The sequence below is a fragment of the Ammospiza caudacuta genome, chromosome 4 (assembly GCF_027887145.1).
Source record: "Ammospiza caudacuta isolate bAmmCau1 chromosome 4, bAmmCau1.pri, whole genome shotgun sequence".
Classification (NCBI taxonomy): domain Eukaryota; kingdom Metazoa; phylum Chordata; class Aves; order Passeriformes; family Passerellidae; genus Ammospiza; species Ammospiza caudacuta.
Window position 1 is genome coordinate 23258433 of NC_080596.1, and position 144179 is coordinate 23402611.

At 38.4% G+C, this 144179-nt stretch overlaps 2 protein-coding genes across 5 annotated transcripts in view; one reads left to right on the forward strand and one right to left on the reverse strand.

Annotated features, from left to right (window-relative positions):
• The first annotated feature begins 23426 nt into the window (after window positions 1-23426).
• Window positions 23427-102865, forward strand: DCLK2 (doublecortin like kinase 2). 4 transcript variants are annotated; one of them, XR_009274728.1, is made up of 18 exons: window positions 23427-23841; window positions 36295-36629; window positions 67108-67210; window positions 69515-69613; window positions 70885-70932; window positions 74432-74526; window positions 80918-80990; window positions 81947-82055; window positions 85539-85596; window positions 88751-88870; window positions 90574-90720; window positions 92894-93027; window positions 94303-94380; window positions 95504-95600; window positions 97058-97138; window positions 97901-98017; window positions 98808-98890; window positions 101518-102865. XR_009274728.1 is itself a non-coding variant. In XM_058804382.1 (17 exons), exons 1-17 carry the CDS (start codon window positions 23427-23429, stop codon window positions 101728-101730), a joined length of 2322 nt encoding a protein of 773 aa, XP_058660365.1. In that variant the 3' UTR covers window positions 101731-102865. The 4 variants fall into 4 exon arrangements, 2 of the variants coding, with proteins under 2 accessions (XP_058660365.1, XP_058660366.1); XR_009274729.1 differs by lacking the exon at window positions 70885-70932; XM_058804382.1 differs by lacking the exon at window positions 98808-98890.
• A 5380-nt stretch (window positions 102866-108245) lies between these two features.
• The window catches only part of LRBA (LPS responsive beige-like anchor protein), a 370657-nt gene continuing 334723 nt past the window's right edge, over window positions 108246-144179 (reverse strand). Inside the window, exons 51-57 of the mRNA XM_058804238.1 lie at window positions 143339-143401; window positions 140059-140214; window positions 136489-136656; window positions 120441-120542; window positions 119013-119227; window positions 112103-112254; window positions 108246-109750 (exon numbers count right to left, since the gene is read on the reverse strand). Of these exons, the coding sequence (XP_058660221.1) occupies window positions 109660-109750; window positions 112103-112254; window positions 119013-119227; window positions 120441-120542; window positions 136489-136656; window positions 140059-140214; window positions 143339-143401 (947 nt within the window). The 3' untranslated portion in view covers window positions 108246-109659. The remainder of the gene's footprint in view (window positions 109751-112102; window positions 112255-119012; window positions 119228-120440; window positions 120543-136488; window positions 136657-140058; window positions 140215-143338; window positions 143402-144179) is intronic.

A 144179-nucleotide genomic window follows, 5' to 3' on the forward strand; every position in this document is an offset into this window, starting at 1 on the left:
TTTCTTGCTGGTGTAGCCATCAATGAGCTAGCATGCACACGACTATACAAACCTAGAGTAAACATTGTAAATGACCACAGCATTTTCTTCCTGGAGCTAAAGCTATGATGTGATCTACGGCCATTTTCCCCTTATTTGGAGGCTGCAGGGTTCATTCTCCGGGCACAGCAAAAACACAACACAGAGCTATCAAGCAAAAGTAATCCTCTTTATTTCAAAACAGATGACTAGCTATTTGCATGGTTAAAAATACCAGAGTTTTCCCTGGGTAATCTGCTAGCCAGTCTGATCTACTTTTTCCCCCCGTAATGCTAGGTCATTCTTGGATTAAAAACAAGAGACTCCACCCTTAGAGAAATTTCTTTAATACCTTCACAACACAAAACAAATTAAGAAAAATAAAAACCAATCACCTAGACCTTCACAACTCATTAGTTTTTTTCGTTATATTTTTATATGATGTTGCAAACATCCTATACTTAAGCATCTTATGCATGGTAGTTCAACTTTTGCAATTATTAGATTTTTAGGCTTCCTGTAAAAACAATTAAGGTTTCTGCAAGCATAAAAATTGTTTAAAACTCCTGTCTACCAAAGCAAGCAATCTCCTGAGGAGGTGGTGTTAGGCACAGCTTGCCTCCTTTGTTGCACACAGAGTGAGGATTTTGCAAAGGAGTCCCAATTTCAGTGGTAATGAGGGAGATCTAGTGAATGTAACTAAATATCTCAAGGTCCTGGGTGTAACAGTGTTAGATATTCATTCTAGGAATAGATGATGGCAGGTGAAATAGCTCTCCCTGGCAATTTTACAAGTTTTGAAGTTGTATGCTACAGTTGCATGAAGCAGGCAGAAATTAAAGTGCTTGGTTAGAAGTCAGTATAATGACCCAAGCCATCAAATAGATGGTTTGAGATAAGAATTAATTCTTGGGTAAATGGCAAGTGTTGACAGCAAATATTTTTTCCCCATCATTTGTACACATAAACACTGATTTAATTTTTTAAATAAAATTATGATATGAAAAACTAGTTGACCTAGAAAGGGAAAAATTTGCCAGAATCAACATCTTTCTGAAGCAAAACTAAATTAAAAAAAATTAAAGGGCTCACAGATTAGATTTCTGCGAAATTTCATGCTTACTAGCAACATCACCCTTTTTTAAAGAAAATAAGTACATACAACCATCAAGCCCATTTTAAGACATATCCCACATGAGAAATTACTGGCAAGGTATCTTTTATAACATTGCACTAATATAGATCTCTGGTAACAGCCTTACACAGGCTGTCACTGCTATTCTCTGATGTAGGAGGGAGACAAGTATGTGAGGCAGCACAGACTGGCAGAGCAGGCTACACACATTACACTTGCCAAGACTCCTGAGGGATGGAGCAAAACCACCATTCAGCCAAACTCTGAATGCCTGCGGAGCCTGTGCGAGCCTAGCAACGATAAACAGTGACACCTAAGGGAAGGAGTGAGTATTTCCCAGGGGAAACAAACAGTCATGCAGGGAAAGAAAAAACAGCTATCCAAGTCCTCTCAAAGTAACCTTTACGATTCCCAGGGTATAAACAAAGTGGGGGGGGGGGGGGGAAAGGCACTTTTAATAGGGTGAGTTGTCTGTCATGCTACCTACCCAGAACAGGAAAACTGACAGAACAAAACACTCCAAGCAGCTGCTTCCATTATCACCTAGGGCAGCTTCAGCCAGCTTTGTCCTATGTGTAGAGTTTAAAAAACCCCTGCTATCTAAGACAATTTTCACACCCACGACATTGAAAGCACTATAGTGCAATGTTGTCAATATTATGGCTAATACCATATTAATTCCACAGTAAAACAATCTTCTCCAAAAAGGTCAAACAGTTATCCTCTCTGTAGAAGAAATTGTTTCCACATCTGGAAGAAATGTTTGCAGGTTTGTATCAGACAGAAATATCAAAGCCTGCACATCTTCTAGACAATCTAGGTGTTTGCAGAGATTAGGTGTAATTTCTGTTCTGTTGTTCTATGAGTTATAATACAGGAGCAGGTTTCTGACTAATTTTCTGCTCCCCAGCTCTGATCACCAGCAGGTCCTATGTGTCTCATTCAGAAAACATAATGCTTAAAGATGCTGTCACCTATAATAGAAATACTGGCAACACAATTACATAGTTTTACCAGAGGACAGGAGACAAAAATTTCCCTTTCTCTCTGGCATTAACACCTTTGAATTTAATTTTAGCTCAGGCAATTCCCTGATGATAGAAGTGAGGTGCTGTAACTGAGAACAAGGCCTTGTTGAGCAGTGATGAATTCAAGTGTAAGTCCCAGCCTCACCATTCTGACACGTCTTCTGTACGTTAGTGTCGTGTTCTTGTTTGTCCATGTCCCACAATATAGCATCTGTGTGTTTCTCTCTCTTAATGTCACCAAATGCTAGTTTACACAGAAGGGCTTGCTTAGGTTCTAGCTAGTTATATACTGTACAAACACAAATTAACAGCTTACAAAAATTACTCTGCAATCTTCAATATCTCAGAACATAAAAATAGTCCATTTAGTCTCTCCAGAAACAGCAACCTACTCGAGGCTTAGGGAAAAGTGCACAAGGGCAGAACAAACATGCTGTGATGTATCCCAGTATTTCCCCATCTTCCAATGGTCTGTGGCTTGGGGAGCTAACTTCCTCAGCTAAAAGTCCTGATTTTGAACCTGCACAAACCTTTTGTCATGCATGATATCCTTTGGCAGCAAACTCCACAGTTCAGATGTACACTGTGTGAACACTCTGGATTCTGCCACTTTGTTTTGAGCATCCTGAAGTTCATTTTGGTGCTTTTATACCACAGTGCAGAAAAGACAATGACCACTTGGAGCCTATCTCTTCTCTCACTCTTGCTCATCATTTAATAAATCCTATTTCAATCCCCATCAGCAGACTCCCAGAGATTTTAGAGTCATTAGTTCTGGATTTTAGAGTCATCACTTCTCATGTGGAAGTCATCTGCTGACTTCAATCTTCCTTGTTCCTCTTTGTGGTATCAGCTTCTGAGATCAGAAAAAATAGGATATATGTTTTGTTCTCCATATTTATCATTCCCAACACCTACCTTTTTTTTTTTTTTTTTTTTTTTTTAATAATCATCACAGAGCACTGCACTTATATTACATTGTCATTAAAATACTCACAACTACACTCTCCTGCCTGGTAACAGCCAATTCAAAACCCTTCATCACATACATATATATAAAGCTGAGAATCATTTTCTTCATCTCTTTGCTGTACCATTCTCTACAGTGAATTTAATCAGCCATTTTATCACTCCCTGTCTCAAGACCTTGCTTCACTGCAGAAAGTTTTCTCTTTTACTTAATGCCATGAGCAAATGTTGCCACCTCCCTCTCTACTCTGTTTCCTAGACTGATTACACTGAGTAACATGGGTCTTGATGCAGATGTCACTGGAATTTGCCAGGTGAAATTCCTACACTGAGAAAACTGAACATTTGTTCCTACCTTCTGTTTCCTGACTTTTCCACTGTTACTAATATATGTGAAGACCTTTCCTTTTATCCTACGGCATTTTGGCTTCTCCAAGTATTTTGGAGGGATTTGGAAGACCTTCTAAAGTCAACCTCAATTAGATCACCTTTGTCAAACACACAACAGTGATTCCTTCAGAGAACTACAGCAGCATCTTGAGACGTGTCTGTTTCCTGCAGGAGCTACAGAAGCTCTTCCTGAGTACATTTTATTTATCTATGGCTTCCTTCTCCCTCCAGAGACATCAAACTCGCCAGTCAGCAATTTCCCACACCTTATCCAAAGTCCTTCTAAAAACTGATAATGTATTTGCCACTGTCTGATACAGAGGCATTTCTCAGTGATAGTTTATATTACATAAGTGGGGTTCAACACTACCTAAACAAGAGTTCACTCACTCTTACCTGTATTTCACCAACTTTTTCAGATTGTCAAAGTAACCTTTGCTTCAATCTCCTATGAAATGCCTAGGATCTACATTAGCAACAATTTCTTTTTAGGGACTTTTCATTTTGTTTGCTTCACCCTTTTAACTCTTACATGAAGGAGTGCTTCTCCTATACCAAGAGGGCCAGCTGAACAAAGTTTTTATCCTGTCCACAGCAGGTGCACTGCAAACAAAACCATCAACGTTTCCAATGTTCATTGGAATCTTGACCACAGCTAAATTGGGCTAGTTGAATTGGGTTAAATTTTGGTTAAATGGGCAGTTAAAGTCAATTTTAGAAGCATATCTAAGGTAATGTTTCCACTCACAGAGCAAAAATACTCATGGAAGAACATTGATTTGCATAATACATAAATTAGGAACTGGATTAAATTAAACTAGTTTGATTGAGAATATAGAAACTGCATGAATGTATTTTAAATTACAGCATTGTTCACAGAAATTCAAATAGCATTTGTATTAACCCAGTCTATTTAGATAATATTACAGTTTGAAGGAATTTCCTGCAGGGATTTTAATGAATAACTGTATAAAGAATTATAGAAAATTGTATCTTAGTTACTAACAACCACGTAATATCTGTTCCTATAAATGGTATAGGAAATAGCATTAATTGTGTTGTGACATTGCTTCCACCTTGATTCAAGTAAATTGGCTTTTTTATAGCATAAATATTCAATATTCAGTATTTTTTATGATTCACAGATGATAATAAAGGGAAGTCATCACAGAGATGATGGATCACACAATCCAGACTAGTCACACTTTGGTGCCTAACTTAAGGGTTCAGCATTTGGCCAGTACTTTTCTACCTAACCATGCCTTCAAAATTCAGGACCCAATAAAGAAAGAGAAAACTGACTTTTCACAGGGCAGAGATGCTAAACTACCTTCCTTTAAAACAGTAAATTGGTCCTGACAGTGTCCCATTTAATTGGGAATTTTGTGAAATGGACCAAAAGAAAGGTTGGTTTTAAACATAATTATTTGGCTAGAGTCAAAGAGAAACTTCTTTTTATCTTCTGCTAATTTGTATAGAATTTATTTCATTCTTCAAACACACAAGAAATTCATTACTTGGGGGAAAAAAAATTATCACACCTTTCATGTTGCCATTTGTTGTCAGTTCCCTAAACTCTGCATCCAAGAGTTTTTTTCCTTTTCCATTGAACACAGTATTCTCAGGAAGCAAAAAGGAAGACAGATGTCAAAACAAATCTTGCAGAATGGTTCACAATGCTATCCAAGTGCAAACATCAATGCTATGTATGAGACCTTCACAATGATCTCAGTGTTTTCTGTATTTCCACAAAATACTGCATTAGAGGTGCCCCTTCTGCTATCCACTCTCCCCAGCATTACAGCTTTCTAGGAGAGGATTTCCTGAGTTGTCGGTTCATGTCTTTGGGATAGGCCCTAAATTTGCAGTTTTGCAATAATTTATCCACTTCCACCACATTTCATATAATCCTAGCACTGATGACAGATTTTGAATTTTAATATATAATATTTATCACACTTCCCCTATCATCATCCAATCCTGACTTGCTTTACCTTAGCACTGGCTGATAGAATGTTAATGTCTGATCTGCTCGGTTTGCAAACTAAATTGAACAGCATAAACAAACCAAGATCTTTCAGACAGTCATTACACTTTGCCTACAGAAAAAGAAATACATAATCTCTGCTTCCTTGATCACAGCACTATGGGTGAACTAGCAGAGGCAAATGCAACAGGTTTCTGTTGACAGAGGCCGAGCAATGGGCACCTGATGATAAACAGCTCCTCTGTAAATTCAGTAGAAGTCAGCCCATGACTCCCGCTAATTTTGTTATGATTAACTTGGGACAAGTTAGCAGTGGTTAGCACAGTATTGACAGTTCATCCAAATTCCCCATAGGTAGGAGGTCTTGGTCTGAAGAGCTTTTATTAAACTCCAGGTGGAGTTTAAGCAGCTCTCCTAAGTTACAAAGCACATGGAAGGACTGCAGCAGATTCTTGACGTTTTGTTTTCACTTGGGAGGAGCATTTGCAGGAGAGTAGCTGTCCATCTGCTCTGGTAACACCCCCCACATTCCAGCAGCATAAAATATTAAAGCTATTCAATATCAGGCAGTGTAGAACTCACCTAACTTAACACCTGGTATAAAAGGAAGCATCAAAATGTCATTAGAAATGGCAAATACAGTGAAAAGCATTTCAAGGAAAAAAGAATACAGAGCCATGACTAATAGACCAGCAACATCACAACTAGACAGTCAATTGCCACTGTCTTTCTGTTTCATTGGAATTTTAACACAGACCAGAGTCTGTAGTAACCCCCATTTAGACTGACCAGAGCAACCCATATTCAGACTGCTAAATATTCAGACTCCCATTTACCTGTTTAAAAATTGTCATTTCTGCAATTTCTCATTCAAGTTCAACAAAAATGAAATGGAACCTTTTGTGAAAACTCCTTTTGAAGCAGGGATGTAATCAGCTATACAGAAAAAAAAAATCTGTAAAAGAATAAAAGGAATAGGAAGTAACAAGGGACTAATAGTGACTCCAAAACTAAAAGCAAACTGGGTGATGCAGGCAAGAGAATATAAATACACTGAGTGTGTTATTGCAGCAAGAGAAGGGCAGCCAAAATGCAGAATGAATTAGAGCAGTCAAATCAGTTAAGAGAAAATTGGATGGGTTATAACAAATCATGAAAAGAATAAAACTGGAGATAACGAAGGACTTCTAATAAATGAGGAGGCTGCAGAAATTAATGAGGCACATCAAATGTTTGAGGTATTGCACTGCTTTATAAAAACGTGCTGTCTGTGAGGCAAGTAGAGCACAGAACTGGCAAGTCATCAAGTGGTAGAGGTACGTAATGCATTGCTCTGACTGAAGGTAAGAGAGAACTTTCAAACATTACCTAAAAACTTCTGGACTTCAGAGAGACTACTTCAAAATATTTCTTTTTCAAGACGTGCATGCCTTAAGAAATATGAAACTATGAGAGAAAAGAAAGGCAATTCTGGTACCATTTTAACAAATACAAAAATTTTCTTGTGATTATTGTCGGTAAATTCAGCTCCAATTATGGGCCAAATAATGGAACAAAACTATTTCTTCTGCAGGAGGTAAGTGTTTCATCTTTTAAAAGTCAATAAATGAAAACAAATAAAGAATGTTTTAAAAGCTTGTGTTTATAGAGGTGAGGAAGTATATCAGTAAATGCAAGCATTACATCTACACTTAAATATTTTCCTATTTATAGGAAGCACAAACCTGACTTATTCCTGACAAATGTGACATATTCTTGCCATTAATGACTTGGCAAGGAAGTAAAACAGCATAGCAATTAAAACTGCCAGAAGAAAATAAATTAGGAAATATTGCAAATACCAGAAAGAACAAAATAAAAAGGCAGAAGACAAAGAGTTCAGAGGGGGGAGGGAAAAACTGAAAAATCCTCAAAGAAAATTTAAACTACTTTTCAGAACTCAAGTTTTTAATGGCCAAATCATGGCTAAAGTGTTGCTAAGGAAACTAAAGAGGTGAGTAGCAGATATTAAAGGTGTTTCTTCATCAATTCTTCTGTCATCCCTTGCCCTAACTCTGCGATTCAAAATCCCACCCATCAGCCAGGATCCCTGTATTGCATACCTAGCCCCCATATTCTGTGCCAGTTTATCTGCCTGTCCTGGCCTTGCTCTGCCAACCTCCACTACAAGGCTGAAATAAAGGTTAGCAGGCAGAGGGAATAACAATACTTTCCTCTTCTTGTCATTGACTGACATGATCTTAGTCAAATCACATCCTGTGTATTTCTTCACCTTTGAACAGGCCTGAAGGCTGGTAAAACAAGAAGGCTTTCAGTGAGCATTTTGAGAAGTAATCGCTACATGTAGAGGACTTAAACCTAGTCTTACCAGTAAAAAAGCCAGAGAACTGTAACCTTTTGCCCAGTCAGTACATGCAACTGTGCTTTCAGCACGGGGATTCTTGCTTGGACTTAACCATTGTCACTAACATGTGCAGTTCAAGTCTCCTTATTTATTCATCAGTGTTCAGGGGGAAGACTAAAGCCAACACAGTTAGAACATGACCTTTTGTTTCAGTTCATATAAATAATGTTATAGGATTGTATTTCTATCCTCCCTGATGTGAATAGTTGGACAAAAATAGAAGCTTTCAGAACTTTTGCAGTCACAAATGCAGCATCTCCCCTAAGTGGCTGAACAGCAAAATGGGCAATTCAAACTCTAAATAGCAAAAAAATATGAATCTGACCTATTTACTCAATGGTGAGGATATTGCTAGTACTTGTAATCCTCATTGATACTGACAGGAAATGCAACTTTTCTTTTATACTTCCTCCACATCTTCAAGAAAAGGAGAAAAAAAAAAATCATTTTACCCTAGGACTGAAGGGAACTGCTCCTGTCTCAAGCTCTTATTTTACCCAGACAGATCAAAATACTTTGGGGGTATTTATGCAAGAATTATCTCTGCTTCACAGATGGAGTATGTGAAACAGATTCTGGTGACTTGTTTAACAGCTTTACATCAAAGAAATGTCGGAACTCTAATTCTGTCTGTATAATTCTCTGCTGCATGATCTTGACAAAGTTGGATCTAACTTTGAAGCTGGTTTTGCTTTGAATGGGAGGTTGGACAAAATGACCTCCAGACATCTCTTCCAATCTAGTGGTTGCTCCATGACTCTTGCTTCCTTTGCATCTTTCAACTTTGCAGCCTGAACATACAAATCACTCTGCAGACTTCAAACCCCAGATACATATTGGGGGTTTGAACATATTGGTAGGCTCTGCACAGAGCCTGTGCTTAATCAGGAACCTAGCAGGACACAGAGTTTTAAATAGCAAAATCCACTTCTTGGCATTCAAGCATCATAGTATCTGTAGAATGACAATTGAGTATGATTACAAGTTTTAATTAAGTGCTAGCACATAGCTCATCATCTTTCTCTGCAGCACAGAACACCCAGCTGTTCTCAATTAGTATTAAGCACCCAAATGTAAATAAGGGTATCTTATTTGTAAAGAACAAGGTATGTGCAGCAATAAAGATCACAAATCTTTGTTTTAAAATTCATTAAAGAACTCAGAGTTTCTCCACTAGCACTGGAAGGGTGAGATCTCTCTCATGCTGCAATTTTGTTTGGAGGTCTGTCAGCATTCTGTCAAAACAGTTTGGTTTCTCTACCCTGGGAAAAGTATTTGAGAGCATAGAAAATATTAGCTGAGAAGCAGGATAGAATGGATATAATTTAAGGCAAAGAGGCAGATGACCTTGTAGTAGCGATCTGAACCAAAAGAGCTGAAAAAGAGCTTAATATCTTGTTAGATGACCAGAAGAATTATATAAATTCAAAAATAAAGTTACTTTTAATTCAGCTAATATTTTGCAATACAGTACACCAGGTGGCTGGTACCAGTATCTTTTTTGATATCACATTGCTCTGAGTAAGTGGATTTTACTCCAGCTCTGCAAAATTATGACTTTTTTTCTTTACAATGACTCTGAGCAGTTACTTTGCAAATCCTCTGGCTTTTGTTGATGTAGCTATGTTTTCATAATTATCTCATTTGCTTTTTAGCAAGGGCAACATTTCTTCTGATTTGTCTGATGCCTGGGGTTTTGCTGACCATGTTCAAGCTTCAACACTCGTGTCCTGTTCCTTTCCTTTGCTTTCTCTGCAAAGTTTGTAAGAGATTTTTAAAACTTTGTCACTACAACCTCTTAAAAGTTATTCCAGTTATTTTAACTTTAACTTTCTTCCAAACCAATTTTCAGAAAATTTAATGCAAATTCTCATTTTTGCATATCAATTACAGTACTGTTACCCAAGAAGCAGAGAGTGATTTCTCTAGCTCTTTTAGTTCTTTGCTTATTTTTAACCTTCTATTTCACTACTACTTGTTTTTTCCAGTTTTGTTTTCTCTTAGAAGTCCAACAAACTATTTAACCACAACAGCAAATCACAAAACTCACTTCTGATGAGATTAATAAGAAGTCTGGGATCTGTGATTTCCCCATTTACAGCTAAAAATCAATTACACGTCTTTTAATGTACAACCTTTTGAACCTGGGTTCACTTGATTAAACAGGTAATATCACTTACAGTCTTCCCTTCTACAAAAAGCTTTTCCCCCATAAAAATCAAGAAAAGAAAACCCATAAAACTACTCCAATGACACAGTTCAGAGTCTGCTGTAGTTGATTAATTCACCAGCAAACGGAATACCACAGATAGTACCTCAGGTAGGGAACAGAGGGAGCTGAAGAGCTGTCAGGAAAATTAACTTTTTTCAGAGACAAAGACACCTGGGGAAGGATCAGCTTTAAGCAGCAGAGATAAAACTGACAGAACCTATCAGAACTTCTCTATTTTCTAATAAGAACCAAACATAAGCTCTGTTTCCTTTGAGAAGAGAAACAAAGCACACAGGGATATTTCTCCAGCAAATAACTCTGGCTCCTTAGGAGAAGCAGCTATCTTGTGTCACAGCCTCTAGGGCCTCCTTCAAAAGAAACTATGAACATCCTTTGTGCAGCTTTATTTTTTTTAATACTTATTTTCCCTCTGTTTTCCATCAGAGAAAAAGCATAAAAGCATCCTGAGGAGCAGTAGCCTGTAAGGGTGAGTCTGCTTGTTTGCTAGCTTCAGAGAAAGGTAGAAAGATTTGGGATTTTTTTCTTTAAACTGGATTTTAGAGCTGCTTTGTTACCCTTAACCAGTATTATATTCCCCTTGATCTGCTGCCATTGTAAATAATTCACAATACATAAAAGTGTAAAGATGCAAGGGGCCTGGGGAAAAGGAAACACAAGTTCAGTTCAAGGTCTAGCAGACTCACCACAATAGTGCTGTACTTATTCCCTGTTTTAAAATTAAGATAAAATATCCTTTCTTCTTCCCTTCTTCTTCCTGGCCCACTTAAAAGGTAAACTCTTTGGGTACCAGAAATTGTTTCATATTTATGTATGTATGTACACACACACACACACACACACACTCAATCTAGTTGAAGATGTCCCTGCTTATCACAGAGGGAGTTGGATTGGGTGGCTGGATGACCTTTAAAGGCCCCTTCCAACCCAAACTGCTCTATGATTTTATGATATGTTTGGATATCACTTCTTAAAACTCATTACTCTCAGCTAGAGCCTGCACACTAGTGCAATACCAATAAAGCAACAAGAATTCACCCAGTGCCTTCCAAATGTCATTTTTCTAAATTGCACAAAGAGATGGGTCTTGATTCAGCTAGTTTAATGAGGTGTGTTGATGTCTACAACATCAAGAAGCCTTTTCCCATGCCTTTATTTTATGTTTTTTACCATCAGAAAGGTACGCAACTCAAATCACCTATTTATTTTCAGTAGATAACAGCACATAGACTGAGATACAACAAGATAGACCCAATTTGTGAGGTACAAAATTCTGTGGTTTTATGTATAAGCTCTTCTTGCAGCCCTTCCTAGCTCTCAGTAGAGAAATGTCCAATAATTTGCTGTGAAACAGCTCAACACAGCAGAGGATTGAAGAAGAGTGGGACAGGAATATATAAGACAAAAAAGCAGGAGATGGCTTGTTTGTTTGTTTCTTCTATTTTCCTGGGGGGTGTTTGTTGATTTTGTTTTCCTAATAGACAAAGAAGTGTACTCCAGAAAATATGATTTAAATTTCCCTTTTTATTGCTGTTCAATGCCACAGGTAGCAAATGCATTCCTTAATTTAAGAAAAGAGATGAAAAAGGGAGAATTAACTAAGCTGCATAATAGGATACAAACATGCAATTAGCTCAAAGAACCTGATACATTTGGAAATTGTGTTCTTTTCACCTTTGATCCTCTCTTATAACAATATCAAATTTTCCTCCTGCAAATATTAACCTACCTATAAAACTTGTATTTCTAGAGTAAATAATAAAAAATCCTCCACATCCTCGAGTTACCCACAAGATGGCAGAGTAATCTGACCAAACCCGATACCGGTACAACCAGTCTTCCCCTGACTACAAACACGACTCTCAGAAGATGGTTTTTCCTCAGATTCTGACAAAACCACCACCATCCATTAACTGGCTGAGCAGTATTTAACCCATGTATCATCTGTAAAAACAGATGTTGCAAAGTTGGTGCCACCTTTTCTCCCTACGCTTGAAAATCTTCTAGAGGGGAGGAAGGATTAAATTAAAAAAAAAAAAAATCAAACCAAATTAAAACAACCAAAGCAGACAAACAAACAAAAAACCCCAAAACAAACAAAAAACCCAAAATAAAACCAATATTATGATCTTTTATCTCTTAAGGTTTTCATGTAAGAAATATTTCCCAAACTAAATATTAATCCTCTCTCTATTCTCCTTGTTTAATCCACAACATTTCCACAACATGCAATAATTGATGCTCCCAGGCCAAAGAATACTGACCTGCAATTTCAGAGGTCACCAAGTCTCTGTGAGAGTTACCTGCCCCAGAGTAAATGAACAGCAGGGTGGCAAAAGTTCCGCCGTGCTCACAGCAAAGTTGTTTTCTTGCCATTCAAAACAAAAGTGTCAGTGGGAGACACAACTGCCCAACTAAAATAGAATTAAAATTTTAGAAAATCAAACTAGAAATATTTCCATAGTATGATAACAGCAGACTCTCATGACTAATTTGCCAGTAGAGGATCAGACAAGAGAACAGATGGAATATCTGCTGAAAAATGTAGCTTTGCACATCAATCAAGTCTATACCATCCCAGCTGGTGTAAACCCAGCTCATATTGGACCACAAGCCTGTCTATTAATGGGCAAAATGCTGAAATGGGACAGTTGCTGCACTTGCATTTAGACTTTGAATGAACTATAGCCTTATATTCTTTTTTACCCCTGCACATCTTGCTAAATTTTAATGCCTCTTACATAAGAATAGAACTGCAAACTAGCACAATTTAAACTCCTTTGGCATATGTCCTTGTTAAACAGATTAACAGCCTAATTCCCTGTTATCTGTTCTGGCTAACTACTCGTTTCCAGGTGTTACAGTGGCTGTTCCATAAAGCAAAACACACACTATATGTGTGTGTGTGTAGATATAAAAATATATGGAGATAAAACTTTTATTTTTTTATAAAGACCAGTAAGAGCTATCATGTTTCCTAAGAGATCTCTACTAGAAAAGAGAAGTTGCTCCTGGAAAGATTTTTCCATAGATTTTTCTCACCATTAGAATTCACCCCTGGCTCCTACACAATAGTCTAGATCTAGTGTCTTACATCACTGAGGGAAAAAGACATAGAGCACCTCTGTGTTTGTAGCTGAGTAGCTGTGAATGGTTTTTATTTTCCCTGGGCTTCAGTCATTCAGGCTTTTTTCTGTATATGGCAGGAGAACAATAGAGGAGTGTCTAAGGAACTTTCTAATTCTGGGAGGGGGGAAAAACGAACCCAAACATCTAATGGTAAGGGGAAAAGCCTTCCCAGGACACTTTATTGGGACTCTTGTGTTTGTCAGCAGTATTTATGTTCCTGTTCTGCAAACGCACGGGTCAGGTTTATCAGTTGATGAATTACCATTTGCAGGCACATCCCTTCCAGACAAATTCCAGGGAACGTAACGTCTCTGGGTTTAGCACTAAGTCCTTTCAGTGTTCTCATGGCACTTAATCCATTGTGGTTATGGAAAGAACCAAGAGCTAAGACTGAGTACTCTGGGAAAGGTTTGCTTCTCTACTTCCAGAGAACCAAAGGGTTATACTGCATTTAAAATCCCCCATTTCTGAGGTTTGAGGAAGTTCATAATGGAAATACCTTAAGTTCTCCAAGAAGACTTCATTTCCAATTAAACTCTAGCATCTGAATTTCCTTCAAGGGAAAAAAAAGGTTCAAAATTATTACTTTTGTTCCAAATTCAGGCTCAGCAAATATACTGGGGACTCTGGAGCAGCCCAAGGTTGCTTTGTGCCTGTAGCCATAGTTGTTCTTTTGTCAGCAATCAGCTTCTGTGCCCCTTCATCTGTGCTCCCCTCATCTCTGCCTCTCAGCTAGAAGTCTAAATAAGAATTATTCCTAATTGAGTCACAACTGACCTTGAAATTATTTTGCTTAAGGTTCTGCCTTCTCAAGAATAAGAGTTGGCTGCACTTGACAATCTCTATGCAAATGCTTTAATTCTATATTATTTCCAGCTCTTTACAAAGAAACACACACTGCCACCCTCTCTGGAAGAAGCATGACTAGTTTTGCAGCAAACTATTCACTTTCAAGCCCATACACAGTACCAGGATCGGAGAAGCTCACCAAGATTTCTTCCATTTACTTCTCATGGTTTCCTTATTTATTGATGAATCAGATTATTTTTGTCTTTCCAAACCTGTCAGGATCAGCAGTCTTAAAGGAAACATTAAAATAAGAAGTCATAAGGCAGTAATATTCTCAATCTAAGTCATCTGCAGAAAAGAAATGTGATATTCACAATGTTACTGCCAAAACTTAAGCCCCAAAGCAGCATTCCATTATTTTATTAAGGCCAAAAGTTCAATCTGGCAAAGTTCCCACACAACTTCAACCATGCTGGCTGTAGTAGTTGAGAGACATCATCCTGCTCTTAATGCAAATGGCTTTGCTGGCAGCAAGAAGTCAAATGTATAGATTTCTTGTCAGAGATACAAAGAGTACAAAAACATGGCAACTAAAGTATGACTGATAGAGAAAGAACAGGAGAAGACTAAGGATTTTCACAGCACTGCATTTGACTTCCTTTTAAAAACTAAAGCAACACTCTCATCACATGAAAGCCAAGTGGCTGCTTTCTCTTTCCTGTACAGGATCTGACCTTATTGACTCAACTTCATTTTGTACTGTGCCGATGAACAGACAGAATAATTCTGCTGAAGTTAACTAAAACCTTTGCTGGTAATTAGGACAAAACAGCAGCATACCACTCTCCAGTTAATCTGACAACAAACATACAAATAATCACACCATAATTACTAGAGAAGTCACATAAGCCTGGAAGGCCAGGATTGCGCTTGATATCTCACCTCCAGAAAAACACCTTTCTCTAAAACAAGTTATTAGAGCACTCAGCTGAAATCAGTCTCTAGTGATGTGCACAGAGCATATATTAACACACAAAGAGTGAGAACACTCTAAGGGGATACAACTCAGTCTTCCTCAGTGGCTGGCTAGGTGACAGACCTTTAATTAATGTTAGAAAATTGTCATCAGCAATTTCTGCAACCCTTCCTGATCATCACCATCACTGTATTTGTACAGTACAAAACAAGTTGAGGCTCTGACACTTTATGAAGTCTATCACCAGGAATATCCTATGGCTGAGGACTTCCACAGCCAAGCAGCAACAAGGATAAGGCCCACATAGAGGCTTTGAAAGTAAGATATGCATCCACAGACAATGCCATGGTCACCCTAAACATATCAACAGATCAGAAATAGAAGCTTGCTTATTCTTACATAAATAAAATTTGATTATTCTTTAAAAGAATTTAAGTTATATCCAGCAATATTTTATTCTGAAAGTCTCCCTGCACTATTTTTTAATTAAATACCACATCTGTTCGTCTTCAGATGAAGAAGAAAGTGAAAGGCTGCATTTACTGTTCTTGCAGCTTGGCCAAAACTGATCAACAGTACATCCCCCCACTTCTTTTCTTCTGTTTCCCAGTGGTGAGTTTCTACTCCATGTTGGAGTAGAAAAAATCCTTATATATATATATGACTTTATACCTTTACTTCTACTAGTCATTCCACTTCTCCAATCTTCAAGGTATTTCTGTAAAGCATCACTATTCTATACTGCATTAATTATGATTTTCAAAATCCTCAAGGGATTTGTAGGGTCCAGCCAGAAGGTAAACCTAAGGACAAAAATTCCTATTTCTTCCAGGTATTGGAATTCACAGAATCCAATGTAAAGTCAGAAGGTCTCTTTTACACCCAGTGTTCTTCTTCAAGGCAGTTCCTTGTTCTGCCTCTACCTCTCACAGACCACAATCACCTATTTTACTCTCTGCATCACAAGGCTTCTAAATCTGCTGCTTTTCTCTTGCAAATATGCCACTCTGATCTTGACTTTGATTAACATTAATTGATTGCTCAAGAAATTTTTCTTAGAGCAACATTGGCTTTAAATGGTGCTAATATATTGCTGCTTTTTGGGTGTGAAAGAGGTTTGTGGGCTTGAAAATCTGTCCTTTTGCTGACAGCTGTACCAACTGCTCTGATTCAATGTGGTACCTCACCTTTTCTTGCATCTTGGCCATGTTATCAATAGAAGTCATTTGTACATTCTCCTCCTGTTTTACAAAAAATCATTCCTTGGATGAAAAGGCCCCTGAAGCCAGTGAAGTCAACTGTGACATGGAAGAAAGCAAGGGGGAAAATTATTATTCATTTCATTCTCTGCAGTTGTTCTATTGCCTGCTGATGCTCTTGGTATATAGCTACACTATACAATGGGTTTGTTCTCAAAGCAACCTAAATATGCAATAATAACTTCCTGGTCCATGACATTTTTGGAGGTGATGGTTATTATTCTACCAAGAAAATTGCCAGATTCCAATTTGCAAATATCAGATTCAAATAAAGGCAGCAGCCCCAGATGGGTGAGAAAAAAGCCATCAAGGAATAAGAGTGTAGATGAGAGAATTCTGTGCTTTGCTTCAGTAACCATCATATCATAAAATTGTATTTTTTCCTTTAGTAGTTCACTTGTTTCAGAATAGGTATTGCTACACTGTTTTCATCTCTAGTTGACATCAGGTTTGAGGCATCAGTTTACCTTAGATATCTTTGCTGAAGTAGCTGTCTCAGAAAACACATTAATTTTTCATTTTTGATTAGATTGGTAGTTCACTAAAATAACTATTGACAAAATAACTATTGAAAGATTTATTGGAATATTTTCCTTATAAGTTATTTAACATCTGAAATAACATAGTTCTTAAGGGTTTTTTCAAGATCCCACATTTCTCCTAATTTTAAAACCATATGAATAATCATACTTTTTAAGTAAAACAACAGATTAAATGATCCATTTAATCCTGGATCATGGATTGTCCAACCAGAATTACAGCAACTATTCACACAGACGTTTCTATTGAAAATATAGAAATTTGATGTATTGTAATGAAACAGCAACAAATGGAATTAAAATTATTAATGCTTCTACAAAAATGATGATGGGGTTAGTAGCAAAAAAAAGGTAATAGAGATGTTTTTAAAACCCTAATGACTTCTTTCTAAATATGCTACAAGAAAATAGATGAGTAAAAGATTTCTTTGTCTGTAAATCATGCCTTTCTACTCTTCAAATTATCTAAATTTTAAGCTATTTTTGTTCAGTTACAGAGGTATTTGATAGATAAAATTGGCCATATGCAAAGCCTAAATGAGTCATAGAAGTCAATATGACAGCCTTGAACTGTTGGGGGAAAAGGGAGTTTGCAAATATCTTGCAATGCAGATTCATTAGCAAAGACATACAATGTGTAGGTGTTCTAATGCCTCCTCCTTTTTAGGCTTTCAGCTGTGCATCCTTTGAACTTTGATTTGGAAACTTTCCTTTTCAAATAAATGCTGAATCACACCTGGAGAATTTAATGACAAAGGAACTTGGAGACCTTTATGTAATCCACCAGTATGGGCACATGGAGTTAGGCATTTATTTATGTCACAAAAAAACCATACTCAATTTATTTAATGGGGTGATCATCTCTGATCTAACTTGAGTGGGTGAGGATCATTACCTCATGTCACTGAACAACCAGTTATAACCAGGAGCTGAATTTTAATGGAGTGCAGAAGGGCTGAGATCTCAGTTGACTTCAGAAGGAATCTGTTGGGAGGGTATCCTAGCTCTTCCATGATGTTTACTACACCATAAAAACTAGGCTTGCATGATGTATTTATCTATTTGGAGAACATTTTACAACTTCATTCATGCTGCTCTGGGTACAGGTAGCATCCCATTCCCTCATGCATTCCTACATCAGGGACAGGAGAATGGGACAGAATGTCTCTGTTGAATATTAGCAAAGTGCTAGAGATGTTCTGCAGAAATATGCTAATCTGGAAGAAAAATATACTGGATATGAAGACAAAAAAAACACCTCATCTGAGCAGCTACTGGCTGACATGAAATCGCAGCCATAAGGAGGCTTTATGGGTCCTTTCCCAGGACCTTGCTGGGAAGGGTTTTGATACATTCAAGTCTTCTTTGGTACAGCAAATTGAAATAAAATATAATGTGAGGATCTTTTCTTCTCCACATTTTTTTGTTTCAGGTTCAACATTGGTTTTATATGGCTTTTATTCATATGATTCTTTACTGCTTTCAAAAATCTTAAATAGATGTACAGAAATATTCTTAAAGACAAATTTAAAGACAAAGGTGTCCTTTGGGAAGTGTACAAAGTAATTAAAAAAAGTAAATGATCTTCTATGGCATTTTCATCTAATTTATCAAAACCAGTGAATAATTCTGAGGCCTGATAAATGCTCACACAGACTTATCACAGATCTTGGACTCAGTCATTTCCCTATGATCCATTAAGTTGTATAGAGATAATTCAATATCCAACAAAACTCATGCTCACATTCCCATTCATCAAGAAGTGTTAATGTAAAAACAGCTTCATAATGAGATTATGAAACCATAAAATTTTTTTAATTGGAAATGATCCTTAGAATTATCCTGTCCAACTGCTGACCCAGCCCTGCCAAGTCCATCATGAAACCATGTCCCCAAGTGCCACATTTACACATCTTTTAAGTACCTAAAGGGATGGTGATTCCACCATTTCCCTGGGCAGCCTCTTCCAAAGCTAGACTACCCTTTCAGTGAAGAATTTTTTTCCTGATATCTAGTATAAACCTTTTCTGGTGCAACTGAGCCCATTTCCTGTTGTCCCATCCCTGTTTACTTGGGAGGAGGGACTGACCCTCACTTGGCTATAACTCCCTTTCAGGGGGATAGCCAGGTCTCCCCTGAACCTCCTTTTCTCCAGGCTGAACACCCCCAGCTCCCTCAGCTGCCACTCACAGGACTTGTGCTCCAGACCCTTCCTCAGCTCCTCTGCTTTTCTCTGGACAGGGTCCAGCACCTCAACGTCTTTCCTGTAGTGAGGGGTCCAGAGCTGGACACAGGATCTGGGGTGCAGGCTCAGCAGTACCAAGTATGATCACTGCCCTGCTCCTTCTGGCCACACTTGGTGATACAGGCCAGGATGCCATTGCCCTTGTCGGCCACCTGGGCACAGCTGGCTCACTGAGGACTGAACATCTTCCTTATTCCACCTACATTGATATGTTTCTCTGCTACTTGGTCAAGTTGCTTAAACTTTTGGTTTTATTTTATTGTATGAATATTTTTAAAGCATTTTAATGTTCTTGGGGTGAAAACAAATAGTTTCAGATAGTAATCTCATTGCTTAAATACTCAAATTTGGTATTCTTGGTGCTACAAGTAAACATTTCCTTACTGAATTATTCAAACAATATTTTCTGTAAATAAAATCTTCAGTAAACAGACCCCAAGTTTATGATGTTTTTTTTCCTTCTTTAGTAACATTATGTATTATTATGTTCAAGGTGAAATCAATGGGCTAAATGTAAAGGCCAGCTACATACTTTTTTCCTAATACCACCCACTGTAAACTCTAATTCTGAACTGATTCTCACCTATCAATTCTATTAAATGTTCTGAGTAACTTGGATGTCACTGATTACAACCAGGATGGTAAAGAGTTCTGGTAACAGAAGGAAAAAAGATATTGTGTATGATGGTAAACTTTTCTTAGTTTCCTTTTAGATACTTCTCACAGGGCTTGCTTGTTTTAAAACAACCCATCAATCTACAAAACCACATAGGAGCTCTTCTAGATACAAGATGAGATTTTAACCAAGAATTCATTATGCCTAGCACAATAAAAAAGAAAAGAGAAAAACAAAGTCAGGTGAGAGAACTGATTAGTTAGCTGGACATGCAAACAGCAAGCTCTTTTCTATTCAAACAGGAAATGTATATTTACAGAGTAAGAATATCACAAGAATGAATGATAATCACATTTTAACAGTGTCTGGAGATTTAGGTTAATAAGCAAGGTATCATTTATACATGTAACCTTGCTTGTTGTAAAGTGAACCGCTAATTTGTCAACCCCATTTTGGAGAAAGACAATGGGATTTCATAGGTCAGGTCCATACAGGACTGCACATTAATCACATTAATTTTCTAAACCCTAACAACAAATGCCCTTTGGATGCATATGGGGCTGTTTTGGGGTTATAATAAATTGCCCTGATCTTGTAAAGTCTTTTAAAACATCTGTTTGGCTACAGAGAACTCTGTAGGGGAAACAACGTGGCAAAGAAAAGGCAAAGCACGCACACCAATGGAAGCACTGTGCAACAGGAGCTTACAGATCTTACTAAAAATATCCATAGCATCTGAGGAGGACAAAAAAAAAAAAAACCAAAACAGCACAAGTTGTAGGACCATGTTGAATTTCCTCCGCAGTTACACATGAGATCTAATCCCAACTTCTCTGTAAATAGCCTCTTAATATAGAAATAGTTTAGTTTTACAGATCAGAAGTCAATTTCATGTTATATACTCTACAAAACATAGTTGCTTTACAGACATCAAAAGTTCTCTGTAGCAGGAATTCCCTTTGAGGGGGACAGAGAATTTTCCTGGTGAAAGCTGGAGAATTCCCTTTTAGCTTTACTTTACAGGAGGTTGCATAAAAATCCTTTCCCTCCACCCATCTCTAGCTAGAGATTTCAGAAGTCAGAGCAAGTCCCACACATGACATATCCTACCACCCACCAAAACACCTTGAAACTGGCAGAATGCTAACCCTGGTACCAGATTCTCCAAGCTGTATTCAAACACAGACACAGCCAATAGATTAAATTTATATATATATGTGTGTGTGTGTGTGTATATATATATACACATGTATATATATATATGTAGGTGTCTTTGTGTATTTGCATCTTAGTCTGCATGAGTCCTCTGCTCATAGCTGAGCACTGTCCTGTGGCAATAGTTAGCAGCTCAGAGAGACAAAAGTTGTGTACGAGGCGGGGATTAAACTTCCCTGGGCTTTTGTGACCTGCTTCTGAGCAAATGGAAAAAGGTTAGTCCAAATGACCATCTGCTGAGGTTTGAACTTAAAATGTGACTTGTTCTGTAAAGGCCAGACACGGCCATGCAGTGTGGAACCATTTGGGAAAAAATATAACTTTGTAGCTGAGACCCATCCACTTCGGAGCAAAGTTACACACATGAGTTTGAATTTTGTCTGTGTAACATTGCCTGTAATCAAGATTAGAAACTATATATCAAAGCCAATCTAAAAAGTTGTTCCATACCGTTTTGTGACTTGGTCCTGGTTCCTAGGCAAGACCTGCGTGTCTAATCTTAGCAAGTGTATTCATGCCCTGACTGTAACAGAATTCCCTCTCATTCAGTTCTTTTTGTTGATTTTACCACCAGAGGAGATAATCTAGGTCCATGGTTTATCTCTTCTTTTTGCTTGTGGAAGTTTTCAGGCACCACAGAAGTTGGTACTTCAATGAAGAGTGAGTTTCACTGATGTTTTCTATGTATCGTCTTTAGAATATTGTAGCTAGATAATGTCTAATCTTTGTAATAATGGTGAGAAAGTGCTTGATTTTGCTGGTATTTCAAAATATAAAAAGAGAAAAATAATAAATCCACCAGAAATGTGGCAAAGAATATTGGACAGAAGAGCATACCTGTAATGACATAACACAACTGCAACTTGCAACGTTGCAAGTGCAACATCTCTTTTTTTACGCAAGAGAGGTAAAAAAACCAGAAAACATGTATGCACTTATAAAAGCTTTTACATTTATTTAAATTCTCATTGTGCCAAGAAAGAAAATACATTCTGTAATGGTTGAGAATAAGTTGTAAAGTAGTTGAAATTGCATCCACTTCAGTGCATTTGTTGGCCATTTCAATGAAAAGTGAATTTGACTTGAGCAACCCCAAGAGCACTGAGAAGGTGCCTGGGGAAGCCATGGAATGTGGGTTGCAGCACATTTAGGGGGTTTAGGCTCTGTGAATGGGTTTGACTCCTTAGGGAGAGGTGGTGACACGTGCAAAAGGAAAATCATAGAATCACAGAATGGTTTGAGTTGGAAGGGACCTCAAAGATGATCTAGTTCCAACCCCTCTGGCATGGGAAAGGATGACTTTCACTGCACCAGCTTGCTCAAAGCCCTGTTCCAACAGGCCTGGAACGCTTCCAGCAATGGGGCAGCCACAGCTTCTTCGAGCAACATGTGCTCGTGCCTCACCATTGTCATAGAGAAGAATTTTGTCCCAATAGCCAATCTACTATCTATCTATCTATCTATCTATCTATCTATCTATCTATCTATCTATCTATCTATCTATCTATCTATCTATCTATCCAACACCTACTATCACTTTGAATCCATTATCCCACGTCGTATCTCTATATGCCCTTAAAGCAGTTCCAACAAATGATAGGGATGCACAGTCTCCTGCCCCCTGGGATGTATTTCGGGCTGAGGGCCGTACAGAAGGAGCATTTTTAGCGTTTTAACGCAGTGACTGGCCCACGTAAAGCTGGGAGAGGGCTGGCGGGCAGCTCCGCGGGTGCGCCTGAGGGGCGGGCGGCCCTTGGAGGACCACCAGAAGGGCAGCACTACCCTGTAGGAAAACTGCGCCTCCAAATTCCCCTTTCCTACAAGAGCCCCTTCCCGCTGCCCGCTCCCGCCGCTCCCACCCCCCCCACGGCGCTCCCGCCCCCGCCGGACGCGCTCCGAGCTGGCGCCGCCCCCGCTCCCGCCCGGCCCGGCCCGGCAGAGCCCCGCCCGCTCCCGCTCGGCTCCGGCTCGGGCTCCGCTGCCCTCCACGGCCGGGCCGCCAGCGCCGCTCCCGCCGGATCCGCTGCGGCTGCTTCCCCGCCGGGAGCCGGACGCTGCCCGCTCCCCGCGCCAGTGGCGGTGCTGCTGCCCCCGCTGCAGGAATTGGCGCTGCGGGCTCGCCGCCGCCGCTGCTGCCCGGCGGAGCCGGCGGGGAAGGGGCTGAGCGGGGACCCGCGCATTGTGCGAGCCCGCATGGGCACGGCGCGGGGGCGCGGCCGCGGGGCTCCTGCGAGCCTCTCGCCCGGCCCCCAGCAGCGCCCGTAGCCGGGGGGCGCCGCGCTCGGCCGTGAGGGATGCTTTTGTGCGCCGCAGCGGGCAGCGGCGGGGCCGGGGCTGCGCTGGCCGGGCAGGTCGGGCGCCGCGCTCAGCCGCAGCCCTCCCGGCCACAGCGGCCGGGCGCGATGCTCTTCTAGGCGGCACGAGCCCTTGCGAGCGCGGCGGGCGGGCGTAGCAGCCCTCCCGTGGCGGAGCTGGGAGGGCGGGCAGGCGGCTCCCCATGGCGAGCAGCCGGAGCATCGAGCTGGAGCACTTCGAGGAGCGGGACAAGCGGCAGCAGCGCTCCGGGCCGCGGCGCGGAGGCTCCGGGTCCGGCGGCGGCGCGGGGCCGCGGGGCAATGGGCTGGTGCCCAGCCCGGCGCACAGCGCGCACTGCAGCCTCTACCGCACCCGCACCCTGCAGGCGCTCAGCTCCGAGAAGAAGGCGCGCAAAGCCCGCTTCTACCGCAACGGGGACAGGTACTTCAAGGGCTTGGTGTACGCCATCTCCCCCGACCGCTTCCGCTCCTTCGACGCCCTCCTGGTGGAGCTCACCCGCTCCCTGTCGGACAACGTGAACCTGCCCCAGGGCGTCCGCACCATCTACACCATCGATGGCAGCAAGAAGCTCACCAGCCTGGACGAGCTGGTGGAAGGTGAGGACGGTGTCAAGGTCCGGCTGGAGCTTGTGGTGGGTTGTGGGCACTCCCTGGGGTGAGCTTCCCTGTCCCTACCCGGATCAAAGCGGAGAGGTCGCCGTGTGACAGCTGGCGGCCGCAGAACCCGTGAGGGCAAGGGCAAGTAGCCGGGGTTGTGAGGGGCGGTGGGGCCTCGTTTTCCCAGTGTGGACCATTCACTTCTCCCATCACCTTCAGCGCTGCCATCTGCATGCGCCGGGCTTGACTCCAATGGTAGTTAAGCAGCAGGTGCTCTTTCCATCTGCAAGAACGGTGAAGTTCTTGATTACCTTCCATTTGTAATAGAGGGAAATGCTGTAATTCTCCAAGTGTCATTGTTGTCTCACAGTAGCTTCACAGAAGGAGCCCCAGTGCTGTGAAAAAAAGGGTATCTATATCCTACCATTTATTAAAACTAACAGGTGTAATGCCCTAGTTTCAAATGTGATCAGAGTCCATATTAACAGAGGGAATTATCTACCTTGCCTGACTTTCATGTTATGGAATCAGATGTATTTCAGAGTTGTTCCTAAGTAGCTTTTCATAATGGGACTTAGCTGCTGAGGTTATGTAGACCTTGTAAATCTGAACAGAGCAGCGCTTGACTGTCTCAAAATGGGACCAGAAATATTGTTTTGTGAATGACACATGTGCCCCTTGTTTGTGGGGAGTGATAATTATTGGAATGAGGAGCAGAATTCCCCAGTCTTTTCACTTGATGTCTTAAAATACAGTTTGAGCTCAGCATTGCCTCCTTCCCAAATGCCCAGGTGCATGCTGAGAGGTTTGTAATGAATTTTGCATTTGATGGTTGTTTTCAATATATCATCTGCCACCACAGTCTTCCACCCTCTGACTCTGTGTGCCAGGTGTAGCTGATTTGCATTAATAAAGAACTGGGATTTTTTGTAGGCCTCCCAATGCCTCCTGCATCCTAGGTCTTCAGCTGCCTATCCTTTGAGCTTTGGTTTGGAAGCTTTCCTTTTCAAAGCAGTGCTGAATCACACCTGCAGAACTGGATGAGAAAGGGAACCTGAAGACCTTTATCTAATCCACCAGTAGGGACATTGGGAGTTAGGGACCAGCTGCTTCACAACATGGAAGAGAAAGGGGGGGCTGTAGAATTTGCTGTGCCAAATGTGTCTCCCTCAAAAAAGATGTGCATGGAAGGGCACTTCCTGATAGTGCCATAGTGCTGAGGACTTACATGATCTACTATAAGGCTGTTTTACACTGACAACTGAAGTATGAAGTGGTTGTAGAGTGAAATACTGACCCTGTGGTGATAAAAGAAATGAAGTAAGTAAAAAAACTGTCATGATTTGGTGGTTAATTTAGAGACACCTTAAAAAAATATGATATGCTGAAGTGGTCACAGAAGTAAAAGGTGATGAAACTAGCAATAACATGGGGTGACTTTTGAAATGTTGCAGCAGGAATGATATTAGACTTTTATGACTTAAAACGAAGACAGAATTACTTTCTGGACAACCATATATACTCTTGCAACTGTAAATTAATAATTGAAAGCAAAACTTGCTATTTGTCTCTTCAAATACTCATTGAAACTGTAACCTTTGATGTGGCTCTTTACTGGAAGAATAAAGCAAAATAAATGTCACAGTCAAAATGCCACTTCCATGCTATCTCAATGAAGTAAAAGGGGGAAAAAAAGAATCCCAAAGACTTAGTCATCTATCCAATACAACTCTCAGGAATATTAAGAAAATCCTATAGCACCATAATTGGATTAGTATGTTCTCCAGTAAGCATGCTAAAAACTTCACCAGTGTAAGACTAATCACACAGAGAAAGAAAAGTATGTAGAGGAAGGAAAGGACAGCCAACAAGTAGTGAATCTGTCATTCCTTGAAATGATTTGTGGTTTTTGCCAGCTGTTTTCTTCTTGAGGTGCTGGAAGAGATTTGATTTGGGTTCATGTTCTTTATTTCTCATGGTTACTGCACAGCAAGCTTGAATTTCTGCTCTCGAGTAAATGCTCCAACATTGGTGTTGACCTAAAGCTTGAACTGCAGAAGCACCAGAAGTAGTTTTGAGTGGTATTTTGCTGTATTTCAATGTTTTCAGAAAGGAAAATAAAACTGAAGTGCTGTGGTGTGTGCCAGCCGCAGGCTGAGCACCAGACGGGCCATGGCTGCGTGATGCAATACCGAGCTCGCTGCTCTCTTGGCACCTTCCCAGTGCTCCTGAACTGGGACATGGAGTCACAGCAGTTCAGGTTCAGTAGTGGCAGGTCTCTGCAGTGAGCAGAAGGTGAGTGCTCTGCAAACCTTGCCAAGCCAGCAAGATCTGCATTAAACCTCCCTCAGCTCCTGCCTATGTGTGTGTAGCTCTTGGACAGTGACGTGTCCCAGTACAGGGCAAGCTCTTTAAGGCTTATTTGCTGTTTGTCTATCTGGGATATGAAAGCTGGCAACATCAAATTCTGCATCACACTGAGCTGAGTCACTGATAAATGTTGGGTTTTTTTGAGTTTGGTTGTATTTGGCAATCTGTTTTGTTGCTTGCCATTTTAAGAGAAAAAGAGCTGGTGCATGGACATACCAGCATATGAAATATTGCTGTTCTGGGTTGAGCCAGTTAAAAATTGCACCAGATCATGTTTATTAGTCTAAAATAGAAGCTCCATTTTATGAAGCATATTGCTTTTCTTAACTGGATATGACAATCAAAATAGCATGCTCTGCTGGACCAGCCTAAGGCAAATATAAATTATATTCTCAGCCTCTGTAGATTAGGAAACATTATGAGTTTGACAGTTTTCACTGTTTTCTTAAAATGGGAGGAATTTCATTGTCTGCTTCAGATCTGTTTGAGCAGGCAGTACCAGAGAGGAGGTGGGGGCTGGGATATTATGCTTTCTTATGGTGTTCCTTCTTCCACCTTTACTCTCAGCATAACACTACTTTTTATTTTAGAATACACCATTTCACGTGTAATTTTATACTTACCCTTCAATAAAAAAATGTTAAAAGGTAGATTATTTTTTATTTTCTACCAGAGTTAGCTATTTAAGTGTTTGTCTATTTCCTTCAGTTTCCCTTGAAAATATAGGCTTCCTAAAGCATGATGCCATGGTAATAGAGCTGTGCAGCTCTTTAGTCCTGAGCTATGTGTTTTATGTGGATGTTGGTTGTGCTCTGTCTCTTTGTTTTCATTGCCTTGTTAATGAAGGACGTGGAGAATCCCAACTGTACACGTCTGCTGCAAAGCTGGGAGGTATTGTTGGATTTTGGGAGATGAAAGCAACTGTAGAATTTATTCCTGGAAAGAGAAGTTCTGTTTGTTTTGCATCTAATAGAAATCCTAGTTTCCTAGAAAAATGGCTGAGAGTCTTTGTTCGTTCAACAACAATGCGTAATTAATACAGTCCTTTATAAAATGCCAAGAGTTTTGTCTGCATGGTTGTGCACACAATCAACAGGCATCTGGAGGGAAGTCCTTGGGCAGGAGGTGGGAAGTTTTGAGGCAGGACAGTCCTTATGCATGGCCAGGACACATAGCACAGGGCAGTATCTGATTTACAGAGCTCTGCCTCATTAATACAGAGTTAGAGAATGTGTTTTGAAATGAGGTGTTGAACAATCCAAGTTTTTTCTGCCTTAGACCATAGTTGTTACTGCATATTACATTTTAATCCTGCATGAAGTGCCTGTGACTTTGGTTGATGTGCAGTGTTGTATTAGGTCAAGAATATCTTTTCTCTTGTCAGGGCAAGCAGATGGTAGCACCAATTAATTAGGCAGTTCGTATTTTTGCTCATTTCAAAAGGTATGATTACCCTCCTGTGCTAGAGCCAGAAGCTGTAGCACTTTAAAAAACAAGACGCAAATGTAATAAATTGAACAAAGAAGGGTAAAAAAGGAGGATGAAAGAAGGATTAAAAAACACTGAGAGCATATTCTTCCAAATACGTGTTCAAATCACTGTACTGACAAAGTTCTGGAGCGATGGGGTGTGGATGTGAAATGCAGAAGTAATTCTTAGTTCACTTCCATCCAAGTAAAATAAAACAGTTCCATCACCATCTCTCTCCTAGTTTCATGGATGGGGACATTCTAGTTCACCTGAAAAGAGTTTTTTAGTTTCTGTGAAGAAGGCACATGGTGTCAGGTGTGTTTGATACCAGGTGGCATTGACTGTCTTCCGAGAGCTTTTACCCTGCCTGAGCAGGGGGTTGAACTTCCAGAGGTCTCTTCCAATCTCAGCTGTTCTGTGAAAACCTGTAGGAAGTAATCTACACATCTTAATGTCTAAATCAAATCAAAAGAGAACTAATAGCAGTCATCTGCTAAAATCCCAGTCGTCCCAGGTTTTAAAAACTGCATGGGGAATTCTGAGTGCTGTGGATGAGGAAAGATCATGACTTATACAGGGTTATTAAAGGTGATATGAAAGTGAATTGTATGAAACTGATGAAGAGGGAAGTTGCTCAGAGTAAGGAAGGAAAGAGAAATTTAAATATCCCAGTCCTTCATAAAAGGGGTTATTGTATTTTTAGATCAGTCACATATGCTGTAAATACGCTGTTCCGGAAATCTGCTTGGCTTTGTGTTACAGAACACGGAAAGGGTACTCTGGTGAGTTTCCTAAAGTTAGAAAGAAGGTCAGTAGCCTTAATAACTACCTTGCTGTGCTAAATAAGCAGCTTTTGGTGGCTTTGAAGCTAAAGTGTTGCACCCAAAGAAGCCGAGGAACATAAGGTGAATAGGTGAAATCTGTGTAGATACCTGCCCTGTCCTATGGGATTCACAGGGGAACACATGCCTCAAAAATATGGAAACTGTTTTCCTTCCTTAGGGATGTTTTTACCCGTCAGCTGTACCATTCTCTGTTATGCAGAGTGCTATTTAAAACGTGATCCTTTATGTGACTTTCAGGAGAGAGTGCTTATTACTCTTGCAAAAAGCAAGCCAGAAAATCTTATTCAGATACTTTTGTTTCAAATATCCCTACTGAGGATTTTTGAGTGTTGCACACTTAATTAATTCCTTTTATTGTTTGCAACATGTGCATATGTGACATGCATTAGGTTAGAAACAGTTGGTTTCTAACCTAGTGCTAGGGAAAAGTAAATATCTGTAAATATTTCTTTAGTAGTTTCTATTTGTTAAGGACAAAAGGTCTGGATATTTCTAGGCTGTTTGTTAAATGCTTAGCAGTGAGGTTTGGCTCACAAAACTTGTGCTGTGAAGAACCCCAAATGGTGAGGCAGCTTTGTTCCCTCAAAACTGCATGTATCACACTTGTGATGCAAAAGGGCAGGATGCATCCTACTTTTTTTGTTGGTATCTAATATTGCATGGCTGAATTTAGAATAGTTCATATAGAGGTATAAAATAATCAGGGTTGAAAGAGACTTTTGACATCTTATAGTCCAACCATCCACCCAGCACTGCCACTGTAACCCCTAAACCATTTAACCTTATCACCAGATCCAAATGCCTCTTAAACACCTTCAGGATGGTGACTGCCCCACCTGCCTGAGGAACCTATTCCAGTGCCTGATCACCCTAATAGTGAGAAGATTTTTTTCTAATATCTCATCTGAATTTCTCCTGTCTCAGTTTAAGACCATTTCCTCTATTCCTCTTACCGCGGGCATGGCAGAGGAGACTGACCCTACCTCCATCCAACCCTCTTTCAGGGAGTTGTAGACAGCCATGAGGCCTGAGCCTACTCTTGTCCTGACTAAACAAACCCAGCTCCCTGAGCCATTCCCCTAAGACATGTTTTACAGACCCTTCCTGAGCCTTGTTTCTCTTCTCTGGACACTCTGGAGCTCCTCAATGTCCTTTTTAAGTGAGAGGCCCAGAACTGGACACAGCGCTCGAGGTATGGCCTTACCAGGGCCCAGTGCAGGAACAGCCACTTCTCTGTCCTGCTGGCTGACCCAGGCCAGGGTGCCATCAGCCCTCTTGGCCACATGGGCACACTGGCTCAGGTTCAGCTGCTGTCAGCCAGCACCCCAGGTGTCCCTTTCTGTCCCCAGCTATTCCTCACCCAGTCTGTATCACTGCATGGCTCAGGTGCAGAACCTGACACTTCACCTTCTTGAGCTTCCTGCAGCTGTGTCCTCAGCCCACTGATGGAGTCTGTCCAGGTCTCCAGCAGAGCCTTCCATCCCCTGAGCACATCAGCTCAGTGTCTTCTGCACAATTACTGAGGGTGCACTTGATCCCCGTGTCCAGACCATCCACAAAGATGTTAAACAGGACAAGCCCCAGGTGGAGCCCTGGGGACACCACTGGTGACCAACTGCCCAAAGGATTTATCTCCATTCACCACAGCACTCTGGGCCCAGCCATCCAGCCAGATTTTTACCCATTGAAGACTCCACCCACCCAAGCTGCAAGCACTCAGTTTTTCTAGAAGGATGCTGTGGCAGATGGTGTCAAACACTTTACTGAAGTCTAGATAGACCCTGGACAGACATCCACAGCCTTCCCCTCATCTACTAGGTGTACATGTTTCTCCTTAATCCATGCATTTTTATCTTGAAAGGTGAGCTAGGCACATTCCTGAGGATTGGTGTTGAAGAAATAGATGACAAATAAAAAACTTTGTGGATGAGTTTCTAAGAAAGCAAACCAGTATTTAGGCAGCTGATGACCTATGGCTATTTGAAAGTCAGACTGACCAATGTAGTCTTGTTTTCTCTTTTCCATTTTCTGTGTTTATCATCTGTATTTTCCTCCTCTGAGGGAATGGCAAGTGTTATGTTTAGACTGGTGGCTGTCTGAAGCTGGAATCCTTTTACATTGTTCTTAAACCAGCTTGTTTCATGATAGTGCATCTGGTTATTAATTCACTGCAGCTAAATTATTGAGAGGCAGGTAGTGTTTTCTTGTCAATAGGTACTGTTCCATGTTTTGTAACTGATTTTCTACTGTTAATAAGACTTGGAAAACCAGAAGTAGACTTATGCCATTTGCTGATTATATTGTGACCCAAAATATCAGATGTTTCTCTTTTTAAGCAAGCCTGTGCCCAAATTGAGGGGTTTTTGATGGTAGCAGGATTTCTTCATGGAAGAGCTGGCACCTTTAGCTTGCTCTGAGTGCTGTCCTGAATCATGGGATGGATTGTACATACACTCTGTTGAAATTATGCTGTGAACTTATAAGGAGGTTTCAGACTTCTGCCAAAACTGCTCTGCAGCCTGGTTGAGCTTTCTGCTGTGGAAGAGTTTGGCTGGGCTCCAGTCCCAGATGTCACCTGCATCTGGATGTGTTGCATTATTTTCTGCATCTAAAGGAAAAAAAAGAAAACATTGCTAAATAGATCTTCCTGCTGCATTACTCTTTATTGTGCTTCTTTACCTGCAAATATCAGTGTAATATTAGAGACTAAACTCGTGCTCTGGTCTGAAACCTGGGGAACTGATTCATGGTAATGTCAATGTTGTGAGCTGGAGACATGGTATTTACTTTCCATAATGTAATTGCTATTACTCTGTGCTAATTGAAGCTGGTATGCTTACCTTTAAAGTCTTTCAAGAGTATAAATGGAAAGTGGACCTTCAAACCATAAAATTGACCATATTGAAGTCAACAGTGTAAATATTTGAATTATTGTTTATGCCTGGTTTTGGAGATGTGTCAGCTTTCGTGGGCTGGTAGATGCAAAAAGAAAAAAGCTACAGCCTGATCAAAATGCTGCTTGTCTCATAAAATACTTTCTTTTTATTTGGGATGATATGCATTTAGGTTATTCCCATGGAAAATCTCATTCGAGACAGTCAGTGAAACTGACTTTCAAATTTATTTATGTTTGTGATTTTTAACTATATTTTTATCTGTTAGTTTCAACAATGTTTAAAAACAATTTGATTGGTTCATCCCTTCTTGACTCTCAAAAATCAAGTATTGTGTGTTATATTTTACATATATTAGTTTTCTGAAAGATTGTGGAGATTATCAGAAGTGTGTATTTGAATTAATCCCAAACAGATTTAAAATCAGGTCATACATGAAAGCTGTGAGCAAATATGGTGTATATATATGGTATATATATATTTTCAGGTTCTTACCTACAAAAAAATTAATGTTAAAAGCAGATAATACTTCTATAAATGACATGATATTTCTTCCAAACTGATGTACATAAAGGCATTTTTTACTTTGGAGGATAACTACAATAACTTAAACAATAGCACACCTTTTTAATGCTTGCTTGTCAAGTGATGGTGTTTTCTCAGGTGTGCTTTTTAAACACACCATTCTGTAGGAAAGTTTCCTGGAGTTAACTTTATAAGTGTGATTTAAATTACTCCTGACATTTTTTTCCTTACATATTTTCATCTGGTAAGTATTGAATTGTATACCTCTTTCAAACAAATAAATGGTTAACTCATTCCTAGAAAACCATTCTTTATCCAGAGAGAAGCAATTGGCTTCCCAATGATACTGCTTCTTGGGTTTTTTGTATTTAAATAGAACTTAGAAACCATGGGTGAAGTCCTGGCTGAGGTAAAATAATTAGAGATTTAAGTAATAATTTCCAAACTTTATCCTTTAAATCATGAAACAAGAAAATCACTCAGTGAATGTGTTTTCTCACTTGCAGCCCTTGCTCTGGTCTTGCCATATGTGCCTGCCTCGCAGGTGTAGTAGTAAAATCTGTTTTCCATGCAAAACTTGTGTTACTTAACTTTATTTATATGTCTGGTATATAAAAGCAGGTGTGGACTTTAAAGCACTTACTAAACAATCTGTAATATACTATATTCTCAAGTAATTATACTTTCCTGTATCTGCCAACTATAGCAAATTTTCAATTCATTTTGGCAGATTTTATCTTTTTTTTTTAAGGTAAAATAGTTTGTGCTTCAACTTCAGGCTTGGCTAAATGCAGCTGAAACAAATAAATTGAAATTCTTTCTTTTAAGTTATTACATTGTTTGAACTTGAAAGCACTTCTTGACATTTGTTACTGTGGCCTCTGCTTAAAGGAAAAGAAGTTACAAGAAGAAATCTGCATCACAACACTGAGATAATCAAGCAATTGTTTTATTCATGCATCAAGCAAGGGAAGTAGTAGGAGACAGAAAGTCTTACACTGCTATTTTAAAGAAATATAGATCCTTTTGGATTAATATTGACTGAAAATTTTATAGAAGTACAATTTCTGCTGCCCTATAGGGTACTGTAGTACAGCTGTGACAGATAATAGATCACATTCCATGATAGTACAAAGGAGATGCTCTATTTATGATTATGAGTCTGTAAAAGACAAAGCCAGCCTGCCTGTTGAAACTTTGCTATGATAAATCCTTAAGCAAAGGGGCCTTTTGTCCTCTACCTTTACTTTATGTAAAACAATTCATTCACTTCAAGTTTGAGACTGTTTCTGAGTAGCTTTAATTTTTATTTATTTTTTTTAAACTTTGTTAATTTAAATTTCAGCCGAGATTTAACTTTGAATTATCTTATTTTTGTGCATTTTTGGGGGTTTTTTTGCTTGTTTTTTTTTTTTTTTTTTTTTTTAATGGTCTAGGAAGTACATTGGTTTTGAGTCAGAAAGGATAATTTTGAGCATTCTCAATGATGGTGAATTTTGAGGTACTTTGTAGAATTTATTTAAAGCCGTTTTGCACAAAAGCTGGAGAGATGGTCCCCAGAGCTTTGGCTGGGAGAGAGTTAATTTTGTTCATGGTAGCTGGCGTGGGCTATGTTTTGTATTTGTTTTCGAATCAGTGTTGATAACAGGGGGATGTTTTTGTTCCTGCTGAGCAGGGCTTGCACAGAGCCAAGGCCTTTTTGGCTGCTCACACCATCCCACCAGTGAGTTGGCCGGGGGAAAATGACACTGGGAGGTGACACAGCTGGGACAGCTGACCCCAACTGGCCCAAGTGATATTCCAGACCATATGACATCACCCTCAGCTTATAAATCTGGGGAAAGAAGGAAGAAGAGGAGGAAAGTTCAGAGTTAAGCATGTGGCTTCCCAAGCCACCATTACCATGATGGAACCTGGCTTTCCTGGAGGAGGCTGAACACCTGCCTGTCCTTGAGAAGTGGTGAATGAGTTCCTTGTTTGTCTTGGCTTGCCCCTGTGGCTTTTGCTTTCCCTATGAAACTGTCTCTTTTGCTTTCCCTATTAAACTGTCTCTATCTCAATCCATGAGTTTTATTTTATGCTTCTGATTTTGCCTCTTCTGTCCCACTGAGTGTGACCACTGCCAGCTTCTTGAGGTGCCTCTCCTTTGGCAGCACTGAGTTTGGAGACAGACTTACTGGGCAACTGTCCAGACAACAAGCACAGTCCTTTGAATCTAGTGTTAGAGGCTGTGCAGGGGGAAACCTTTGCTTTCTATTGTAGCTGAGCTGCTGCCACAAAACTTGAATATCTTGGAATGTTTTGAGATAACAGGATAGATGATGAAAACGACTGTTGGAAGAGAGCTGTGCACATCCTTAAAATCATAGGACCTCTTAGTCTGAAAGGGACTTTCTGAAGTCATCTCATCCAATATCTTGCTCAGGTTTGATAAGACCAGATTGCTTGGAGATTTCTTACAATGTAGCATGTAGTTCTGGGGCAGCATAAGCTTCTAGACACTACAGTCCTTACAAAGCTCTGTGAAGTTTGGGGTTCTTTTCTTCCTACCTGTAAGTTGGTGCTAATGTGCAGCATGCAGCCCTTTGTCAAGGAGTTTGTGTGCTGAAAACACCTCCTTTCTCTTAGCTAATTTTTTGGAGGAAGGAGGAGGAGTCTAGTTTTGTCTGCATCAGTTTGGTTTTTGCACCACTTGATCTGTGAATATGAGGAGGAGCAATAAGGAGTGAAGAGAAAGAGTACAGGAAAGGCAGTGGCATCCACAGAACTTCACCCCAGTTTCCCAGTACCTGAGTGGAATACAGTCCCCAGTAGTGTTTGTGGAGGCAGAACTGGCTGCCAGAATTTCCCAAACAAAATCATTGTTAACTTGGCTTAGTTATAATCTGTGTTCCTTCAAATACAGCAAGTAGACTTTCAAGAAGGTCTAAATAGAAGATAAATTACAAAGCAGTGTAATTAGTATTGGAAAAGAAACAAGGAAATTTTTCAGCTCACGGTAATTCTTCAGGGCTTTGAAAGTAGTTTAGTATCTTGCTTTTAGAAGAAGCTCTCCAAATTCTAAGATAAATCAGCTCTCCAAACTAGAGTTCAGAGTGCAAAAGTGTTGTTTAAAAGTTTTCTAAATGTATCTAAATGTAGGCATACATTTTGTAACTCTTACAGTTCTGTCCTCTAGATGCATGTTTTACTCTTTGCTCCTCTTGCTGTGCATGTTAGAAGTGAGTTTGGTTTCTTCCACCAGTGACGTTGACTGTGTAGCTTTAATTTTAGAACAGATTAAGCTTTCTAAGGTATAGGTAGCTCTCCTGTCTGGAGCAATGGTGTATTCTGTCAGTTTTGAATGCTTTACCATTTATCCTTCTGGCAATACTCTGCCCTTTCAGGAATGTCTTGGGATGTCATTTTGTGACACCTCAGGGATGTGGGTTACACAAATAACCCAGAGTTAAAGATTTCCTTGTCATGGATTACGTCTTGCATATTGCTGTCAGGTGTCAAAAGGGTTGTCACAAGCTGCAAGTAGTCCTCCTCTCTTTTTTTCCTTAAAAACAAAACAAAGACAGGAACATAAAACCCCAAACAAAACAAACAAGCAAACCAACAAAAACCACCAAGACAAAAAAATACCCAAAAAACCACACAACCAAAAAAACCACCCAAAACAAAAAAGAGCAAAAAAACCCCAAACCAAAACAAAAAAATCCCTGCAAACCAGCTTTGAGTTAGGAATGAAATTAAAAATGGGAAAGTGCAGAGGTATTGTTATGCTCCCATACTCTCAAATACTCATTTGTGGCCTCAGGAGGTGTTGATTGGTCTAAAAAATATCAATGTGGATGCATTTCAAATATGTGTCCTTGGTAGAAAGGCAGTAACTCCTGGTAGATTAAAGTGCCTTTCCAGGGTAAGGGGTCTTGAGGTGCTTAAATTTATTCTGTTAAAACTTGCTGTTGTAAAGTAAGCACAGACATGGGTGTACATATCTTGAGATACATGGTTGAAGGATATATAGGAGAGGGCCTGGAATTTGCTGTAGGAGAAAGCTCTTAATGTTGTGTTGAGCTCAAGTAATTTAAGCACTTACAAAATGACTCAATCCAAAAGACATGTGAAATACCTTGAACCTCCTCATCACCCACTATTTTTTATACCAGGAGTCTTTTGAAACCTGTTGAAAGCACTCTGAGAGTGTTGTTTGGGTGGAAACCTGATAATTTACTGTCCCCCTTGCCAAAATACAGGAAAATCACTCCCAAAATATTTGTCTTTTTTGGTTTTTCTAGTTTTTAAGTTGACAAAGTAGCTGCAAACCCCCTTCAACTGTGAACATGTCCTCTTCTTTTCAGGTGAGAGCTATGTGTGTGCGTCCAATGAACCGTACCGCAAGGTTGATTACACCAAGAACGTCAACCCGAACTGGTGCGTGAACATAAGGACTGGCTCCAGCCGCTCCTTGACGTCTCTGACATCCTCGAGGAGCGAGGTGAAGGAGAGCAAAGACTTCATTAAACCCAAACTGGTGACTGTTATTAGGAGTGGGGTAAAGCCGCGGAAAGCTGTGAGGATTCTGCTGAACAAGAAGACTGCTCACTCCTTCGAGCAGGTCTTGAATGACATCACCGAAGCCATTAAGTTAGACTCGGGTGTAGTCAAGAGACTTTGTACACTGGATGGGAAGCAGGTAGGAGAATAAACTGCTGTGGCCATCTAATAATCTGAGATGCTCACTTTTCATAAGTTTAATTCTTGTTACTGTGTATGCTTTGATCTGCTTCTGAATAATGATAGTTAAAAAAATGAACTTTTAAAAGCTTTGTTAAAATATTAATACACACAACACAATAAGAATTGTATATAGCGTAAAATAAGTGGATCTTTACATTCAAGTAAAACAATTTTTTTTTTATGCCAGCCTTTTTGCATTGCTCAAAAAAGTGACTGTTCATTGAGTAATACAGTTTATTTGAAACATTTGAACTTGCTAAGATATCTATGTGTTTTCAGACTACCACGTAGTGGCTGAGTGGTATAAGAAAAGTATCAATGTCTCCTTCCATTGCACTTCCACAGATTGCTGTTTCCAGAGGTAGTAACTGACATGAGCTGAGGTCAAGAATTGTATCTAAAATGAACCATTCTGGGAGGGTGGTCATATCTTTGCAGCTTGCTTTTTTTTGCTTTTAGTTTTATCTCTGCAAAAACAAAGCTAGTGTTAATGATGTGGTAGGTGTGTATTCTTGCACAGAAATACAAAGGGTGGCCCACAGGATGTTCTGCTGCACCAGTTTAAAGTGTCAGGAGCACACTTGGTGTTGATCAGTCACATTAATGACTCAGCCCTTCATAGAGCAGGAGTTTGATACCTGGGACTTTTATTTGACACTGCTGTGGAACTCTGACAGAATTGTGACTTTAGTAATAGAGCAAGACAGGCGCAGAGTAGATCACATTGGTATCAGGTACCCAGACTCTTGTATTATTGACTAAACATTGATATCCTTGCCTATTCAACAAGTACTTATATACACCTGCATACCTGTACATCTGCATGAAGTAGTTGTAAAAGTTTCAGTTGTGTTCAGAGATCTGGCATTTTTATTTTCACTATTTTTATAATGTTTAATGCCAAAAAACCATTTTTTTGTGGTACAAGCTTCTAGCAGATGTATCGCAGAACAAGTGCACTTAGATTACCTCAGTATGAGCTCTGTCTCTGGTTTTGTTCTGTGTGCTTAGATACACTTTTTGTAGGGAAATATGTGAAAAGAATAACTTCTGTGTTTTGATGAAAATGTAGCAAGGCAAAGGCTTCACTGAAACTCTTGGTTTTCAGTGTTTGGTGGCAGCACAATGATGTGGCAGCTCCTTAGTTCTTCTAATAGGTTTGATTTTAAATGAGATTTGTTAATGCTGATTCTTAACAGAGAATCCTCCCTAGGAGCATCCAAACAGTGTTTGTCATGTTTAATTTAATTTGTAATAAAATAGCATAATAAAATATTTATTATGCAGTAATGAGTCTCTTTAGCCCATGAAGTGTTCTGACACTGTCTCAGGATTTTGGTCCTCTCAAGCAAGTAGGGAGTCAGTAAGGGAAACTGCAAGAGCTAGAATTGTCAGTTCACATTCACCTCTTCTTGCATTGTCAAAACAGCAGAAACCCACTGATCTGCACTAATATAGAGGATGCAATAGTGCATCAGGGATCAATAAAAGTAGTTAACTACTTTTATTATTAAATATCATATACATTGCTTGCATGTGGCCGTCACCCATGGTGGATGATGACTGTCTTCAGTCTGTGGTGAGGATGACCAATTATTGGTAATGCTCCAAAATAGGATTTTTTTTTTTTTTTTTTTTCTGCAGGACCTCCTCCTCCCCTTCTGTGGTAAAGGCAGTCAGTGAACTTGGGCTGCAGCTGTAGGAGTGTTCTGAGGCGGGATTGAGAAATCCCTAATTCTGACTGCGAGCATTCTGCAGAGTTGCTGCATGCAGCTGCCTCTCTGTGTGAACTGTTCCAGCAGCAGCAGTGTGTAAACCTCCCTTCCATTAGGAAGACAAGCCTTGTGCTTTCCCACAGACTTTGGGAAGGAGCGTTTGTTGCACAACCACAGTATAACTGTGTTTTAGGAGCTTGTGAGATGGAGTGCCCCAAAGAGAAGACCTATCACTTCAAACACCCTGGCAAAAAATGAAAGCCTTCTACTACTTACCTAGGAGGATGGAGAGTTCTTGTTTTGTTTTCTTTTTTGTTTATTTCTCTTTCCCCAAAGTGAAGGGCTGACCCCAGTTTGGGGCAGTAGGGTTTTTTTAAAATTTGTTTGTTCTCTGCCGGTATATGTAGACGTTGGTGCCGAAGGGCTTTTTGGGCTTTGGAACATGAAGAGTTGCTTTGCTGCCAACTACCAATTGGTGGAAATTTCTGAGCCTATTTTCTCTAATGTAGTAATTGCTTATTCTTCTAAATCTGCTAGGGAGGCAGATCTTTTTTGTTTGTTGTGGTGCTGGCACAGCTTGAAAGGCAACCATTAAAAAAAAGGCATTTCGTAAATGGCTGTGTTCCTATAAATGTAGCCCTTGTGTTTCTCATGGTTCTAATTTTTTTCCTTGCTCCTTCATATTTTTGTCTCTGTGGAAATACTTTTTTTCCTGAGTGAATAGGCTTAGGTTGTATTTTCTGTTTAATATGAAAATGGGGGTGAAATTCAGATGATTAAGACATGCATGTATAAAACTTATATCCTTTGATTAGGGAATGCATTATTCTGTTAACTTATGGTGTGATTTTTTTTATTCCATTAGAACCATTTAATGTGTAGGAAGAAATGGTGATAAAACCAGTGATCTTTCAGATCAGTGGAAGAGAAAGGATGTTTTCAAAAGAGTTTTTATTTGCTCTCCTGACTTCATTAATCTTGACTGTTGCAAAATCTTGATGATAATAGTAAAACAGAGAATAACACCTGAGTTGGATGTTTTCCTTGATTTTTCTGTGTGAAAACAGACAAGTGTCTGGTTTTTAATTGTAAGATTTTATAATATTGCAAGGTTTCCTTTTATCTTCAGTTTCAAAATGAATGCTGTAACTTAACATATTAGTGCTTTGTAGCCTGAAGTACAGATCTATTTTTGAATTGTTCTGATGCTGGACTTAATTCTAACTTTTAAGCTATTGAGCAACCAAATTTTTTTTAACCTCCCAAGATTTTTGAGAAGATTTTTAAGTGAGAGAAATATTTCTGTACAAGTAACTGGGCTTTAACTTTGCAGTGCAGGCTTCTGCTGTTCCAGTCTTTGTGCTTGTGACATTGAGGTTTGCCTAATATATTTGCTTGACCAAAGTGTTTTCCTTACTTGGCTGCATTTTCCTGGAATCTGTCACTGTCCTACTGTGAAGCAAGGACAGTCAGACTGAAACTCCTCCAGTTGGGAAGTTAACCCTTTGTTATCTATGAAGAGAATGGAGGATTTTTTTCTTGCTAAACAAGCTTTGAGCTTCAGTAATTGTGAAGTGTGGGGTCGTGACTGTGTGGTAAGTTGGGGGGAGAAATTCCCTGTGAGAAGCTCACAAAAACCCATATACAACTCTGAAGCTTGTGTTATTTAACACACAAAAGAAAACTAAATCTTCACACTTTTTAAGCCTGCAGTGTGTTGCAGTTTCATGGATTAATGTCCATGACAGGATTGAAAAGGTGGATGAGACACCTTTTCTATACTTTGTTGTCAAAAGAGTGAGAATGCACCAAAAATTAGCCTTATTTTGAAAGTCTTTTTTGATGGGTATATTGGGGGCTATCTCTGGAACCAAAAGTTCTCCAATTTTCTGGTAATGATTTTTTTTTATAAAGTGTTCATTAAAAGTAAATTGGTAATTGAAGAAAACAGTTACTACATGTGGATGTATTTATCACTCATTGTGCTCTCCTCCCAGTGATTTTTTTATTCTCTAGTGACAGACTCAAAAACTCTTAATAGAGAAGATAGCTTTTGAAAACTGAACTTTGTATTTGCTTTGCTCTTAACATACCCATCACAGAGGGCAGAAAGCAAAATAAGGGATGAGCAGGAGAGATTTTGTTTATTATTGTAACAGATTTTCCCAATATTCTTGGTAGGCTTTAGTCATTCAGATCTTAAAAATTTCCATTAATACAGTATTTTTGCTACAATCTTAATCTCAGTAGAGATCTTACGGTTTAGTATTGAGAGAAGTTTTAGAACATATGAGTTTCATTTTTCTTAGTTTTTTTGTTTCGTTGGCAAAGTCCTACTTGTATGAGATGATTTTTTAAAAGAATAATTTTATTTCAGTTAGGTACTTTTTGGCAAATATTTCCCTTTAGTTCAATTCTCTCCTACTAAAAGAGGATGTTCCTTAAGCAACCAGGCTCTAGACGTGTCCTTTTTGTGTTTTTGTGATTTAATTATGCTGTTACATCACTGATGTCTCATTGCAGGCTAAGAAACAACTGTAATAGAAACTTGTTTCAGAGTTAACAGGCATAATTTCTAGTTGAAAGCTACCGAAGTAAATCAAGTGTTTATCCTCCATCTCAGACTTTAACCTAATACAGACACTGTACAAATGTATTGGAAATGGCACAGGTTTGAATTTTTGCTACAAGCAATTTTGCAAGAAGAGAAATCTCCAGCTTTATTTTTTTTTCAGTTCTAGTCCTGCTGAAATTTAAAATATTATTTTAAGCTGAAATGTTGCATTATTCTGCAAGTATGAGGGGAAGAAATCCTTAAGCCCTCACATAGCTCACAACTCTTTATAAGGCTTATATATTGTTACTGTGGAATGTCAGTGGCAGGTGCAGAGAGTGATTCTCTGCATTGCAGATCCCACAGAGGGAATTTGTGGGCAAGGAGTCTTTCCTCAGCTAACTTCAAGATTTTGAATAGCAATGTTAGGCCCTGAATTCATCCTGAAGTCTGAGGGTCACAAGTGGTAGAGTCAGCTTACAGAAAGGGATTTACAATTTGCCAAGGTGCAGCAGAGTGATTGGGGATTTGACACTGTGGAGATGATTGCCAATAGAACTATGCAAAGAGTAGATATGTTGGATAGAAATGCTTTTCAGAATTCATGGTTCATATCTACATGAAAAAGAAGTGAATCTGCCTGTTTTGTGGAAAGAGGCATTTTTATTGCTGGTTTGGAGTTTGTTTGTTTGTTTGTTTGTAGGTTTTGTAGCTGGCAGGAGTCCGCAAATTAATAATGTGTGAGAAATAGTAAAGCATTTAGTGGAAATGAACCCAGAAAGTATATTTAGATTGTCTTTAAAGAAAAGGAATGGAACTTCTAAAAGAGATATTTTTCAAGAGAGTAGGAACTAAGCGGCCTGTGAAGTTTAAATCAGAAAATGTACACACAGTAGAGCGGAGGAAAACTCATACTAGATGTCAGGAGCCATTCTTATTCACTGGATCAACTTGAGACAAAACCAGCATGGAAGAGCTAAAGATTACTTTCCAGGGCATAGGGAAACCCTGAAAAGCAGTTTAGAGGAGTTCTGCATGAGTCTAATGATCTTACAGCTGATATTCCTTAGATATGATGCTGGTCCCTAAGGTTGAGCTGAACAAATTTAACTCTTAGGGCAAAAAATTGATGGAGCAGTACTATGAATCACTTTCTTGTGGTTGGCTGGATTATCTCCCTTTGTTTGAGTAAATATGTAGCAGTAGCTACATATACCTGTACCACCTGGAAGTCAAAAAATTGTAGTTTGGTAAAAAGTCATGTTTGTACAGTCACTTTTATGTGTGTTACAGACCAGAAGGGCACTGACACAGCACCTGTCTCTACAGGGAGCCTGCCTGTTTGGGTTGAGCTCTGAACACAGGATGCTTCAACTGAAAGCATGAGGTGGGATTTTGGGAAGGTTTGGGGGCTTTTTTGTTGTTTATTGGGTTTTTTTTTAACAAGACATAGTTATGAATCAATGACTTGACTGCGGAGAGAGACAAGGGGAGGAAAACAATAGTGGCTACTTCTTTGTATCTGAAATAAGTTTTTTTTATGCTGTCTTTTCTCATCAGTCAGTTAGGGAAGCATGGTCCAGAAAAAATGCACTACTTACCAAATGCACTGTTGGAATATTGCTGTTCCCAGTGGTTATGGATGACTCACTGCCAAACTGGAATTTCGTATTGAGTAGGGGTCAATGAACGTGTGTCTGCATGAGTCTCTGGAAATGACCTGGAAGATGGGATGGAGGATGTGCTTAATAAATACAGATGAGCTACAGGAAGCCTGGACAACAGAAGATTAGAATCTTGACAAACTGCAAAAAGAGCTTAGGACAAAGCAGGTTGAGTAATCTTGCACTCACTGGTTGTTAACAATGCAGATAGAAACGCCGCGTGTCCTGGCTGAAGTGGTAAAGGATCACAGCTGAAGATGTGGAGATGAATTCATGGTGTCACTGGTTGTGCACAGGAGGGAAAAGCCAACATCCATGTGGAAGTTACAGTCAATCATCTTGTTCCTGATATATGTGTCAGGTGCTCTGTCCTATTCAATGCAATGATGCCAGCTAGAGACAGCTTTATTATGGAAATCCAGAAAGGAGTAAAAAGATTTAAGGAAACATGTTCTACGAGGAAAGATTAAAGGAAAAGGGATCACTGAGATGATAGAAATATTATCAACAAGTTTTTTGGGGTGATAAACAAAAAAAACCTAGCAGCAAAAGAAAATTACTTCTGTGTCTTCCCTATGTATAGAAAAAGAAATAATAGGCTTACAGTAAAGATCAGATGCTGTGGAACTTGAAGGTAGATAGTCACAGTAAAAATAAGAACAATGAAGAGGTGATTTTTTTATTACTGTTTTCAGCAGATAACTCGAGTCCAGCAGTCTCTAAGGTTTCTGAAAACTGATTTGGTTTGAGTGTTTTCAGTAACTAAAAGTGATCTACCACTTTGGAAGAGCTGTTAAGCTGAAGATAAAATGACAATTAGAATATCTGTTAATATTAAAGTGTGCATGTGTACACACCTGCAACCAACAGAATTCAACCAGCAAGGGTTACAGTTAAAGTAAATTTTAACTGTAATGCTAATGCTAGCAAACCTCTTCTAATGTTTGATGTGAAACGTGACTTAAGGGAAGCTGGGCTTGTGCTGGAGGCTGGAATTGTTTCAGAGGGCAGCTCTGGACAGATGCCTGTGTCTAGTCAGTGTGGGATACAAACCTTGCAAGTCTTACTGAGAACAAAAGAATTAAAGTGGCTGTAATCTTCAGGAAGTCTGTATGGCAGGAAATGAATTCATCCATGGACACTGCTACACGGTATTTTGGTCAGACCTCCAATTGGTGCGCTCAGAGCTGGGAGCCAGGGCTGTTTATTGCTAGAAGGAAGGAGGAAGTAGCAAACTCGAGCAGAGGAGATAATTTTGGCCTCTGCTCATGGACATAGAAATATTCCTATCTCTAGTTATATGTGGAAGGAAGTGTTTGTCTGAAAGCAACCTGAAATTAACCCTGCCCTGTCATAGTTGCAGCAATCTGAAAAATACTCTAAATATGAAAGTACAGAAGTCTTTTCTGTACATATTCATCATGGAACACTTTCCAAAGCGTTTTCATTACATGCCATGGTGCAAAATACACAGGCAGATAATGTGGGGTTTATGATTTAGCCTGGAGAGTATTTACAATTTTTTTCACAGTTGCCAGAGGATCACATTACTAGTACAATTATAATTTTAAGAAAAATAAAAAGGAAAATTGTAAGGATTTTGTTTCAAAGCAGCAAAATTGTGATGCTGAAGGTGCTGCAGAAAGAAAGGATTGAAAGGTGCTGCAGAAAAAGGATTGAAAAAGAAACAGAGCATTGAACATCTAGGGAGTCGTCTCAGAAGAGTGTGTTAAACTTGAAGTGAGCAATAATGCTGAGGAAGCTCTTCAGCTTTGTTGCATATGCAAAAAATAAAGGTCATGCCATGTGAAACAGCCACAGTCTAGCCCTGGAAAACTTGGCCCTCTGGAACAAAGGTCTTTAGAATTTGTCACAGCAGGGGAGCCCCTGTGTCCTATTCTTGCTTTCTGGAGATCAATAACCCAGAATACAGTACAGATAGAATAGAGGACGTATCTCTTTCCTTCCCACAGGGATGCACGATTCTGGCTGTGGGGCTGTGCCTTAATGTTACCTGGAGTGTGATGGCTGGTGTCCTCTGGGTGTGAATTTAATCTTTTCCAGCAAGGTGCAGTTTAGAGATGCGAGCAGTAATACCCATTGCCATTGGACTAGCAGCTTGGTGAAGTGTGATGTTAAAATAATAGATTATTTCTAAAAATGAACACAAAATCAGAACCTGGTGTGAAGTCAGCACTTTTAAATTACAGCGTGGCAATTGAAAAATTTGCTGATATTTTAGCTAACAGCAAGCATGTGTCCCCTGCTAAAAGTGACATCCAACTTGCTGAAGTCTTTGTGGATCTATAGAGAAGATAAATCCTATTGGGATTTCAATTTTTGTCCGCTCACACTGAGAGCTGACAGCCCTTAATAAAAATGACATGCTGCACAGTGTGGGAAACAATCCCTGCAGAAGTGGTGGTGTCACCAGCGGTAGCGTTGTATCTTTGTTGATGTATGATTACAATAATTTTAGTGATGGGTTGCAGAAATGGGGTGTGGAGCTCTTGGAATAAAAGAGCGCTATGCAGCCATTGTCTGCCATCTGCCATGCTAGAGATTGGGTCACATGGCTTGGAAACTAAACCTTGGGAATTTGTTATGTCCCGCTGAGCCTGCCCATTAACAGATAATTAGTCTGGTAAAAATCTTTTGAATTTATTCTGCAGCTGTCATATGCCAGATTAGGATTTGTGTCACAGGTTCCTCATTACTTTGAGATCTTGGAATTTTTTTTTCCGGTAATCAAATTACCCTGTGTTCCTTCAGCAAACAGTTCTTACATTATAACATTTTAACATGCAAATTTTCTTTAAGAATCTTGCTACATCTTACAGTGTAAAGCTGTTTACCAACCATGAATGAAAGGGTTTAGATGCTGAATTTTCTTCGTTCCTGTTCATAATGAGCAGAATTTCTAGTTTTAGGCTTTGGCCTTCGGGTTGTCAGGTTGATGGATCTGTAGCTGCTTCTTGGTTGGCTGTAATCAGCTAGTGTTTCTTAAGTTTACTGAAGCACGACTGAAATCTTAAAATATGAACTTTAATATTAGTACCAGTTGCTAAGAAAAATGATGTTCTGTTTCTTACTAAATTAATGGCTGGAAACATGAAACAGTTTGTTGGAGAGAGGAAAGGAATATTTGTCTTTAATGTTTAAAATATTACTCGCTGATTAATTTGCAGTGAACCTTTAAACAGAGAAACCTGAAGAGTCAGATGGAAAAGCAAAGTTAAAGTCATAGCAACACAAGCCAGTTCCTAAAAGCAAAGAGCTTCCCAGCACTTAAAAGGAGCAGTGGCCCTGTTTATGCCTTGCAGATTGAAAGCTTTGCATAGGAGGGAGTAATAACTCAGTGTTTACAGTGTAGGCAGTAAAAGTCAGTGTTCTTGTAGCACTTGTTCACTGAGCCAACAATCTTTTCTTTTTTTTCCTGTTGTGCAAATATGCAATCTATGCCACATTCTTAAATATTTATTTTGTTTATATTTATTTGGTGTTTTATTTACTCATACATGGTGCAGAACATCTCTGTATTTATGAAAGGCTTCTTGAAGAAAACAAAATATTTCAGAAGAAAGCAAGAAAGGCTAAATATAACTTCTAAGCTAAATGGGAAGTTGAATTTTTGGCTAGTAGATTTGGCTTTTCTTGGCTTTTCCCATCTTATCTCTTACTCGCCATGTACCTAGGGTCTTATGGATAAAATTATTGGAAAACAGGCCAGTTAGCTAAAAAAAAAGGTTATGCTACAAAGAGTACCAGAAGAGCCAAAATCCTCTTTGTAAATTGTTTCTGAAGGTGCTGTTTCCTTGCATGTAGAAATCTGCTGTTCCTCTTTTAAAGAAATCAAGGGTCTGCTTGATTTAACCAAGATAAAATTGATGAAGAGAAGAGCAACTGTGAGAGACAGGCATTCTCCCTGTGTTTTGCAAGGGACCCAATAATGCAGACACTTAAAATATGCCCATGTGACTGTACAGGCAGAAATCTGGAGAAGTCTTGGAAGTTGGAAAGTGTTCTGGTTTAATTTGCAAAGAGGACACCCTGGTGTCCTGAACATCTGATTCAAAAAACCCTCCATCTCTAAAAACAACTATTCTGGCTATTCCCTTTGTGGCTGATATTTTTGTCTTGAAGGGAAAAGTATTCTTTCTACTTCCCTGGACCCTGGGGGGGTTAAGCAGGGAAATCTGTCTGCAGATACCCATGAAAGGTCTATTCCATAGTTTTTCCACACTAATCTGTTGTATTAGAGCATGTTTTTAACATTTGTTTAATATATATATGCAAAATAGAATATATTACTTTATATTTTTACTTCAAGGCAAAAATGCACTGAAATGGATATTGTAATCTTGTAAAATCTAAGGGAACAATGAACAAATGATGAAATCTCATTTGCAAAGCTCTGTATTTTTCCTCCTTCACTTTCATACACAAACAATACAATTTCCTGGAGTTTTAGTATCAGAGTGGTGTTATTACCTGCAGCTCTGGAAGTCTGTCACCTCCTTGGGAGCACACTCCTGGTTCAAGCACTAATCTTCCTTTACCTGGCAGGGATTTGCTTCTGCTTTTGGACTGACATAGGTAATCAGATGTGTGAAAACCTCGTCATTGTCTTCTGTCACAAAACATCAAGAAGCCCAGGAGAGAAGTTTCAGTCCAAGGTGCAAAGCTGTTTTCTGAGAAGTTTTTAGGGACTGAGAGGCCTTTGAATACTCTTGAAACTAGTAATTATTTTATAGATTTTATTGGGTTTGGCACATGAATACATTTGGTTTTCTTCCAGCACACTTTACACATTACTTTTTCCATCTTCTACTTCTCAAACATTTGATTTTAAAAAAAATGTATTTGTGAAGCTTATCTCAATAACTTCTTTTTCTTCCTATCTATATGTCACTGAATATTCAAATTTTAGAACAGTACTAAAGTTAGTGGGGGAATGAAAATGTTTGATATTACTTCTTATGGATAGACATTTGTCTGCAATTTCCGAAGGAATTCTCATGGCTTGCTCACATATTTTGACAATAATTAGTTGGAGATTTAAGTTTCTATTCCTTGAGCTTCTATTCTGGAACTTCATTTTTTCATCTTCATTTCAGGTCTACACAATAAAGTATGAATGACACCACACCTACTGTAATGGACATGGAAAGGACTTCCCTTTTGTTTCAGTATTTTGTTTCAGTACAAATCAAAAACATATTAACAGGAAGTCATCAAATCATCAGAAGTAGTGAGAGACTATGTGCCTTTAAAAATGACTGGTAGTTTAGGACCTTATATTATTTTTATCTGAGGCTTTCTGAAGCCTCTGTCACAGTCCTTTGTAAGAAATAAGATTTACATGGGGCATTTGGATATAAACAAATTTTATATCTAGCAAAAGTTATTAAGTATAGGGGAACGGCATGCCTGAAAACTCAGCCTGATTGATATTTAAGCAAAAAGCACATCTAGTTTTAAAGCTATTAAAATATGATTAGTCACATGGAATTTATAAGGCCAGATCACAGCACTTAAACCTCCTTTCTTTATCTCTTGGGAGGCAGATGCAAGCCCAAAAGTTTCTAAACACCTACCTGAAATTGAAAACTTCAGTTTATCCATATTACTTGAATAAGGATTCTTAACTCAGCAATAAAAGCAGCTTTCATTGCATTAGCTCTGTCAGCAGATCTTCCCTTGGTGACTGGCAGTGGAGGGCATTGTTTCTTTACCAAGAGCTCCCTGAGGAGAGGAAATGGAACTTGGTCCTATCCTGGAGCCTCCCTGAGGAGAGGAAATGGAACTTGATATCCTATGGAGAATACTGCTGTTGTGTAGAAAATTGTTTGTACATGCTCTTCTGGTTACACAAAATAAGTTATAAAAGTCAACTGGTAAACAAAGAAAAATTAGATGTATACCTGCTGTGGCTGTTCTCCAGTGGTTGGACACAAATGCTCCATGCACACTGAGGTATGTTCTTCTGGACTATGGAAAAGCTGTGAGAATAGGTCTCTGGGTATTCCTTCTGAATATGAATCCTCAGTGTTTCACCATTTTCAAGTTTTTGGCTTGTATCTGAAAGTACTTCCAAATATTTTCATGTGCTTTTTTTGGGTTTGCTTTTTGCTGCATCTATAGCTGAGTTTAGTGGTGAAATTCTCTTGCATTCACATGTGCATTAGAGGCAAAATACTCCTGGTCATCCAGTTTGTTTGGCTGATAGTTGGAAATGGAGCTATATTTTACATGGAATCTTTTCCTTTCCCCAACATTGTAGTGCCTGTTTCTTCCTTCTCTCCAATGCTATTGAAAGTTTATATAGATTACTGGCAATATATTGTGAAAATTATCATTGCTCTGAACAGAAATTATTTGCTGCTGTAAATGTTGGGGAAGGATTGAGGGAAAAACTGGGATTTCCCCTGCAGACCCCACTGTGAATCCATGTTAGTAGACTGATAAGAATTACAGCACTTTCTCATTTCATGATAGAAAAAAAAGATTAAATGACGTTCAAAACTGGGGAGTGAACTAAAAAAATCTTTTCAAGTGTGATATGTGGAATGAATATTAATATTTCTTTTGTAAATTGACTTTGTTAGGGATGAGTCTGAAGTTAGAGGCTCTTTTTGAACTCATTTATTTCTCAGTGCTTTATATATTCACATATAATTAGTCTCAAAATGTTTTAGATGATTCATGTTCCTTCATACCATGAGTCATTTTCAGTCTGACTAGCACACTCAAAAAATCTTATTTTTAGCTAAGGGTAGATATTTTAGATATTTTGTATAACTTTGTAATTTTGTGTAGAATGTTTGTGTAAACTGTCCCCAGATGACAGGGAACAAGTTATAACTTTGTCTTACTCTATAGAGTTACTTTTTTAAATTATCATTTGCTATAATAGAGAGTGCAGGCTCTCTGTGAAATAGAATATTTGCAAACTCGTATTCTAATAGTGAATCACCAGGTTTCAGTGAGAAATGTAGCATTCTTTACTATGCATACATCTATATACATACATATATATATATATATATATATATATATATTTGAGGGTTTGGACTTTGTTAAATACATAAAATTGTTTTCAGAATTTGTATCCTCAAAACAACAGAATTTTTTAAAATAAAAATTATATTTGAAACAGATTGTTCACTTCTAATATTCTGTTAGCCTATATTCTTTGGTTAAATCTGGCTGAGAGTTCTTAGAATTTGATGTATTAGGTTATTCTTCAGATTTGTGAACTTATGAACATTTCCAATTATTTTAAAAATTAAATTGCCAGGTCAGAATTAGGGTTCTGAGAAATTAATTTTCAAAAAATACCTGCATATTTTCACTAGTTCATGGATATGCATGGAGCACTTGACAAGCTCTTCATTTGCCAAACAGTGGTAATAAAATTGCTGGTTGCAAATTTCTTACTGTGCATCACCTTTTTTGCAGAAACTTGATATCTGCTTTCCTCTAATTTAGTGACCCTTTTCCATCACCTCTGTGATGGGATTTGATTTGTGTTTGTCTTGTTGCTTTGCTTCCACTATTGCAGCATTATTATGTCATTACTGAAGTATTAAGATAGCCTTGGAAATCCCCCATGTGATTTCTGTCTGAATATGACAGGCTTTTTTATACCCCTTTCCCCTTTTTCACCTGCTATCTGGGCTGCTGGTGTGTGCTAGGCAAGGTATTTAAATGGATGCGTGTCTGGGCAAGGTGTTAGTTCTGCCTTTGATTTGAGGGATAAACTTACCTGCTTCAACACTCTTTGCCATCTTTCCCACTTAAAAGGATTGAGTGTCCATGGCTTTTTCTTTCTTTTTTTTTTTTTTTTTTTTTTTTTTGGTATATTTGGTGTACATTCTTTTAGGTTTTCCTACTGATAATATACTATTTCTACTGAAAGGTAAGTGTAACGTTAAACAAATTCTAAAATTGCATCAATGTACCTATATCTGCATGTTCTCTATAGTATAATAGGTGTGGTGTGACTTTATTCACATTGATGCTATGAGCTTTTTATAAATAATTTTCACTGAGAATTTTCACTTACGTTTTCCTCTCCCTCTCTTGCAATCTTTCCTCCAATGTGGAATGAATTGTAGTAAAAAGTGTATTTTGTACACTAGTGGTATCGATGTTACTGTTTGGGGTTTCCTTTATTGTTGCAGCAAAGTATAGAGTAATTTTAAAATCTTTTAATGGCAAATCTGTTGGAAAGCTACTGGGAACTTCTGGCTGTGACTGTAGTAAAATTTATTTAAAACATTGTATTGGAAGAATAAGTGTTGTATTGGAAGAGTAAGTATTTTTCACCAAGAGAAGCAGCTTGGAGAAAAACACTTCTTGGGTTTCAGTTGATGGAATATTGATGCTTCTGGCCAGTCATGTTAGGTAATTATAATCTTACTGCACAGAAAGGTAATTCTTTCAAATGAATTTTTTTTCCTAATTGAACTCAGTTCAGTGAATTTAAAATAAAGTTCTACTTCGGGTCAATTTGTCCCAAGCTTGATGGTAGTAAGGAATGAACAGTTGTGCTTCCCTAGAATGGTGGGGATTGGAGGCACCATCAAGGAGTAAATGAAATGCACTTTTACAGTGTTTCTTTAAAAGAATGTCACCAGACAGTTTTAGAAAAAGCTGATGCAGCATCTGCCACTTCATGTGGCAGACAATAAATCCCCATAGGGGATTTCTGCACTCATTTGGATATAAGGAGTTTACAATGACACACAATAAATATGGCCTTTACTTCAGTCTACTTAACTGAAGTAAAAAATCTTAATTTTAGAATATTTTATTCTTAGAATATCAATAAAATTTGCCAATTTTGAGAAAACAAGTCACTATTTACTGGGAAATGTGAGTTGGCAGAGGATGGCAGTAACTCCTGAAGTGCATCACCAAGAGGGTGGCACAGTTACAGACTGAGGGTAGATACATTTGCATATAGCCTATGAGGCATATAAAAATTAATATTATTTACTTTTTAACTTCTACACTTGTTAAAAAACATAGAATACCTTCTCATTATAAAAATGTTTTAAACTTGTGCTCCTGCCGTATTTAATATGAGCTTGGAGGGAGGTGAAATGTGTATGTTTGAAATAGTGCTATTTTCATAACTCCCAATACTCCTAAATTTTTGTGCTTTTCTGTTCTTGCTGAGTCTTACTGCTTTTTGCTTCCCTGCATAGACTTATCACAGCAGTAACTTGCTGAGACACAGGGCAATACTTGAACATTCCTTGGGGCTGTGTGTAAACTTAAATTTGAGTTGACAGCACTTAATTAAACATGAAGCATATGATGAGTAACTGTGTGTAGGGGGAGATTGCACTTCTGTTGTGGGTTGTTTTGGAAGTGGTTTTCATTTTTTAAGCCTGCTGGCTTTAGAGTTATCCTAAGTATTACAAATAAGTCAACCAAATCAGAGAAAAGAATCTTCCCAGGAGGACTAGGAACTTTGAATGAACTTGATTTTTGTACTACAGGCGTTTCATGCGTTATCTTTTACAGCATTCTCCAGATGCTCTCAGGAATATCCATACAGATAAATACTGAGTTGAGAAAACTCAGTGTGAGTGCAGAGAATCTATTGCTCACTTACAGCTCTGAGCTGCTGTGTTTTGTTTGATCTAGACCTTAGATGCAATAAAGGAATTATAAAAATGAGTTTTAGACATAAATGCAAAAAGCTGCATTCAGTCCTTCCATGATGCTTGAGTTCCTCTGTGTTTATTAATAGTCCTTCCTCTTTTTAAAGCACTATTATCAGACTGTCATCTATTGAATGTAAACATTTGTGTAAAAATTACTGAAGTTTGTTGTGGTTTTGGGGTTTGCTTTTTACTAGTAAGTAGTTTTGTAACAAAAATTACTGTTACAGCCTTCTTTCCACAAAAGAAAAGCCTGTCAGGGAAACATCTATAGAATACTTAGAAGCAGGATGAGCCGTAGATTCCTGGAGCTGCAGTTAACTTTTCCATATGGTGTTCTAAGCAGCAGTTTCAACATGGTGTTCACAGAAAACAGATGGTTTCCAAAAACTAATTAGGAATAGAAAAGTAGTCACTGATAATTTAAAATTCCCTTCTTGGGGGTCTGCATCTCCACTAGAAGTAATTTTTTTCAGGGAGACTCAGGAAAAGGAGGAAAAATATTCTATTGTTTCAGTATATGCTTTCTAGAAAACCTTTTAGCATTATGACTGTATTTTGGGAATAAATGAGTGACATTGCTTATTATGCCTCAGACTTTCCACTTGCAACTGAATTCAAAAAGGCTATTGCTAATATCAAATAGATTATTTGTAGCAACAGAAATTATTTCTGTATTTTTTTAAGGCAGTTGTCAAGACAGGTTGTTGTTTGGGAAGTCTTTGTGAGTCAGGCAGGTGTCTTCCAGCACACCTCAAGGCACTGCACAGAGTGCTCTGTAATGCCAGTCCTTTTTAATAAACCACTGGAGAGAATGTCACAGTAAAATAAATCTAATAACTATGGTTGGATGTGCTGAGCACAGACCAAAAATCAAGGGTCTCCCACAGAGTGAATCCTACAAAAGTAGCTGGGCTTGGGTTCTAATTTTGAACAGTGAATCAGTTGATCACTGACAGGGCCCCAAGGAGGTCGGCTTGGCACACACACTGAAACTCTACCCAGAGCTAGTAAAAACAACATATGTTCCCAGAAGCTGCTTAGGAAGCTCTTTAAGCACTGGGGAATATCTGCAAAAGCCTTAGACCTTGAGAGTAGAAATAAGGACACCAATAACCTCAGTAATGAGGGACTAGTCACACAACTATTACTCCTGCTTTAGCAATGGTGGCTAAATGGATTAAGGCTAATGCTGCTGTAAACAAGTGTAAGAATGGTTAAATTCTAACTGGGATTCCAGTGTGGACAGAAATTCTCCTGATTTGTAAGAGCAGGCAGGGCAAAGGGAATCTTTCACTATAACTGGTTCAAAGGTGATATTCTGGCATCTTTAAGAACCTGTTTTAGCCTTTTATGGTTCTACATTATCTCAAGGCTGGTGATATTCCAGCATTTGGAGAGAATGTCAGGAATCATACCTACGGAAGCATTTTCTGCTTTTGGAGAGTATGATTCTTGTGGTCTAAGGAGAAATAGAGTGACAAGTATTCAGGTGTTTCTGACACAAAGTACCTAAAAAATCTTAGTAAAATGGGTTTGTATTTTTTTTTAAATTAGTTTCTTCAGGATCAGACAACTAACTTTGTATTAAGCCATATGTGTAATGGAAGTTAGCAGGAAGGAAAAAAAAAAGAAAAATCCCTGTATGTGCTTAAATTATGATGCTTCTCCAGACATTGTGTACTTTATGCAGCTGAAACCAACAAAATCTTGACCTGACTGCAGAAAACAGGAGTTTAGTTTGATGCCATGTTGCTGTGTTGTTATTTGTGGTCACAAGTGTGTGACAAGGACAACCTGTGCAGTGTTTGCTTCAAAGCCTGTGTAGTTGTGAGCAGATTCAGTACCTGCTGCTGATGTGCTACTGAACAGAAGCTGCTGCTGGCTGCAGGGACTTGTGTTCTTGAGCTGTCAAGGGGCTGCCCATATTCCTTTTGTTGTGTTGTTGCAAGCAGACTGTGGTGCACAATGTGCCTTTCTCTGCCACTGCTAACCCAGGTGCAGGCTGTGGAAGGGGCTGTGCTGCAGACCTCCCTTCTGCATGGGGTATTCTTATTACAGAATAAATTTTAAAACTATTTAAATACCCCTTTAGGCTCTTTATGTCATGATCTGATGGGTGCTTAGTCTTGGTGAGGACACTGCTTTTTAGGAAAATGGGGAAGGACTTTGGAATTTTTTTTTGTGTGTTTTGCAAATTAATCCTGATGGTGATGAAAAAACCTTGTAATCCAAACATTCACCCGTTACTTGCATGGATATTTCCATCAGCTGCAACCATAGGTCCATTTTGATCCAGATTGAACATCCTGATACCATTCTCTTTAAATTGCAGTATGCAGCAAAAGCATCAGTGCTGCAGCTTGGATTTGGGCACACTGAGCTGGACCTTGATTAATTCCATGTGTTGAGAGCTGTGATGGAAACAGAATTAAAGCTACCAGAGAACATCGCAGCTACAGTAGCTTCTAATTCGGAGCAAAATAACAATGCAGTTCACTTGCTGAGGCTGCATTTGCTGTTCTTAGGTGCTACAGACCAGCTTAGGGTCGGGAACACAAGGAGCAGCCTCTGTATCACTGAACTCCTGTCACTAGCTGTGCAGCATTGCAGCCCTCATCTGTTCCCAGTTTGTTGTAAACTGAAACATAGTTTGCATTTTTATCTATATTTACAGTTTAAGTAATGTTTCTGAAAACTCCTCTTGCATCAAAATTGGAAACAAATTTGATAGATACATAAAGATGTTAAAGAGAACTAGTTAAACAGAAATAAACTCCACACAATGGTGAAGCAGTAGCACAAAACTGTTTCATAACTACTCTTACTGATATAGCAATATAACTTTTTCTCATTAATCACATGAATAACTTTTGCTTCCACTTCCATAGCCTGGTCTTAGTTCTTAGCTTGAGGCAGATGAGGTTTTCCTTGTTGTTTGTGTTTGTTTATTTAGCCAGAAATAGATGATCACCAATTTATAGACTAGCTAGCTTTGCACACGATGTGACTTGGAAGAGATCCGACTGCTGCATTTGCTGGTTTTCTGTCTGTGAAAAAATATAATCAATGCAGTGCAAATAATGAAGTCTGATACACACGGTGTTTAGCATCCTGCAGACAAAGTATGATGAAATGCTTCATGAACTGGTGATTTAACAAGAAACCCCCCCTGAAATTAACAAAAATACCCCAATTCCCATTTATTACTGTATTGAAATGTCTTTTAGTAATGTATTAAGGCTTCTAAATTCCTTTTTAGATAGAGGAAAAAGAGTTAATTGAAAAAGCAGCCCTCAAACAAAAAATACATTTAGTGAACTCTGACTTTATTATTGTAAAAGCAGAAACTTGGGAGACTGTCAGTTTAGCAGTAGTTATCTTGAATGGAATCTTGGAAAAAAATAGCTTTTGCCAAACCACTGAAAAGGTTTGGTCGGCCAGAATCTCAATATTGTACCAACCCAAATTTTGCACTGGGCCTCCCATTATGTAAATTGGCTTTATGAGTCAAAAGAGGTTTGTATTACAAGGAATAAATGTATAATTCTGTGTAAATACAAGGGATATTTGCTCTTCAGTGAACTCTAGGAGTTTGGAAGAATGCATGGATTCAAGTTATGCCAGATAGAAGTGGAAGAAAGTGAAAATTCTTTAAGGATGCCAGCATTGCTTTCTGAGCAGAGCCTTCAGTGTTGAGCTGAAATCTTCAGTGTTGAGCTTCACTGTTACTGATGTTATGGTTTTATGATTGTGTTTGGTCCACTCTACACTTCATAGTTCAGTGTCTTACAGAAGGAGGAAGGCTGGAATATATCTTAAAAGTACCTTATTTAAAGAAAGAAAAAATAATAAAGGTTTTGAAATGGATCTTCAGTAACAATCTATGAAGTCTTGTTCCTGGTCTCTGAAAATTTATTTCCAGATAGAATTAATGATTTCTGAGCTAATAGTTTCAAAATGAAATGAACTTCCTCATGCCTTTTGAAAGCACTTCTGATGTGATTGATACAGAGGTCCATAAAACATGGTGATGCTACCCAGATGCTTCCAGTGTTCAGCAGCATTTCTTCTCTTCTGGCTCAGCAGAAAGAGTCATCCAGACTACTTTAGAGGCTTTTAATATTTAGCAGCCTACTGCTGAATATGGCCCTCTAAGCATCTTTGCCTTCTGATCTACTCACTCTTCAACTAAAGAAAAACCCATCCTGAGTCAGCATTTAACTCAGAAAATAAAAGGTACTGAGTCACCTAAATCCTCTGCCTAGCTCACCAAAGTTGAGTTCCAGTCTGCTAATAGCAGTATAGCAATGAAAGTATTGTGGTGTGATTTTAAAATGAGCCTCAGCAGATGCCACAGAAGCCGACTGATTGATAAATGGGGTTTAGCTCCTCTTATCTGTGCTCTTAAATGATCTGGAGGATTGGGCAGGGGTTTAGTTCTGTGTATCTGGGGTGGGGCATCCATTTTGCTCTTCTTCCTGAAATTGTGGAAGTTTGTTAAAAGGAAGAACGGAGATTTCCAGATATTAAGAAGAAGCATGTGCAGCACTTTGTTGGGTTTTGTTCTAAGGAGAAACTCATGGAGACACCTTTTCTTCTGGTCTGACAGTATTGATGCATCTGTTCTTTTGTCAGTACCTAAAGTGTATTTGTAATACATTTGCTGTCTGAACATGAAATCAAACACATTTCCATGTCTTCAAATGTGTTTTACATCTGTTTACCAGCTTATTAAAGCAATTCAGAAGCAGCAGCTGCAGCAGACTTGGAAGTAATATTGGTTGAAGTTGGGAGCTAATGAGATTCTACTGGTTTTTTGAAAGCAGGATAAAAAGTAGTTTCTATTTCCTGTGGTAGATTAATTTTTTTTCACATTTTTGAGCTTCTCATCCTTTTATTAATCAGTTATATCCTCATTTTTCTTATTTGATGCCCCTAGCCCAGCATAGCTGTTCCAGTTTTTGCATAAAGCTGCAAGTACAACAGACCTCAATAATTCATGACAGGCAAAGCAGAGTAAGCAAGGAAGTTAAATTGCTGAGCACAAAATGCCTCCACACTTTATATGGATGTATTTTTACACAGAATTTCAGTCCTTTCATCTGTGAAATGTCATTGTTTGAAATGGTACATAGAGAAAACATCCATAAGCTGAATTTTCTTCCGGTGTTTGCAGTTAACTGAGGAGGATACTTCAAGAATCAAGTATCATTAAAAGCTGTGTGTGCTGGTTAGCAAGCTGTTAGCATTGCAAGGTAATATTACAAAAATAGAACTGTGAATTTAGTTAGAAGTACAGTTGTTGTTATGATGAAACAAATAGAACAGTAAATAAATGAAGTGTCTTAAGGGCTAAAATAACATTAAATTACCAAAACTTAAAATACATGTGAAAAGCATCCTTCAATCTGTGAGGAGCTCTATGGATTTTATCAAGTTTGTTGTTATGTGAAGTAGTGTCTGTGAAGGGAAAAGGACTGAGAGAGAGACCTGAATTAATAGGGCACTGAAAGTTTTTTCCCCTCCCATTGCAGTGCTATGAAAAACAGCTTTGAATGACTGCAAGATGAAACCCTTGACACAGGAACTAAGAGAACAATGGATTTTTTATATCTCTACATAACAATATTAAATTTCAGTGAATCATGCATGTCAACTAATATTTTGTGCCTTAGAATTACTTAATTTGATTTTTAATAGAATTTGAGTAGAAAACTGAATTTAGTAGCTCCTGCATGAACATTCAAGCCATAGAAAAAACAGAATCACAGAATTATCAATTGAATGGCTCTTTAAATGTCATCTAATCCAACCCCTCTGCAATAAGCAGGGATATCTTCAACTAGATCAGCTTGCTCAAAGTCACATCCAACTTGACCTTGAATTTTCTCCAGGGATAAGACACCCACAGTCCTGCTGGACAACCTGTTCCAGTGTAAAACTATAAATCTCTCATTTAAAGCTTAAAGAGTCATGAAAAATTATTTGTACCTGTCATCAAAGGACGTTTCCAGATTTATGCCTTTTCTTTTTTTCTTTCTACACTGGCCACAAACTGAGTTTGGATTTCTTATTGGTCTGTGGAAAAATAATTCTCATCTAAAGAGCTGCAGCTTCTGTAATGTCTCCAGGAAACTGTCTGCCCATAAACACTGGAAACTTAGGATTGCAATAGGTTATTGATTAATGCTACAGAAACTCTTCTGATCTGAAGAACCAAAAAAACTGAAAGTACATAGAATATTTGCCCATACAATTTTGGGATTTTTTAAGTTTTCCATATTATGTGGATGCCATGCTTTTCAAGTAGGGTGATTAGCCAAAGGCATGATTTCTATAATAGTGCAGGGTAGGTGATTTTATGGAAAAAAAATGGTAAAACTTAAAATTTAACTGCATTTGTATTGTGGAACAGGGTGTCATTAAATCAGTAAGACTTGATTAAATTGGGTGAACCAGATATCTGTCCTTATATGTGCCCTTTTCCTTTTAATGTTCTTTCATAATACAAGTAGCTTTTATTTTTAGCCTAGCTGCTTGGTGGGATGGAAGGTTAGCTGTGTGAAGTCAGGTGCTATTTTTGGCTCTGTATTAGGGTTCCCAGTTATGCCACTTAAGGAGAGAATCTGCAATGCTGACTGGTGAGCTGCTGTGATTAATGCACCTATGGGCAAAGAGATCCTTGTCTTGTAACAGGAAATCCTCTTGTTTGTTTTTCTCTTCAGACAAACTGGATTATGTTCACAATCACAAGCTGCCCTTGCTAATTTTCTGTTTCCAATTTCCACTCACTGCAAGTTTAGTAAGGCTTTTGTTTCTTTGTGTAACTCATGAAACTGAGAAGCATGGCATTACATTTCACTGTTTAATGTACTGAAATTATCAACTCTTGTTGAAGTAGTGGATCAGGCTGATGTACGGGTTGTTCAGGGGTGTTTTGTGTTATAGAGACAGATGAGTTGTACAGAGTGATTCAAAATTATTCAAGATTTCCAGGATTTTAGTCCATTTCAACTGTTATTTTCTGACATCTAAATAGCTGCACATAATCAGTGCAATTCAGTTTGAATATTTGAAATGCCATTTTGCAGACAGATCAATTTTGCCCTTTGGAAAAACCGGTGAGCAGACCTTCCCAGGAAGTCCTACTGCACTGGAAGTCCTTAAGAAATAGATATATGTAGGAACTCACTTTAACTTATGCATATTCCTACAGCATATTTTTCTTTCTGTCATTTCCATTGCAGTGAGGATGATGTGTTTGAATCACACCCAAATGCAATCTTCTATTTCCACGTGTGTTCATTTTCAGAATTAAATTTTTGAGATGTTTAAAAAATTTATGCAAAAATCTTTTTGAAATTGAGATTAAAAACTAAAATGTGAGATGTGCTCTGTTCTGTCATCTGTTCCACCAGCTGTGGGGCTGTGTGAGTTGTGGTGACCTGACTAGTCTGTTTATTCGGTATTTCTGCATTGTCATACTGTAATAGGCGTTTCCTGGGCTTTCTGCCAGACTTTTTCTGTTTACCAGGCAGCAGGCAAAGATTTAACATTTCTGTTTCCTTTCTTACTCCTTAGATTCCCTGTGGGATGGAAAGGGCTTGTCTTCTCCTTTTCTCACTGCTGTTCCTTGTCATGGAATATCAGTGGAAAGAGGTTCATTTTCTAATGGTGACTGTAATTATGTGACACAGCCACTGATTAAATAGTCATTTAAGAAGCTGACCTAGAAGAATTGCTCTCATTTTGGTCTTTGTTTCAATTTTTTCCCCCCCTTTTTTCTGTTTTCCTAAATAGGTTAATGAGCTCCCTTTATCCAAGACAGACAAATTCAACATTTACAAATTGTTAGAAACAGAAAACTTTGTTTTTCTCTCATAGCTTACTGACTTTATTAAACTTGAAGGTCAAAACAAAAGGATGCAAGATGCCAAACCTCAAGTGGTAAATTGGACAATGTCTTGTGGAAGCTCTGACCTAGAAATTGTATTCATTTCATAGTTTATTGCAGTGTCCAGCAGAGCTGAGGAAGCCCTCAGACCTTTGCCAAGCTGTGGCTGTGCATGGCTTCATGAATGTGAATAATTTCATTGACTGCAGTGGGATTGCTGTGAAGTTTAAAATTAACCTATGACATGGGTTTTAAAGGAACTTTTAGAGTAAGAGTACACCAAAAACCAAGTGAATTACTTAAATTAACTGTAGAGGAAAAGGACCTTCAACATGCTCTTTAATATCTGAGGCAATTTTGCTGGTCAAGATGCACAGTCATGTAACAGAAGATCAAGTAATGAATTTTAAATTTTGCAGCAGAGTTGATACTTTTGTATTCTTTCAGCATGATCCAATCTGTTACCATATTTCATGTTTCCTTTGCAGACAAAATAGTTGTGCATTTGAGCCTCCGAAATTAAGAGGCATTTGACCTAATTCCAATTATTTCCAGAGAACAAAGGAGGGATTTTTGTCCCTTCTTGTCTGCTAATGACCTCATGGGAGTTGACTGTTGGGGAAGTTATTGTGGTGCCTTTCATAGTCCTCATGGCTATGGCCAGCAGGAAAGGTGTGGGTGTCTAGGGTCTTACCAAGCTCACAGCTTTATGTCCTCAGACTTGAGGGCTCCCAAGCCTACTCCAAAGCTGTTTTGGGCAGATTTGGCAAGTCTCTGCAGCTTTTGAGCTCTGTCAAGCCTTAAGTCAGAGGTTAGCAGCTTGCCTACCCTTCTCTTGGTGTTGTGTAGTTTTGTGCACATTGGGAATTCCCAGAGGGATTCTGTAGTAGAGCTGTCAAAGGGGACTCACATAAGCTGGTGAGGAACAGAAGCTTTTGCAAGTGTCAAGTGCTTCTTCATTACACCAGCAGGAATCCTACCAGTCTGACCTGATTTTCCAGTTTTACTACAGATCTGATGCAGCAGGGAGTTTTGTTGCTGTGCTTGTGTACAGTGTGGGCTGCTGGCCCTTGAACGGTTTCTTTTTTTTGCCTGCTCCCAAATTGCTTAGCATACTTGCCTTTGACACCTTGTCATTTCTATGAAGTGAATAGGTTGTTAATTAAAGAAAGAATACTGGCAATTGCAGTATTTCGTAAAAGGGCATGTCATGGTCTCATTGGTTCGACTTTTCTCAGTATTTCTCCTTCCTGGGTGTATTCTAGCTACCCATCTGGCTATTTCCTCACTGAAGACATGTCACAAGACATGACTCAGGATAACCAGGCAAATAGCTGCCATAATTTAGTACTGAACTTCTTGTGTGCCTCTTGGGTAGTCATGAAGGTCACTGATGGCTTAGTAATTAATTGAGAATATTGGTAAAACACATCCCCCATTTCCCTTGGTCAGGTTATTCTGAGAAAGAGCAGAACCAAGGGGAATTTCCAAGGTAAAAACTCCTGTGTGAAAATCACAGTACTCAGTAGGGAAGGGTGGGAATGCCCTTTTCACCTTCCTTTTTGAGTTCCTGAGGCTGCCCACAGGAAACTTCCTTTGGAAAGTTAAGCCTGGTCCTGTTGGTGATGGAGCTGAAATGGCAGACAGACAACTGACCTGTTTGTGCAGGATGCTTTCCTTGCATTTTGCACCATAAACCCTGGAAACGAAAGGCTGGCAGCTTCACAAAACACTGCAAGAATTTTATTAAGTCTGAATGGCAGTGAAGAGGAAGTGGCAGTGCTAAAAGTATTTCAAAAGAGGAAATAAAAATGTTGATTGCAAATATGACCTGACTGGTAAAGTAGATAAATATTTTACTTTTGCTCACTCAGAAGAAGAGTTGATGCAAAGGGCAGAACTGCCAGGGCAGCACAGTTATAATCTGTCCCAGTCAGAGAAGCAGCATTTCCTACAAAAAATGTGGAGACTCCTCACAATTAAGGCAGTAGCAGGGAGGTTGCATCTAGATTTGTCATGCTGATGTTTAAAAAATTGTTCTCGTTTTTTCTCAGCAATTCATGGGGAAAATAAACCACTGTAGTTCTTGAAGAATTTCAGCCTCGAATGCCTGTCTCAGCTGCTGAGCTGAAAATACATTCACAAATCCAGCTGTTGCTGTGCATGCTAGTTTTCCTTGTTTTTTTCTGCCTTGTATGTTCTGTGCTTCCTTTTAAAAAATATTTACGCCATATCCTGTTTTCTTGAAATAAGTAGATACAAGTATTTCTTCTTTTGTTAAAACAAATATGTATAATCTCTCGTGTTTTTTCAAGTTTTGATGTTTTAGATCCATTTTCAGCTGTGCTGAGAATTTGTCATCCAGAGGAGCTTTCCCCAGACACAGGGTGTGGCTCTTCAGGTTTAAACTGTGCAGTTCTGAAGCTGATTATTTCAATGGAATCAGACATAGTAAATTTAGCCAAACTATTTGTCTTTATAGCCCTTCCTTCTACATTTAGAATGAAGCACATTTGTTGAAGCTGGAATAGAGATAGTTTACCCACCAAGCTTCTGGCTGGGGACTGTTGATATATGATCACAGAACTCTGTTGAGTGCTACAGATTTCTGGGAATTTGAATTTCCAGGAATTTTTCAGTGTTTATAAAACCTCCTTGGCTCCACACACTCTTTCTCTCTCTCTCTTTTTTTTCCTTTTTTTTTAAAAAGTATTTTTCTTCTGAAGATTCTAGGAAGAATATTTTCTGGATAAACCTTCATCTATTTGTTTCTTTTTTTGCCCATTGTATCTTCATCATAAAGGGCAATCAATAAATATGTATTTAATTCTATTTATAAACAGTTGATCATTATTCATGTTTTTTCTGGAGGGAATGTATCTTCTGTTTGTTAGATGCAGTGGAAGTAGGGATTGCTGTAAATCACATTTCAAGGCATGTATGGTGATAAGGGGAAAGGGATTTCCATATGGATGACAATTTGTATGTTCTAATCCACTGGCTTGACCTGACTGAAGGAGTATTTCTTTAATAAGAGCAAACTTCTTTGGTTTTAAATGTTTGTCAGAAACATAGGCCTATTGTGGAAGGTAAACAAGATGGGTGTATGTGACATTAAAGCACTGCACTAGTAGACAGCAGTGGATCAGGAATATGATTTTTCAAAGAGATGTGTTTTTCTCCCTTCTTTTTCAATGCCCCATGTTTGTGGGTTTTTTTCTGCATTAAAATCACATTTTTTGTGCCTTTAGCTGTAGATTTTGTAGTGCTTTGACCAGTATTTGTCTTACAAGCTGTGGTTATATCTGACACTCCTGTAACTTAGTGCATATTTAGTCACATGTGCCTCTCTAGGAGAGGTCTTTGTGTTTGTCAGAAACTTCACCCAGTGTCTCAAGATTTCATTCTTTCAGCTGGGGTATTTTTTGAGCCCATCAAGAGGCAGGGATGCCCTGAGTAGATTGCCCATGGTCTCAGAAAGCTGTGGAGAGAATGCCAGTGAAAGGATTCTGAGGGAAGGACTGAGTACAAAAGCAATGCAGTCTCACTCACACATTCTCCACTCTGCTGTGTGTAGAGACGTATTTTGAAGACAAGCAGTGCAGCAAGACAACCTGAGCAGCCTTGAGCTCTCAGAGGAACATGAGTGAGTCAGTTCTTGTTTTAATGAAAGGGATAGCAGTGGAGTTACCAGGTCACAGGCAATGTTTGTCTGGGAAAGAGTGTTGCATTTAGAAATAAATAGGGTTTAACACATTTTAAACATGTTAATTGAAACATGCAAAGTCAACAGAAAAGTGCTTTTAGCACTAAGTGGGACAAAGAGTGGGTAAGATTATGGATGGATAGTGGAAAGAGAAGCACCATACACTAGTTTGATAAACTACATCTTGTTCCCTAACTTTCTGGAATACCTGACATCCTATTCATATGCACAGATCCCACAGCTAATGAAACTTAAAAAAAACCAAACTTTTCAAGATTTTTTGCTTATAAAATTCTGAACTGATTGCACCCTGATTAAAGTAATAAAACCCCCTCTCCTTCGACCTAAGTTCAGATATTCTTTGGAATGGAATTATGTGATTTGTGAGTTACACCATGGTGGACTTGCAGCATTCAAAATTACATGCAAACAAGTTAATAATTTCAACTCAGTAATTTTTTGAACACTGAGCAAAAATCTTTTATTTGCTGTGTATACATTTGTTTTAATTCTGTAGGAGATGAAGACTTCATTTTAACATCAGTTTACACCTGGAGAAATCCTCACTTGACTTTATTACATTAAAAGCCTAGAAAAATAACTATTAGGTTGTGCTTTTATAAAAATGCATTTCCATGAATTTAATTTTGCAAATGCTTTCCTCACCTCATAATGTGGGGTGATTTGGGATTGGTAAATTTTAGCAGGTCTTTATTCTAAGCTGCATACACTTGTTCAATACTTTTCTCATTCTTGTGTATTTTAGGTGTAGCCACTCTGAAATATTTGTGGGGAGAAGGGAAACTTTGAGTATTCCCTGTTGGAATATAGCAAGCATCTGAGTAAAGCTTTCTCATAGCAGTGTTTGTCTGGCTTTCAGTTATAATTGTATTTAACACTTTTACAGTAAGGTCGATACTTTTACAGCAATGTGTCTTGGTGTGTGACTGCCAGGTGGGAATCACAGGCTCAGGCACACCCCGTGGGAGCAGGCACAGGCTGCCCTCAGCCTGAATTCCAAGATACAGGTGCTGTGTCTCACCTTCAGCAGCTTATCTCATCACTGGCACTCAGGATTACTCCTGAGTATTTTTGCCTGGGGAAGCTCTATGTACATGAACATGTGGGGAGGGATATGTGGGAATTACACGTTTTTTAGAATTCCTTATTCATTCCCACTCCTAGTAGCCGTTTTCAGTGGATTTTCCGGAGCATTTCTAAGGGTGCTCCTGTCATCTTTTGTGCACAGATCTGAGCCTCACTCTGTAGAACTGCTCTGCAGACAACAAAGGGATGCTGCTGCTTGCATTATAACCCTGTGTATTTCCTAGACTCTGACATAAAATCTGTCATTGCTTCCTCCCTTTCTCTCAGTTCAGACATTAGACTGGATGGGTTAAGGGGTGAGGTGAGGCGAGGCTCACAATCAGAACCGAAAGATTCATTTTAGGCACTTCTAAACCACAGCATTTAACTCCAGCCTGCTGGAAACAGCACTGCAAGGGCAGCAGGAGCGGTGGTGGGCAGGCAGAGCTTGTGGAGATGGCTCCCAGCTTTGGGGACTTGGAGTGTGGGCTTGCACCTCACAGAACATCTCTGCCCATGCCCTGCCAGTGCTGCTGTGTTCTGGGTGAGCGTGATGTGTTCTGGAAGCTTTCTCACAGCTTTTCCTGTTGGCTTGGCAGAGCTGGTTTCCAGAAATCTGTGGAAATGATGATGAGTCCTCTTGTTTATTAAGCAGAGAGGAATAAATCCCAAGTTGGCAAAACTTCTCTTAAATTTGTGCAGCCTTTTGAATCCAGTTGTTCGTGCCTCTTTGGCTGACTAAAAGCAGCAGTTTCAGGCAGAGCTGAAAATCTCTCTCATAATGAGAGCAAACTGTCCCTGCATCAGTAAGGGGGCAATGAAAGGGTTTTGGTGCTGGCTGTGGCCCTTTGGCTGCGTGACACAGTGACACAAATGCTGGATGCTGTGAGTGGCTCTGGGCTGGGGATCTGGCTGCTCTCCTGGGGGAGCTGCCATGACAACCCCAGTGCTGGTGGGGAATGCCCTGTGCCAGAGTTCCTGCGGGGAGCTCGGGGTCACGGGCATTCCGAGCGGCTCTGGAATACTGCAGGCACCAGAGAGCCTTGCCTGTACTTCTGCTGGTGTTTGCTGTGATCACAGTGGGTGAAATAGGCAAATGGTCTTGACAGGTATCTGGGAAAGAACAAGGCTGGTTTCTCTAAAAGCAGATTTTTGTATTACTTCTTTGATTTCATGGCTTTACCACATGATTTTAACTTCCACTACTAAATTTCATGTGGGCATGCAATGTTAAAAAAAAAAAAGGGAAACAACTATACATTAAAATTTTAATACGTTTACATCTTAAAAAATAGCTTGCTTCCTGCAAACACTTGTTTCCCTCACAAGGGAATTAAAATGAGTGGAATTTCTTGTTGTAGCTTTTTGGTTTTAACTGTTTTGAAAGCAGACACTTGCTCCTTCATATGGTGATTTTTATTGACTTCTGAGGATGGAGATTTTTTCAAGTTATTTGGTTTAGTGTTTTCAGAGAACGTATAAACCATCTTTTCTTTCTGATATCCCAATCCTTCTTGACATACATTACTTGGATAACATTATTATCCAAGTAGAATCATTACCCATATAATTAAGAACAGACAACTGCAAAGAGCATGGAAGGGCTCTATTTCTTTATTTTCTTGAATATGAAATACCTTTTAATAAAAAGGAGAATTACTTCATGATTTTATTTTAGCAGGACATTAAAACATAGAAATTAAATGCCTCAGAACATAAAAAAAGCAATTTGCAGATGCAATCACTTTAATTCAACAGATCTTCCCACAAGCAATTAATGTATTCTTAATACATGAATCTTTGATATTTGAATAGTGTTTTCAGATGTTCCTGTCAAAGCAATGTGTGTGCAGTTATAGGTAGAAGTCATCAGCATGCTTATGTAACTATAAGCAAAAATACAGGTGCTAAATGTAAGAGTTTTTGGAGGTGAGGGGCAGTCATATTTCACATTCCTGGCCCTGGTGTTTCCTGCACTGCTAGAGATCTGACGTGCTGAGGAACTGGAGTGCTTTGTCATTACAAATGAATGTTAAGGTATCACTGTGAGAAGGTAAAGACAAACTTATTAATTGCTGCTGTCTAACTCAAGATTTAGTTTTGAAAGTAGTGCGTGTGTTTGTTTTGCTGTGCAGGTAACATGCCTGCAGGACTTCTTTGGCGATGACGACGTGTTCATCGCGTGCGGGCCGGAGAAGTACCGCTATGCTCAGGATGACTTCGTGCTGGACCACAGCGGTAAGGCTGCACATCCTGAACCCACTCAGCCAGGAAATGCTCCATCCCATTCCCCTCTTCAACCCTCAAGAATGGTGTGATTCAGGAAAATATACATGGGAGGATGTTTTCCAATGGATGAAAAAGTTTTTTTCAAACCGTCGTCTGGGTTCTGTAAGCCTGTTAAAATGTGCCAACAAACCTGATCCAAATTCATCCAGAAGAGACACTGTCCCTAAAGTTACATGGAAAGCAGAATTGAATTATAAAATGTTCTGTCATGGATCTAATGAATCTAAAATCTGTTAATGATGTTCACTTTTGGCATCTGTGACTGTAAGATAACTTCCATACTGCTTTCTTCATGAGATTTTTTTTAAAAAATCTCATATGTAGCCATGCTCATTTCCCATCTTGAATTACCCTGCCAGACAATTCACACACTCCAGTCTTGTCTGCTATAGACCAAGTGTTTGCCTTGTGTATATTTTGAGGTTATAGGGGATGTTGGGTAGGGAAGGAGGTGAGATAATCTGGAACTTTGTGCCCTTCTGTCTGCCTTGGGCAGATCATGAATTGAACTTGCTTATGAAAGCTGTTTTTCTGTAATGAAAAACTTTGTAATGTAAGTTCAAGGATGAGGCAGTCCTCTACCAGAGAGTTTTGGAATTGTCTTGAAACATCAAATTAAAGATCTTGGGTCTTTTTCCTCCATGTTCATGGAACTGTAGAATGGGTTGAGCTGGAAAAGACCTTTAAAGGGCCTATGTAGTCCAACTCCTGGCAAGACCAGGGACACCTTCAAAAATAAAGTTCGGGTTGCTCAGAGTTCCATTGAATGTTTCCTGGGGTGAGACATCTGTCTCCTCTCTGGGCACCCTATTCTAGTGTTTCACCTCTTGCTCAATAAAAAATTACTTCCCTATATTTAGCCTGAATCTAGTGGTTTTTTACTTTAAAACCACTCCTCTTGTTCCATCACTACAGGCCCTACTAGACATGTTTTGTTCTTTCTTTATTGTTTGAGCTGTACAAACACCCTGATTTTCTTTTATGAAAAAAAAATTAATTTCTTGTAAAGAAAACTTGCCCTGGCAAGAATAATCAGATTATTCCAGAAGAGCTTCACGTTGTGAATGAAGAATTTAAATTTTTTTAATATATAAACAACAGCACCTTCTGTTCCTGTAATTTTTACACATGTCATTATTTCATTACAAAATGCTCAGTTGCAGCAGAAAGTACAGATGTATATCTGCCCACTGGCTGTACATTTGGATGGATGGAGGATTCAACTGCCTCCCATTCTGCTGTTCTTGCTAGGCTGCTGCTTTTCCTGAACTGCTTGGTTATGTTGAGTCAGTTATTGTGGGGATGACCAAAAAGGTGGTTTTTAACATAGTATAACAGCTAAAAAATTACTTTATTCTTATGAAGGAATGGAAGAGCATGGTTGTATTGAATCACAATGCCAATCCCAGTCTGGCTGTAATACTAATTTCCCTAGCAGATTTTAAAGCTGTAAATTTGCTTTTCCCCTTACACAAGGCACAGACTAATTGATCTAATTTCCTTGCCTTTTCCTCTTTCTTTCCTTTATCTCTTCAGCTTTGGTGGTCCTTGCTTCCTCTAAAGGCTCTAGGGGTTTTTATGGATAAAAGCAGGTTATATACGTGACTGGCAGGGCATACAGCTCAACCTAATTTTTTTATGATGACATGGCATTCTAATGATGGCATTGGCATCAGGGACAAAATAAGGAGAGAAATTTATGATCCCATTGGGAGTGATTTGCTAACGATGCTAACCATAGGGATTAAAATGGCATTACCAAAATGGCAATGCATGTGTGCTCATTGATTCCTTTCCCATTGAGGTGGTTATTTAATGATATGTAGCTGATGGTAAATGACAGTAGTCTGTTGTTTCAGCCTTCTGGAAACAGTAGGCATTTTTCACCCGTTCAAAAATTGGTCACAGCATCAGTTTCTTGAAGAAGAAGGGCAATAGTGCTGTCTGGGCAGTTGCCCAGTGTGGAAGTGCCATTACAGCAAGAACCTTGGCATCAGCATATGTACAAACTTGAATTGTAGCAATAATCCAGCCTCAAGACATGAAGAAATGTTGTCTGCAGAATGTCACATTGCGTAGCTCAAATGGGTTTTTATGGTGAGTAGGTTAGGGTTGTGAGATGCTCTTACAAATCTGTTTGACTCAGCTGGGCAGAGATGTTTAGAAGGTGCTGGTCATTTTCTGGATGCTGTGTGGAGGGAGCCTGAGCATGAGCTGTTGGCAAAGCCCTTGACAGAGTTTCTTGCCTTGCAGAATGCCGTGTCATGAAGTCGTACTCCCGCTCCGCTGCCGTGAGGCACGCTGCATCCAAAAGCCCAGCACCTTCCCGTCGGAGCAAATCCCCTGCCTCAGGTACTGCTGCTGGCAAAGAGCTGAACACAGCAAATACGCAAAAATTAATTCTTTTCTAATGGGGTGAAAAAACCTGTTGACCCTGTCTGTAATACAAGAGGGGGGGGAAACCCCCTTTTTTCATTTTGCCTCTCGCAGATTTGATGCTAATCTAAAAGAAATTTGCGATTTATTTTTTTTAAATCCAAGGAAGAAGCATGGTTTCTATTTTTTAATTACAGGCACATGTAGTGTCAGTTTATGAACATTGGAGTAATTTGTGCTAATTGTGCTCTTGGGATATGTTTTCAGCATGGCACTTGATTTTCCTGAAAACTAATAACTGCAGGGTTATAGATGTGGTTAAATTCATGTTCATTGAACCCGAGTATACCCTTAAATTTTGAATTAGAAAGATTTCTCCTATATAATCCAAATACTATCACAATACAGGCCTTTGCTGGTTCGAGTAATTTTAGGAGATGTACTGTACTGTGATTGCCCATTAACAGAGAATTTTTCTTCCTGTGCTTCTTGTAATTTCAAAGAGAGGTGTTCACACTGTGATTTTGCCACCAGTTTGGCTGAACACCATATGTTCCAACCATTTTATGTAAATAAAGGGAGAAACTTGTTTTTTTTTTTTTTATTTTAACCACTGAATTTAATTTCTAAATACTTCTTTTCCCCCTGAAATCAAACTATTGAATATGTAAATATATGATGCTCTTTTTAGAATGTAGCTATAAATGTAAGCTTCTGTGTGTATTCAAAACTGTGACATGTTCCATATTCTCATCTCTACATTTCTTTTGCTTAATTAGTGCTGGTTAAAGTAATTTTATTGTTGGGTTTTTTCAAAGTGGAACATTAATAATCTGTTTATAAAGGTTGAATGTTTAACTGGAAAGCTTCAAAGGAGGATTGCAAAAAAATGTATCGTGAAGGGCAAGTTTTGCAACTGATCTACATTTCATGCAATTCTTTTACCTCCAGAGATATGAGATGTAGAATATCTATCAGCAGTGAATTTTATGCAAAATGTTTAGATATCAGTGCTGTCATTCCCATACTTATTTCTACTTAGACCCTCTTTGGTTTAGTTAATTTGAAAAATGTATGCAAAGTGTGTGGTATTTATCCTTCTATTTACTTGCCTTTATTTTTATTTTTTTTACATGTAGTCTTTACTTATCTTTTATTTACCTTTCTTCCTTCCATGCATGTTGAGAGCTGTTTAATAACTTCTTCCCTTAATGTCTTTTTCCTTTGTGTCAAATATATGAGTACAGTAAAGAGGGGTGGCCACTCCAGTGCTCATTCTTCAGCAAAATCCCCAGGTGAGCCATTACTATTATGGCTGTGTATCACTAGTGTGTCTCCTCCCTCTCCATTTACCTGTGTTTTTGGTGCTGTGTTTGTGAATGTGTTCAAGCTTGAAACACATTTTGCATTGGATGAAACAGAGATGTATTGGGTGTTGGATTTTTTTGTTGTTTGTTGTTGAGGTAGATAATTTCAGTGAAATAATGCTTTTCAGTTGTTGGACATCCACTAATGGTGTCAAAGTTAAATGTTTAATTTGACTACAAGTAGAGAGCATTCTAAGGAGCAATATATTTTTATGTTTATTCTAAAGCATATTAAAATAGAAATTTCAGCCAGCAAAAAGACAGGTGTGAGAATTACTGAAAAAAAAGCAGTACAAAACCATCCCATATGTTTCAATTTTATGTGCAATTTCTTCTTTTTCTTGTATCACTTCAGCCTAAATTCTAAAAAACTGAGGAATCGCTGAACTTTCAGTTCAAAGTCAAAGCATTTGTGAAACAAGTAACAGACAAAATGATTAGCAAATAAATTGAGTCTTTGGGTCATACTAGAGGTAAACAATTTAGAAGTCATTAATAGATTTTAAAGTTTTAAACATTCCAGTGTGCCAAACATATATCCTAATATGCACTACTTCAGAATGACTGAAAAGTTTGGGGTTTTTTTTCCTGTGTATTCGCTGGTATGCATGTGGAAAGAAACATCAAAATAAGTTATGCTTAGAAAATAGATTAAAAAGGTTAAGTTCAGCATACATAGGCAATAACCAGCAAATCCATAGCAGCACATTTGTGCCAATAGAGATTGCTGGGTTATTGAGTGAGGGAATAAAAAAATTCTGCTGTTTGAGATAGCAATGTCATGGTTCAACCTCAGCCAGCAACTAAGCACCACACAGGCGGTGAATTTTATGGCACTTCCTGAGTTGTGGAAGTGAATTTGAAGGGTGAAAGTGAGAAAATCCATTAGTTGAGATATGAGTTGTTTAATAACTGCAGTAACAATAGTGTTAGCAACAATGATGCTGCAGGGAAAATAACAAAGAGAAAGAAATAAAACCCAAGAACAACAAGTGATGTGAATGAGCAGCTGACTTGTCCCCAAGCAGTGTCCCCTCTGCCAGCATTCCCTGTCATTGTACTGCTGAGCATGATGCTGTATGGTCTGCAATATTCCTTGGATTAACTGGGGCCAGCTCTTCCACCTGTGTCCCCTCTCAGCTCATGAGGAGCAGGAAAGGCCTCAATGCTGCCCATGCTCAGCAATCCCAGGAACATCCCTGGATCAGCAGCACTTCCCAACACAAATCCAAACCCTGTGCTAGCTGTGTGAAGAAAATTAATTGCAGCCAGCCAGAGCCAGCAGAAGCAGTTGGCTGACTCCCTATAGATGCAAAATCCTTACATGTGGACAGGGCCAGTTGCAGCTCTCCCCGTTGCTGCAGTTGCTTGGCACATGCAGTGCTCTCCACAGGCACCGGCACAGAGGAATCTGCAGGCAGCTCTTTCCAGCAGGATCCTCAGCAGAATGAACTGGGTGTTCCATAGAGGCACAGAAGCTGGAAGGCACCTCTGGGTGTCATCTAGGCACACCCCTGGCTCAGAGCACCACCCTTCTCCACCAAGAATAGCTGAGATGTTAGCAAAGAGCTGCAGTGCTGTCTGTGTAATCTGGGCTCCTCTTCCTTGGGCAGTCTGGGGAGGGAAGCACGTTGTGTTAAATCAGCCAGTTTCACTGCAACAACTTAGTGGTTCTGCCAATGCTTAAAGAGGATGGTAGTGACTTGGACAAGGATGCCTTACAGTGGTCGTGTCTGGGAAGAAGTGACTTTTCTGTGAGCTGCATAAACGAATCTTTCAAGAAACAAAAAATATTTTTCCTCCTGTGGTACTAGTTTGTCACGTGGAAGCAAACTCTGAGACATTTCTACTGAAGTATCTCATTTTTGGTCATGCAAGAAGCAGAAAACAGTACGATAGCAGTCGCTAGCCCTTGCCATTGTCATACTTGCAAATTTCTTGTAAAACAAGGAGGCATTGGTTATCCAGAATGAATTGTTAACATCTACAGGAGGGTAGTGTATTCTTAGATGCTTTCATCTTCTCAAAAAAAAAAAAAAAAAAAAAGAACCTTACAATCACCTATTTTTCTTACAGGCAAACATTGTTAAAATCAAGATGAAAATATCCTAAAAACACTGAATCCTTTTTAAAGAAAATACTAAGGTCTTGGGTCCTGTAACGGAACTGGGAATATAAATCCAAGATATCAGTCTTCAAGATAGACTTGTAGAATAGCTAACCATCAATTAATTATATCTTAATATCATACACCAGAGAAGGAGATGTTGGTGAAAACCAGGGATTTGTGGAAGTTGCAGTGCAGTCAGCCTGGCCTAGTGGCAGATGGGCTGCCCAGGCTGTAAAAATAGTCCTTGAAAGGAATCTCCCATACTCAGATAATGTTAGTGTGCTGGGTCCTATAAAATAAATCCAGTAGTTTAAGAAGTGATGTATAACCCATGACAGACCTGAATATGTAAGGGAATTGTGCAGGTTATTTAATTTGAAGCTCAGTTTCTGTTTACCAGGGTTGTCTTTTCTTTCTGGAAAAATAATTCATCACCATGCTGTGAAGCATTTTTAGCTCTTAAATTTCTGCCTAGTATTTTCCTTCCCCATGAAGAATGAGGATCAGCTGAAAAGAAATGATGTCTCATCATATAACATTGCATCATATTTGTGTCTGATGGACAGTGTACTGTTCTCTCTGCATAATGAAATTTGTCAGTTTGACCTTTTCAGAAAAATACAAGGACTGACCTAAGTAATATTCAATACACCAGAGAGATAACAAATGTTGTATGAGGCCTGTCTAAAAATCTGGACTTAAAATGAATGAACTCTTTAAGACAAGAGGGAGGATATTGTATATTTTTCAAAGACACTTGTACTTACTTGAAGTTCAAAAATAACCTACTAGCTTTTCTCTTGTTGAGTATTTTTCCCCCTAAATCAACATTTTCTGAACTACTGCTGGAGTTTTCTGTTATGAAAACAGTGAATTCTTCTTGCTAGAACTCCAGTTCTGTGAAACATTCTATGTAGAAAGTAAGGCCTCAATCCAAACTGACGAGGAGGGTCAAATATCCTCAGAAACATTTTCTTTCCATAAATTTTATTGTGTGATACCACAATTTATTATGCAATTTTTAAAGGCTGTGGCTTTTTTTTCCCCCCTTTGTTTCTGTGCCCAAAACTCTTGCCCTGGCAAAGGACAGAATGGGTCTTTTTAATCTCTGGAATGACAATGCAATATTTCCATGTCTCCTTCATCCCATATCCAGCCACATGAATTTTCAGGGTGCAGTTTTGTGACACGCAAATATATATGTTTATTCCTAGATACTGAGGACTCTGTTTTGGTCTATGTTTGCAGGCTTCAGTAATAACTTTTGATTTTTATTCATCTTTTCTTTCATTTGTTCACTTTCATTGCTTTGGCCAGTTAATGGAACCCCAAGCAGTCAGTTATCCACCCCAAAATCTACAAAGTCCTCCAGCTCTTCACCAACAAGCCCAGGCAGCTTTCGTGGACTCAAGGTAAGTGCAAGAACCATTAAACCCCCTAAATCTCATTATTTTGTGACTGTGTGACACTGGTGCTGAAGGAAAAATAAAAACCCATAATTTTGTAGGGTAGCCTTGCAAGTGTGATTTTTGCTAATGTGGAGAACAGATCTGAGGTAAGATTTTTGTGTTTTGTCGGGGTTGAACACTCAGCTTAGGAAAGGCAGAGTGTGGTGCTGGTTCGAATATGCCACTTTGTCCTCCGAAATTTCCATTGCTCTGTGGACTGCAGAAATCCTCCAAGCAGTTTGTATGCCTTCGGCCTATGGAAATGTAGTATTGTCCTATAGTCTGTAGCATTGCCCAAGTTTCATCTAAAGCAGACTGATTTCTCCCTGGCGCCAGTTTCACCCCTCAGTCCAGGCTCCTGCCAGAAAGGGTTTGAGGGCTTCCTTTGGGAGCAGCCTGATGCCTGGCAGGTTTTGCTGTGCTGCACCAAGAGATTTCTCTTCCACTCCCACTTCAGAACTGGCTGCATTTGCAGTTCTTGGAGCCTGCTCTGTGCCTTTGGCTCACTGAAATAAAAGGAACATTCTGGGCTACAGTGGAGCATCTCGTTGCTGCATTTGTGCAGCTGTCCTTTCAAGGGGAATTTTCTTATGGAATCATAAATTGCAGCCTTTCTGGGAGCAGACTGGATGGTTTGCACTGATTATTCTGATCAAGTAATAGCTCCTATTGGGGAGCACAGCATTTGTGAAGAGGCTGCATAATTCTGTATAAAACCATTTTCTCCGTTAAGAGTCTGGCTAAGGGACGTGATTTGAATAGTGCTCAGATTTCGGTTTTGACATGCTAATTGTTATCAAGTCTTGTTTTGCAAGGAGTATTGGCACTGGTTTTTGCCAGACTGCTTGTGATAATTCTGACAAAGGATTTTGATTATTTTAATTTATTTGTTTAATTTATTTTTTAATTGTTCAATTTCTAAATTAATTTTAAATTATATCGGTAGCTGTTTGGCTCAATAATTTTCAAGAGCAATAATAGTTCTGACATGGACAATTAGAACTGTGTCTCTTAAAATCTGTCTGGACAGCTCCTCTATGGAGCTTACAGTAGAGGACACCAGAATCACTGGGCTTGAGGCTCTCAGCTGCTCTGCACTATATTTAACAAATGCTCTTTGGTCTTTCTTTAATGAAATTACAAGTTTAGAAATGAGATCATTTGCTTTGGTTTTTTCCACTGCTGCCCTGTCTGCTTTTAACTGATTAAAGCTCCATTAAGGCAGAGATAATTCTGATAGCAGCAAGCAATTCTCACCAAACGGGACATGTCTCCTTTCCCAAGCACTTTCACTCAAGTAGGCTGCTGAACATTTTCAATTTGGAATTTAATTGGTGCTGGGTACTAATGGGTTTTTGTGTCAAATTGTTCACTCCCATACAACCAAAGAGAACAGCAAAACCAAACTAAGCCCCTCAGATCTGGTGTGTTACTGGGGTAGTGAGCACCTCTAGTTTTATCCTTTAGGATGCATCTGTTTAGCAGTAGTGTCCCAGCTGTGCTCCTGAGACAAAAGACAGGGAAAGTTATCAGGGGAATTCCAAAAGGATCAAGTGGGCTGTTCAGTCACACTTGTTTCTCAATTATGTTGTAGAGGTAAGGTCTGTTTTGGGGAAGCATAAAACCAATAAGGTCTGTTCTGGGGAAGCATAAAACCAGTAACACCGAGGCACAGTTTTATCCAAAACCAGATTCTTTTAAGAAATTCATTTCACACCCTTTTGTGAAATTGGGTTTTTGTTGGTTACTCTGATGAGAGAAAGGGGGAAGAGGGAGCAATTTTATTATTTGGAGATCATTGCTTTTCCCTATTGTGTAATAGTTCCTTGTTGCTAAGACTGCACTGCTGCACAGACAGGCAGTCTGGCTTCCTGCACTTGTATAAAGAAGGTGCCATGACTGCAGCTGAGTGAAAATTTAGATATAAATACTACTTCAGTGACAGAATAAGGTATATTTAGAGTTTTCTGTCTTTGGGAGTTCAATATTTTGAGTGATTTATTGTACACAAATCATATATATTTGTTTTTGTAGAGGCTGAAACAGCAGGACTGAATAATGGTTTTGTACAAGCTTGAGGCAGCATAAAAAAGGGGGAAAAATCAGGGTTGATGTTTCTGTTTCCTGTAAAGAGCAGAACATCAGAGCAGCTGCACTTGAACTGCACTTTAAAAGCTGTTTTATTTGAAAAGCCAGAGCAGAGTAAGGTATTTTACTATAGATTAGAACCTTGCTAAGCTTTTTGTAGTTTGACAATCAATGTAGAGTATAAGTGATAGTGCTAGTCATCAAGGCAGCCAGCTTGCAGAAATACTGACTGCAACAGGAATTTCTTCTCAGTCTCAGACACTGAGTCTTATATCATATTCTCTGAATGCCACTATTCCTTTAAAGAGAAGTCTCTTCAGTCCCCAAGGATTCCTTCTGCTTCTCAACTCTTTTGTTAGGAGAGGTATGTTCAGGCACAGAAAATTCCTCCCAGGAAAGACTCCTTGTGAGCAGTTCATCTTTAAAGGGAAGGGCTGTCTCTCTCTCCTTTCGAGCTCTTCCAAGCAGAGTGCCCTTGTGCTATTAATTGTGCAGTATGTACAGTAAGTCCAGCATCCCAGGCTTGCAGAAGTGTTTTAAATAGTGGACTCTGAGGTTATATTGAAGTCAGGAATTAAACTATGTCTTAATAATAGTAAACATGATGGAATTTCCCCATGAACCCAAATAAAAGCCTTTATTCCAGTAAGTGACAAAAGTGGATACTATGCACTCAATACCCTGTATAGTCTTATTCAAGCTGTTTATTTTTAACAGCCCAGAATTACTCTGTAACTCAGCATTTCACTTAGCAGAGGCTTTGTTTCCAGGTGAAAATTTAGATATAAAAGTTAACAAGTATGGGCATGAAGTAAATGACTACTCTGAGCAGTGATCAAATGTGCTGAGTTGCTTATTTTTCTTTTGAATTCCAATGGAGATAAAATCTGGTACATGGGTTAATAATAATGGTAATGGTGCACTTGGTGTCACAGGACAGCTGACCAAGAGAAGTCCTTTTGCTGTTCTGTAGGCCGTGGAAAGGTTTAACATTTTGCTTTGGTTTTAAGTGTACATTTCCATCCAAAGCTGTTACACGTGATTTGACTCTTAGCTCTTCCAGTACATCTGTTGTTCTGCAGACATTGTACCATAAAAAGCACCCAGAGATTAAATTAAATTTGGAAATTGGTGTAACTTTGGAAAGTGGTGTTGTAGCATCCACATTCTCTGGAAAAATCCCTTTGACAAGGGTTTTCCTCCTGGGAATCTGAGAAGCCTCTGAGAAAAAGGAAAACAATTCTTATTTCATTTGCTTCTCCTGTGTTGTGCTCTGTGGAATGTGTCTGGAGATGGTTTACCCAAAGGTGATTGCCTGATTAGACTCTGGTGTGAGTTGTTTTGACTCCTTGGCCAATCAGGGCCAAGCTGTGTTGGGACTCTGGAAAGAGTAATGAGTTTTTATTATTATCGTTTTAGCATTCAGTAAGTATCCTTTCTGTAATCTTTAGTATACTATAGTATTCTTTAATATAATATCGTAGAATAATGTAATAAATTGGCCTTCTGTGAACATGGAGTCAGGTTAATAATTTCTGCCTGCCATGGGGGACCCTGGAAATACAATATGGTGTCATAACTTCCTTATGCTTACTTGGATTGCCTTATTGTCCCCTCTTCAAATTAAGGACCACAAAGTGTTGCAATATTTTTAAAAAGAAAATAAAATCATCCAAATAAAGAGGCTTTACAGTTGAAGCCTTGTGTAGACTCAGAACTATGCTAAATAGCTTTGTGTTTGAATTTGTTTGGGTGTTACTTTTGCAATTGATGGACCACACAACCAAAGTGAAAGGGCATTAGAACCTGATCCAACAAATAACTTAAGTACTTGCTTAACTTTCAGCAATTGAGTAGTTCCTTTTACTTCAATGAGGATGTTAATGTACTTAAAGTTAAACATGTGCTTAAGTGATTTGAAGGATTAGTGCCTATCTTCATCAAGGTTTTTGAGTTGTACACATGTGCTTTGTGTGTAGTTATATGTAAAGATGATTTACATGTGATTATCCAGCCTAGTGACACAGGGGCCACAGCAGTTCATAGGAGGATTCTTTAAGATATGCATTTGGTGAATTTACAATTCATGTGTAAGGATCAAAAAAAATGCTAAGTTTCTGTCTTACACATTATGTTACTATTAAGCATTATAATAGTAAATACAATATCTCTATGAAATACTGATTTTATAAATAGCATTTTATTTATTTTCAGAATATCTTTTAGTTCCTTCTTACTACAGCCATTCAGGATGAATTACAGTGACATAACCAAAGTGTCCCCAGATTTCAGGGAATACTTCTGCAAAATTAATCCACAGTTCCACTAAAATACTGCTGCTCTACAGTTAGGTTCACCACCATCCCATGTAGCTGCCAAGGAGTTAGGTATTTCTTTCAATATGAAAATAAATAATCCCCAAATGTTTCCACAAACATTCGTGTCATGGGCACTCTTAATCCTGAGTGCAGAGGTTTGCCAGCCAAGGTACCATTCTACTGCAAGAGAATATGGGTTTATTTATAAGGATCTCTGGATCCTTAAAAAATAAAATCCCACCAGCTGTGGAGTTGTGGCAGAGCTAGGGTTAAACCTGCCATTTCAGATTCTCATCTAACACCTCAGCCACAATGGCATCATTAATGTTATTTTATTTTTGTATTCATTTTAGCTTTTTTTCCTGTTAATGTTTGCTTCCTTCTTGTGGTAAGAAGGAATGTGCCCAGTCATGCTCTGCCCTGATTACAAGACTGAAGGAAGTTGGAGATGTGGGCTAGATGTTCCCATGTATTGTCACTCACTGAAAACCCAAAATAGAGTGCTAATATTTTAGACTGATGACTTGGCCATGGCCTGTTCTGCTATCTCTGCTTCATGCTTGAAGAAAATGTGGCTGACTGGTTAAGAGACTGACTCATGATTTTGTACAAATGTCATTTAACCCAAATGTCCTTGTTCCTAATCCCTGTTAAATAGACAGATAACTCAGAAAGACAGCAGCCTTAACTTAAGCTGGGTTTAAGTTATTAGCAAGGAGCAGAGTAGTAGCTGCCTGCTTGCTGTTTGGTGCTACTTCTGTGCCAAACATTGGTAAATTTTGTTTTTTTGGGGGCTCTGCAAAATTAAGTTGTACAGCTTCTAGTTACTGTACCTTTAGCTGATTTGGCAGCTCAGCTGCCACTAGAAACTTAAACATTCATTAGCATTTCATGAGCCTTTAGACAATATCCCTATCTGTCAGTTCAGTGCTTTCCCTGACAATAGTGTTAATGATTTAAAATATTCAGCAGTGTAAGCAGACAATGTCAGCTAAAAGGCAAAATGCTGCATTTGCATTCCCGGTGTCTCGAAAAGCCATTTCAACAGACACTGAGCTTAAGGCAGAGAAGCATTTTAATCCTTCCTGTGGTGAGTGCTGAAAACCACCATAATGGCCCATGAAGAAAACAAGGTCTGGAACTTCACAGAACAGCAAGAAATGTTACATAGAGGAGGGGGAATGATCTAAACTTTATTTTCATTTCATGCAGCATCCCTATGCATAACTGTAATAGGAGAGCTTATAAAAATGGTGCACAGAACACATCCAGTATATTTTACTATTTATGGCATTCATTCCTATGCCTCCACCCCTTTTCAAAATAAAAACTTAGCATTGTTTACATCCCTGGGCAGTATGACAGGGTGACTTAAAGTAGAATCATGAAGATTCAAATCCAGCATCAATTAAGCTGTTAGTGCAGGAAAATCAATTTTATTCAGCTGTCATGCTTGAAAATTATTTAGATATTTGTTTATTTACAGTGTCACCGTTACTAAAACTGGATCTATGTATGGATCCATATCTGATACATCTAAATTGAAATGTTTGTAGGTGTCAAAATCTTCACATCTATAATAGCCTAAAATATAGCCTGATAGATGGCTAAATAAATCTGATTATCATGGATGTACCTGGCTACCTAGGCCAAAACTGCACGTGTTGCTGAAAGGACTTTGCTATTTACTGAAATCTGTTCAACTGCTTCTATTTCTATTTCTATTCTATTTCTAAATAGAAATATTGTGGCTGAATCCTAAATTGGTACAAGTGACAATGCTGATGAACTTTGAAACAACAAGAGTGAAAATAAGATGGGAGTAGAAAAGTAAACTGAATCTGTATAAGTGTTTTTAGTGGGTTTTTTTTTTCAATTTTGCTGGATTTTTGTATGGCTCTTCCTTATGGTTACCATCAGAAATTAGAAGTTCATGTGTACTTCCACAGATCTCCCCACATGGTGGATCCTCTTCCAATGTGAATGGTGTTCCTGAGTCCCTCCGTTGCCAGAGTCCCGAAGGTAGGACCCCCAAAACTGCTGCCAGTCCTTGCCAGAATTTGGCTGTGGGTGACACTTGCATTAGCACTGCTGGTTTCTGATGACTCCTAATCATTTTCTGTTTGGAGAGGTTTGTTACCCTTTTGATTCACCTTGGAAAAGTTTTAGCCCAATGCATCAAGGCTGTAAAGTTAGGAGATAAATGTTAATTTTTTTTTTCCATTGGTAGCATATTGCTGGACGTTGCTCTTCAATAGTGGCTGTCAGGAATTTGGCTGATTTTGAACATGACCTGCTTTATCACTAGAAATGTGTTTGTGGCTGGATTGAAAGGGGAACCCTCCTCAAAAGAGCTTATTGTGCTTCAGGTGGAGCCACTGGCAAATCAACTGACCTTAGCTAAATTAAACCTTTCATTCCTCATTTCTTTACAGAAAAGTAAATTATTTTAAATTATTTTTAAATTCCATGTTGGAATAACGGTTTTCATTTTAAAAATATTGAAATAAGCATCTATCAAAATAACTTGCATTTTGAATGTTTTAGGAGTACCTATAAGAACTTGAAGGAATTCAGCAGATAAAACTTTTTGGGTCTTTTATATGCATTGTAGCTTGTATCTTATTTGCATTTTTGCTTTGAGTTTGCAAAAAAAAAGAAGTCAAAAAAGTAATTTGAGATCAGAAAATTCTACATTAAGAACTTCTAACTGCATTCATTACTTTTAGAATGTGCCTATACAAAAACATAGCAAGAGGCTTATTTGTGTGTTCAAAGGTCAAATATCTTTGGGTTCATCTTGTTCTTCTTTACACTTGAGATAAAACCAAGGGAATTGCAGCAGAGAAAACAGCTTACTTTTAAGTTTTGTTTTGTATTTGTGACTGTGTTTTGTCTGTGGAGCCCATTGGGAATATATTGCGTCCTGCTGACACTTCTCTTCAGCTTGCATTATTGACTTCTCTATTTTTTTACAGGCTTGAATGGAAACAAGTTCTCAGGGTCATCTACCATTCTTGAGAAGTATAAAGTGGGGAAGGTGATTGGTGATGGCAATTTCGCTGTTGTAAAGGAGTGTGTGGAACGGTGAGCAAGGAAACTGTTCAGTCCTGCTGCTTCTTGTACTGGATAAAGCCCTGTGCATAACATAATTAACATTAACATAATTTCCTAGACTAATGTGATGAGATGAAAGCAAAGAGCAGTTGCAAAAATATGCACGCACTTCAGGAGAAATAGGCCTAGCAAAACATGCAGAGCTCCCTGTGTTTTCTCCTGGCAAAGGGGTACGAGAGCAGCAGAGAGCCATGGCTTTTCATCCCGCAAAATAAAGGAGCCATCACCTTCTCTTAGTGCCTCCTCAGGAACCCCCACAGCTCTTCAAGAAGTCTCTCACGCCACAGATGGTTGTGGATGACAGGAAATTCTGTGTGGCACCTAAACAGAGTGTGAGAGACCCCCCCACCCTTCTGCCTCAGCATTTCTGCTGCTGTGGTGTCCCCAGTGCCTGCTGTGACGCGGTTTTTCACAGCTTTCAGCATTCTGTGGGTAGAGCACTCCCAAAGACACGCAGTTGTTGGCCGTCAGCCTGTGCTGGTGCCTCCCCTGGGCTTGCTCCTTGTGTTTGGTGGTGTGGGGAGCCAGACACTTCAAATGAACCCTCCAACATGCCTGAAATGTCCTTGTGCCTGATTCCCTGTGGGGCAGGCAGGGCACCTTCACAGACCTGTGCAGGGCTGCTGCTCCTCCTCTGCAAGCCTTGTGTCACATTTGCTGCCAGTGCAAACATAACAGATGATCTGACTGTCACTTTCTCAGTGTATCTTTTTTACAACCACCTTCTGCTATTTTCATCAACCTGAGAGTTATCTCAGTTTCTGAAATATTATGAGGAATCTCCAATTTGTATGCAAATACTGGGAAAACTCAGCAAATGACTATGAAAAACATAAATGTTAGAGAAAAATTCTATTATTTGATCCTCACCTGCTGGTTTTAGTTAAATTGAAAGAAAAAGAATTCGGAATGGAAACATCTCATTCCAGAACTGAGGTTAGACTAACAGGTCTGCAGTTCCCTGGGTCTTCTGTCATGCCCTTGGAAATTCAGTGTCAGCAAATGGAAGGTCACTGCTCCCACCCTTGTGGTCCTCAGGCTCAGGAGTCTGGGCAGCCCAGCTTCTATCAGTGGCACTAAAGACTGAGGCAAACAAAAAAAGCATTCCATGCCTTTGCCTTATCTTAATGTTAGTCAGGTGACAGTCATCAGCACGCTCCAGTGTTTTCTTTCGAGCTCCCTTTGCTATTGACACACTTAAGGAAGGCTTAAGTGACTCAACATTGGCCAGTTCCAGCCCTAATGGGCCTTTGGCCTTTCCTCTCCTCTCCCTGCAAGCACCAGCCACAGCTCTGAAAGCCCCACCTTGCTTCCAAAGGTCCTCTTGAGCACCACGAGGAGCTCCCTGCTCAGCCAAGCTGGTTCTCTGCCACTTAATGTTTGGGAAAATTGAAATCTCCCACAGGAGCAAGGGCTATTGATCCAGTAATCTCTTATCATTACCCACAGAGTAACTCAATAGTGCTTACATCCCAACCAGGTGATCCCAGACACCCCCTACACCATCTCCTTTGTTTTCCATTGCTCTTATCCTCACCCAGGGGTATTCATGAAAGATAGCATGTTAAAAGCATAAGATAACGTATTTATTATCAGAAATATAAGCTGTGCATTTTGGAAATCAGTTAAATCCCACTGGAAATGGGACAAGGGCTGCTAAGTCTCTGAATGTCATCTGTGCTTTTTAGAATGAGGAAAGTGGACTAGAAAAACAGCCCTCCAATTATAAAAATTTTAAAAAGGCACAATTCCACTTCAATATCTAGTTTTGCCTGTGATCAAATTTTAGTGCAACGTTATTAAATTAATTTTATGTAAAATAAGTATAGAAAAACAATTGCTAATAACAATGATGAAAGAGGAAATGCCAACTGTAAATGCTTCTCTTTTAATTTCTATTAATTATACATAATTTGTGATACTAAGAAGCCTTAGCTATGGAGCCAGGATCCTATTACACAGCTACCAGCTGGGATGTTCTACAAAAAGAACAAGCTAAGAATAAGATGGTCTCTTTTGTGCCTGTGTGTCTGTATATAAAGACATGAGTCAACAGATGGGCACTGACAGCTCGAGAAGAATCCCTGAAACCTGTCAGACAATGCTGGTGCAGGATGTGCAGGGATGTCAGCACACAAACTGTGGGGGTTATATCCACCTTTATTCCATGGGTGCTGCACTAGAGGGTGTTTGCAAGCGGGATTTGAAGTTGTTGGGTGAATTGGCTTTGTGAATGTTAACTCCTCCTGCTCTCAGCACGGGTCGGGAAGGTTCCCAGGTGGATGTTGCTGATCAGTTGTTCCCAGGATTTCTGATTTCAGGTGTAAAGTACAAATTGTGATTGTGATTTCCACGGTGTGCTTGTAGCAGATCTTCCTCTGGGTCTGTAACATCAGAGGGTGGCATTTCACAGACTCCATTTAGATAAGGGCTGCTATCTAAAGACCAGATCAGGTTGTAACTATGACAACCTCGCAGATACAGCTGCACTTCCAGGGCAGGGATTCTCGCCTGCAGTTTTTCAATAATGCATAAATGGAATGTTAGGTGTTAATTCAGCTCCTTTTTCTGTAAGGTGCTGATTGTGACCAGCTATATCTAATGCCAAATGCAGTGAAAATCACCTTGGATGCCTTTTGCTTTTGTTACTGTCTCCTGTTTTCTAGAGGTGTGCATCAGCACACTGGAGTCTGTAGGCACTGGCACAGTACAAAATAGCAGCAAACTTGGTCTTACAGCAATCTCTTATTTATATAATATAATATATTCATAATATATTATATTAATAATAATAATAATAATAATAATATACTCAGTAATATAAGTAATAATTTCATCTTTTTTTTTAAGATTAAATTGTGTTGCTTTTTTTTTCACTCATTGTCCCCCATCTGGAGAAATGGAGATTTTTATTGCTTAAAGGGATGAAAGACAAACAAGAGCTCCTTTCTGTGAGAGTGTTTGCTGCAAACAGTAATCCTTTTTTACTTTGTATATGACCCACCCTGTTAAATGTCATGGGACTTTAGATGACTGCTGCAGAATTCCATGGACTATGGCATTTTAGCTCTGTTGAATCCTATTGAATTTTTTTATTAGGGTATCAATCTTCACACATGTATTATTTTACCTTCAAAGCCTACCAGTCGAACAAAGCTAAGGGGAAGGCTGAAGGCAAATTTTGCATGTTGCCTTAAAGGAGTGACAGAGTTGTGCCAGGTCACAAAGGAGAAATTGCAGCTGAATCCTGGGATTCGCACACCAAGGGAGCTGGGTTGTGGTAGTCAGGGAAACAGGCACAAATGCTGCTGAGGAAACAAAAACCAACCCAGGTTGGCTCTGTGGATTTCCTGCCAGCAGCCTCCATGGGCCCCAGCATGTTTTTATGATGGTGTATTTACAGAAAATGCCACAATTTTTCTAATTATTGGCTGTCGTGTTTTTCTTGCTTAGATCCACAGGGAAGGAGTTTGCCCTGAAGATCATAGACAAGGCCAAGTGCTGTGGGAAGGTAGAGTACAACCATTTGCATGTGTACAGAAGCAGCACCAGCAGCTGCTCATTAGTCATAAATGGTGGGTGTGTTTGGGTTTGCTGACTATTTTCAGAGTATCTCTTTAAGAAGATGATAATGTATCCAGGAGCCAAATAATAAAAGCAGTGACTGTTAGTCTACTACATAATAGAGAAAGAACAAACTAATTGTTGCCTATTTTATCGGGCTGGCAAAAAAAAAAAATGCTAATATGTACCCAAAATTCATTGGACTATTTTGATGTGTAAAATATGAGAGAGGAAATTCCCAGCTATATGTTTATTTATGCAATTCCCATCCCACTCTGCCTCTTCTTTTCCTCTCTGTATAGCTCAACATGCTCCTTTTATAAGCAGAACATGTATTTGAAAAAAATTTTCACAACCTTTTCTTTCTGTTTATGTAGTGCTACCTTCCTGTTTTAACAAAGATCTCTTGTGTTCTGAAAACTTTCTTTTAATTCAAACTTAAAACAGAAAAATCAAAAATTGTCTCTTCAGGAGAACAGTATCTCATATAATGCAAGCAAATATCTGAGAGTGTCAGACCTCTTCTTTCCCTTCATACTTATTGAATATAACTATAAAAAATACACCATTTTTTAAAAGGAAGAAAAACTGCCTTCCCTCTTTGTGTGGTAAGGAGCTGTGTGATGCTGTGATGACTTCCTATTAGGAGAGGTCCTTAAACAGAAACATTTTATCTGTGCAGATTTTAAACCATGTTTTAGATGCTAGGAGATGAGGGTTTCATTTTACCTCATATTCTCCAGGTTTATTTAGAAAATTTAGAAAGGAATCATAAAAATGTGCAGCCAGAAGAAAAAGTGCTATGATTGCCTTTCTGAGATTAAAATGTTGCAATTTCTTTAGCTGTGGAAAGGGTGACCCACTGCGTTCCACTGCAAACAAAATTTTTGCATGATGTGTACAGCTTGCAACTTTAGATGGTTTTTATTACTTGTCTGAGTCAGCTGCTTAGGTATCATAAATTGGAATGGTCTGGAGATAGATATTCTATTTTAAACAGTGGAGTTAAGAGGAATTTTCTATTTATCATTCTCCTTGCTTTAAAACATCTATAAAAAGAGAAATCAACCCTATGGATGCACAGCTGCCCATTTTGAAAGGACCTATATCTGTAGAGCTAGAGACTGTTGGAAGGTATTTATACCTCTTAGGCCAGTGGCAGAATCATCCTGGAAGAATTCCAAGAAAGGAAATAATTAAGTTTTGCTGCAGCTTATTCCTTCCTCACTCAGTTCCACAGCCCTGCCTTAAAAGCACCCATCCAGCCCAAATTTGGATGATATAAGTGTTGCTCACTGTTCCTTGATCTAGGATGTTCAGAAATTTGAATCCAATTGACTGTTTTCCACGAGTGGCTTAAATGGTCATTGCACAATAATGTCTCTGTAAATAAACCATATTAATGTAGACTGAAGCATATATTGCACTATCCAGGAGAACACCATCATGAGTTTTGGAATTACTATTTTTTCCATGGCAAAACATAGCAAACAGTGGAGTGGTTGAAAATATCTAGCTACATATTAGTCAACATTTTTTGAGGACAGTTTTTTAAATAGTAACTCAACAATGTTCTGGAGCCTTTAAAAAAAATACTGTTTATTTTAAATTTTAATTATGCCTGAGCAGTTTAGTCAAGAAAGCACAGATAAAGCCATTGTTCCTTAGTAGTAATTAATGGGTGTAATAAATTTAATATGTTCCCTGTTCTTTACGTTGAGAAAGCTGTAATAATATTTTAGTTTTTGTTTGGACTCTTAATGTTAGTATTGAACTTCCAGGCTTCCATCCCTGAGGCTTAGTGTGCCGTGGCTGTTCACGTGTGTCTGGTGATGAGGTTCAGCATTGTGTTTAACAGAATTGCTTCCTGTTTGTCTGTTTTGTTTTCTCTCCAGAGCACTTTGCTTGGAGCAGGCATATGTTTGCTCAGAGTGACAATTGCTGCTCTTTCAGAGTGAATGCCAAAGGTGTGGTGTGTAAGCCGTGTGTGCCGCACTGCTCTCTCACCAATCGAGGCGCACACCTGGCATGTGGTTTCTGAGCTGTGCAGCCACAGAGAGCTTTGGCAAAAGCACAATGCACCCGAAAATAACCCCAGAAAAAGAAGGTGAAGTGGTGTAAGGTCTCCAGGCACTGCCTACGCACAGTGGATCACATCTCCGCCTGATGCTCTGCTCACAAATGCATGAAGTGCATGCTCCTTATCAGTGCATTCAACATGGATAAGTTCCCAGTCCAGTGACATGATTTGTTCCCTGCCAGGGTGGAAGGATACTCCTGTCTGATGCAAGCATTGTTTCTTATTTTGCAGAGAACCTAAATACAATATCCATATTCCAACATTTATAAAAGAAAACTAAAATAATTCTTCACGTGGAAAGGACACCTAATTTTTTTTTGCTCTCCAGTGTTAAAATGTTCTAGAGAACAAGGCATTTGAAACTAATTTGTTCTCAAAAGCCATTACTTCCTCAGAAGCACAGGGAAGGGGAAATTGAACTCAGTCTGTGTGCTGTTAAGCTGTTGGAGTCACAACAATTTAACTGAGCTACTACACATTTTGCAGATTGTAAATATGAGCAGGCATATGAAATGAACCAAAATCCATAACCAAAGCACTTAGAATATTTTTTTTTCTTTAATATACTCCACAACTTTTTTAAAAAATAAAGTCCTTGGATCCAAATCCTAAGTAATCTGTCCTTGAGTAACCTCCACCAAATGAGAGGTGAAGGCTGGAGAGGATCAAGAACATGTTAACTGTTGATGAGGGGTGACAGCTTCCAGTGATCCAGCTGGGGGGCAGAAAGGTTCTGAACTTAATTTCACCTCATAATACCCACATAAGAACTTAACCTGCACTTCCTGAATTGCTGTCACGTTCTGGGGTCATTTTTGGAGATGCCCAGTTTTGAAGTGTATTTTAAATTAAATGTGGTCAGTGATGAAATACAAGTTAAGATCCAGCAACTGAAAATAACCATCTGCTATATAAATTAATCAGCAAAAAGGATGCTCACTGATCAAGTGGTTGGCTGATGAAAGGAAAAGTGAATTGGCAAATCCATGTTCCAGATAAACTTCCATCCTCTTCTGAACAGGAGCACCTGATTGAAAATGAAGTGTCGATTCTGCGCCGAGTGAAGCACCCCAACATCATCATGCTCATAGAGGAGATGGACACCCCCTCAGAGCTCTACCTGGTGATGGAGCTGGTCAAGGTGAGGCTCAGGGGCCTTTGTTTGTCTTCTTTGAATTCTCTGTGTTGGTGTGAAATCTGAGCAGTATCTGGGAACGCTAAGAACTTGGGCGACATAATCAAATAGGTTGCAGTGGCAACCTGCATTTTTAAATCATAAAAATGCACCTGTCACACAATTATATGAATGGGATTTCTCCCTCTTCAGTTGTAAATTGAATATTAACACAGATTTGAGGTAATTTTGCAATGTGCACAGTCTAGAGAAAAGTGGATAGTGGGCTTTATATCATGCCTACAATATACAGGGATGAGAGTAGTATGGATTTACTAACAAATTTCACTATTCTCATTAGTTACTAAATTGAATTAAAGAAATGAACTCTCTAATGAATTTATCTTAATAGATAAGACAAATAGATTAAACTCAAGCAATTTTCATCCTGGAAAATCAAAACTCAAAAGATCTCACCCATTTTGCTTGAGATGCTGCTTTCATACATGTATGGAGAAAACACAAATATTCTTTTTGCTGTCACCTTGTGAGCCAAATACACCAGTAGCATCAGGTTCTGCTCATGCATTCTCTTGTCTGAGTTCTGTGCATGCACAGCCACACTGCACATCAGCTTGATTGGCATGTCAGATACAAATAACATACAGCAACAGCAGTAGGAGCACTGCCCATTTTTTGAGGAACACTTTTTATTTCTGACCGAGGCACTGTTACATTCAGGACTCTAGAATGGTTGCCAGACTGGGAAACCTTTAAAGTGTGTAGTTGTTGAATACATAATTTCTGTAGCCCACTCATCTTTCCTCCTTTCTAGAAGCTATTTTAATACCCTATAGGCTTTTTGGGGTTTCAAGAGAGTATTTTTTTATGTTTTAATTCCCCACCATTTTGGCCTATATTCCCTGAATTGCTGCTTCTCTTTGGTGTGCATTGAAATGCTCGGAATGCCACCCACAGCTCAGACAGATCACTCCTACAGAGGTATCCAGGGAAACCATCATGGAGACACCCACATGACATTTGTTGTAATGACTGAAAATGCCCCATCAGTAACTCACTCACACGTTGCTGTGTATTCCCAGAGGAATAGGGCATCCATAAACAGAGCCTGACACATTCAGAAATCACCTGGAGGTTCTGCACTTTGATGTATTTCAATCAGTGGATGCATTTATGTTGAAATGTGTTTATCTTTTTTTTCCTCTTCAGCTATATTTATGTGGTATTTCTTGCAATATCTGCAGAAATTTGAATTTGCTGAATATTTCTCAGTTTTTGTTTTTTTTTTATTATTATGGGGCTAATTTATTTTAGGCTTTACTCAAAATCAGGGCTGTTTTTCAATATGTTGAATATACTGATAAGATGAAGAAAAGGGATGCTGTATACCTGTACCTGTAGGTAATATAAATGAGTGATCAAAGGTAGGAAGATCAATAGAAAAAAAATCTGTGATTTACCCAAGCTCAGACACTAGAAGCCTGGAGAACAATTAAGAATTTAATGCAGATGACCAAAGTCCCAGTCTAATATCTTGGTGACAAGATAATTTTTCTGCAAAACTTTTTTTTCTTTTTTTTTTTGCTGTTTAACAGGGATTTGGAAGTGTGTTTTAGAGGGAAGATTTTACGTAATTTAGGGTTTGGGGTTTTTTTAACCAAATACCATCCTAATTATATTTTAAACAATGATCTTTTTCCTCTCCATAGGGAGGAGACCTATTTGATGCCATCACTTCATCTACAAAATACACAGAGAGAGATGGGAGTGCCATGGTCTACAATTTAGCCAGCGCTCTCAAATACCTGCATGGCCTCAACATTGTGCACAGAGACATCAAACCAGAAAATCTTCTGGTATGTCCCAGTTATTTTCCAGTATTTTCTCTTACTTTGTTCTCATTAATGCAAATGCTTGTGTAGAAATGTCAAGGAGCGCAGCAGAGAACAGCAGGCTTATTAATTTAGAATAAGTATGTATGAAGTAAATCTTTTGCCATGAGATAGCAATCACTGTAATGCAGGAGAGCTGTGCTCAAACCTGTCCTTAGACCTATCTATATTTACAATTCGATTGGCTGCCTTTTGGAGAAGCAGGAGTATTGTCTCACAAAACAGTGAATTTTAAAGCTATGCCGATGAATTATTTATCGGTTTGCAAGTGGGAGAAAGGTGGGCTGAGAGCATTTCTTCATTTCTTCAACAATCCTATGGCTACCAACTGAAGCCAGTGGGTTTTTCCTTTCATTGTCATTGTAGGATCATCTTTCTGATGCTTTACCAGAATTCTGGCTGGGAATTAACCCTTTATATTCATTTATTCTTTTCCTTAGGCAACTCTTGTTTTCAGCAGAGACATAAAATAACTGTGCTGACAAGAATTACCATGAAGTCTGCTTTTTCATTCCCCTGTCCACAGAATGGGATCAGTGTGTGCTGTCTCACTTACCCACAGAGGTTACACTTGAGCATTACGTATTGGATATTAAGTGTCACACACTGCACAAGCAGGGCCATAATCTCCCCTGCTTGAGACATTTCTTAAAAGTCTGTTGTGGTGTTTGTCAGTCTTGTTTAATGAGTTCGAACTGAGAGTAGGAGTCACAGCTTATCCCAGACTGGATTTTGAACTGTAACAAGGACAGGGCTACAAGTTGAAAATATTTCCTAATTAATAGTCAATTCTTTCCCCAGTAATTCCACTGACAGTGTTTAGCAATTTAAATCAACCCTCAAATAAATTAGATTGTTTAGCAAAAAGAAGCATGGGGGAAAGCTTCTCCTGGAAAATGTAGCCACAGCAACATGGCACTTGAGAGAGAAAATGAAGGTAGAAGTCTCACATACTATTAGTGTATCTCCAAACACAGACAGTCCAAAGAAATTTTAAGCTCTCATTAGAGATTGAATCAGTTATAAATAGGCACCAATGCCCTTTCTGCCTAGAAAGCCTAAAGAGATTACTCAGCAGATGCAAATCTTACTCACTGTGATTGACAGCAGGAGAATATTGAGATAACATCCTGGTATTGAATATAAATGCAAATAATTCCCATCAACTGCTACGTGTAATTGCACATAGTTCATTTTTTTGCACAGGGTCATCCAGCCCGTCTGGATGGGAATTGCATTCCTTTTTGTGGTCATGCATTTAAAAAATGCAAACCCTAAGAGTCATAGCTGGTATGAAGGTGTTATATAAAGGAGAACAAGTGTTTCCATTACTGATATGAATTACACAGGGGAATGAAGAAAGGTATTGCAGTGCTCAGATGTTTGAGGAAGGCAAATAAATTCAGCCATTTAGGAGATCCTGGGGTCCTCCATTCTAGATGCCTTTGAAATTTGGTTAATATAAACATTTAACTATAGGAGCGAAACTGAGATGAATTTATTAGGGGGATGCTTCCTTTGTGTTGGTCTGGTTTGGTTTATTCCTGCCATCACTGTTGTATAGCACTTTTCTTTTTAACTAAATTCAGCTTCTTTCATCAATAAAATGACTCAGTGCTAGATTGTTCATTGGCCTTTTGGTAAGGTGCAGTTGGGTCTGCACCGAAGCCCAAACTGAATTTGCCCAGACCAAGCACAGGGAAGACATTTGCTGATGAAATTGCCCAGAATGTTGGCTAGATTTATGCTAAGATAACAAGATGTTAAATCTGATTGTAGCTGCCAGTCCCATTTTAAACTCTAGGTCCCAGTCAAATGAAAATAGAGTATTATATTCTCCTGAATATATTGAAAACTTCTTAACATTCAAGGACTGAGTTTTCTTTTCCACCTCTAGTTGCTCGAGGCTGTGTCATGGTCTGACCTACATAGCTGGCAGACAGCTCCACTGAAAATTTGCTCCAGCTGTAATCAATGGGAATATAATTTTTTATTCTCTTCTTGCCTTACAGGGCTGTGGAAATTACCTCTTTTTCCCATCTTCTTGGTATGGTGATGATGTTTTCCCAAAGAAATTAGAGGATATAAAAATGCAGATGTTCTCCTCCTCATTCTGTGTTAATTTCTCTGATTTTAGGTGTGTGAATATTCAGATGGAACCAAGTCTTTGAAGCTTGGAGACTTTGGACTGGCGACGGTGGTGGAAGGCCCTTTGTACACGGTGTGTGGGACACCCACCTATGTGGCTCCAGAAATCATTGCAGAGACAGGGTGAGCATGGCTGCCTACCACACAGGCCTGCTAACCACTCTTTTAGCAGGTTGTAGGATCTTGTAAGATCCAAATGCTCCAGCAGGCTGTCCCTCTATTGTTTTATAACCAAACCACCCAAAGGCGCCACTCCCAGTTCCTCCAAGAGGCACCAGTGTCCTTGCTCTGCCTGCTCCCAGAATTTGCCTTTGCCTTCTCTCACACCTTCCCAGGGACAGCTCTGGTGCAGTGGAGTCCATTTGTTTGTGCTCCCTGCCTCACCTCAGCATCCAGAGCCCACTGTACCACCCCTGGCAGCTGTTTGGGGAAGGACAGACAGGCAAAACACAATGTTTGCATTAGAAATGGAATCATTTATACTGGAAGAGGCTGCAGAGCTCACCTAGTCTAACCCTGTTCTCAGGACAGTTCTAATTGGATTATGTTGATTCAAGTGACCCTTTTGGGTGACACATCCTGTTTGATAACAATTGAGCAACTCCATTATTCTGTATTTAACAGGTCATTGCATAAATACAGAAATAAATTTTGTAAAATGATAAATTTTCACCAATGGCAGATTATCACAAATCCTCTCTCCTTTTAGACCTACGAGATCTCCATTCCATGCTTTTGCCATAGCTGTGACCACTCTGAATTTGCTGATGGAGGGAGGTTTTGTTTGTGCTGTTTCACTCCTTGTTCAGTGCATTTGTTGCACTGAGAAACATTTCACAGCTGCAGTCAGCTCCAGTGTCAGAGGGCGCCTCGTCTGCATGCCTGAGGGTTTGACAAACTGAATCCTCTGAATAGGAGAAAAGGCCTCTTTTTGACCTGCAGTGTTTTAATTTCTGTGCTTTGAAAGAAAAGTGCAGCTCTTCTTGCCCATGTTGCTCGCTGGAGAGGCTGGAGAATTGGTGTGTCTTGTTGCTTAGCAACACATGATAACCTTTGAGAGAGTTGCTTCGCTGTGGGGACTGAGAAAGCACATCCTTGTTTTTAACCATTAGTGGCTCTGGATGGGAAAAACCTGGATACTGGCTTGGCTTTGAGTATATTCAGAAGGCCCTGGAGAGCCCTGAGGTGGAAAAAAAAATCATAGAATCATGGTTTCTTAAAGATTGTAAAGGTGTGAAGAAAAAGATGCTCAGGCACAAAATACATCACCTTAGCAGCAGCAAGTAATTCAGAACAGATTCTCACGAAATCCTGTCAGCATCATTTATTTTTGATTGGAATGACTTTTTTTGTTGTTGCTGTTAATTCAGCACAAGTAACACAGACTTATTTTCTCAGGTACGGCTTAAAGGTGGATATTTGGGCTGCAGGTGTGATCACTTACATCCTGTTATGTGGATTTCCACCTTTTCGCAGGTGAGTGCCAAAGGGAAACCCAGCAAAAGCAATCAAATTCTTTCAGCGCCAGTCTGACCTTTCTCCCTGAAGGAGGCATCCTTGGGGGAGGAAAAAAGGTGCATCAGAATGATGTGTTTTCCTCACGGATTGTTCATTTCTTTGAGTGGTTTTCACTTGTCTTTCATTTTAGGTTTGGGATCAATTTTTGAGATACGTTTTCCTACGGGGGCAGGTGTTTTAGTGCTGGGGGTGTGCGAGGGCAGAGCCGCTTTTCCTTTTGTCTCCATGCGGATCCCGGCTCCTCCATCCGCGGGTGCGCGCTGCCCTCTGCCGTCGGAGAGGAGAGGGGAAAATGTGTTCATCCCGCCTTTGGAACCCTGCTCGGCCTTTGGGGAAGTGTCAAACCAGCCGTGGGGTTTTTCTACTGAAAATCAAAATCAAATGGGCGCTTTTCCTTTTCTTTTTTTTTTTTTTTTTTTTAAATTTTTTTTTTTTTTTTTTTTTTTTGCCAGAGAATGAGAAGGAATTGGCACATTTTAACGGGGAATTCTGCTCTTAACATATAAATTACTAATGCAGGGCCTGTTTGTTCATTTTTACAGCAAGATACTTAACAAAAGAGGTTTAACTAAAACACCTCACTGAACGAAAATAGCTTGCAAACAATACATTTTACATATATATCTTATATATTTTTAAAATATATATTATATGTATTTATTTTTTATAAATTTATTTTATATATGTATTGTTGATGGGGAAAAATATTAGTTCATGTATTTGGGGTTTTCATGTTGTTATTTCACATTTAAAGCTGAAAATGTGTTTTGAAAGATACATTGTGCAAGAAAATGTATTCTTTGGTTAGAGTTTTGAGGGAAGGCACAGAGAATGTCCATATCATGCTAGTAGAACCAGGTCATGAGTGAGATTGATAAATGTGTGTTAACTATGCAGCCCCTATTCCAGTGGAAAAGTTACCTCAATGTATTGGCTCAGAAAAGCTATCACTGTATAAACTTCCAAATTATGTATTTCTAGTAGTTATTAACATAATTTCTGTTCCATCCCCAAATCAAGTTAAAATCCTCATGACAAATTGGCTTTTCCTCTCATGTTTTTCGTTACTGCTGTTTTACAGTGAAAACAACCTTCAGGAAGACCTCTTTGATCAGATCCTTGTGGGGAAGCTGGAATTTCCCTCTCCCTACTGGGATAACATCACCGATTCAGCAAAGGTACTGATATTTTTTCCCACCTGAAAGAACATTTCTGACAAGCCCTGTGCAGCAGCCTGTGCTCAGCTGGGAAGGCAGCCTGGAAGATGCAGAGCAGCCCAGTGCCCAGCTGTGCCTTTTCAGTGGGTTTGGCTGAGCAGTGCTTGATGAAAGCTCAGGTGTTTCAGGCTGCCTGAGCAAGGGTAGCAGAATGCCAGCTGCATTCAGGGAATGTCACACACTGCCCAGCTCACTTCATGATGCACTTTACAGCAGGTTCAGTGCTTCAGATGTAAAATAAATGTGTCCCTGAATTTTTCCCTCTTGCCTCTCTTTAAAAAAGGAAAATTATTGCTCTGTGGATTGGTTGCAGTAGGCATTTTTTCCTATTTTTACTTGAGGCATTTATTTATGAGAGCTTTTCAAGAGGCGCAGCCATGGCTAATTGCCACTGCCAGCAGTTCTTCTGTGATCACTGCAGTTTTGTTTAAATTGATTGTGTCTGTAGGACAAAGATTGAAGTTGTAAGCCCCATTTCTCTTAGGTTAACTCACTGAAGTGCTCTAAATAATATTAGAGGACTCGGTAACAAGTGGAGGTGGTTTTTTATCTGGCCAATGAGAAGTTAATTTTTTTTCTGAATTTTTCTGCATTTCCCTATGGGTATTTATCCATTTACCAACATTTCCCAAGTCCCAGTCATCTCACAGATTTCCAGACATGCATTCTGAACAAACAATCTTGGTATTCAAGGTGATGTCTCACTTCAAACTTCCACAGACTAAAGAACTTGGCTGGTTGGGAAAGCTCTCAGTAAGGTGTGTTATCATCTGCTTGAACAAACCATTTCCAAAACTGAATCAATGGATAGCGCCTTTGAAATAATCTTGAAATAATCTTGATAAAAATATGAAGATGATAATTTGGAGGCTTTAAAAGGGTTTTTGAGAGAAGGACTTAGCTCAATATCTTCTATTCTTCTGCAGCAACACAGAAGAGAACGTTTTCAAATAATTTCATCAGTTTCTTCACTTTCAGGTGCAGATTCTTGTCTCTGATTTGTGGTTTTTTATGTAATGTTTTTTATGTAATATTACTGAGTGCATGTGCACTGCCCAGAGAGGATCTCATGTCTCCCAGGTTTGTTTTTGTTCTGATCATGTTCATGAATGTACAGAGAACAAAGTGGAACATTAGAGCTGTTTTTTTTTAACATTTCTTTTTCATTTGTTTTCAATAGACTCAGTGAAATGAGTACAGTTAAGAAGCTGATATCAAACACACCACCTTGCAGACTCTTAATCCTAAAGGGCAAATTTAAGTTCCACTTAAGTCACACTGGTATCAGCTGGGGTTGGTTTTTTTCCCATCCAGGTATCAAGAACATTGCACTGAGAAGAACTTAGTGGAACATTATTTTCAGTTTTAATATCCTTTCCCATGCCCTTCAAACTCTCTTTTTTTCTTTTTCCATGAAGGAGTTAATCAGCCTGATGCTACATGTGAATGCTGAAGCCCGGTACACAGCAGCACAGATCCTAAGCCATCCCTGGGTGTCAGTGAGTAAATCACATTTCCCTTGTCTCTAATTTGACATTAAACCTGTAAATCTAACCGTTAACCTGCACTGTTCAGAAGCAGCAGTACAATTAGCAAATATAACACCTAATTTACCACAGACACCAAGCTGATGCCTGCCAGGTCCTTCATCTTCTCAGGCAGCAGCAAAGGGGAACACCAGAGTGCATTGCTTATTGATTTAAAATCAATTAATTATTAATAAGTACTAGGTTTACATGGAGCCAGACAATGTTTATTTTCAGACGTGTTCTAAAAGAGGGACAGAATACAATCTGTGGAGTTCCCTGACACAAGAGAAAACAACTATTAACAAGTGTATCAATGGATAACAGCTCCTCTCAAGTGTATTTATACTACTTGATAACACCTCCAGACTTAGGACATGATGGGCCATTTAAAGTGGTGATTTGAAAGAAATCCAAGTGAAAAATATGCTTTTCAATATTATTTCAAGTATGTTATTTTTAACTTGCTTGAATCAAACCTGCAGCTTATAATTATGGGACAAATCAACGCACTGGAAATGTCACATGTCATTTTAAGAAATAGAAGTTCATTCATAAAGCAGTGAGTGGTTGCTCTGTTCCTTTCCTCTGGAATTGTCTCTCATGTAGCAGAGTGTGTTCACTTTTGGACTGCCTGTCTGAATATTCACTGTTCATTAAAAAGCAGAAAGCACCTGATGATAAAAAACTTTTTGGTTTTTCCCTAACTTGAATATTGTGTTCTTTCTTATGCAGGATGATGCTTCCCAGGAGAATAATATGCAAGCTGAAGTAACAGGTAAACTGAAGCAGCACTTTAATAACACCCTACCGAAGCAAAATAACACATCTGCTGGGGTTTCTGTCATCATGGTAAGAGAAATGAATATTTCTATACATTGATAGTATACTCTGCATATTTTCCTGACAGTGCTCTATGAGCACATGTGGTGCAAGAATAGCAAACCCAAAATTGGAAGAGTCTCTAATTCTAGTCTTTATTGATGTATAATGTGGATTGTCTCATCATTTCTTGAGAGCAACCAAGTCTATCACAGTGTGCTGCCCAAGAGATAAAAATGAGCTTTCAATGAACACTAAGTAGGTGTATGTTAAAATGAAGTTTCTTAACAATTTGAAATATTTCATTTTAAAAAGCAAGAGTTTTTTTATCATACTGCCCACCTAGTTAACTAGGGTCTACCTCTGTGCCTGACCAAGTGTTGCTTCATCTTGAGCATAGTGTTGTTCAACACTACCTGTGCCAGGAAACCAGGCTCCATTCCAGAAACTTCCTTTCTTCATGATCTTACCAGGGCCCAGCCTTGTCTGATGCAAGGATGGACACTGCACACAAAATGTATTTTCAGTAACTTAAAGAAAGTAAAACCATCCATGGTAACATAACAGGGACTTCCACCCTCACCCTCCCATTAGTATTATTTCAAAGGCCAGACCACTTATGTTAACAGGAATAATTTTTTTAATCATCTAAGAACCAGTAAAATTTAAATAAAATGTTTCTGCCTACATCTCTGTCTTTGCAAATACATTTATGTGAGTTAAATAGGCAAACAATTTAAATGTAGGAAAAATGATAACATAAAAATAAGTTAGGAAATGGATTTCAGGTTCATGTTCTTGTCTACATTTCATTTGACAGTTTGACTTGACAGTTTGAGAGGGACTTCAGAGCTTCATTCTTTATACTGTTGAGACTATGGATAAGCCTGAAGCTGAAAACTGGTATAAAATGCACTATATGTAATAAGAGCAATTTTAATTCTAACTGTCAGCCCCTCTCCAACTTGCATGCCACTTAAGCCTGTCTCAGATCTCTGACACAGCCTAGCTTTGGCTTCCTATTGGTGTGAGTTTTTTCTGTTAGCTACTGACACTCCTTCAGCCAGGAAAGTTCACCTCATTTTACCTTTTCCTGCTTTATTTCCTTCTAACAGGTATGGAAGGATGTAAATGCATAATTATTAATTGCTGAATGCAGCTCCCAGTTAATGCTGAAAGGAAAAGTAAAATCTTGCTCAAAACACTGTGATCTAATGAGGATTAAGCCCCCAATTTGTTATTCTTGCCCTGGTTTACCTTGAGCATTGAAATTTAGTTACCTCTGTGTTCAGAAGTTCTTCACTTGCTCCAGCACTCATTGCTTACCAACATTCAGCTTCAGACAAGCACACTTTGTAACTCTCACTGTGTATTGCAGTGCATTGCTCTCTCAGTCCACCTGCACATTCACTGGAGCCCCTTTAGCATCACCTCATTCCCACACTGTCACCTGGCCCATGCAGATAATCCCATCCTGTGGCAGAGAAGTAAAACTGCACATCCCCAGTTCAGTGTCCTTGCACAGGAGGCTCCTGCTGCCCCCAAAAGCATGTTGCTCTTAATTCATTACTGATTTTTTCTTTTTTTTTGGTCAATTAAAAAATGTTATGTAAATCTAAATTTGTTGCAATTGTGTTAGTTCTGCTTAAAGTAAGTCTAGTTTCTGTCCCTTGCTTTCTTCCTTTTTTCCTCCTTTCCCAATGCCTGCATTGCTTCCCTCTGAGTAGGTCCAAGGCAATGGTACGTACTAACGGCGATGCTTTGTTCTGCTGCACAAAAAGTACATGGTCTCCATTGGTAACAAGGAAGGAGAAATAACTAAGCCAGTCTGAAGTGGAAAAAGCTGTACAGCCACACCAAACCAGCAAAGGAATACCTTTTAAACACTTAGGAAAAAATAGTTCTGTCTTGAGTGATGCATATCTGAAATAGGCTGCAAACACCAATACAACAATTTTTTTACTTCCTCAGACATGTCTTGGTTTATTCTCCGGGCAGTCACTTTCTGCATGTCTATATCCATATTGTATCTAAAAACAGCTAGAAAAAGATGAGACTCTTTTGAAGACAGAAGCAAAGAACTAAACATTGTTTCTATTTAAAATTGAACTTCATTTAGAGACAGACAAGTGATAATCAGTCCTAGATAAATAAAAAACATTCTTGCTTAGCAACAGTAAAATTGAAAAGAAAACCCTAAACTGCATTACATAGAACTATATTGCTGCTATGAGGACAGCACAGGAGAAAATCACTGTCAGCATGAACTGAAAGCATGTCCTTTCCCTTTTATATAACTTTGCCTGCCACTGAAATAGCAGAAACCCCTATTTACAACTTTTTCCAGCAAGAAAAAAGGCAATGCAATGGTGCCTTGATAATGATAAAATTCCTTTAGACCATCACTCATCTCAAAACTCAGATCCAATTCAGCTGCTCCTTTCCTTGCATGCTCCCTTTGCAGTGTTGATTGTCAGTAGCAGAAACTCAATTGTGGACTATGGAATTTTCTCCTTGTACCTCGCAATGCAGGGATGTAGTGATGTAACTTGAGTTAAAAAAAACCAACATAATAACAACAACAAAAAAGAAGAGGGTAAGTACCTTGTATCTGCTGTCCTTGATGACTTTGATACAATAAACACATCTGAAAAAAAATGAACCCTGCTAAATTTGACTTGTCTCAGAAAATTATTTCAGTATTAAATACTTCATTGAAAAGTGTATTAGTCAAACCCAACTAAAACCACATAAATTTTCACATTAGTAAAGCAAGTCCAATCAAAATAATAAATTTTTGAAGAAAAGGGAAAGCATCTGACCTTTACAATTAGCACATATCTTTGAGGGTATGGAAATTGTTATCTTCAGCAGATGTACCACATACTCCAGATAATCAACCTATTCACTATGGAATTCTCAGTTTTCATTCCAACCTGTTGCTCCCTTCTCCTGTAAACTCATTTTTAAGTACACAATTCAGAAATTATGCATTTTTGCAACCATGAGAGGTAATTTTCCTACTCTCACCACTAAGCAGAAAAGCAGTCCATTTGCTTGAAAAAAGAAAAAAATGTTCTGTCACCTTCCCCAGGGGCTCCCCTTCTGTACTGTGTGGTTTGTTCCAGAATTGTAGCACTGAGTTCTCAGTAAGCATCACCTGATTCCTTGTGTCTGCAAAAACACAGGTACATAAATTTTGCTAATAGTTACTGTGACAGGTTCCTTCTCTATCACAACCACTCGTGCCATCTTTTTTTCCACATCAGACTTGCAAGACAAAAATTTTAAACCTGCAACGTCATGGCAAGCATACATCTGGAAAATAAATTTTCCTTACGTTTCCTAAAGTCAACATCACAAAAATCACACAATTCATTATATAAAAGAGTTCTGATGTTATTTCTCCTTTCTTATCCTGGCTGTATTGCATGCAGTTCATGTCTTGTAGATTGTTTTAACCCTTAAGACAGGGCTGTATTTAAGTGTTGTTTCATGTTTTGCCTTGGGTTTGTTTTGTTTGTTTGTAGAACACAGCTCTAGATAAAGAGAGTCAGATTTTCTGCAGCAAGCGCTGTCAGGACTCTGGTAGAGCTGGAGTGGAGAACATTTCTGCAATTGCTGCTGCAGCTGCTGCTCCTGCTGCGGCTGGGTCCGAGCCCCTCCTCCCTGCTGCTCCTGAGCCGCCCGGGTCCCCCACGCCGCCTCCTCCCGAGCTCGCTGGGGATCAGCCTGCTGCGTAGGACTGGGGAAAGCAAACACACCCGAAGCTCCCCGCACTCTGGCCACACTTTTCTTCATTTCCCATTACTGTTTTCAGTTTGTGAGCACCTCCCATAGCAATTCCCAGCCAGGTCTGAGCCTCTCTCTCGCAGGGGGTGAACAAACCGCACCTTGGGAAGAGCAGTAGGGGAAAGACTCCAGGAATTTTAGGTGGTTTTTTAAGTTCTCTGTGTCAATAATTAACTCCATTTCACACAGCCTTAGGCTCTAGATAGACTAACTTACGGTGTACCTGACCATATTTTTATATGAGCAGTGAGGTGGGGAACAGTTACCTGGCCTCATGTCCACCAGCAGGCCCCGTTCTGTTCTTCTGATGGGAATTTTCAGAAAAGTGGGAGAGGCAGACAAGGGAAGAAAATTTCTATTTGCCTTCTATTCCAATGCCTCTATTTTTAGCCAAGTTTCTACTAAACTTGAAGAGGCAAATTTTCACAAAGAATTTTTTAGTGGACTAACTGTAAAATATCAAGAGACAAACATTTGAAGATAGAAAGGGAAGGATGGTTGTTTTCCATCAAGTTTGTTATCTGACTTGCAGGCAGGGTAGTGTTTAGATAATATGAATTTAAATAAAGTAATTTGGGATGTAAACATGAGCAGTGGACATTTATTTGTTACAAAGACTGGAGTGAAGGAAGCCTTTTTGCTTTGCCATTTTCTATCCTAACCACAAGTGTCCCATCCACACCTTTCTCCAGGGTCGGACTACCTGTTAGATAAAAATAAAATAAAAAAAATAAAATAAAATAAAATTACTTTGGGCCTGTGAAGGGAAAGCCTGCTGCATGTTATCCAAGCTATGATGAGCTGAGCAGCTCCTGATTCTAGGACATGCTGACAGAGGAGCTGGCATCAATAGCCATCAGAGGTTTGTCAGTGCTATCCTATCCCCCTGTTCACCTGGTGCAGGCACTGGAAAGCAGCTCTCTTTAACCTGCAGTCACAAAATAGGTGAGGTTTTCTCTTTACCATAATGCTTAGTTCAATAGAGTATGTATTCAGCTTAATCCTTTTCCTTTGCTCGTTCTTATGAATTGGTCATAGTTCATTTTTTCTCTTAGCTATACTTTCTACTAGAATTGTAAAAGAAAGACCTGCAATAAACTTTCTTCATTAAAAAAACAGAACACAAAAAGTCATTCCTTTCTTTGAGAGCTCAGTTATTTTGTCAGTGACACTTGTCTTATTCTCCCTAGAGAGACCGAACAATTAGATGCCTACCAAAACAATTTAATAGAATTAATTTGAGGGGTTCCCATAAAATTCTTATTTTAAAATCCATTGCTTCCTATGAAAGCCATGATTAAACATGGTTGTTTTACCTTTTGAAGAGCACTTAAAGATCAGAAAGTGCCAAGTGATAACTTAAGGCCATGGCAGCTGAAAGATGTGCAACATCCTGGCAAGAAAATGCTATTAAAGGTAGGAAGATATGGCATGTCTTAAACTATGATAAAAAGGTTGGGCTACAACCAATCCTTGCTAATTAACTTCGTTGTGGCTTCCCATACTTAAAGAGTATGGGAATAGCCTTTCTGTAAAATAATTTCGTTTTTGGTACAGTGCAAAAAGATGAAGCTATCACTCCAACCTTAATCAGAAGAGAAACTCCTGATTCAGATTCTGGTGAGACTCCGTAGCTGGCTGCCTGTGCTTGGTGATTTCTGCAACAAGTCTCAGACTCAGCCAAAGAAAGGATGTGGAATTTCAGGTGGAGCAGGCTAACCAGCCCCCCAGCAAAGACAGGGAGCCTCCAAAAGAGTAGAAAAAAGCGATCAGCAGAGAGGAAGCAACAAGCAAATAATGAATGCTGGGTTAAGTTCTGTTTTTCCCAAGAGGATGGATTCAGCTATGAAGAAAAAAGACTGCCATGGATTGGCAAGGATTTCCAATGAGTTGTGTTGCAGAAATAATTCTGCATCTATAACAGAAGGGATCATCGCTTGCCTGGTCAACAGCTGCCAGTTCTAAACTACTACCTTGTCTCATGGAAGAAGAAAGTAAAGAGACAAACCCTGAAATCATGTCCCTAACTTCATGAGTGATCAACATGTAAAGAGTCTTAGACAAGTATTTTGATTCACAGAGCAGAGGCAGGTTCCAAAATGCCTATTTAAAAATAGTGATGACAGCTGGAAAATATAATCATGTGGCCAACAGTCAGACAAAAACAGGATAGCTGGGAAAGTCCCCAACTCTTTGTGTAACCTTAACAACATTATAGCACTACTCCAGGCCTTAAAATACTTCCACATAAGTTCAGTCTGTGCATAGGTGCAGGAGATACCACATTTTAACATAAAAATAAAATAAAGATGTGTTGCTTAACACTAAAACACTTAATGAAGGTCCCCAAATATCACATTTGGTTTCTTACCTGCTGCACTTTCATTTAGTCCTTCTCTTGCTGTAGAACCACCAGTTGCTGCTGGAAGAAGGCAAAAATAGTTCTGGTTCACAATTTTTTTTCCTATTATAAAGGGAAATGAACTATTATAGAAATTGAAAACAAGTTACACATTTTTTAGAAAGAACTGTTACAAACGCTCCATAGTGACAGCTCTACCACCACCATGCCTACCTTTAAAAAAAAAAATTATTAAAAAAATCTTTTTAAATATCCTAATCTTTCTAGGTCCTTTGAAAGTGAGTAGTTGTTCACAAAAGTCCAATGAGCCATTCCTGCATTTCTAGATTTAAAGTCCCAGGACTGAATCCTCTCCTGCCATAAATCAGCCCAATACTACTTCCACTGATTGATTCCCATCAATAATTACCCTTGCAGACAATTACCCCCTTCTGGAATAAAAAAATATTTAAAATAATTCTCAAAATACATTAATGAAGATGCTGTTTTATGGTGTTAGTTTTATCAAGTATTGACTCTTTCTTAGTAGCTAATTGTCAAGAATATTTATGGGTCAGTAATTTAACCCTGGTTTTCACACCTTTCTTCCTCCCAGTAGTCACCGGTCTAATTATTATAGCTTGATAGCTATACTGATACCGATTCCTTCACTTTTACATAAATATATGTATTTATCTATCAATCATCTTTGGTTTTGCCAGTTTTTACATGAGAAACTATATTTTGCATTTACTCATTCTTTCTTTCAAGCTATATCCAAACAGCAACTGGAAACAGCAGACAAGCACAAAACTAGCAACCGACCCAAAATGCTTGTTAAGTAAAACTGATGGTTTTAAGATGACAAAAAAGACAAGCAAATCAAACCCTTCTACTTGCAGTTAGCTTCAATGTCTAAAACACAGAAGCAGGTATTTAGTTTTCTGTCAGGGGAATTCACTCTAGCAGGATTTTTGTTTTCTTTTTAAACTAAATTAGCACTATGAAAAAAACCTCCAGATCAGGAAGTGGTAGGTGCAAGCAGCCATGCAAGTACCCACTAGGAAGGTGTTGCTTCTCTTCCTGTTTTTGGTTTTTGTTTTTGGTTTTTTTCCAAAGAGAATTTGACTTTTAAGTGCCTTTGTTTCCTTTGGAAACAGGAAGCCAAGAGTGTGAACCATGCAAAGTGCAGGTTTCAAAGAAGTACCAAAACTGTTCCCTCCTCCCCAGAATAATAGGTGAGATAATTGCCAATTAACAGGAGATACTGACATCTAGAGCATTTAAATGCTGAATGTTTAAACACTCCTTGAATTACACTACTTGTTTTGTTTCAAATGGTCAGACTTTGGTTTTTATAGCTACAGAGGCTTGGAAAGCATCCCTTGCACACAGAATAAGCAAGGCAAAATGAGAGAGCAAGGTGCAAAGTAATTTGTGTTACTGGACATTGCTATTGCTGATAGCACCAAAGTCACCACACAACCAGACTGAGCTGTGCCTACAACATTTTGCAGGTCAGAGCTCACACAGCAGCAAGAAAAAATACTAGAATAACTTGAAGAAAAAAATAAAATAATAAATTATCATTTCTCAAATGTTGTCCATGTAGCAAACAGCAAGTACCACATTTTGGGAACCCCTTTTTGTCTATTCCCACACAATGCAACATCATCTCCAAAGCACACACCACAATGTCTGATCCAATGGCAAAGTTGTGTGCAATTTCAGATTTTACTAAATACACACATCCCTTTGGTTTCAAGACTACACTTTCCACTATTACCTCAATTAATTTCCAAAAAACAAATGTAGCTGTATTTCCTACAATATATAAATAGTTGTGAATTTTTTTACATTCCTTTTCTAACAATATGCTTCTCGATAATAAATCTCAACTGAAAGTACACATACGAGTTAGAATTTATTATTTCAATAACTTTTACTTCATAACAATGGTTGTATCTGAATTGAGGAGCTTTAGATTAAACATAGTTGAATTTCAGTACATATAAGCAAAATTTAAAACCATTTCTTACCTTTTTTTTTGTCCAGAGCTTTAAAAGAGCAGCTTTACATTGTGATGCATCATTAACTGCATTAGTTTACTGAAGATCTTAGGCTGGTTCTGCATAAAAGTAAACTATTTTGGATTTCACCTAATGATGATGAAATTTCATCTAATGATGAAATTATGAAATCTAATGATGAAATATGGTAAATCAATGCAAGCAACTCATTTCAAGTGTTACACAAACATCTTAACCCTGCATGGGAGAGGTCTCACTGCTTTAGAGCAGCACTCTCAGAATGGCGCATCTCTGGTTCTATTTAATGAGGATAAACCCAGTTTCTCAAAAACAATATAGTGATCTGTAATTCCCCTGGAATTATCCTGGGAGAAAGAAAAAAGAAGTATGCCATACCACAAGCACACTGAAATCCCTATGAATATGAAATTTAGGACATAGAGTGGAAAAACTACAATTTAGATAGGCACCTTACCTAGGCCATTCTTATTCAATACAACTAAAACCAATCATGTCCTGACTAAAGCTGCAGTAAAATTCACTTCCCATTACCTTGGTATCAGATCAGCTCTTTGGGATGTTGAACAGGAACAAAGTGCTGCAGAGAAGTGAGGGACTACCAAGAGGATGTCAGGGCAAGAAACAATAACAGATACACACACAGCTGCACGACACAGCCAAGAACTGCAGAAATATTCTCAAGTCTGAGCATTCATTTACCTCTGCCTGCAGTAGCACCACAGCACAAACTTCCTTCAGAGAAACCCCCACTCTGACCACCCCATCTTCTCTTGCCAAATCCTACAGCATTTCCATCAGCAATTCACTGATAGAAAATACAAGGGATTTCAAGCTACATTTGCCAAGTACTGCACATCCCAACCAAGCAGCACTGCTGCAGAGCACTGCCCATAAACACAGCTGGCAGCAGCTCTGTCTGAATTCACCAGGGCAAAAGAAAGGCCAGACTGTCACATAAAAAGTGTTCTGCATAAATGCATTGGGGGAGAGAGGTCTGTCCCTCTCTTGAGGAACATTCTGCCAACACCAGCCAAGTGAGGCCCAGCTGCTGGCACCTGCTGCCAGCTCTCAGGTGATCCATGTGACACAGGTGCTGCTCTGAAGAGAGTAACAAGTACCTGAGTAGCTGGGAATTTAACCCTGTTTTCCATCTCATCACCAACAGCATGAGGTGGGACTACTTCAGCCAAAGCTGAGATCCCAAGTGCACACCTGGGCCCCAGGGTGGTGTCCAAGGCCTGTGGGTTCACCTGTGGAAGGAGGGGATGTCCTACTCACCCAAGATGTGCAGAAAAGAGGTGTCTTTGCAGGCCTGCTCACGGAGAAGGTGAAGATGTCCTTTCCCTCAGAAAGGCTGCAGCACTCCAAAGGATAAACTCCACACTGCAGCAGTTGCTGCTGCTTCCCAAGGAGGGTTAGGTGCAACCAGGACAGCACACACAGGTACAGCTGTGCTTCCAGTTTGGGAAAGCATTTCCTGATCCAGTAGAGCCCTTTCTAAAACAAGCAACTTACCAAATCAACTATCCATGAAATATTTTGGCTCCAAGATCAGGAGCTATTATTTCTATCAATAATTGTTTCTTCATAAAAAGAAGACTTTCAGGATTTCCATTTGGCAAAATACACCTTTTTCTTGTTTGCTTTCCCTCCACCTAGGAAAAACCACCCCTGGCTTAAGACAAACTCAAATTTAAGTTCAAGACCATTACAATTTCCCCTCAAACTATGCTGATACAAACTCTGTGAATGTTGTTGAACTTCAGGAAATGTGAGATACAAGTTTTGCATAAAAAATATTCAGTACACAGAGCTCAGTAGACCAGGCACATCCCACAGACACAAGCCACTACAGCCTTTGCTTAATCACATCATCCTTGTGCTACACAAAACATGAAAATCTAACTACTGATACACCAGAAACCACAGAAAACACCATTTCATACACACCAAAAGTACATTAAATACATCCCTTTCCTCTCTTAGGAACATATCCTGAATCACAAGTAACCCAGTACTTCACTGAAGGTCTCAATTACAAATGTAATTTTATTTAATTTATTCACTCAAACTGAATTTTCTCATTCCAAATCTTTACTGAAAGAGAGAGTAGTTAAATGCTTAGAAAAACCAAGAACTGCTCTAGTAGGCAGCTAGAGAAATGCATGTATCAATACAGATATGGAATGTAAATTTCAACTCAGAGATCACAACATACAAAGGAGATTTTATGCAATACAGACTTACAAAACAATAACAGTTCTTTTCACAAATATTTTCACAGAGTTCTGCACAGCAATCTTGTAGAAAAGTAGATTTGTGCAACACCAAAATAACTTATTGTTCCTTAGTATAAATTATTTTTCATTTCCTAAAAGAAAGAGGTAATTTAATATGACTAGGCAGGATCAGATTGGATTTAGTGGTAGCAAAATACAAAAGACATTGTTGCTATAGGCAGAAAAGGAATATGACACGTGCTACAGTATTGCAGGGCCACATTCTGACAAAAAAGAAAGAAAAAGTAAAAAAAGAAGAAAGAAAAGCAAATGTTGTGCTTCTGCTGCTGTACAGGGGCTGTGCATCAGCAAGCTCCTGCTGCCTCCCTGCTCTCACAGTCAAGCAGCAGCAATGTGCTTCGGAACTTGCCCCTACTAAAAAACACCTGCCTCTGTGGGCTTCTGGTTTGAAGCCTTCAAATGAGCCTTTCTGATTTGTAGGAACAATCCACATTTTGGTGTGCTTTGAAGGAGATGCCAGGTAGAAACTAAGAAGGATTCACACTTGATGTAACACAAACTCCGTTGCTGATTTCTCTCGTAACTGCACTAAACATACAACTAAAAAAGAACTAATTGTCTAGGCCTAGAAACATGCTTGAAGAGTAACATTGATGGAAATGATTTGCAAAGTTTAAAATTACATTAACCATAATTTAAATATTACCCCTTGATTCCCAAAAACTTCAGTGCTGATGTAGTACAATCATTTGGAAAAGTATGAGACAAAGTGTGGTACAGATAGCACAGATTAAAATTCCCCCAACACCATAATTAATTTCTGTTATGTTAAAATCATATTTTCCTCAAGGTTATAGATAAAGCTTCAGATGGAACATTTTTTTCTTCATAATATAGCTAGAATGTGAGTTTTAACCATGTTTACTTTAGGTTTTGTTTACATACAGGGATCAAAATAGACTTCTCATTGTGACTAAAAATATAGATTTTTTTTTTAACTACAGAACCCAGCAGCTGGTTTTCTGCTTCTTTGCCCTTCCCCCAAAAAAGTCAAGCAAGGTCTACAAAAATAGCAATTAACTTTAAAAAATAGGTTGCTTCTTCCAGCAAATTTAAGTTACATTCAGATGTAAGAGAAGTATTTCTACGGAGCCGTGTGGCGGCTCGACCCCGAGGGAGGCAGTGCTGTGTGCAGCCGCCCCTGGCCACAGCTGCTCCTGTCAGTGCTTGTCCCGGCCTCTGGGATGGTCAGTACCTGGTTTGGTACTCGTGGTGCCAGCGATTGAAATCATTGTAAAAAACCACGATGCTCCCGGACGCCATTCCAGTCATTATACACCTGAGGGAAGCAGATTCACCGGTCAGAAAACACACAATGTACATGTGGTCAGGCCAGAGCTACACCTGAGAGCTGGACAACAGAACTGCTCACCAGCATTCCTGTCCTGCAAGGCCACTTGGGATTCCCCAGGATTACCTCTTGGCGGGTTTTAGGTGGGGTATTGGAGAGGGTATGAAGCCTTGGTGTAGTAGCAAAGGGAAGGAAGGCCAGGAGCAGTGTCCATTTCAGTTTCAACTCCCCCAAGTTTAAGCACGTCTGCATGAGGAAATGGGTGTGGGCACAAGCCTTCAGTTGGAAATACTAAACCTTGTCACGGACACATTTCGTGAAAAATCCTTTCTTTAGGATTTTTTCTCCTGAGAAGCTGAGAGGCCTCAGGAACAAAATGTAAACAATGATTATCTGCTGCTGTGGAATGGAATAGGTGGATCTGTGATTGGTCTCATGAAGTTGTTTCTGATTAATGGCCAGTCACAGTCAGCTGGCCCAGACTCTCTGTCCAAGACAGAAGCTTTTGTTATCATTCTTTCTTTTGCTATTCTTAGCCAGCCTTCTGATGAAATCCTTTCTTCTATTCTTTCAGTATAGCTTTAATATAATATATATCATAAAATAATAAATCAAGCCTTATGAAACATGGAGTGAGATCCTCGTCTCTTCCCTTTAACCGAAGATCCCTGTGAAGACCATCACAAAAACTGAAGTCTTTGATTGTTTTAGAAGCAATCCCTGAAAGCAATCCCTGGGCTTTCCCACTGAGACACTCTTTCTGAATTCCTTACCCTTGGCCTGCTACTGGAGATCACTGAGATGTGTTTGAAAAGCCATGACCCTGACACAGAACACAATCAGTCTCTGGATCATTTTCTCTACAGTCTCATTAAAGTATTACAAAAATCAGAACTATAAGGATGTATAAAATCCTGGCATTTTGGGGGAATAACGCCTCAGAATTAAAAAATTCAGAGTAAAAGGCTGCAAATCTTTTCTTCAAAACAAAGATTAAGTGTGAGATCATCCAAACATTGCATTTCGGTAAGATCACCTATTTCATGTCAACAGTCCAATTTTGATTGTTTTTCTATTACATTAAAATGTCTTTTAAATAACTCTGAGCAATTACCTGTAATTAATCAGTAATTACTCAGTAAAATACTCTGAGTAAATCTCTTGTCTTCCAACCCACAGTGCATAATTTCTTAACTTGAGGCCATGGATAAATTTCTCTATGTCCATATTAAATTTCAGTTCATTAACATGCCATTAATTAAAGATTCTCTAAATGCAAAATTTACAAGGTCTAAAATTCAACAGTTTTTGATTACATTTAACAATGTAATACATTGAACAGCAAGGGCTTCTTTTTAATGGAAAACCACTTTATCCAAAATGTCAATATTCTCTAATTATGCTTCTCAAGAAGCTGTTCAGTGTTTCATTGAAGTTCGCACATTTTACTGGTTTGGATTTTATAAAGTTCATTTTGTGTAAGTTTTAGAAACACAGATAAAAATTTTTAAAACATTCAATGTGGATTTCAGGAAGTGGAAGGCTAAGAGCCTCAGCAACATGCTTTACTGCATAATGTAGACATCCATAAGGGATTTAGGAGACAAACATGCTTGAAAAGTACACAGAAACACCATTTAGTAAATACACCACAGCACATAAAATCCTAGCCTGAAAGCTTAAGGTGTACAGATGAAATGGGAAATATCCATCTTATAAACAAACAATATTTTTGTGATAGAAGCACTGAAGCATTGTCAAGTACAGCTGCATTGGAAAGTGCAATGTGAAACTGCAGAAAAAATTCTGACTGGTCACCTTCAGCAGGAGGATTGTTTAAAAAGGGTCATGCTGCATGTGGATAAAATAACTGTTCTAGAACTGAGAATGACACTGTGCTTTGGCAAATATATGGATGTGTGGAGGGAACCTTCTTGTGCACCTATTCCAACTGTTCTATTTTTAACACGAAAGTCTGGAATCAGGAATGTGATTTGTGTTGTAAGGGAAAGAAGAGAGATGAAAGCACACATGTAACCTTCCACCTCCCTGTGACCCACACTGTACATTGGAGCAAACCAATAACTCAGCCTTTCTTGAAAGTCTGCCAAAGAAAGATTTCTTGGATCTATCTCTCTTCACTACCCAAAGAGCTGAAATCCTGAAAAAGATTATCTGCCCTAAATATAACATGTTAAAAAAAAAAAAAACTTTTGCCAGCACAGAATTCTCAAGGATCTATAACCCACAGAAAATCCCAATTAGAAAAACAACAAAAATGCAATTGAATTGTAAATATGTACTCCCCAACACTCCAGTCCAGCCCAGAGTTGGTCTCACCTTTGGTCATAGGACAGGGCCATGGATCGGATCCCAGCATCGCAGCCTGGGTAAGCAAAGAGCCGCTTGAGGTCCCACACCTGCCAGACCATGACAACGCCGTTGTCCCCACCTGTGAGCAGATACTGTCCATCCCGACTCAGCTGAATGGCCTGGGGGAAAGCACAGGGACATTTGTCACATAAGTGTATGTGTGGCTCTCACTTCCCCACTTCTCCTTTCAATAAAAGGTTCCATATTGATAGCTGAATGTCCAGGGAGACTTTGACGTCAACACAAGCTTTTGAAAAGCAACATTATTGTTATGTTATTATACCCAGCAAGAGAATTAATGCTCTTATACACAAATCTCCTATACATTAGATGTCACTAGTTAAGTCTCACCTGACCTGTGATTTATTCCATGTTCCAAAGATCCAATATGAGGTCAGCTAAAGAAATTTACTCTTCTAAGTAGCTAGATTTACAAGATGCAGCAGCACTGGCATTAAAATACAGCACCTGACATCCCCCCCAAGGGTCTTTAATACCAGCCTAGCAGAAGCTGAATGTTGACAGGAACTGAACTGTTATATGAATCACTAAAATTAATTGAAACCTGCACTTTTAGATTCCTGCACTGGATTAATAAAATAATGATCCACCTCTCTTAAGATAGACTGTGTTCCCTTTTATCATCCATCCTGAAACTGCCTGTGAAAAATTCAATGGCATATACCCTGTTTTGTATGCATCATGGGGACTGATGGCAAATCTGTATATGAAATCTTTATTTGGGAACCAGATCATGAAGATGGGATATCATTGGTTTTCAGAGTCAAGACTTCTTCAAACAGCATTCTTCAATCTATTTTAGTATTTCTTGTGTGCTATTGGGGAAAAAAATCAAGACACATACTGAATACCCAGAAGAATAATTTTCCTTCTTTACCTGAAGACTATACCAGATGATACTACCAGATATTAAATGGACAGGACTCAGGAGAAATCTTTCTTAAAAGAAAGATTTTCCCAGTGTAAATAGGCCAAAATGGGTCTTAAGAGAATTGAACTTGAAATTTTATTAGAGCAAGTGCTAATTTATGGGGTGAGAGATCACGACCCATCTAGCCCAAAGGTCTATCTCCAAAAATGGCAGCAGGAAATGCTGTCAGCCTGGTCAGCATACAGCCCTTGCCTCCCATGCACCACAGCACCCAAAATCACAGGATTAGGAATATCAGAAAGTTCCTGTTCCCTCTAGTGTCTATTTATGGAAATGCTGCCCATGAATTTTCTTAATCTTTTTTGAGTCTGCTTGTTGGGAAGGATTAAAGTTTGACAAGGAAGTCTCACAGGTATGCTTGGCAGGAAGATTTTTGAATGCAGAACCTGAGAATGAAATAGAGATGGAAGCAAGTTTTGATACAGAAAAGAATTGCTGAGCCAGTCTTACTGGATAACTAAGAAGGCAAAGGGCATGTTAGTTAGAAGGGGTTTTCATGACTTAGAGCAAAGGATAAACCCACCCCAAACAAGAAGATGGTTTTACCAAGCAGAAAGAGCACAGGCAAACAAGTCTGCCGATGTTGCAAGTAGAAAAAAAGTCTCAGAATTTTCCACTGCAAGAAAACTGTTCTAGCTTAAACTGTAATGTACTAACTTTTAGTGACTGGAGAATAGTAACATGAATATGGTAATTATAGCAGTTATGATAGGCTATAGGTAAAAGGTAAGGTATAGATTGGTTCTTCTGTACTAAGATGCTCAGCAAAGAAAAGTATATAATGCATTGTAAGCAAAATTAAATGGTCTCCAGGCCTGCCTGCAGCTGGAGCTGACAGCTGTAGGCACAGCTCTGTCACCCACGACCCTGGACTGCTGTAACATCTCAGATGCAATAAACTGCATTTTGAAGAGCTGCCTGGAGTCTCACATCCTTCACTATGGCTCTTACACCTGCTGATGCCTTCTCAGGGGGGCAAGAAGTAATTACAGGTAAAGTACTACAGATTTATTCCATGTTTGGAGATGATCCTACCAGTTTCAGTGAATACACCACATTCTCATACTATATAGTTTCTGGAAAAAGAGTTCACCATTCATCTCAGGCATTGCCTTCATCACTCTGTAAACTTTCAGCATTCCCCACCTCAAAAAGCATTGAATGAAGCTGGTTCCCAGCACCAACCCTTGGAAGACTCCATGACTGACTTTTCTCACAGCATGTGAGTATTTTTTCCATATGGGTCTCAGTAATTACTACTACAGAAACCCTGAGGATAAAAACTTCATCTGAAAGGAGGCTCCTGCCCTGCTCTGCTTCCTTATCAGTTCTTCCCTTTCCTTGCCCAGGATCACAATCATCACTTTTCTTGCCATGGATCTTTTGTGCACCTCTTTGTGAGGGAGGATTGGTTGCATCCATGGCCTACAGATGTTCAGTACAGAATAGAGATACTAAGCATTATCTACAAATGTATTTAACCTAAGGTTTGTGAATCAGCTAAATTTGGGCAGCCTTTGAATGCTGCACACCCTTCACATCAGGATTAATTTGTGATAAATTTCAGCTGGCCCAACTTCTCAAGAGAATGATGTAAGAATGGAAGATGTCCACAGCAATGGCTTATAAATTCCATAAACACACTCTCCACAAACAAAATTATTCTTTTTGACTAAAACATTGTCAAGGCAAGGACATTGCCTCAAGATAATAGTCTACAAGCAAAATTCCAGCTCAGAGATTTAAATTCAGGAAACAGTAGAAAGAACTGAAGACAGGACTTTGCAAACATCGCTCTACTGAAATCTGTAATTATTTTGGCATTTGCAGTCTCTGCTTATACAGGTTTGCAAACATGCAAAACTTTTTACATAGCTCAGGGAAAAGAAGTTTGGGACTTTTCTTAACACACAGAATTTACAGCACACGCACCACAAAAACTTCAGAGAAACTAAAACACAAAGATGTTGCATTCATGCAACACTGAAGTGTTTATACAGACTGCTGACAAGCCTAGAAACCAAAATATACAGTGTGTGTAAGATACTGCTTTGTGAGCAGCAGTAACTGAAGTCAGACATATTGCACATCTGTATTTTTTGTATTGCTGCACTCTATTACTGCAATGCCAAATACATCCTGTAAGAATTATACGACGTGCGACACTTAGATTAAGATAGAGCTCCTATATTATGTTATAAATTTTGAGTGTTTACTGCAACAACTCCCAAGGAGTCAGAATGGATCACATTGCTGGAATTTTATTTCACACAATAACTTTAAAAGGAGTGTAATTGAAACACAAACATATACTCTAAACAAAATGTAACTCTGAGCCAAAAAGAAAAGATGATAAACCTACTCCAGCCATGTTTTGAACTAATATGACAAGACATACATGTAAATTTAGACACAATAAAGCAGAACTTGTAGAGTTTTTCTAATCACAGCTAAGTATAGAAAACAGAACACTAACAAAGATTGGAATTGAGTATTCGGAGTTGAAGCTTCTTCCTCTCCCCCCCAAAAATAAATGTTCCAACCATTAATTGCTTCTGTGACTGTTGATATCAGAAACGTGCTAAGCACCTTGAAAGCACAGGCACAAGGAGCTTGAAAACTCTAATTTAGAGACTGTCTTACAAGAGTAGAGTAAGAAAGGGGCAGAAAATGAACTGGTAAGACTGAAAATAATCCAGAACATGCATGCACTGAGTGGATGATCACAAGATCTAACTAACCACAAAAGTATTAAACAGATTATTCATTAGAAGCAAAAATCAATATGGGGTAGTTTTCTTCTCTATAACAATAGCAGCCTCCTAAGGGTATTTCCAAATTGCAGTGAAGACCGTGACAAATAATTATTTGCTACACTTATAAAATTCAGCTGATGAAAATCCATTAACCTTATGGTCATGGTTCACTTGAATTTTATACTTGAAGCTTTTACTGAAGAAATGCTATATTAAAAGGCAAATTAAAGCCATTAATCTTTAACTCTTCCACTACCTGCAACATGCAGTAGGTTTTGTGATCTTTTGATTAAATAAAGTACAAGCTCTGAACCCTTACTAATACCTATGCAATTTTACTACGTCATTGGCTTGTCATGAAGACAAGATGTTGATTTATTTAATTTTTATTTTTTATAAATAAATTTCTCAGTCACTTGCCTATATATATATGAAGGGATGAAGGAATGAATGAATGAAGGGATGAAGGAATGAATGGAAGAAAAAGGTGACCCTGTCAACATTTCATTTCATGATACACCCTTCAAGATTTAACAAACGAATGGATGCTTTTACATCCAAATACTCCAGCTGGTATGGAAGGTGACATGAATCAATTTTACTGTTCGGCTTTTCCCCAGAGTAGTTTATCTGCAATTCTGCTAGGTATGAAACTGAAACAACCCTGCAACTAATCTTTCTCACAACACGAGATTCAGACTCTCAAATAATCCCCAAAGTGCACAATTTCAGCAATGTTCTAAAAGCTGCATTTCTGACTTGTATTTCCCTGGAAAGTCTCAAAACTTAGCACAAATCCCTTTTAACGTTTCAGGTTTTTGAAAGGCAGTGCTTTGTAAAAAGGCAGAGCTGACACTGTGACAGGCCTGGCTTACAGCAGCAGGAGTCTTGTGGGTACTTCCACATTTCAAAACAGACTCAGGAAAGGAAAATAAATTGGTTCCTCTGGGTGAAACAGCATACAGTCTTTGTTTAGGATAAAATAACTTTACCTCTCAGAACAAGCAGACTATTTAGAGTTAAAGGTATTCATTAAGATATCTAAACACTACATGGTAGATGTACTGTGATATGCCTAAGCTTCACTGAGCAATACAGTATTTAAAACAAAAACAGGTGGAAGGCATTGATTAGACCCTGAATTTCCCCAGGGGTTCTGAATTTTTTATGGCAGTTTTCTAGCACAGGAATACAAGAAAGAAAATGAGAATGTTTATCCCAGCATCATTATTGAAAACTGCTAGTTTTACCAACAACATCCTGAAATACCGGCCCATAACGACACAGGAAAACCGAAGCTGTTATATTACAAATTCCACACTTATGACCTTTTTCATTCCCTTTTCTATCCTCCCCAAGCAAAAGGCAATGAGGAGAGTTTGTCAGCACAGCCCATGGGTAGGTGCTATTCATTTTAAATGCCCCACTTTAATCATGCAGTTGCCACTCTCCTTCAGTGATGATGTAGTGCAGGAGCACTGGCAGGGACGCTGTAGGTTGTTTAAGCGTAAAGCTCAGCTCGGACCACTGGGACAGAAAGAAAACAAAACAAAACAAAATAAACCCCAAACCCCTCTACAAACATAATTCTGGCCTACAGAGAGCAGAACTTCAATTGCTTCCAGCAACATTCCTAAAGCTGTGGGTACTGACTGAAACACTACAGAAATTGTTTTAGCCAACAAGGGATTTTGAGATATTTTACAGATTTGCTGGTCTAGCTGACAACATAATCTCAACTGAAAGTGACAGATTATCAACATTATTAATGTAAAAAGAGAAAACACTGAGATATGGTCTTGCTTTATGGAAAGAACTCTGGGATGAAGGGCAGGCTGAAAATCTCAGAAGTGTTTGTACAAGGACGGCCAAAGGTACAATTTCAGGGAATTGATGCAAAAATCTACATTAATTTGGAAAAAATGTCTGGGAACAGAAATATATACATTTTTACTTCACTTCCCCAGCCTCAAACCTGCACCTGTGGCTGCTACAAAACACAGAAGTCAAATGCCCCTAATCCCACTAGACTGCACTCTCACTATGGAAAAGGGACCTACACAGTGTTATTTCTGTATATTCCACCACCAGCATAGCTGACCTTCTGAATGGATGACATAGGGATACTGGATTAGCAGAGCATAGTACATTATAGGAGTTTTTAAAGATTTTAAGTGAAATTTACTGAACTGTACCAGAACCTTCAGTGCTAATGAAGCAGTTCCATACAAACTATTAAGTAAAAATAAGGAAGATCAAAACTCTTTAAAATACATTAACACATTCTTCTATCTTTAGCATGGAAAGAAGCGCTCACAACTTTGCACAACAGCTGAAAGAATGCCAATAATTCTGTGAAACAAACATGATGGCAGAGAGGGATTTTCTTCCTGACATGTGTAATCCAAATAAAGGAAAAATTTTTAGAGTTTTCAACTCATGAGAACATTGGAAATCCCAGCAGCTGAGTTCCTGGGATCTTCCATCAGATTACAAAAATCAGCTTGGAGGTGTGGTACTCTAGTACAGCTGGCAGCTTCTGCTCTGTTTCATAGGTACTATTACACAGGAACTGTCAAGAGACCTCCATTTTGTATTATAAAATAATTTTTATAAAGCCATAGGCTTAAAATGCCTCCTGCATAGTTTTGGACTTGCTCCAGGTCTCCTGCAGCTATAGATGTGGAACTCTGCTGCCCACTTCACAAATGCCAATGGGCTAAAAGAGTTGAAGCATAGACATATCCCTATAAACTTCCTGGAGCTCAGGACAACACATGCTGGAATGCAGTCAGAGATGCCAAAAGAAAGGGAAAACTAACATCCAAAATAGCATGTCACCAACCTCCTGCCTTCAGACTGAAACGCAAAGATGCAGCACAGCCTCTCTTGGTCAGCAATTCGTAATATTTGTATTCTCCAGCTCAAGGAAATGCTTACACAGTATTCTATTCCTTACTTTATGAACAGAGTTATTTTACAGCTAAAACTGTAAAATACACTTCCTAATGTTATTAAGAGTACATGGTTCCCTTAATTTTTTTCAGAATGCTGCTATGCTATGGTCTGGTACCAGATATTCATGGTCTGGCCATGTATCCACCCAACTCCAGCATTGACAGCTTTTCCCCATGCAGCTGGCAGGTAGCACACACTTGAGGACACTCACCCTTATCTTGTCATCTGTTTCCATCATGGCCTGCAGCCTCCCATTCACACTGAACACACAGAAGAGGCCGTTTTCATAATATATGACACAGTGGCCTTCTCTGGAAGCTTGAATGAGTTTTGGTCTCAGGCAGCTTTCGGGAGCCTGTAATCTTTCAGGACCTTCTAATGTCCTCAGTAGATCTCCATTCATAGAATGTATGAGACATGGTCCTTCTGGTGAGACAGAATAGGATCTCAGGTTACTGATTCATATGCTCAATTAAAGACATAATTTTCAAAAATAAAGTAATGAATTCTAATTAAATAATCACTATTATATTACTTTATAATGGTTGTTACCATGTTTAGGTGAATTGCCTGTGACTTTAAGGGTACCAGACACTAAGATAAACAGCTTATCCCTTGAAAGCTTTGCATTAAGGTATAAGTACCTAGATTGCCTTCTGTGGATTTTCTTTTACAGCAGGTAGTAGTTAATTTTGAGAGTTAATTTTGAGATTATTTAATTTTGAACAATTAAACATACTAAACATTGAAAGGATATTATCAAAACACAGACACACAGAGTAAGAGTAATGAATTTACATATGTAGGTATTTTAAAGTGTATGTTTTCATATTAAGATTGTAAGCCATACACAACCCACTAAATATTTGCTTTTTTAACACATTCTGACAAATACCTGCTTTGCACATAAGACACAGGAGTTCACATGCATAATGCAGAAAGGCCCACAGGTACAGACCATGAATACACCTAACTCTGAAGAAGTGTCTCTGGGTAGCTATTTTAGAAACACTAAAGTAGAAAGATACTAATTCCAAGAAATTTACAGTTCAAAAATAATTGTGAATTTAATTTAAAAATCATATCATTAAGCAAAAAAGAAAATGATACAGAATATCCACAGAATCAACATCACTCTTTATAATTTGCCTGCTAAAAGCAGGTCTTTGAGAATACAAATGGAGCATATTAGAGGTTCTGCAGCCAAGCTGAAAGAGCCTGAACAGAATTACCAGTAGTTTATACACACCCTTCATCAAACAAACAGACCAATACATTGTCTTTCTCTCAAAATTAATTTTTGCTTCCCCTTTTTGAGAAGTTATCCATTACAGCCACTCTTCACCATCATGGCCCTCAAAGGCTGTATCCAACTATGCTATATGCAATTGCACACTGGATAAACAAACAGAAATAGCAATCAGGAGGGAAACTGATGTGGTTTTCTCTTCTTATAAACATCTGAACAATCCTCAGTTTCAACATGTTTAAAAAGAGGTTTCAAATTCCACAGCAACTAAAAAAAATTTAGAAATAAAATCACCATAAAGTTTATAAATTCTACCACCTGAAACTATATTCCTCTTGGCATTAGGATTATAGCTTCACAAACAGAAATAAATGATAAGAGCTACCTTACCTTTTGAACCACTTATGACAAGACCAAGCTCAGCACAAATGGCAGCACAGGTGATCTCATAGTCGTGTCCTGTCAGAACAGCTCGAGGAGTTGCAAAATCACCTTCAGTGAAAAAACAATAAAAGCAATCTTGGTTACAATCTATTCCCAAAATCAATGCTTTCCATCACTAAAGAACCTTCTGTTTCCTTGCTCTCTTTATGTTTATGTTGCTTACAAATCACATCAATGCTCCTGTTTGCATATGGGAGTGTTCTACCCCTACCTGTGTAGTACAGCAGCAGCACTCTACCTGCATATTTACTGAAAGTCAGGTGTGCAGTAAAACCAACCAAAGTTGGTTTTCCCTCCCTCTCTCTCCCCCCTCTAATTTATAGTTTCTGGGGGGAGAGATTTAAGTCAATTACTACCCTTTCCTACAACAGGCATTAGTAAATGCAAGTATCACTAGAGTAGCTATCAAGAGAAGACACCTAAAGTGCCCAAAGATGAAGGAAAACTTCCAGTGACTGATTTTATTTTAACCTAATAACAGTGCTGAAACCACAGTATGAAGTCGAGGTCTTTGATAGGCAGGCAGTTCTTTGGATGACAGGCAGGATGAATTTCTGATGAATTTGCAAAGAAGTCCCACTCAAACCCAACATTAGTGCTCCTATTAGACATTTCCCTACTACAGGAACTGTGGGTTTTTTGTACTTCTCTTTATAACCAAACATACACGGATACAATAAAAAAGAAGAATTGTACAACTGGCACATTTAAAGGAAAAAAAATTATTCTCCAGGTCAAGGCAGAGAAAGGGTAAGCAAATGCTATAAAGCTCTTTAAATAGTTTTATATCTTTGCTCATAGGTTATTCACTGTCCTCTTCAAAAGTGCTGGCATTTTAAAAAATCACAAAGTTATTTTTGTATTACCATACAATTAGCTCGTTCATAGCATTCTACAAAGAATTTAAACTCCAAAGGATGTTTCTTGGGCAATGCTGTCATGTAGTTTTCAGAAGGTTTAGATGAGTTTTTAAGCAGCAGGGAATAATTTCGCTTCACAATGAATGATGATATGTGAGACACCAACAAAGCAGTAAAGCAGTGGTAAAATCAACTTCTTTTTTCACTTGAAAAAGAGGAGATGGTTTTACAAAGACACAGAGTAATAGTGGGACCAATTGATTCCATTAGTTACTAAGTTAGCATCAATCAAATTACATTTGGGGGTGTAAATTCAAAAAGATAAACCCAGCATAATGTCATTAATCTGTCCATGTAGAGCAGCACCAGCAATACTGGTACTGAGTGTTATTAGAGATCATGGAGCTGTATTTAAAGGGATAGTTTCTCAGACTCTCCATGAGAAACTTCTCTGCAAAAGAGGTGTAAGATCGGGGCTTGCATAAATATTTTTACTAAAACCAAAAAATCTCCCAAAACATCTGTGTAGCTGCCACATTCCAGTGGTTTTTAAGTAAAGGTCATAATCTCTGACAACACCTCAAATCAAGAATTTTGACCTTTCAAAATTTGATCTATTCTGCCGTTGCTATTACAATTTGTATCAGAAATACAAAATCTTGAAAAGTAAATAAATCTATTTCTTCTTCGATATGGCCACAGACACTATATGTGTGTGTGTGCATGCATGTACACACCCAGGCAGGTATGTTGCCAGCACTTTCAATGTGAACATGCTTTAGAGCAATTTGCTGAATCGTTCTAATCTCTTAAGTAACAGTCATTAGAAGCTGTCACTTTTGTTTCATATAATGTTTGAAAAAACAGACCCAAGCCAAAGTATGGCAGACAGTTCAGGAGCAAAGGAAAAAAAAAAAAACTCTCAACAAATTAGAAGCATAAGGGTGGATTTAATGACCTCTAGGTACTTCTCAGGTGGCTGATCCTGTGAATTTTGCTCACAAACCTTTCAGAGCAAATTGCTCTATTGAACCTTTCCCCACCAAACATGGGCTGGGCACCTCAAAAGATTCAGAAATGAGCTCTATATAGCCAAGCCACAAACCTGCAGTTTTAGGGGAAAATGTAACAGCAGCTATAACAATCATACTATCCAGTAACAATTTAATGTTGCTGACCCAATTCTTTCTCCTTGTCACTACCAAGCCCTAAAATGTGCCAACTTTGTGCATTTAAAGGTGTTGTTAGTTTGTTTTCTTTTAATGAGCTGCCTATACTAGCAAAATTTTAGAATTCTGGTTTTATTGCTTTCTTCTGCTTTCAGAAATTGAATTAACACACACTCACATAGATCAGCAAGGAATTATTTTAATTATACAGTTCACATTAATGAAACTTTTGAAATCAGAGAAGTTTTAAATACACAACATTGCAGGAGGTAATGAATGTAAGATGCTGGAGTTAGAAGCACTTATGAGAAGCAATGCCTGAATGAATTATTAGGACTTGCAGATACACAAAATCATGAGAGTAAACTTCTTGCTTACAGCAACTACATTATTTTGGGTTTTATCTGCATAAGGCTGTCAGCAACTACATCCATTAAATGTAGGAGATAAGACTCTTAAATCAAGAAGTAGAAACTGAGCATATATATTTATCACAGTTCACAAAAAATAAAATTGCCTAAGTAACACTCACAGTCTTTTCAGAATTTGGACTTGACTTCAAACATAACAGAGTATAAATCTACAAGTGGAAGGATCAGTGTTTCATAGATTGTATGAAATTGTTTCATAAATTATATTTATTATACTAAATTATACTAAAACAAAATAAACAAACAAAAAAAAAACCACAAAAACACACCCAACACAAATGAACAAAAAAAAAAAAAAAAGAAGAAAACTAAGTATTATCTTTAAAGAACTCAGGATTTGAATAGATACTGTAAAAGAAGAATCCTGTGAAAAGTCAGGCTGACTCCTTTGATAAGAATGTCAAGTCTTTAGGGGTTTCCAAGCCTGATTTCCCAAATAATGGGGTCAACTTAAAAGCTGGTCATAGAGCAGAACAGACTTCTTTAAAAGCTTTTAAACTGTTATTGGTTCAAAAGATTGTCATGGTTTTCAATAATGCAAAGAGAAAATTTTATTTTGTTGCTGGTTTAAGGGGCACCACTTCAAACTTTTCTAAATTGTTTTAGGAGAACAGACTCACAGACCCTTTTGAAAAGCTAGGGAAGTGACTTCAAAGGGAAGAGAGTCTTTGTCCGCTAAGCAGGTTTACGACCACTGATGCAAACCCTAAGTAAGGGCTGAAAAGAACACTCAGAGAATCTTTATGGAGATCCTTAAGGAAGATGAACAAGTCAAATGAAATTAAAGATAGTTCAAATCCTAGCACTAATAACCAGAACACAATAGTTTTACAGATGTGCTTTTTCAGTGTAGGATATAGTGATATCCTTAGACTATCCCATCCCTGGATCACTGCTTGGAGCTGAATTCTGTAACATTCTTAATGCCACATTCACATTGCTACAAATGCCATCAATGATTTATTTAAGTAACAAGAGGCACACATAAAGTTACTTTCCAGTAATGGACAGAATACTTTACCTTTGCAGCAACCATTCAAATTATTTCAAAAGAACTCACCTACATTCCAATAAATAATTTCTGCAAAGCTGTTTCCCCATAGAAAATAACATAAAATATCACTCTTACTTAAGTTACTAAAGTACATTTTAAATCATGAAATTCAAGCTTCAGAAGATAAAAGAAGCGCATGTGATATCATGTCAGCCTGTAGTGATATATCAGTGAAAAAATGTTAGGCTTTTGGAGACTATGTTTAAAAAGGAACAGTGGGATTACGGCAAAGTCAAAACTTTCTTCCAGTTTAATGACATCCAGAAGAAGAAAAGCCTTAGTGGAGAGAACAAGAAATTGGTTTGTATTACTGGGTCTCTCTCTGCTATTTTTTTTTAGCTTTGGTGATGTTACAATACAAAGCAGGATCATGACATTTTAAATCCATCAGCAAATTCCTGAAATGGCTGCTTTCTTTATTTTCATCACTAAGCTGTAAAAGCTAAGCCAAACACAAAAACTCATTTGAAGAAAAATACCTTCCTAAAAAGAAACCAAAAGAGAGATAAGCTGAAAATCTGCACTATTAAATACAAGATACTCTTCCTACTATGTATGGGTGAGATAATATTATGCAACACATTAAAATATAAAATACTTGACTGTGCTCCTTTTTATGTTTTATACTGAGAAGACAGTTAATTATTATGTCACGGCCATTTCTAAATTATTCTCTAATTTCAGAGGTTGTGGAGCACTTTTAAATGACAAATTAATTATGCAATTTTATGCCAATACAAAATCCAAATCAAATGAAGCACCAGTTAATCTGTCTTTTTACCTATTTCTTGCAAAAGTGATTGAGTGTCTTCTTAGAATGATACATCAACCAAACCAAACTATACGTGTAAGAAAGACCTTCTAAAATAATTTTTTAAATTTTCCCAATTTGGGAGTTGCTTTTTATGATTTAAAAATAAGGAAAACAATAAAAGGTTTGAAATAAACATGGGAAGTACAGAGGTATGTACAGAATATAGGATGTCTGGACAAAAATGCTCTCAGCAAAATATAGGTAAATAAAGAAAACTAATTTGCTGCTAAAGTCCTACGTTGGTTATATAGCAGGCTTCAGACTTTAATTGCATTGAAGTGATAACTGTCAAATATTATATAAAGTCTGTGCATTAACATTATTTATAGATCACATAATTGGCCAAATGATTAGAACCCCATTTCACTGGCACAGAAAATTACCTGATGGATGAGAGATCTTACTCAAGTGATGCCACACAAAATCGTTGAAATATTCCTAAAGTTTCAGTTTGAACGATCTTTTCTTTGTAAATAAGAATTTTTATATAACAATATAATATTTTCATATTATATAGAAACTTCATTGTTGTCTGATTCTTCATGTGACACTCCATCAGCATTTCCTCTTAATTCCTTCGAACTACTTCCCATCTGTTCAGACTTATTTTACCACAAAAAGTACAACCTTATGCCAAGATGCAACTTTTGGTTTTATAAAAAAAACACTTCAACCCTGTATTTTCTGAAAAAGGAACAACATCTTTGAACAATGTATCATTCTATCCTGAAGCAAATCTAATCATGCAAAGCACAGGAGATGCTATATTTTGTTCAGTAAGGAAAAAATACATTAGATTTATCTTGTAGGATTTGCTTCAGTAAATATAACCCAGGAGGGCTTACTATACTTAGCTCAGTGTCACTCAGTGCAACAAGTGACCAACATTTAATCAGTATTAATGAGAGATTTTTCATACATGCTGTGTCACAAAAACTATGCTTCCAAAACAAACAGAATAAGAAAGAAGATCTAACAGGCCTTCATAAACTGGGTATTACAATTCAGACTTCAAAAGTCAATAATCCTGTCTCTTAATTCCTACACCATGTGCAACACAAAACTTTCTGGAACAGGTTCTCCATAAGTGGGGATTGATCTGCTGCAAGTCCTGGAAGTCATTCAGCAGGATCCTTCCCACTGAACCCAGGCCTTTTTGAAGCCCCTGGAAAGTATCTGCAGGTGAATACTTGGGGTCAGAGTACACTGATATTTTAATATTTGCACCATCCTGACTTCATAAACTGTTACTTAAGTGGCAGCTTTGAAGTTTTAGAACACTGTCATTTTTATCTAATAATGTTCTAAAACAGACTTATGAAGGGACTTTTTTTGTTTATACTAAAAAAAAAAAAATATTTTCTTCATATTTCTCTCTTTTGGTTTATAGTACCATTACCTAGTGAGTTCAAGAAAAAAACACAATAAACCTAAACAGGAAAAAAACCCAAGCAAACAACTACTTCAGTCAGAAACAGCAGCTACTGAGAAATTGTTTTAAGATAAACCAAGATAACTACATCTAGTTAAAACCTATACAGTATTTCATAACCTGGGCAAAATATAATCTGAGATGAGAGGTTTCCCACGATACTTTCACTTAGTTTGGCACATTTTTATGTTCTTTTTATTTCCCCCCATTAAAATACATCAAAATAATTTATTCTAAAGTCTGCGCTTGAGCTATTAGATTACTTTTATAAAGGTAATTTCAAACCAATACTACCACCAGTAGTATATTGTACCACAGAGATGTTTACCACCTTTACTTACCAATGTAACTGGGAGTGCTGGTGGCATACACCAAGTTCAGAGAATACATAAGTTAGCTGTCTTTTTACAAGTAACTCTTTAAACCACATACTTTTTCAATGAAGCAGGCCATAACTCCAGTATCCCCATGGTACTAGTGCTACTACTAGAATTTTGATCCAGAAACACTTTAAAATAATTTCTCACCAAAGTCAGGATTCTTGTATTGATCAAATAGTTTTTATAACATTTATGCTGTGATCTAATTCTGGACTATAAATTATATCTTCTGCACTACTCTGTTCTGTCTTACATGGTATAGACTTTAAACTGAATGGTTTTTCTCAGCAACCAACCAAGGTAAATAAATGTGATGCATTAGTACATCATCCCACAACTCTGTATATGGTGCACATTAAGGTTGTATTCATTTACCATCTGAATGTAATTCCTTTTACCACATCAACTATTAGTTACAAGTCATAAATAGAGCATTGTTCTTCCTGGAACTCAAAGGTCTGTGTTGCATCAAGCAGTACTAAACATCTTTATCCTGCTGGAAATTCCATGCATCCCATTTTAATAACACCTGAAGCTGGATACTGACAAAAGAGCAGCATCCAAACTCCTTCTGTGTTTCCAGTCTCAAAATACACACATCCTTGGTTGCCTCAAAACTTGCTCTACAATGCTTCTTTGAATTACTGATTGACAAGTCCTGACACACAATCTCTTAGCTAACTGAAAACAAGGATGATAGAAATGTTACGCCTAATACTGTAGGATATACTTTTAGCCAAAACAAATCTTTATGGCACACAAATTTACATGCTTATCAGTATCAAGCCACTATGGCTTTTTAACTGCTTTCCAAACTGTCTGTTGAAGCTCTTCTCAATGAAGACCTTGTCCCCATAGGTATCTGTGACACAACTTTTATCATTATATAAATACAAAATTATCTGGCTTGTGTGCCAGCATTGCAGATTTCCAGATATACCAGAATTCATCCACCTGTTACTCCTCATCTCTTTTCCAGTTAAATATGTGGAAGGTAGAACCATCATTTCTATGTGATTTACAGAGTACTTGGAGGCCTCCATACAATGAGGTGCAATGAGGCCACAAACTCTTTGAGGTATCAATGTGTTACAGCTGAAAGAAGAAAGGACAGTGACCTTTTGTGGCTGCAGAATTTAAGGCTCAGTTCTAGATTCATGCAGACGGCACCAGTCCTTGTTACTTGTGAAGCTACAGGGAACTGCGGGACCATTTACAGCATCAGGGGTTCTGTCCACTAAGCTTTCATGAGGCTTTCAAGGCTAACATTGACTAATGCAATAAATGTTAGGTAAAAGAATATTTAGTCATTGCTACACCTTTCAAAAACATGCTACGGATACTTTTTCCAAGCTTCGTCTATCTTCTCTATGATATACTTGATGTACTTGTAACACACAAAGAAATTGTACTTGTAACACACAAAGAAAAATGTAACACTGTGCTTCTTAAAGCCCTTTAAAATAAAAAGAAAAATGTAATCAATTTCTTTTTATGGTCCCACTTAACAAAATACTCCTGGACCTATTTCTATTTCAGTTCTTATGTTGAACTTAAATTCACATTGTATTTTCTCATTATAATCTCAACAAAAAGGCTAAGAAATTATACTAGAAATGAATTTTTTTTGCCTTCAAAATGTGAATACGTATTTTTAATTTTTTACTATATGGTGCTTAGAATCCATTCCTGAGATCAGCTTCAACTGAATGCCAGCAGATGGTGCTCAAGGACTCTGGCTTTACACACAACATTGTCCTGTCCTGCCATTTTTGAGAAACAAAGAATATTTGTTACATCTGCAGTAAAACAATGTTATACTAACACTGAATTATTTACTGGCTATTTTTTTTTTAAGAAAGGCTCACACAATAATGTACAAAATGTGTGCATGGGTAAAAAAATAAAAGTGCTATTGAGCACCTAAAGGAGCACGTGCAGACTGTCCTAAAACTCGGTGCTGGAGCAACACTCTTTTGCTACCAGGCTGACTTCAGTATTGCATTTATAGCTGCAGAATTTCAAACATATTTTAGTATTTTGAGTCTCTGAAAATTTTTAGCTATTCTGGTAGACAGAAAGTAACAGTTAATAGGAGAATTTTCATTATTAACTAGCCTGATTAACAATTTATGGACATTTTGATACCTCTGCTACTTAGCACGATAAATGAAAAAGGAAACACTAACAGGTAAGCTTTTTACAGCTACTTCCCAATTCATTTTTTTAAGAGAAGCTGCTATTAAGGAAATTACTTTCAATTTTTTTAAAATAATGATTAGAATTCTAAATTAATATTTATACTACAAACAATCTATGGAAATGTGGACCCTCATCTTCTCTACTACCATTGGTTTTGGAAGAAATTTTGAAAATAGAAGTCCAGATCATGCAGAGCTAGCAACCAAGACATAGGTTAATTCAAGATGAGGAAGAGGGAAGAAGGCAAAGACGAGTTTTTTGGCTACTGAGTTAACAGCAGACACAGGACCTGCTTGAAATCAGTATGAATGTTCACTGCATGCAGAGAGAAGCATATATGCAAATCCTCACAGAATTCAACTTTACAGGATTAGAGTGTCTGAGTCCAAAGAAATTATAACCGAGAACATTATTCTTTCATCAACCAACACAAAGATGCTCCTCAGGTATAATGTCAAAATTTCAATTGCTTGCATTGTCCACTTTAATAATTAATAATGAAGCACTCATAAAAAAAAGTTTTAATTTTCCAACTGAAAAATGTCTGCAGCAGTTGATGAAATACAGTTAATTCAACTTATAATTACCAATACAATTAAAAATAATGATTTCTTTAGTTTCAATATCATAGCTTTAATGTTAATAATGTTTTATAATTATTTTATCATACATACACTATTATATATATACTATACATTTAATAATATATCATATATATAATTAATATATTATATTTAATATCATATAATATATTTAATACATTATATATTAATTATTATATTATATATAATTTTATGTATTAATATTATATATATTTAAAATATATTTATATATAATATATGTTTATTATATATTTTATATATATTATATATATTTAATAATAATAATGTTAATTGATAAAAGTCTTGCAGGTATTCAAATATTTATTTAGGAATTCTAGCTAAATAAAAACCAAACAAAAATGCAGTTTCTTTTAAAATTAGCTTGGATAGGAACAAGACTGTTTTTCAGCAAGACAAGCAATGTAATCAATTTTGAATCCTTTGGGAGATTTTGTATTTTATAAATTGAAAAAATTATCCATTTTAAAAATTTGCATCTAAGGGAGACATTCTACACATTTTCAATAGCAAAACTGTTCAGTGAATCTCTCCAATTAAATCTTAGTTAAATGAAGTAATTGTATTTTTAAATATGATATCAGGCACTTACATTCACGTGAGTCCTGCTAAGCAGCTCCACAACCAAACCCATTTATTTCCCACCCTTCAGAATACCTGAATATAGTACCCTCTAAAAAATATGAAGCTATGCAATGAAAGCACCCCCATAGTCCTCGTGATGCAAATGTGATACATACAGAGAGTAACATTTTCTAGTTTTATGGGCTAACATAAAAGAGGTAATATAATTTGTTTTATTCACATATGCGTGGAAGATCAATGCAATAACTCAGAAGAGAGCCCATTACTATTAGCAGTAGTGATACTGTTACACACAGACTGTACATTTCATAGCACTGAAGATTTTTATCCGTCGAGCCTTAATTTCTTTAGCAAATAAAATTTCTAATTAAAAATATTTTGGTTTTTTCAAAATATGAAAACTAAAACCTAATTGTGAACACATTCCTAGATACTTGAAAGCAACGGAACCATATTTTCATATTCCATTAATAAAGTCAAAAATAGCAGAAAAACACTTTAACTGGGCTATAGAAATGCCTACCAATTTTTAAGTACAAACCATTTTAGAAGCATAAACAATACTAAGAAAAATTCACCACCATAAACCTCCCCTTCAAGAAAGTAAACCCAAACAAAATAGCTGCACTGAAAAATCCAAAACCTTGAAGACACAGATTTGCACCCACTGACATTCATGACTGGCCTCTACCTTGTCCATGTAGGTGAAGGATTATTAAAGAAAACTGGAGAAAATAGGATATTCCAACTACAAAATCATGTGTTGGTATAGGAAAATCACAAATATGTGTGTAGAAAAAGATTTGGTGACAATTTTTAATATATAACAGCTAGAGATGGCCTCCTAGATATTATTATAACCAATACAGAAAAACAAATTAAAAAAACACCTTGCTGAAAGGAATTTACAGGGAAGTGGCAAAGATATGAGAATGTTCAATACACTTTATAAGGAAGAGATTAAGGACAAGATAATTCCAGAAGTATTTTGGGAAAACAGGCTTCAATAAGTACAGAATATCCTTCTGTAAGATCTCATGGGCAGTTAAGCCCACAGAAAACAAAGGAAAAGATAAGAAGCGAATGCAGTACAGGGATAAGACAGGCAAGATCCCAGCTGGCACAACTCAGAGTTCTCCAGTGACTTTGACACAGGAAAGTCAGGCAGAAAGATCAAAATAAATGAGGTTATTTCTGAAACAGTGTAAGCAACAAGGTATGAGCAAAGAGACAAACCCCAGAGAGCCACACATAGATGAGATGTAACTAACAAGGACATCAAAAATAACATTCTAAAACCATGAAAATATGCCAAGTTTTCTAAGAAGTTGGTTTGTTATTAGGGCAGGCAATACCAGTAGATGATGCCGCACAAAGTACTTCAAGAAAAGGTCGGCTGAAGTCAGACAGCAAACCCAAATAAAACCAGCAGTGAAAACTGTTGTCCCAACTAGAGAATGAGGTGTTTGGTACTCAATTGGCCTGATAATAGTGAGATGAGAATACTGTGACAATGAATGATCCCAGAGTTATAACAATTGTTTCAGGGATATTGGGTGGGGTTCTGCAAGACTAAAAAAAGTATTGTTTTGTTTAAGAAGCAGGAAAAAGAAAAACTAGAGAGTAGTCTGCTTAATCCCAACAAAGAGAAAAAACACTGGCAGAACATTTACGTTTTTATATATACACACACAATTTCCTACAAGAAAACAAGGAGATGTGTAACAGCTGATTTGGATTTGTTCTAAACAAATCATGTCAAAGCTATTTTTTCCTTGCAATGGCAAAGTAACAGGACGTGTTCAGGGAGAAATCACATATTTTTACTTCAGTAAGAACTCCAGTGCTGTTCCATGTCAGCAATTTCTTAAGGAAAACAGGGAAGCACACATTCAGAAAATACTATTATATATTGGAAAGCTATATTCTGAAAGCTATTCATTGTCAAAATGGTAAACGTATTGATGGGCATTCCTGAACTGCGTACTAGCTAACATTTGCTTTAATGACCAATTTAATAGAATAAGACTGCAAAGTGTATTTGCTGATACGAGTTGCTGCAAGGCTGCTGCAGGACAGGATGAGAATTCAAAGTAAGTTTGACAAATTGGAGACACAGTCTGAAAAAGAATACACTTCAGAAAGTTTAAAGATGAGATTCTACAGCTAAATTACAAAGAGAAGGAGACACAAGTGAATAGATTCTTCAGAAAGCACTGAAATTCATACTAGCTCATGCCCATAAAAGAACTGACAATGTCATGGTGTTTTGAAAGAAACAGATATTCCCTGGGGATGTGAAAAATCCTGGTCTGTAAAACAGGTTGTTTTCTACTTATTACCGGAAAGGCTTCAGCTGCATTCCTGGGTCTACTTTGAGGAAGACAGTCAACTGAAGAGAGGAACACACAAAAAAAAGTAGAGGTCAGGAAAAACATGACTTATGGCAAAAAACAAAGAATTGAGTTATTCAAGTTGGAGGCAAAGAATTGTAGGTCATGGCAATCCAAATAACTGGAAGTAGCTGCAAGAAGGAAAAAATTGTTCTCTACACAAAGGAAAAATAGATAAAAGATGATAGAATGCAACTGCTGCAAAAAGAACTGGATACTAGGCTGAACACTGCGAAAAGACTGCTGAGGACAGGGCTTCTCAGGCCCCAGAATGTATTTGCTGTAGTTTCTAAGGGAAGATTGGACAAAATCAGGGGAGATTGATTTTGGCATAGTTAAGCCTTCATCTGGAAAAGAGAACAGATCAGGTGACCAAAGCTCCTGCCCGCCCTGTTTCCTATGGTTCTGTGATTACAAAGGAAAATTCAATCCCCCGACCTAGGAAATGTCCAAACATCAGGAGTTGCCACTTGAGCTTCAAAGAGAAAGTGCGATCTGAAAGTGATGCTCACCATTTGTATGCAAATGAATTCTCTCATCTCTTTTCTCCAGCCATCACACAATCCCTCCTCCCACCCCCCACTTCTGTCCTCCCCTCCACCTCCACTTCCTTAGGCTGGGCAAGGACAAAACACAGCATCTTTCCACAGCCCTCTCCCAGGAATCTACACACATTCTAGCACACAAGTCCTTGTGCATAATGTCACATCCCCAAGTGGTGCCTTGGAGCCTCTAAATATGCAGGAGCCAACTTAGTGTGCCACAGATCACACACGGGCTCCAAGGAGTACCGAGGGGAAGGCCATATCCTCTCCCTCTTACCTCCCCCCAAGGCAGCCACACGCCAAGGAGAGGAAAGGGAAACCCCCTTTTGCACTATGCAAAGTGACTTTACATCTCCACAGTAAATTATGCGTTCATGTGAAAGCAAAACAGCTCAAGGCTATTCCAAAGGATACAACTGCTTCCGGTCCTCAGCCCTGCTCTGAATTATTCCAAGGCTTGGTCAGAAATTGTCCCCAGAAACATTTTTGCATCAGAAAAAGGCCTGTGCTCCAAAGTGAAGTAGTGCCATACGTTTACGTTTTCAAAACCAATTAATTTAGAAAGAGGAAAACTTTACATTTGATCAAAGAGCATAATGAAATATTTTTTGCATTTCAGGTTTTAATTTGAGAATGAAAAAAATGATTTGACCTAAATGTAATCAAGCTGTTTTGTGAAGAATAAAATAGTTTCCAGCAGATGTGTCCCATGTATAGAAATTTCATATCTCTGAGACCTCAATTTGTCAGATTTGGTTTACATTCATCAGTGCATTTTAGAGGTATTGGAGAGAAACTAAATAAGATAGTGAGACTCCATAGCTGTAATTTCTTTAAAAAGTCAGCCTCAAAGTTAAAAGCTAAATTACATAAATAATTAGTATTTTGTTAACCTTTTTCTTTTGTTAAACCAAAACCAGAAATCTTTTTCAAAAATATTTTCAAACTTGACTTTTTCAAAGTCAAGTTAGCTCGAGAATTGTCCTTGATAAAGAATATCAAGCCACTTATTTATCATGTGTGCCATAGCCCACCTGGCTTGCCAACTTAAGTATCATTCTAAAACATAAATATACAGAGCCAAGGAACCAGAGCTCAGTTCTCTGAAAGTAAAGAAATCAGACAAGTAAACCTAAATAAAATGTAACTGGTGGAATAATGGGTGCCTAATGGGATATTATTTAGAGTAGATGGATCATATCAGCCTGCTGGCTGATATGCATTAAAGCAATAGGTACTATGAGAAGAGGAAAGAAACACTCCCTGGTTTAAATCACTTTTTCTTGAAATTACTCTGGCACCATGATTTGGTTAAATACCATTAGTGCACACTGTTGTGAAGTCATCTTAAGATGGACATTAGAAATAATTAAATAGAGGAAAAATAGAGAAGAAATACCAACTTTGAGAGTATGCAAAATTTCAGTGAATAGTGTTCATTGAAAGCATGAATAAACTATATTTTGAAGTAAAAGAATCATTAGCTTCAAATACAGAAAGATATTAAACCAGTTAAATATCAACATGCTGCAAATGGATGGAAGTTACAGCTGCAGTAACAGAGCTCAGAACCCAACAAATCTGCTGGTGCTTTCCATTTCTGACACGATCAGAACTAAGCAGAAACAGGTCCTTTCATTTGTCTTTTCAAAAAAAATTTCACTGAACAGAGAAGCCTACAGACAGCTATTTCTGGGAAAAATTAAACACCCCAGATTACCATCTCTTTGAAGCAGGAACTGTCTATACCCATGCCTAGGACTACGTATAGTGACACAAGATCCCAATCGATAGCAGAGGTTTCCAGGCATGCTGTATCACAAAAAACCTCACATAAAGGCAGTTGGTAAACACAGGAGCCATTGCAAGTCCCTAGAAGTCCAAGTCTAATAGAAGTACAAGCACAGAGATTTACCAGGTAGCTACGGTGTGATTTTAAAGAGCAGCTAGAATTGCCTGGCATTGCCTCTGAAAAGTGCAAAATTCTAATACCTTAGAAATCTGCATTAGAGAAGACAGTCAATGGATTGCAACAAAATGTACATATTTGATATTCAAACAGTAGGTACAGAACCTCAGCAAATGATCTGTTAGGGTGATCAAGGAGCCTATAGCCTCAAGGTCTCGTTCACGCAGCAGGCAAGCCTGGCAAGTGTGAGACAAGTACAACTTCTCAAGGTAACTGAGGAATCTAGAAACTCTTTGGAGTTTCTAAGTTTTCAAGGTCTGCAAAAATAACACACAGTTTGCATTTTCTTTAAATTGATAGACTGCAAAGTATGTATGAAGTATTCACTCCCTCTCAAGCAAAGCCGTATTTATTTAAAGATGATCATAAAACTCTGCTAGCCACTTCTCAGAAAACCTCCCATCTCTTGAACAGGGTTGCTTGGAAGGACAATAGGGATAGTTTTCACACATCCTCTGCCTCAAGATTCTGCAACTGTGTGAACTGAGGTGAATCTCCTTCAACTTTTGAATAGCTTTCACAATCAACATCAAATAATTTGCAAGTTAAATTCAAATATTCGTTCTGATAATAATTAGTTGTGCTTCTTCAAAGTCACTCACAGGATGCAATTTTCAGTCAAGCCACCTCTGTGTTTCAAATTCAAATAACTCCAGATGAGTAACAGACTGAATATGGAACACACAGCTTTACCAAACTGATTGATTTGGAAGATGTCAGGTATTGTTTTGATTATATAAAACTGTGTGCCAACTATAACTGCAATAGATGACAGATCTAATACCATTTCTTGCTTTCCAGATGTCCATTTTGCCCTCTTCAGAGCAGTTTTTACCAGTATTTAAACAGGGTCAGAGAAGACTTGAAATGAATGGAAGAATACCTAAGAAATACTCTTCATATGATAGAATAACCTTTTCTTACCCCTTCCCTTCAGGGCATTTTATTTTTTGCTGAAGAGGACTTCTGTTTGGCTATGAAGTGCCCCTAAATTTATATATATAAGCTCTCACAAGAGGTCTTGAAAGCTCCTCACTCCTGTAAAATGGCTTACTCCAGTCTTTTTTTCCACTGTATCTCCCCTTTTCTTTGCTTTGGGGATCAGAAATTATTTGTGTGTGTGTGTGTGGAGTGAGACTGGCATAAACCAGCAAAGATCACTTTCTACCTTTCCTGCTTTATAATACAGAGTTGAACAGTCATAGTGGTTCAGTGTTTTTCATAGAGTTAAAAGAGAGCATTGTCATGAATAAAAGACAGGATTCAGGAATTCCTGGGAAATGGTGCAAGATGGAAGAGAATAAATACTTTGGCAAGTGCAAGGTGAGTTTGAGTGGGGAAGGATTAAAACTGAATAAAAATTCTGCCTTATTCGTTTGGTTATATTCTTGCACTGCAACCAATCAGAATGCCTCCTGTGTGATTGTGAGGATTGGGCACATAGCACCCTACCTACAATTCTGTTCTGTAAAGTGTTTGCTAAAGGCATTTTGAGATAACTTCCCTATTAACTATTTTTTTTTTTTTGGTTTTTTCTTACCTCTTGGGTTATCACCGATGATGTTGGTTTTGCCATTCCAGTACCAGAGCAGCAAGGTTGCATCCCGGGATCCTGAGAGGATGTAACAATTCCCTCCAATGTAGGACTCTGAACGAGCCAGACAGGTCACAACATCCCAGTGGCCAAACACTACTTGCATCAGTTTACCTGGAACACAGCAAATTGATTCTTTAAAAACTACCCTCTTATTCTAAGACAAATTAAATACGTTATAAAGTATTTTAGAAATATTTTCTTTGTCCAAAAAATAAAAAAGCTCAAAATAGAACTGTACTGGGGAGTACTATTTTCTCTTTATTTATTTGGTGGGAACTTAATTAAAAGTGCAGCAGTCCTTACAATCCATACAAAAAAATACTTTCAGTTGCTCAATATTATACTTTATTCAAAAGTCTGACTGGATGTGCTGAAGCCCAGCAATTGCAGTTCTTGAAGAAGCAGGATAAGAACACACACACACTTTTCTCATGCACCTACTCAGCCCCTTCAAGTAGCTGGGGCCAGGACAAATCCTGCACCCAATCACACTTTTGTGAAGTGTGATGCCTCCAACGTGTGACTCTGGCTTTCTCAACCCAAATGACCATTTGTTCTTTGGGCTGACTAAAGAACAAGAAGGAACAGAAGGGCTTTGGAAGGATTGACAAGACAGGCCAAAAAAGAAACAGGAAATACAGACTACTGCATTTCTAAATATAAATTTAAAAAAATTAAATTAAATATTCTGAAAAGCATTTAAAAATAATAAGTAACACAGATCAGTGTTGGGACTTAAGCACATTTTTATAAAATAATTTGTTGCATGAACTAAAAACTATCCCTAAATATGGGTAATAGGGAACACTTCACAGCCTCTTTTTAAACAGTACAAAAGCACTGCATTTGTATCCAGCCACTAAATAACAATTAATGGCAATAAAAGACTTAAGGGAGTGGTTCGAAGGAAAGAACAAAAATACACTTTACAGCTCAATTTACAACAAGATTAAAAAGGTAATTTCATTAAAGTGAAAAAAAAACAGAAAAAACCCATGACATATATATGAATTTCTACAAAAAAAGTGCTTCATGTACTTTAGTACATGTACTTTACTACATGAAGAAACAATAAAATAACAAGATGCAATTTAAAGGAAATCCGCACAACAGATTCAAAATCAAATACTGAAAAAACTAATAAGCCTGCTCTAACCTTCCAAGGGCAATTGTGAGATGAAGAGCTACCACACGAGCCATTTCTAAGTGGACAGGCCAAACTCCTGACTGCACTCTTACTGTGCATACCCACCCTGTAATGCAAGGCTGAGTAACTCAGGGACCAAATCATTATGTGATATATTTTTCAGTTGTATTGACATTACCTGGGATAATTTATACTTCTAGAACACAAGTTTATGCTATAAACATCACTGAGTTATAGAGATCTCCTTTTCAATTATTTATAATTTTATAGGTTCTGTTCTAGAAAACAAGCATTTTACAAGGTTATTTCTGCCTGGTTATTTTTATTTTGTTTTGTACAGCCTAAGATCCAATGAATTTCATCAAAACGAAAAATAAGATTTTGCTATTTTATATTGCTAAAAAAGAAATTACTCATTTCATAAGAGTTCCTCAAACTTTCCTGTTTCCTTTAACATGAGTTGTCCTCTACACAGTGATTTCAAACTTTTTCATTTGCACTCAGATATCCCTTTTTGACAGAACAAATTTTCTAGTTAATGTTTTACTTGACAGCTGTGCTACAAATAATTAAAAGAAAAATAAGACTCAAGTCTGCAGTACTGAAGCTAAAACACTGTCTAGAAGTAATTCCCACTGCTGAAGGAAGGTTTTATTGTGCTCCTGTATATTGGCTCTGCTGATAACCCATGATTTAAGCTGAAAGTATTTCCTATTAAAAACAAACAAACAAACCAACCAAAGATCTGATAGGGAAATTATTCCTTTTTTTTGTGCAAGTGCTAAAGTGTAATTGAATTCAACACTTGTGATCACTTGCCTTCATGCATTACTGATCACATCATCTTTTCCCCTTGATGTTCTGTTTATTCCAAAATATTTCCCTACTTTATTCTCATTTCAATTTGAAGCAAAGTAAACTACATCTGAATTCACTTCATTTAAGCAAGAGTTTCTATATTGACAAATAGAAGAAATAAATCTGAAACTTTTCTGACAATGGTATTTTGGTTTATACCCTGATTAGTTATGGTAGTAACAAGGTGCCTGGTGAATCTGCCATACACAGAGGAAATAATTTAAAGAGTTATTTGTAGTTCAGGTTGATACAGGGCAAGGCTACCAAAACCATACAAGTTCCTTCCATATGTGTAAAGTAAAGTACATCCTTTGATAAAATAGAATTATTTCTCAATTCATATAAATCTACCATATACACTGAATATTTATTACTGCTAGCTATCCTTTCTGAAGATCCACTTTAAATTCACAGTTCTATGTAAATTTATTTTCATCAATGAGAAAATTAACCTAAGAAGGGTCTAACAAGATGTCTGTATAATGAATTGTGGGCAGTCAATATTACATAAATGGAACTTCTCCTTTATACGTAAGGCTTTAAAATGGTAAAAATGACAGAAATACTGAACTGTGCCATGAGATCTAAAGTCTTAAAAGATTTTCATTAAAGACCAGTCTATTTTGTCACACATTTTGGTTTGCCAAGTGTGAAAAACACTGTTAACTAATATATTTAAGAAACCATGACAAACATGCAGGATATTCCCTAGGGATTAATAACCAACTGGAAAGCTTGATGGCACACACCCATTAACCACACAGGGTCATTAATCCCAAAGAAGTACCTTGCAGTGAGGTCGCTATTTCCATTGTAAGATAATTAAAGGAAAAAAAACCATACCTAGTTTTTCCTGGGGTTCCAAGGCTTTTAAATTCCTGTAGCTCTTACATGGAAAGATTCTATTTAGCATGACACATGCATGACTTCAATGCTTTGGACACACTCCAGCTGACAGACTAATTTACCTGCTGCCCATTATATCGATCAGTTTATGCTATATAAAAGAATTCAGTGGCTCCAAATCAATTCTAGTATGGCATGGCTTTCAAAGGCTTTCATAGTATTCTTTCACTAGATTTCAAAATTTCTCTTCTTATTCTATGGTACTTGCCTGTATTTCCTAAAATAATCCCAGTTTTCTGGTGCTGAAAACCAACCAGAACTAAATTCATGTAAACACTTCAGGAATAATTAACTCTCCTGATATGCCAGGCTTCATACAAACTCTCACCTGTGAAAACTACAGTGCAAAAGCAGGCATCCCTGCCCTGTAACCTTGAAGTGTAAAGCTCATTCTAAACCAGAGCTTCTCTCACATGTGCTATCATTCCCCAAAAATGAGAGCACACCATACCTGGCAGCAGTAGGGAAGGAAAGATTAGACAAGCATTATTACTAGGGGAATAAATACACACTCCACGCCTCCTCCTTTATTTGAAACAGTAGGCTGATGATGAACAGAAAAAAATCTTTTAGTCTGTTTCCCTATTTTAAAAATACATTACCTGAGTCAGTGGAGTAAACACGGAAACTCTTGTCCCAGAAGCCACAGACCAAGATGTAACGATTGTCAGAGGTGATGACAAAACACTGGGAATGCACCTGAATACTTTGGTCTAAAAGGTCAGTGATCTGCCTCCTGTGCATTCCTGTATTGCTGGCTGAACAGAAAACATACAGACCAAGACATTTTAACATCCACCTTCACAGAACAAAAGTACAATTTAGAAACTTACATTGACACCAAATACATTCCTCACTTCTGTTACTTTTTTTTTGTGGCAAGGACATTTTCTTTCTAATTCTACTTTAAATTCTCATCACACTTCTAGGAACAATGCTAATTCCTTGTAGTATATATTCTAAAATAGAAGAAATCCCCATTTTAAGAGACATGCAGCTGAGAAATAAATGAAAGATTGAACATAGGCAATGGTTAATAAGATTCCTTCCCTCCTTCTTGAAGTATAAGAAATTAAAAATTACAAACAAAGCAAAGGAATGTAATTATAAGACAATATACAAACCACATAGTGGTTCAAATGCAACACACAAAGGATCATGATTTTAAATTTTACATCAGTTGCATTTCATTGCAAGCAGTGCCATTTGGAAAAAACAGTTCAGTAAACATCACTACTGCTGAAATTTTTTTAAGCATGGCAGAAAAATTAACCAGCTTATCTCCATAATTAACTTTAGGGTTGGGAGAAATATTTGCCCTATTTTGATCACTTAATATTTTATTTCCTGAGATACTCTTGCATTAGGAACGCATAAAATGGACAGGAATCAATTAGTGAACACATTCATATTATATCTTGTCCTTGGACTAATAAGGTGTACAGATAGATAGATACACATAGGTCCCACACACATATATCATGAAAATCCTACACTGTAGGAAGAACTTTCAGTGTGCTTTGCTCCTGAAGGAACCTGATTTCCATCCCAGGCAAGTAATTTCTCCTGGGTTTGTCTGCCAACTGCTTGGAGCACTATTACTTCCATACAGGTGGTCTTCCAGACCTACCTCTGTCCTGGTCCAGTGCTCTTCTTCACTCTTTGTTCTTTGACTCCTTTCCATTCTCACAGACCAGCTACCTTCCAAGCCTTGGGATTATTCCATTTACTCTGTGTCAAATCTTTCATTTATTTGTGCTTTTGCTATATTTAAAATGTTGATAATGCCTTGTCCATATGGGTAGGAAATAATTTAGCAAGGTGTTGCCACTTGCTCTCTGCAGGTAACACAAATGTGGCCTTCACTGATCTTGGGGCCACTTAAAGAGTAACAGCCTCACGTTACAAATGCACAGTGAACTGCTCTGTATGACAAAATAGCAGCAAAGGAACCTCAAAAGACATGCAGATCAACTAATTCAGTGACGATAATGCCTTCAAAACACTTCACCTCAAAAAGAGATCTAGGGTCTGTATCATATCAGACATTGCTGGTTTATGTCTTCCTGTACACCAGAAAAATGAAGAGGGCAGGAATCCCTCCTTACGACTAAGCAACAAGATTCCTGCTATAACCATAAAAGTGTAATTTTGTGGTCCTCTTAGGTGCCATTTCTAGGTAAATGTGTCTAGCCACAATTAAAAACCTCTAATATTACCTACATAATTACTTGCTTGCACCCAATGATGCTACTTAGCAATGACAAAGAAAGCCTTAAACCTTTTAAACTATGTCCAGTGTAATCACAAGGCTGATTTGAGATCAATTGTAGGAAGACAATATTAAACCATTTTTCAGAATGTGAACATTGACTTTAAAGGTCTCTGTACCAATGTGATTTGGGGTTTTTTGCTGTAATATTTATTTGCACTTCTAAGATCTACTTGATAGCAGATTTTAAAGCAGAGCCCAAATTTCCTGCTCCAAACAGTTTTTGGATAAAATCTGTTTCAGGAAGGAAAGGAGAGTTACAGCCCATGTCTGCCTCATAATAACTACTGCATTATTCAGATAAGGATTGATTTCAGAAACTCGGGAAAAACACTTCAATTTTATCAGATCTATAAAATGGTTTCATATGCCCCCACTCCCACTGTTCCTAATCCTAGAGCTTACCCAACAAAATGGCTGCACAGGAAGAGTCTGGATCTATAGACAAAAATATCCCACTTCCTACTGGGATGTGCACATTGGTTTTGAAGTGAATTCTCTCTGTCTGACAGACCTGTCATTCTAACCTATCCAGGCAAGCTCATCTTTGCTCTGATTTTTCCATGCTGCTCTAATTGGCCACACCACTTTTACAATTAAACCACACTGAAACAGCTGGTTTTTAAACTAAGCTCAAAGTCCAACAAAATTGGGGGAGGGCACAGAATCCTGTCTCCTATGCTCCTATCCTACGGCTAGTTTGTGTTTTGGTGTTAGGTCCTTGAGTTTTTCTTTTCTCATCATGTTTAAGGTTCCATTTGCCATGCTACAGACTCCAAATACACACTCCCCAAAGTTGGGCCTGTAATGAAAGAGCTGACCAAACTCTAACCCTGCTAATTGAAAAATCAGCTCTATACAAACTGATAAACCTCTATAATAAAAAGTCATGAATTTCATCTACTACACTGAGACATTAAATAAAGGAGAGACATTCGTCCACCCCTTTTTAATAAAAGAAAAACACACACAAATTTAACTGGTGAAGCTGATCAAAAGATGCAATACCCTTGAAAAATGAATACTAATATCTCAACACTAAACCAGAGTGGGCAATATATTTCAACTTTGAAGCTGCTTTGCAATTACACATTAATCCCCTCAGCCTGAACAGCAGGTCTATGAAGAAAGGATTGATCTCCTTTAATGATGGAACCCTAGCACTATGGTTTTATTTTCACAACACGGTGCAGTTAAGAACCCCACTGTTATTATGAAAATTTCCTCAGCAAAGGAGCTCCATCACATTACCAGAGCACCAATTCATCATAACGTTCCTCGCTCCTGCTCATCAACAAGTCTGAGTGATGAAAAGATCCAATATTATCCTGACAGTACTTCATGCACATTCTCAATCACACATTATTACAGCATCCATATTAATTTTCACTGACACGCGTCCTAGGCCTGTTCAAATTAGGCAAACCAACGAGGGGGAGTTGATGAAATACCAGCATAGCCACAGCTCATTGCATTCCAATTTGCATGCAAATGGTTTATCAGGAAAATTCCATTCCCAGCAACCAGCAAGTGAAAAACAACCGTAATCTACACTTCAGGGCCACCATACAGAGCTTAATGAATCGCAAAGAGAGAAGGAAGTGACAGACCTATGAGAGGATCGATTTCCACTGGCAGCTGGTAAGGCTGGTCTTGTACAGCACCTTGATGAGCTGGAATTCAGGAAAGAAGATTTTTAAACTTTGCATTTTTTTAATACATGAAGCCACATATATTTTATAAATCAAAGCTACGCCCTTTTTTTTAACCATTCAAGATTCTTCTGCATCAATTGAATGAAAAACAAAAAAAATCCAGGTGCTTTTGCAGGCTGCTTATTAAACATTTATTTTAGATTAGCGCTATTCTGAATGTAGGCCATCAGCAGCAGCTCTGGTCCTGAGCCATAAGCTCTAGCAGATGCTTTACTGGCAACCTCTCCTGTCGCAACAAAACAAAATTAAGTGGTAAAGAGGACTGAAAACAAAATGTGACAACCATCTGCTGACTGTAGCAAATACTATTTTCCTCTTCACTTTTTAAAGGACTGCTTTGGACAACTGAAGCACAAAGGACATTTTTTAAAAAAAGTCAGTTTATGATACAGAGAGGGAAATCTCATAGTCATCTCATAGTCAGCCAGTATTTAAGGATTCATCCTTCACCAAAACCCATCTATTTGCTAGTTTGCATAGAAGTTAATATATTAATTCTGCCAACCCACATTTCATCTGGGCACCTGAAATACCAGTAAAATGTTTATGTACTGAATTCTCCTGCAGGGCTAAAAAGAAACCTTTTTTTTTTCCACAGCTTCACTACAAAGAAACAAACCAACTGCTCTCCATCCCCCTGACCACTGCCCCCCCCCCCCCAGCAGTCTGTTTGGAAGAGAAAGAAGAAATAATGGCTAAATACGTACACTTATGATTTTTCTACCTACCATCCACA

Bases quoted from the DNA above. Each gene is read 5' to 3' on its own strand.
- DCLK2 (XM_058804382.1), top strand. From the start codon at position 23,427: ATGGCGAGCAGCCGGAGCATCGAGCTGGAGCACTTCGAGGAGCGGGAC. The intron at 67,211-69,514 runs GTAAGGCTGCAC...CTTGCCTTGCAG, and splicing joins CTTCGTGCTGGACCACAGCG to AATGCCGTGTCATGAAGTCG. The intron at 95,601-97,057 runs GTACTGATATTT...TTTTCCATGAAG, and splicing joins ACATCACCGATTCAGCAAAG to GAGTTAATCAGCCTGATGCT.